This window comes from Heterocephalus glaber, unplaced genomic scaffold, assembly GCF_053883595.1.
Source record: "Heterocephalus glaber isolate CG9 unplaced genomic scaffold, H.glaber_assembly_v1.0 deba00001538, whole genome shotgun sequence".
NCBI lineage: Eukaryota > Metazoa > Chordata > Mammalia > Rodentia > Bathyergidae > Heterocephalus > Heterocephalus glaber.
In genome coordinates, this window is record NW_028258333.1 from 19,243,530 (window position 1) to 19,387,708 (window position 144,179).

The following is a 144,179-nucleotide window of genomic DNA, read 5'->3' on the forward strand; positions in this document are numbered from 1 at the left end:
GTGTAGCTACAGGAAATGAATTAATACATATGGTATGAGATCCACAATACAGGAAGTGATTAAAGTAAGGTACAGCACAGTATGGATGGTAGAGTAGCTACCATTTATCTTTTAAAAAATAGTAAAGATTACATATGCCAAAATAAATATATACTCATACTCACAAAAAAGATGCCTATCTCATGTGGATAGAATATCTTTAGGTAGTTTTAAAGGGAACTGTGACAATGCTTGATTTTAGAAAGGGAAACTGGGTATTTGGAAAGAAGATTGAAAAAAGGGAGTTTTCTCTGTATATCATTTTTTACCTTTGCACTTTGAATCATGAGAATTATTACATACCCCTAATAATAAATAAATTACAACATTTTTTTTCAAACTCAATGCAGTTTTTTGTAAAAACTTGTCATCTCAGCACTCTGGGAGGCTGATAGTAGGATTGTGAGTTGAGTTAGCCTAGTCAATTTAGCAGTTCAGCAAGTCCCTGTCTCCAAAAAGGGGTGGGAGGTAATGGGGCTAGATCAGTGTAAAGGCCCTGGGTTCAACCCCCAATACCAAAAAAACAACAAAACAAAACCCTAGAGGTGAAAGTCACATGATAATATTAGCCACTTTTTTTGGTACCAGGGATCAAACTCAGAACTTTGCACTTGTGAGGTAGGCAGCGGAACCACTGAGCTAAATCCCCGGCCCTGAATATAAGGACTCAGTTTCTTTCTTTCTTTCTCCCTTTTTTTCTCCCTTTCTTTGCAGTACTGGGGATCGAACTCAGGACCTTGCACTTGCAAAGCAGGCGCAGTGTCACTGAGCTAAATCCTCAGCCCAATGTTAGCCATTTTATGGGGAACAATTCAAATAATTTGAATTTAAAACTAGAGTCTTTACATTTAAAGAAGAACTATTGCCACTATTCTTTAAACTCATCAATGAAATTGTATGGGAAGCAACACTTCCAAATTCATTCCTGGAAGCAAGTGTTACTTTGATTCCAAAACCAGAGAAGGACCCAACCAAAAAAGAGAAATACAGGCCAATCTCCTTAATGAACATAGATGCAAAAATCCTCAACAAGATACTGACAAACACAATACAGAGGGTCATCAAGAAGATCATACACCCTGACCAAGTCGGATTTATCCCAGGGATGCAAGGATGGTTCAACATCCATAAATCAATAAATGTAATACACTATATTAACAGAGCCAAGGACAAAAAAAAGTATGATCATCTCAATAGATGCAGAAAAAGCATTCGACAAAATCCAACACCCATTTATGATAAAAACCCTGCAGAAAATTGGAATAGAAGGTCTTTATCTCAACCTGATTAATGCTATCTATGAAAAACCAACAGCCAACATCATACTAAATGGTCAAAAACTGAAAACTTTCATGCTAAAATCAAGAAGAAGATAAGGATGCCCACTATCACCACTCCTGTTTAATACTGTTCTTGAAACATTAGCCACAGCAATTAGATAAGAGAAAGAAATAAAAGAAAGAAAGATAGGAAAGGAAGAAGTGAAACTGTCATTATTTGCTGATGATATGATATTTTACATAGAAGACCCAAAAAACTCTACCAAAGACTTTGAGACTTAATTGACAGATTCAGTAGAGTAGCTGGATATAAGGTCAACACTCAAAAAACAATAGCCTTCTTATACACAAATAACAGACTCACTGAGAGAGAAATTAGAGAAACAATTCCTTTTACAATAGCATCCTAAAAAATGAAATATCTAGGAATCAATCTAACAAAAGAAGCAAAAGACCTCTATAAAGAAAACTACAGCACTCTGAAAAAAAGAGATCAAAGAGGATATAAGAAAATGGAAAGACATCCCTTGTTCCTGAATAGGAAGAACCAGTATAGTGAAAATGGTCATACTTCCAAAACTGTTATATAGATTTAATGCAATGCCAACTGAAATTCCAACAATATATTTCACAGAACTAGAGAAAACAATCCAAAAATTCATTTGGAACCAGAAGAGACTTAGAAGAGCAAAAGCAATTCTAGAAAACAGAGACATGGCAGGGGGTGTCACAATCCCCAACTTGAAACTATACTACAAAGCTACTGTGATACAAACAGCATGGTACTGGCAAAAAAACAGACCCGAGGATCAGTGGAATAGATTACAACATGCAGAAACAACTTCAGACATACTCAGCCACTTCATCTTTGACAAAGGAGCCAACCACCCTCACTGGAGGAAAGATAGCCTATTTAATAAATGGTGCTGGAAAAACTGGATTTCAACCTGCCAATGATTAAAACTAGACCTATATCTATAACCATGCACTAAACTAAGATCAAAGTGGATTAAAGATTTAAATATTAAAACAGAAACACTAAACTTGCTGGAAGATAAGTTAGGTAGAACTCTTGAAGACATTGGCATAGGAAAAGACTTTATGAACAAAACCTCAGTAGCATGGGAACTAGCACAAAGAATCAACAACTGATGAGCTGGGGATTTAGCTCAGTGGTTCTGGAGCCTGCCTCGCAAGCGCAAGGTCCTGAGTTCGATCCCCGGTACAAAAAAAAAAAAAAACCCACAAAAAAAACTTGGAACAATTAAAAAAAAGAATCAACAACTGGGATCTCATCTTATTAAAAAGGTTCTGCACTGCAAGAGAAACCACCAACAGAGCTAAGAGACAGCCTACAATGTGGGAAAAAATTTTTAGCAGCTGTGCCTCAGAAAAAGGACTACTATCTAGAATACATAACTGAAAAATCAGACCCCCCAAATTTAAAGACCCAATTCAAAAATGGGCATCTGAAATGAACAGACATTTCTCAGACAAAGAAGTAAAAGCAGCAAATAAACATGTGAAAAAATGTTCAACATCACTGGTCATTCGAGAGATGCAGATGTAAACAACACTGAGATTCCACCTCACCCCAGAAAGAATGGCTGCTATCAAGAAGTCAACCAATGACAAATGCTGGCAGGGGCGTGGGGAGAAAGGAACCCTTTTTCATTGTTGGTGGGAGTGCAGACCCGTGCAACCACTATGGAAATCAGTACGGAGATACCTCAGAGAACTAGGGCTAGAGGTCCCATTTGACCCAGCTATTCCCCTGCTGGGGATCTTCCCAAAAGAATTTAAAGAATCACACATACCAGAGATATATGTGCACCCATGTTTATAGTGGCACAGTTTGTTAAACCTTGGAAACAACCCAAGTGCCCATCAACTGGAAACTGGATAAAGAAGATGTGTTTTTTTTTTTTTATAAAATGAAGTACTACTCAGCCATAAAGAATAAGAAACGAGAGACATTTATAGCTAAATGGATGCATATTGAGGCCATACTCTTAAGTGAAATAAATAGGACACACGTGTGTAAATACCGAATAGTTTCTCTAGTGTGAGAAACTGAAAGTGTAAATAAGAATTAAAATGAATAACTGATAATTTGAAATAGGAAGAAAAGGTCCAAAGGGATAGGGGAAATGGGAGGGAGAAGGGAAAGGAAGAATTATGAAAAAAGGAAAAAATGGAAACAAGCCTTTGTAAATAGGGAAGGGCGCACAGGTAATGGGGAAAAAATAAGAACCAAGATACATCATGTACAGGTACAAGCACCCAATGATAAATGTAAACGTACTGTGTACCTAAAAAGTACCAGTAAAAAAACTGAAGCAAAACAAAACAAGAACAAAAACAAAAAAACTAGTCTTTAGCAAGGCCTTGCCATTTTCTGTCTCTGTTTGTTTTGGCACAGGTCCCCAAATCATTCCATCCAACAAGGTCTACTCCCAATGCCATTATTTCTTTTGATATTCTCCTAAGAGACTGTTAGAAACAGTTTGGGCCTTTTCCAACTTCCTAAGCATGTACTCTACATAGTCCCCAATACTCTTGACTATGTCTTGGAATAAGTCTGTGTCTTTATCATCTTCCTCAGAGGTAAGCTAGAAGCTCCTCAATGTCAGAGGCCCTTCCTGTACTTTTGTTTTTACCTCATGGAACTAGAGATTGAACTCAGACCACTGGACTGAGCTATATCCCCAGCCCTTTTTAGTTTTTGAGACACGGTCTCCTTAAACTACACAGGCTGGACTTGAACTTGCAATCCTCCTGCCATAGCCTGAGATTATAGTGCACAGTATCTCCTCTACTGTCCTCCTTGCTTTGAACAAATTATCTAACGGATGGAAAAGACCTCTGGACTTGATTGACCATCCAAGCCCAGGAATGAGGAAGGTGTGCCCTCTGCAGGACTATTTAAAAAGTACTGATGGGGGGTCTGGGGATTTAGCTCAGCAGTTTCGACGCCTGCTGCGCAAGCACAAGGACCCTAGTTTGATCCTCGGTACCAAAAAAAAAAAAAGTGCTGATGGGGAGGGTGTCCAGTTGCTTGGGAAGTTCTCCCACAGGTAAAGGAAACTGTTAAGCCGGGCCCCTTCCTTCCTTTCTTGCCCTTGTCAGTAGGCCTGACACTCTCATTGAGCCACAACAACATGAATCATGGCGTAGAACTTGGCTTGAGCCAGTGGCTGGCCACTGTAGAGCTGTAGAGCTGAACATTCTTAGGGCTACACAGAGACTCATTTTGAAGAGAGGGTCACAAGGCCCAGTGAAATAAAACAACTTGCCCAGGATCACACTGCTGGTCAGTGCCACCCTGGAAATTAGTAACACAATGTGATTTCTAAATGCTGACTTTAAGCCCCATCAGGCAACTTTATCTGGTTATCTCTGAGCTTTGTCATTGTCAATTCAGGCCTTAAAAACTAGTTGCATTCATTGTGAGCTCCTTCCCCCTACCTTCTAGGCTGAAGCAAAGGCTCTGGGAGCCCTGCTGAGCTCAGGTGGGTGAAGCTGCCACCTCCCTGACCTTAATCCCATCGTCTGTGGTTGGCTCTGAGATTGCTTCCTCCACCTGCACTCCCTCCTTCCTGCTCCCACGAACTGGCTGACCTAGTAATGCCTGAGATGCAGCTTAGTCTCCATCCCTTGAAAGTTGAGGGATCACCTGATACTTTATTAGGTGTGCCCAGTTCCTCAGCTGTCTTTCCCAATTACTTTCCCTGTCTCACTTGCTGGCCAGCTATGTATGTATTTTTTTTCGGGGTGGGGGGACCGGGAATTGAACTCGGGACCTTCTGCTTGCAAGGCAGGAGGCAGCGCCACTGAGCTAGATCCCCAGCCCTACAGCTATGGAAAGCTTGAGGGACACAGTACAAGCACCTGAAACAGCCATACCACCATGTCAACTAATTTATGCCTGGGAGCTGGGATAAGGATTAGCAGGGCTACCACATTCCAGAAGCCCCATACAGGGGTGCTAGATGCAGGCCCACTCTCCTCTCTGATTCCCCCAAATTACAGGAAAACTGTGGGGCAGGTGAGAAGTGTGTGGATACCAAACGGTCCTCATCCTGCACTCTATTGCGCTAATCTTTCTCCTCAGCTCAGAGCCCTCAGTACCTGGAGTGTGCGTGTGTGGGTGCGCATGCGTGCGTGCATATGTGTGTGTCCATTGGGAGGAATGAGCAGAGGCAGCAGACAGAAAAACCTGTTGTTTTGGTTGGATCCCCATCTAAACTTTCACTCATTCCAGGATAAAAGAAGATCAGGCATCTTATTCAGGGATGAACTCCAGTAAGGAGGAATGAAAAAAAAGTTTGCTGATGTCTCAAATAATGAACATAGCTTAATGCTTTACATTTCACCAAGCTGTAAGAAGGCTGTGCATCACACAAATAAAAATGTATTATTCCTTCTTGAATGTTACATGAAATCAAAGTGTTATGGTTAGGCTGCAGTGGTGGTTCTGCTACTTCAGGTCAGGGAAAAGTGAAGAACCAGCCACCCAGGCAGACTCCTAACTTGACAGAAGATGGCCCTGAGACAATCTTCTCTTGCTTCCAAGTTTTGTGCAAGGCTGAATATGGCTTGAAGATCTGGTAGAACAGTGAGAGGGCACCTTGTTTCCACAGCAGAGGGTCACTGGGGCTCGGAGCCTACAGGTCTTAGAGAAGGAAGCAGTTGCAGGCAGAAGAGCCAGGGAAACCTCAAGTGAAACAGGCCAGGTATGCCTCCCTGCCAGGACATATCATCACTGCTCAAAATACAGTCAGGCCTGTTTTGAGCTTGGCTTACCATCTCTACTCACTGAAAACTGAAAGGCTTATTGTTCAGGTGGCTGTAAAAGAACACAGAGGTTGTGAAAGACCTCGTTTTATGTTTGACATAGTTACCTGTGCCAAGTTTAAAATGTAATAAAAATGTTTGAAAAAAATATTCCTTTTGTCTAAAAGTGAGAACACAAGGAACAGGAGCCAGCTGCAAAGAAACCTCTCCATGTGTTTTACACAGTAACTTTGCTGCTCAGGGCCCTGTTAATGATCAGCCATTCCCCACTCCCTACCTATCCCCGAACACTGGAGTCCATTCACCATTCACCTGGTCTCTGGGACAGCTTTTAGGGCAGCCAAGTAAAGCAGGCAATGTCGGACTCTCCAAACCTTCCACAAGGTTGAGTAATCTGAAGTGTTCCCACTCAGTTGAACCAGGGGCCCAGAAAGGAAGGAAAAATCAATTCATTTTCTCACCTCCTGCGAGAAAATATTATGCCCAGAGAAACTGAATTTGGCACCAAGTAAGGTCAAAGATGTAATCCTTTCATTTTTATAAGTCTCTTTGCTCTGGTCCCCTATTACCAGTGATGCCTTTCCCCACCCCAAAGGAAAGGCTATCACTCTTAGAAGAGAAACATCTTACAAAGGCTGAACTCAAGAGAAAGAGTAAGACTAGGACAGACTAGATGTGCAGAGGAGCTCGCTCTAAAGGCTGCATTTGGGTTATAATGCAGGCAGTGCTAGAGATCGACCTGCAAGGGCAGGTTGGAGTTACCTTGAGGGGCCTTGAATGTCATGCTAAGGATTTTGCACCCTCTTCTTAGGTGTCATACAGTTTTATCCTTATAAGGGTCTTTACATTTTTTTAAAAGTTACTATTTGAGAATTAAGTCATCACGTACTGTTAAAATTATTTTAGAAAGTAGAGATTAGTGATTCTAAATAGAAATAAAAACCTCAAACAGAACAAGCCATCATCATACTGCAGAGTAATCACTGGGAGCATTTTGGAAACTAAAGGGAGCCAGGGTGGTGGCAGACACCTATAATCCCAGCACTCAGAAGGCTGAGGCAGAAGGGTCTTCCTGAGTTCAAGGCCAGCTTGGGCTACATCATGAGTTCAAGATCAGCCTAAAATAAACAATGAGACACTGACTTGAAGAAAAAAAAAGGACAATACTTTACATATCTGATATTTTTCACTAAACATTATAAATTTCTTCATATGTAATTTTCCAACATAGTTCTTTCAACTTTTCCGGATCTACCACTCCTCAGGCGGTTGGCACTGTTCACTGGTAATACTAGTTGTGTAACTTCTTTTTTTCCCTCTTCTTTACTGGGACCCAAGGCCTTTGCACCGAGCTACATCCCCAGTCCTTTTTGAGAGATGGTCTCACTAAGTCAGTAAGGCTGTCCAGGCTGGGCTTGAACTTGAGATCCTCGTGCTTCAGCCTCCTAGAATGCTGGGAATACAGGTATAGGGTACACACCTGGTTCCATGTCATCTCCTGTGGTTCAACCTGCTTTGTGGTCCCAAATACACCATACTGTTTAAAACAAATTCACAGGGCCAGGGATTTAGCTCAATGTTTCCGCCACCTGCCTGCAAGCGCAGGGTCCCAATTTCTATCCCCGGTACCAAAAAACAAAGCAAAACAAAATTCACAGGATTAGAGGTGTGGCAGAGTGCTTGCCTAGCATCCCCAATGCCCTGGGTTTCTCACATAACAACAACAAAGAAATTCTCTATCTTATCTCCTTTTGGGTACCACTTTATACTTCATGCCCAGAATTGAACACTGTTCTCCAGATTTGGTGTGACTGATAGTGAGTCTAAGAGAACTATACCATGCATATACCTAATTCTCACGTTACAAACACTAGAAAGTGCCTTCTCAGTTACATAGCTACAGTGCTAGACAACTAAGTTGTGATTGGCAAATAAGGTTTTAACTCCTCTAACCACACATCAGCAGAAGGTAGGTCTTTTACTTTTGTCTACAGTAACACACACTAAGACCAAACTGAACTACACAACAGTTCATAGGAAAGCTTTAAGTACACCTTGGATTTCTTTTACAGAACCTTTTATACTGAATTAAGCCTCTATTCCTGTAAGCCTTACATTTATCTGAGATCTAGGGGTTTTCTGCTGTTTTCCCATTCTGCTTTTGCTCTTTTAATATTCCAATCTATTTTGGGGGGAATTTTCCATTTAATATTTTTAGACAGTGGTTGACCATAGGTAACTAAAATTATTCCATTTTAAAAACAAAAAATAAAAAAAATCATGTTTTAAGAGTAATTACTCAGTTCTTGAGGTCAATTTAGTCACATTTTCATACTTCCATTCAACAACTGATTACTTGCTCTTTTAGAAAGCATTCCCACAGGTCAGTTAGGAACATAGTTACTGCTTATAAAAGTATGTCTATTAAAGCAGGGCCATGGACCATTTGCATAAAAACCATCTAAAATTAAAGAAAAACCTACTTTGAAATGTTGTTATAGTGTTCATTAGAAATGTAGTTTCCTGGGCCAGGGATTTAGCTCAGTGGCACCTCACCTGCCTGGCAAGTGCAAGGTCGAATTCGATACCAGAGGGGGGAAAATGTAGTTTCCCTGTGTGTACTGATAGGGAACAATCTCTGAGATCCCAAGACACACTCTATGACAAATAGCAAGGTACAGAACAATGTACACAGTGTGTTGCCATTTATGTAAAAAACAAAGGATGGATGCACTTGTGCTAATGTGCACCTACCATTTGTGGAAGGATAGAGTTCTGACAATGAATGTCTCTGGAGAATGATTTGATTGGAAGGCGAAGTGAGGTAGAATACTTATTTTATGCTGCATACCACTTTATACCAAATAGAAAGCCTTTTTTGTTTTTGGAGACAGGGCCCCACAGTATTTTCCAGGCTAGCCTTGAGCTCACTGAATAATCTAGGCTGGCCTCAAACTTGTGGTGATCCCCTTACCTCAGCTCCTGAGTGCTAAGATTACACATATGCACCACCATGCCTGGCTTACTCAGCTGTTTAATTTTTTGAGGTAGGGTTTCACTAAGTAGCTCAGGCAGGGGTTGCACTCCTACTTCAGCCTCCTGGTGTTGGGATTAGAGGTGTGTTCTGTAGAGGAGCTTCCTAATGTCTTGAGTACAGACCGTAATCAGCAGGCCATCTTTTTGTTTGTTGAGATAGGGTCTCACTATGTAGTTCAGACTGGTCTTGAACTTAACTACGTGGCCCAGGTTGGCCTTGAACTCACAGTGATCCTCCTGCCTCTGCCTCCTGAGTACTGAGATTACAGGCATACACCCCCTTACCTGGCAAAAGGCCATTTAAAAATGAAGATTCTCAGGCTTACTCTGGTTTTCCTCAGTAACAATTTTTGCAATTAGGGGTTAGAAATCTTCAACTTTTATAAATTTTCCCCAGATGAATTTCACAAACAGTCAAGTTTGAGATGACTGCTATAAACATCTTTGTAGGACACTATAATATCTGACCATTATTGGGAAAAAGTTTTAGACAGCTGTCAAATTCAGTATAAAAATGGTGAGTCCATTATGGTAACTTTATAATAACTTAACACAAGCATGCACTAATAACATGGAAAGCCAGTGTGAGCTGTAGAGAATAACTGGTAAGTAAATTAGTTGTCAAAACAACTGGTATGAGCATGCTTTAGAGCAGGGTGATAATATGTCTTCTGACTCAGAGTAAGTTACTCCTTTTTGATACTGGGGATCAAACCTAGGGTCTTTGCACTGAGCTACATTCCCAGGACCTTTTTCAATTTTAAAACAATGTCTTGCTAAATCACTAAGTTGCCCAAGGGTGCTTGGACCTGCTGCCATACAGTGCAGAGATTATAGATGTGTGCCACTATGCCTAGCTTTTTACTTTTTTTCTTTTTTGTATTTGAAGACAGGGTTTCACCATTACAGCTCAGGCTAACTGCAAACTTTGTAGCCTAGGCTGGCTTTGAACTCATAATCCTCCTGCCTTGGCCTTCTGAGCACTGGAAGTGCAGGTGTGTACCACCATACCTGGGGGATAGTAATTCAACATAGTTAATGTGAGTGTAGCCACTGATACAATAATGAAATAATATAAAAAATACAGAATTAATTATTTTAGTAAAAAACGTAAAAGAGCACCAATTGTATTTCTGGATGAAGACACTCAAACCAAAGGCAAAGCTTTGGTTTTTTTTTTTTTGAGACAGGGTCTCACTTTGTAGTTCAGACCGGCCTTGAACTCACTATAGTCCAGGCTGGCCTCGAATTCACAGTGAGCCTCCTGCCTTCTGAGCGCTGCGATTATAGGCGTGTGCCACTATGCCTGGCCAAAGGCAAAATTTTGGCTAAAACATTTTTAGAACATTAACTGCAAAGGGAGTCTCAATTTCAACTGTTACTTAAATGTTTATATGATCTTTAGTCACTCACTATGGGCTTAAGTTCCCTCATCTGGAAATATGCAGTATGGTGCCTTCACTTATTGTTACGAATAATTATTTTACAGTGCCAGGCACTGAATCTAGGGCTTTACACATGCTAGGTAAGTGCTCTACCTTGAGCTACATTCCCCAGTCCTTCTTATGAATAATTTAAAGTGGGAAAACATATGAAGAGACCTAGTACAGTGTCTGTCATCATGCACTTTATAAAGGCCAATTCCCTTCTTTTTGCTTAGGTAAGGGAATTATGAAGAAAAAAAAATTAAAATTTCACTAGATGACTAAGAAACTCAAAGGAAAATAAGCTGAAACCCAGAAAGATTCAAAATATTTTTAAAAAATTAAAAAGACCTGCCAAAATATACAGATAGGATGGGACAGATTTGGAAGAAAAGCTCAAGTCTTCTGTTTTATTTCCTCACTGGTCTTTTTACCTAGCTCTCTTACAAGTGGGGGTGGACGGAAGTGATTCTGACTCTAAAAAGAAACTGAACCAATATGGTATTGAATTACAATTTTTCCTGGAAATGTTTATGTGCCCAGGCAGCAAGCACATGTCAGGAGTAACAATATGTAGTACCTAATAAATTTTAATATAGTTTTACAAAAGCATAAGTCATTTCAAAGCAAAAGTAGTTTATGATATCAATTCTAACATATAATACATTAAGTCATATGAATTTAAAGTTTTTATTTATGTATTTCACTGTAGTGCTGTGACAACAAAATGACATCTGTGTACCAGAGCATACATACATCAACAGTAAGATGTAACTTTTTATTACACCACTGCTAAAATATTTAGCTTTTTGTAGGAGACATAAGCATGTAAGATGGCCATACCAAATAATTTTCTGTTTTTCTTTCTTTAGATAATCTTAATTTTTAAATCAGTAATACTTTACCAACTTCACTGTTAATAGAACTATAAATTATCTGGGTGATGGGGTGTGTGTGGGGGAATCATTCAACTGTATACTATAATAGTTGCTAGAGTAATCTCACACACACCAATAAGGAACTGTCACCATAATTAAGGGCTAATTACTGTTATTAGTTGTACAATGATAAAGTTCTTTTGAAAATAACAGCCCATTTATATGTGAAAAATGCCCTTTCCACTTCCACAGAAGAAAAACAATATTCAGAAAGTTATTTTTGGCCTTGCTATGTCAAAAAGTCAACTGTACAAAGACCTACATGTTAAACCTAAAATTATAATTTTAAGTCTATTAAAAACAAAAATGTCATGCATTTTTACTATCAATTATGCAGAGGCTTTAAAACTGATGCAAGACCATACAGTATATATTAGCTTTTATACTGCTAATGCACAACTAACAGCAAACTTGATTAGATTAACAGAAATCTGTCTTAATTACACCTTTATATATCACACCAGAGAGACAAAATGCCATAAGATCTGCAGAAACATTCTGTTCTGAGCACTGAAATGGCAGGATAATTTTTTGTGTTGTAATCCTTCACATATAGAATAACAAACGGAAAAAATTTTGCAGTTTCACGTTACAAAAAAAGTACTGCTGAAAAATATTAAGGGGCAAAGGATATCTATAACACAAAGTAACTTACAACTAGTGTCAAAAAGCAAACAAAACCTCTAAATAAAAATATCAAAATACACAGAGCAACTGAAGCACAAATTCTGCATTAAATACAGTAAAGATTTAATAAGACAATCCACTAGTTAATAAGACACAAAAATAGGGTGAGCTAGGGCAACCAGTAAATAAAACTGAAATAATGGGGGAAAAAAATTCAGAACCACTGTTTTTCCCCTAGTCCAATCACAAATCTTTTGGTGTCTTTCCATTCATATAATACCTAACACTGTACATTTAAGTTTTTAACATCATAGAAAAACTTGGTTCTTCCATGAACTTCTTTAAATTCTCGATAAATTTTTCAAAGTAGACATTATTATGAATGAAAAACAACCAACCAACCGGCACCTGTTTTTGTAACACTGAAGATTTTTTACATAAACTTTTTAAAAGTTATCATAATCTTTTTTGTCTTTTTTCCCCTCCGCCTCAAATCCATCAACACCATCACTATCCCTTCTTCGTTTCCTGTTGTTGTGGATGTTAAATCGTTGGCTCATTTGGGGTAATGGATCCATGCCTAGAACTTTGTGTATCTGGCGGAATGCAAGGAGTCTCAATGCAAACTGTAACAAAAAGAGTCAGAATGTGGAATTAATTTAAAAACAAAATCATCAATTCTTAAGTTTACAGTCCCTACCCATATACAATTTAAAAAGCATGTGCAAGCCAGGTAAGGTGATACATGCAGGAGGATCACAAGTGTGAGGCCAGCCCAGGCAATCTAGTTTGGCCCCATCTCAAAATAAAAAAGGCACAGGGATACAGCTCAGGGGTAGAGTGCTTGCCCAGCGCACATAAGGCCCTGGGTTCAATTCCCAGTAGGCAAAACAAAGAAAAACAAACCAAAGCTAAAATGTTTAATGGAAGGAACACCTCAAATGAATGAATTTCACAAGTTCATCAGAACTGAAATTTACATCTTCTGATGCTTTTATTTCCAGACTTATGTGTGTGGACGCCATACTGTTTTCTAAAACATTAAGTTAAAAACATGTATTTAGTGGGCTAGGGATTTAGCTCAGTGGTTTCGCTGTCTGCTGTGCAAGCACAAGGACCCGAGTTCGATCCCCGGTACGAAAAAAAAAAAAAAAAGATCAAGCAAAAACATGTATTTAGTAATACATTCATTGCAAAAAAAAAAATCCTGAAATAATATATAGCAAATATATTTAATACATATTATTAAATATATAAAATATTAAATATATACTATAATATATTATCTAATACATAAAATATATTTTAAATATTATATATATAAACAATATATAATGCAAAAGAAAAGGTGTCTGTCACCGAGCCTTTTGTTCAGATATAGATATTTTCCCAGTTTCTTAGGATGCTCATGTGCACAGTCTTAAAGCATTCATTCCACACACAAAAAGAGATAAATACTTCTGGTTAACTTTTTTTTTTCATTTAACCATTCATTCATATGCTTACTTAACAGATATCTAAGTGAATATTTACTATGTCAGAGTACAAACAATAAGCAATGTTTCTGCTTTCATGATGCTAACCATTTAGGGGGGATAAAATACATGAAAAACAAACTGAAATAAATTAACTACATCAAGTGACATCCAGAACACAAGCAGGATGTAGAAAAATCAGAGCTAAGTGCTTTCAGAGTGGTTGGGCATTTGGGGGAGAGCATATAATTTAAGAACTGCACTTATACTCATGTGGATGGCACCAAACTAATTTTATGTTGGTGAACATTAGGCTGGTCCCAATATTTTTATTTTTTTTTAATTGTTTGTATGTATGTATGTAACCGAGGATCGAACTTGGGTCCTTGTGCTTGCAAGGCAGGCGGCAGAACCACTGAGCTAAATATCCGGCCCTTGGTTCCAATATTTTTATTACCATGCTGTAATGGATACCTATTTAAATGTTTCTGTACACTTACGTGACAAGTTCTGTAGTACAAACTTCTAGCAGTAAAACTGTTAATCATGAGAAACTGGTAGATACTAACAAATGGAGCTCCAAAAAATTACAGATTAATAATACGCAAGTGTTTTCCCCATTCTGAATACTCTAACCAATACTTGTTATTTATAACTTATTTTATTTTAACCAGTGGGCATTCATTACAGCTTAAATATGAAGTATCCCCCAAAGACTTATGGATTCAGAGATCAATCTCACAATGGGAATGTTCAGAGCTGGGTCTAGAGATGTGACTGGATCATGAGGGCTCTAACTTCATCAATGTCTTAATCCACTGCTGAGAGCACAATGTGCTAGTGTTATTGGGAAGTGACCGAATAGGAGGTGGGGCCTAGCTGGAGGAAGTGGATCCTGAGGGCTGGACCTCTGGGACTGTATCTGTTTTCCACCGCCCCCCCCCCCACGCTATGCTCTCTTGGCCAAGTGGTAAGTGGTATTCCACCATGCCCTTCTGCCACAATGCTTCTGCTCACCACAGATCTAAAAGCAATGGAGCCAACTTACCATGGACTGAAACCTCAGAAACTATGAGCAAAAATAAATCTTTCCTCCTTTGTTTTTTTTCCTTAAGTATTCAGTCACAGCGATGGGAAGCTGAACCAATACAGTGGAATTGATCATATTTTAATACTCTTATTGGGTCATTCTCTTGCATGGTAGGCACCAGAACCACTGAGCTAAATCCCCGGCCTGGCTCATTTTCTTTAAGCTTAAAGACAATATGCAAACTTTCCAATATACAATTCTTCATAATTTATGCTACTTACATTTTGCCTAAAAATATTATTTCCCATATAAAATACTTAACACTTTGATATTTTAATGGATAGTTCAAGTCATCTAGAATTTTTCTGTATCTACAAAGTCTTATTTTCCCCCCAGATGATTAGCCAATTAAATCAAATCCACTTTGTTGATGATTCACTCTTTTCTACTGATCTGAAATTTTTTTATTTCAATATTAATTGCCTTATATGCTAATGGTCTACTTCTAAGCTCTTCCACACTAAAGACTTATCTGCCTATTTCTGCACCCTAACTATACTATTTAAATTTCCATGCTGGCCATGGTGGTGCACATCTGTAATCCTAGCACTTGGGAGGAAGAGGCAAGAGGATCACCATGAGTTCAAGGCCAGCCTGGACTACATAGTGAGATCCTGTCTCAAAAAAAAGCCAAAAGCAAAAAACTCCCCCAAAACAAAAAACACCATTGTCTTATGGGATGTTTTGGTATCTAGTATGGTTAATTTTTAAAAATTTGCTAATGAGGGCTAGGCATTTAGCTCAGTCATGCCGCCGCCTGCCTCAAAAGCTGAAGGTCCTGAGTTCGATTCCTGGTACCACCTCCCCCAAACTGGCTAATGATCCTTTGTGCATATAGAAAAATCTACTTTCTAGTAATAAGTAAAAAGGCTAAATTGCAAAAACCAAGATAATCTGGATAATTTACTAGATTTACAATTAAACCTTCAAATTAGCAGAACTTCTGAGACAAAATTTAATCTATTCCTCAATTTCTGGGAATATGCCCCTTAATGTAATTCAAGATTTTACAGTCACTTTATTAAATGGGAGTTTTCACTTAGACAGTTAACTTTCAATGTAACTCTCTGGATTGTTTTTTTTAATGAACACCATTTTTAATTCATACACCATAATATTTACCCTTTTTTGGGCTAGTGCCAAGGATCAAACCCAATGCCTTGCATATGCGAGGCAAGTGCCCTACCACTGAGCTAACCTCCTTAGCCCAAGATCTACCCTTTTTAAAGAGTATAATTTAGTGGGTTTTAGTACATTAAAAAGTTGTTAAATAATCACTATCACTTCCAACACATTTTCACCACTCCAATACTCAATAGTTATTACTCTGTAACTCTTCCCTCTACTTGAGGCACTGACAACTACAAGTCTATGTTTTTTATCTCCTATAGATTTGCTTATTTTGGATATTTTACATAAACTAAATCACACAATGATCATATAATATGTAGTTATTGTGTCTGGCTTTATTCAGTTAGCAGAAGATTTTTCAATGTTTATATTTATTGTAGTCTATTATTAGTACTACAGTAAGTACTGATACTGGGATTACAGACATGTGCCACCTTGTCCAACTAGTTCTTTTTTGTTTTTGTTTTTTTTGGTACCAGGGATCGAACTCGGGTCCTTGCACTTGTGCAGCAGGTGGCGAAACCACTGAGCTAAATCCCTGGCCCCCAACTAGTTCTTTTTTGAGACACTTACAAAAATGTCTGACAAGGGGCCTAGGATGTAGCTCAGTGGTGCTGCACCTGCCTGGCAACTGCAAGGTCCTGAGTTTTAGATTCCCACTACCAAAAAAAGAAAAAAAGACAAAAGAGAATTCTACCATATAGTTTGCAATTATTTAGCAGCAAACAAAATTTGAGGAATGATGAAAAATTATTCCTATACAGAGACACTTTAGAATTTTTAACAACATTGAAGACTTAAAAATTTATAATCCATTTCCTTTTGCGTGTGGGGTCGGTGCAGAGGGGAGTTTAAAGGGCACGTTGATATAATTAAATGACAAAGGCTGTAACTGGCAGAAGCACTCAAAAAGGATCACTGTAGAAAAAATACACAGGCATAAAAGAATAAAGGTGAACATTATGGAAGAAAAAGGTCTCAGACAGAGACAAAGGAAGGAAGACAAACAACTACTTGCACTATAGGCCATCATGAAACAAACTGAAATGGACACAGGTACAGTTGTAGAGCTTGTTCAGATCCTTTAAGTTATACATGTGCTTAGTGAGGTGCACACACATACAGCTCTATGCAAGTGTAACATATGGCAGCCTTACATCATGTAGCTACCATCACAATCAAGACACTGAGCTGAACAATAACCATAGACTCTCTTTAGAGCTACATCGTTCCCTTTTTCTATCTCAATGTCTAGGGACAACTAATTCTCCAGCTTTTTACAACTTCATGAGTGTTTATCAGTCCTTCACTTTTAATAAGGATCCCTCTTCTCTCTCATTTTTTGAGACAAGGTCTCATTATGTAGTGTAGAATGGCCTTGAGTTCATGGCAAACATCCTCTCTAAGTTTCCTAAGGACATTTTTAATTACTTCATAAAACTAGACCCTTTGAAAAAAAAGCATTTAAAAAAACCCTGAATTCTGCTAGTTTTTAAACGCCTGCCCTAATCTGAACTTTTATAATAAATTCTTTCTTTTTGAGAAAATTAAACCAAAGAAACAAAAACAAAACTGGCCTAATACATAGGAATTGGTCACCTTGTAAGTTTGTAAGATATCTATAATGTTCTACTACTACTATCTTTTCTACAGTATACTTTCTGGCATAAAAGTTATGTCAATCCTGACATCTTCCAAATTATCCTTGCAAGTACAGGTAACAAGTCAAGATCTTAAATCTAACAATTCTCATCCATCTTAGAGTGGATCATTATTGTTCATAGCTAGTATGTCTTCTCTCTTCCTATTCTTATATTTCTGAAATCATAAACTGTTAACTATGGTAATTTTGGATTGACTTTTTTCATTCATTCATTATGGTCATGCTTTTTATTTAACAATGTCTAAAACTACATAGCATATCACTTTTGTATAACTAGAGGGCATCACTTTCTGCTGATGTTGATAATATAACCTAATATCCAGATTTAATGAGATATTGAAAGCATTGTTAAATTCTATAGTATATCATATACTTAGACACTTATACTATTAGTGAGAATCTAGATTAGGTCTTTTTAATTTCCTCTCCAAAGGCTTATTTACTAAAGAAGCAATAGAATGAACATTATACAGTGACTTCATCTAACTGACAATTATAACAAAATAAAAAACCTTAAGGGAAGTAAACCAACAAAATTTTTGGATTAGGAATTCTAGTACCTGTGCACTAGATGTAATGTCTTCACGCTGCTGGTCAGTCATCGTTGCCAAGGTATCAAAGGGATCCTTTTCACAAGGATCCAAAAGTCCAGGACTACCTACAACAATCACCATAGGGAGAAATAAGTATTAGCATTGTTATCCATTTTTACAAGAAGAGTTTTTTTGGGGGGCAGGGGGTTACTGCCAATTGAACTCAGGACCTTGTACTTGCCAGGCAGGCACGGAGCCACTGAGCTAAATCCCTGGTCCACCAGAAGAGTTGCTATTCAACTACCCATCAAATGAATTTTTACTTCATTAAAGACAAAATAAAACCTACCTTTAAGAATAATCCCTGAAGAAATGCATTCAAAAACTCTTCTCAGGGCATCCCCTGGGCTCTGAGGACTAGAAGCACTACTAATTGCTTTCTCTACTAATAACTCCATAGCCTAAAAAAAAACCCATAAAAATGTGTTTAACAGCTTATAGACCAAAGGAATTATTCATTTTCTAACACTAGAATAACTAATTATAAAATGACATTAAAAGTTTAAAAATTTGGAAAAGTTACATGGAACAAATCATGAAAACTTGTGTATAATAAAAAATATCTTAAATAAAAATCAAGAAATGAAGCTGGGTACGATGGTGTACACCTGTAATCCTAGCACTCTGGGAGTACGGGGCAGGAGGATCATAAATTAAAGCCCAGCCTGGGCAAATTAGCGAGACCCTGTCTTAAAATAATAATAATGTTAATAATTTATAAATAAGTAGTGGTAGGGATATAGCTCAGTGTGAAGATCTCCAGTACACTCCCCCTCACCCCAAAGAAATGAAAACCAGGCGGTGATGCACATCTCTAGTCCCAGCTACTCAGGAGCCTGAGGCAGGATTGTTCGAGCCCAAAAGTTAGCCATCAGCCTGGAAAAAACTCACACTAAAATTAAGGCAATGAAAAATTTACATTTGGAAAAGATTTTCTAATTTGTGCTACTGATGAAAATATAATAGGCGCTTTTTTTTTTTTGTACCAGGGATGGTACTCATGACCTTGTGGTTGTGAGGCTGGTACCATGTGTCACTGAGCTAAATCCCCGGCTCTTTTTCTTTTATTTATTTATTTATTTTGGTACCAGGGATCGAACTCCAGTCCTTGCGCTTGTGCAGCTGGCGGTGAAACCACTGAGCTAAATCCTCAGCCCTTTTGTTTCTATTTTTAATTATTGCTATTCTTTACCATCAAAAATAGATGACTCGGGGAAAAAAAAATGGAAACGAAGTCTATGTAAATAGGGAAGGGTGGAGGGGGTGAAGGGCGTACAGGTAATGGGGGAAAAATAAGAAGCAAGATACATCATGTACAGGTACAAGCACCCAATGATAAATGTAAACGTATTGTACACCTAAAATGTACCAATAAAAGAATTTAAGGAAAAAAAATCCAGATGACTCGGGGATGGGGATGTAGTTCAGTGGCAGCATGCTTGTCTTGCAAATGCAGGGTCCTCAGTTCGATCCCCAGTACCAAAAAGGAAAAAAAAAATAAGATGACTCAAATTTCCCTCTGAAGCACAACTGGACTTCTGTTACCTCTACGGAAATACAAATTGTATTTTCAAATACAATGTAAGTCGTATTTGAGAGACTCAAAATCTAAACCACTGAGCAAAAGATAAAAAAGTGCAGATTTAAAAAGCAACCAGAAAGTGGTTTGGAAAGTCTCTTATCAGAGTTGTTCAATCATCACTACTATCTAATTTCATAACACTTTCATCATCCCTCCAAAGATGCCATACCCACAAACATTTTTGTATTTCCTCTAACTCCTGGCAACAACTTTACCTTCTACGTTATCTGTCTACATTGGACATTTCATACACATGTAACTATATAGTCTGGCTTTTATCACTTGCACAATGCTTAAGGCTTATTCATGTTGTAGCTTATGTTTAAGTAAGTATAACAACAGCAATTCAATTTCTTTTCTTTTTTTTTTTTTTGGTACCGGGGATCGAACTTGGGACCTTGCGCTTGCAAGGCAGGCACTAGAACCACTGAGCTAAATCCCCAGCCCCAACAACAGCAACTCAAAAGAAACTAAGTAAGTTGGAACCATAATGAACTTAAGATGATATGGAAGCTGAAAAATCCATGTTTACTTATGCATTAAAAAAAAGCTCATAGACGTAATGCTGATTTTGTAGATCGGTGGTAGAGCACCTGCCTACCATGACTTAGTGAAGTTCAATCCCTAGTACCTAGAGGTGGTGTGGGGGTGGGTTGTTTGATCAAACCCAAAAAGTAAAACAAAACAAAAACCTCACAGACTTAGAGGTAAATAGTATGTCCATCTATTTACTCCAAGGCCACTTCTCAGAATTTCAAATTCTGAAAATTTCTAATTCTAAGCTGGACGTGGTGGCACACACTTGCAATCCCAGAACTCAGGAGGCTGAGGCAAGAGGATCCATGCGAGTTCAAGACCAGCCGGAATTAATAACATAGAGAGACTTTGTCTTAAAAAAAAAAAAAAAAAAAAGCGATAATTCTAAGTTTGGGCACATTTTTAAAAGATGGAATTAACAGAAATAGTACACATTAACAGCTGTGAAAAATGACAGCCAGCAGCATGAGACTGAAAAACCTGAAAATGATGTATGTTCAAAATAATAAGTCTACACTACAGTGAAAAAATTTAAAAAGGTTCAGTTCATTTAGTTGAAGAATGCAGGAAGATGTTCAAGGTTTTTTTTTTTGGTGGTACAGAACTTGGGACTGAACCCAGAGCCTTTGCTGCTTTTTTTTTTTTTGAGATAAGGTCTTGTTAAAGTCATTACAAAGTTGTCCAGGGTGAGCCTAAACAATTTTTATCCTTCTGCCTCCGCCACCCACACTACTAAGATTACAGGTGTGTGCCACCATGCCCAACTTGAGACATTTTTAAGAGTATTGTCATTTAAAGATTTTAGTGGTTTAAAAAATAAGCTTAATCATCTAGAAAACTCTATGCATGTGTATGGAATTGCTCTCATTTACATACAATTTATGTAAAGATGTCTAAAAGACTGCGAGATTCCTGAGAATGGGTCAATGCTATTCATTTTGAGTTCCCCTGAAGCACATAGTAAATCAACATTTATGAACTTTCTACGGCCTCCTCAGATGTTCACTAAGTACTTTTAGAAGTCTAGAAATTATAATACTTGCTTTTAAAAGACACTCATGGAAGCCAGCATAGTGGTACAGGCCTATAAACCCACCACTCTAGGAGGCTGAGGCAAGAGGATTACAAGTTTAATGCCAACCCAGACAATTTATCAAGACTCTGCCTCAAAATAAAAAATAAGAAGGGCTGGGGATACAACCAGTGTGAAGACCTTGGCTCAACCCCTAAGGATGCAAAAATAATTTTTAAAAAAGAAGCTAGGTACTTTGATCAAGGTCATGTATGTCAGTAATAAAGTTGACATTTGAACTGGGATCTTTCTGACTCACAAGAAATATTTTTTAATTTCTGCAGTATCAGAGATTGAACCTAGGGCCTTGCACATGAGGGAGACTGCAATATTGATTATGCTCAGAGCAGGCTATAAGCAGTGAAGGCTGTAAAGTGTTAACTCCACAATTGGCTTGTTTTTAGAAGTGAGACCAGCCGAAGCCTACATGCTGAGGTCAGAGTAACTAACACCCAAATTCTGTTCCCACAACTAAAACCTTCTTACTAGACGGACAATATTCTAATTACACCCATATATTCTGTCTATTTTGTTCCTAATTCAAGAATTCTTTGTGTTTTTTCTTTACAAGTCTTGTCTCCACTAATTTCCATAGAAACTGCACGACTGCAAATTTTCTCATGTGGTTCTGCGCTTGTGTGTAGTTTGCCTATACCCCAATTTATTACCAATAAAAATCAGAGGCCTGGGGCCAGGAATTTAGCTCAGTGGTTCCGCTGCCTGCCTTGCAGGCGGCAAGGACCCAAATTCAATCCCAGATACAAAAAAAAAAAAAATCAGTGGCCTGGACTGGCCAGTGCCTTTGTCGGTTGTACTGGTATTGGTCGTCCTGGTGCCCTGCTTTCTTCTGTCTTTTAGTTTGATTTCTCAGGCCTTTTTTTTTTTGTACTGGGTATCGAACTCAGGTCCTTGCGCTTGCGCAGCAGGCAGCGAAACCACTGAGCTAAATCCCCGGCCCCCTCAGGCCTGTGTTATACATGGAGCAGGAGACTGGAGCCTACTGCAGAGGTTTTCAATAATGTTTCAAGGGTGAGTCCCCACTAGCACATATTAGGCAAGCGCTCTACTACTGAGCTATACCACCAGCCTTTTTTAAAAAAGTAAAAAACTCACTACGTAGCCCAGGTTGGCCTTGAACTTGCAATCCTCCTACTTCAGCCTCTTGAGTAGCTGCTATACACACATATGTCACTGTGCCTGGCTTGCAACAGATATATTTAAAAAATCACCATGTTTCAATAAGTATTTTTCTATCAATGGGTGAAATACATAAAAAATATTAACTAGTTTGCCATGACAAAAGTTCACAGTCAGCCTAGGCAATCTACCCAGACCATCTCAAATTTTAAAAAGGCTGGGGATGCTCAGTAATAAAGTGCTCATGCACAAAGCCCTAGGTTCAATTCCCAGTATGGCAAACAAAACATAACAAAAAAACACCAACCAACAACAACAAAAAAAACTTGATGAGATTGTGATAACAAGCATTTTGATTGGTGGCAGTGTAAATCAGCTCTTAAAGCTTTTTTAAAAAAATTTTTTGGTACCAGGGATCGAACTCAGGACCTTGTGCTTGCAAGGCAGGTGCTGGAACCACTGAGCTAAATCCTCGGCCCTTAAAGCTTTTTAAGAGTACAACTGCCAAGCTCTATAAATAATTTAAAAGACATACACTAACCCAGCAATATCAATACTGTTACATGTAACAAAAGCACAAAAAGCATTCTTTGCAGCTGTATTATTTGTGACAGACTAGAATCTCTAGCAATAGCTTTGATTAAATAATAGTAGTACAGTTATCCTCTTCATCACTGTATTTCCCATTATTGAGTATTTACCCTACACCAATCACTGGCCTGAGTCTTCACAGGCATTTATCTATTTTAATTATCACAATCACTTTCTGGAAGCAGTTAAGACTATTAGTTAGCCCCATTTTAAAGGTAAAAATGGGGCTGGGGATTTAGTTCAGTGGCACCACGCCTGGCTGGCATGCACAACATCCTAAGTTTGATTTCTGGTACCCAAAAGAAAAAAAACAAAAAAAGCTGGGTGTGGTAGCACATGTCAGCACTCAGGAGGCTGAGGCAAGAGGTTTGCAGAGCGTTTGAGGCCAGCCTGGGCTACATAGTGAGTTCAGGGCCAGCCTGAAGTACAAAGTGAGATCCCATCTCAAAAAAAAACACAAAAGGGTAAAGATGGTTAGCTTATTAACAAAGGATTTTATGCGTATCATTACAACAAACAACTGTATATAAAAAAAGGCTTTTATATATTCCAGTTAGCACAGATTAATACTAATACATGCATGACAATTCCATTTCTAAGTCCAATTATGGAATGTTTTATTTTTGTAATTAATTTATGCACAGCACATTATTTCATATGATAAAATATATGAAAGTCTTAAAATGTCATGACTTCTGATAAAGAAAGCTTACTTATAAGGCTCTTGGTGTTTGAGGATGTACTGTACATATAGGAAAATAGATGGTTTTTCTTAGGAGGTGGCTAAATGTGGAGTGACTCTTTTTCGCTTTTTTTTTTTTGATACCGGGGATCGAACTTGGGTCCTGGTGCTTGTGGGTCAGGCGGCAGAACCACTGAGCTAAATCCCCGGCCCTGGAGTTACTCTTTTTAAATTAAAGTGAATGAGATCGATACATTCCATGTATAATTTGCTAAATCTTTTACAAGCTTAGAGAATGTTAGTTCTTTTGCCCTGAGTTATCAGTGTCCTATCATTTAAAAATTCTTCATTGGTTCTATCAGTATTTCTTTACCTCATCACCAAGAATTCAGGACAAAAAAAACTAATTTGAAGGCACACAATTTTCTGTGGTCAATGCTCTGACAAACATTGTCAAACATTTGTTCAAAGTTAAATCATCTGAATATTTAGTAAAACCGAAGATAATGAAGTTCATAAAATTTTTTTTTTTTTTAATGAGGCTCTAGAAGTTACTGGGGTTTTTTGTTTGTTTGTTTTGGTGAGGGGATCGAACTCAGGACCTTGCGCTTTCAAGTCAGGAGGCAGAATCACTGAGCTAAATCTCCCTCCCTAGAAGTTATTGTTAGGGTGATAAGATAAGCCAAATGTCAAGATCATCTGCCCCTAAAACATGATTAAGAAATGTTAGATTACACATGGTACTGCCACCAAGCAAAAATGTAATAGCTTGAATCAAACAGAGGGAAAGGCCAGTGAAAGAGCGCTTCCAAGAAAGTGAGTGCTTATCTTGCTCGGCCAATTCTAAGTTCTACTGTGCTTTCCAGGCAGAAAATGAGGGTGGGGATGGCAGCTAAGTAAACAAAAACCCAAAAGATTCCATCAATATCCAGCTTAAGAAAGGTAGAATGAGTTATGATGCAGTCATAGAGAAAGAGATTTTCTTTAAAAATAAAAACGTCTTCAGACCACCTTCTATCTCACCAGAGAACAGGAAAATACTAAATTTCCAACTCTGCAGCCTTTGTGGAAATGAAGAGCAGAAGAAGAATTATCCACATCTAATTAACTTGAATAATAAATAGACATTTGGCTAATATGTAGATAAAAGAAAAAATGAACAAGGTGAGACCCTCCAGAGGAATAAGCAGTAGGGAAAAAAATAACACCAAAGGTGGTTGTGAATTCAACATAAGGGCCCCAAACTGGCTTCACATATCCAAAACCCACTCTGGGGTCAGGGTACTGAAGCTGTTCCTAAAAGGATATAACGATGGGGCCGGGGATGTGGCTCAGTGGCACCACACCTGCCTGGCAAGCGCAAGGTCCTGAGTTCAATTGCTCGTACCGCCAAAACAAAAATAAAAAGATATAATGATTAGGTTCAGGAAATAAATGAGGCATATTTTGTAAGAGGAGAGACTCCAGTAGTCCATCTTGCGTTTGAAGGTAAAGGCGTATTGAAATAATATACACATGGAGTGTCACAGTCTGCAAGCAAGGCTACAATGTAGCCAAATCCAACAATGCTTTTCATAAGGAATCTCTGACGTATAACTCACTGGCATAAAAAAGGAGAAGTATAAAAAAAAAGGTGGAATTCATCAACAAATATTAAATAAAATGTGCTGTATACACATTACAGACTATTATTTAGACATAATAAAGAATGGAATACTGACATCTGCAGCAACATGGGTGGAACTGGAAGATATTATGTTAAGTGAAATAAGTTAGGCACAAATACTGCATGTTCTCATATGTAAAACCTCAAAAATCGATTTCATAGAAGTAGAGAGTAGAATAGTTGCCAGGGCCTGGTGGAATGCAGATGTAGGAAGGAAGTGTGGATTGTTAATGGGTGGAGGGGTGTAAATGGACAGGTAGAGTAACTTTTCATATTCTATAGCACAGCCAATATTTTTTCTTCCTTTTTGCAATACTGTGCATTAAACCTAGGGACTTGTGCATGCTAGGCAAGTGTTCTACCACTGAGCTATACCTGCAGTCTCTTTTAAGACAAGGTCTCCTTACATTGCCCAGGCTAGACTTGAACTTGCGATCCTCCTGCCTCAGCCAGCTGAGCAGCTGGGATTATAGATATGGACTATTATGCCTGGCAGGTATTTTTCTCTTATTTCTGAATTCATATAAACTATTCAGAAAATGTTGAGCAACACAACAACTGGCAGTTAAGAGAAAAATAACCATAAATCCCAATAATCACTCAATTAAAGAACTACAAATAAAAAGTGAGATAACTTTTGTCTATCATATAGTTAACCATTAAGAGTGTGACAGTATTTAAGAGAGGATGGTGTGAAGAAAATGATTCAAAAGTATTTTGCAATTTTAAATGATTCAATTTTCTTGTGAACAATTAGCATATATTCTTTTTTGTTTTTTGGTACCGGAGATAGAACTCGGGTCCTTGCACTTGTGAGGCAGGCGGCGGAACCAGAGCTAAATCCCCGGCCCCAGCATATATCCTTTGATCTTGGAATTTCAAGCCTAGCATTTTATTCTACCCTCAAAAGTGTGACAACTGTACTTATATATATTATATTAGATATATACCTTTTTGTATTATCTATATGCACAGGATTAATATTTGAAGACTGTAAACAACCCCAATGTCCTCGTTCTAGACACTACAAATGGTATCTACATACTAAGGGACTATCATATAGTTTATACAGAGAAAGAAGTAAATTGGACTGCCTTTTCAAAGAGCTCTAAGATGCATTTTGATAAGAAAAATTCATACAGTATAAAGAGTACAATCTGTTGATCCCCGGTACCAAAAAAAAAAAAGAGAGAAGAGTACAATCTGAGTATTAAAAAAGGAAAAAAATTAAGATAACATTGGCTATTGAAGTTTCACTGATCCAACACAGGTACAATGAACTTTTATATTAATTTTAACTTTTCAGGAACTAAAAAAGTTCAATCACATGGGAAATTAAGAAGAAAAAAAAAAAGAATGAAGGAAAGATACACTATATATGTGAATGCATTATTTCCCCTGAACAGAACACTGCATATGGGGATAAACAGCTCATCTGCAAAGCAACTAATTATTGCTGTAATTTTTGGGGGAGACAGTGCCTCAATTTTGGCCAGAGTCACTCTGCAGCCCAGGCTAGCCTGTGCCTCAGCCTCTCCAGTGCTGGGATTATAGGTATGCCTCACCATGCCTGGCTGCTCTAATATTTTTAAAAATATAAACATTTCGAGGGAAGAATAAGGAAAATAGAAAAAAAATCAAGTATAATTCTTTTTTCTTTCTTTTTTTTTTCTCCAGTGCTGAGGATCAAAGGGTCTTGTGCATACTAAACAAGCATTCTACCACTGAGCTATACCAATTTAAATATAATTTGTTCATTTATAAATTCTGAGAAAAATTAAAAATTCTAAGAAAAGATACCTAGAATTTCTCACAAAAGGAGAAAAAGCAACAAAACAAAAACAACTGCTACCTATATTTAATAAATGAAAATAAAACTGATAATTAAAGATAAACTTAGAGGATAAAAAATAACTGCAGAAATATTTCCTGAGTGTTTTCAGACCACGCAGTTACATACTACTTACCCAGCTTGGAAAGTCAGACCAAGTTGGAACTCGCTGACAGAGGTCTCGGAGAATACGAATGATAATCACACATGATTGTAGACCATTAGCTCTGGCCTTAAGGGCAACACAAAAATCAACTCAATTAATCTTAGAAATATTGAAAATATCCCTTGATGAAAAAAAAGTTAAAATACCACTGTTCAATGGAAGCTCAGATAAAAACAAAAACAATCACAATTAAAATTGAATTCAATGAGCTGCCATTTACAGCAATATTTTATGCCAGTGTTAGTATTTAAAAGCTGGTATTTAGGTCAAAGCAAACAGATTATACAAGAATAATATTTCTTGATCCCCTGTGAACCTTGACCTGTGTTCATTTAAAACAGTAAACTTAAAAAAATCTGCCTACATTAGAAATAAAGGAAAAGGTAAAGAGCTAAAAAGTTTGTCTAGGGACTGAAAGGCTAAGGAAATCTGTTTGGTTTCTGTTCTGTGCCTTTGCATGACTGCAAAGTCACTAAACCAAACAGCTGCTTCCTCACCTTTCATTCCCTACACTTGGTAACTTAGAGAAAGAGGGGGAAAAAAAATCTTAAAACTATACACGAAGCCTTTAAACACATATTCTATTATTTAAAGCAAAGTTAATCTGCAGCCTTATGGAATATAATATATATACACAAACATGTGATGTTCCTAAACAAGTCAACTTTAAATATAGCCACTAAAAATAAAAAATAAAAAACCCCAAACTATAAAACACCCCCAAATCTAAGTTTATTGTCAAATGAATAATAACTGCAATATGCAGATCTTTATACCCAGCTTTCTAGGTCAACATAGTTTCCGAGATTTATTTTAAAATAGTATTGCTTGGGCATCTTTTGAAATGTTTAAGCACAGTTAAACATGTTGTACTGCACTACTCTCTCATAAGGCTACAAGAAAAAAGTAAAATGATGTTCCGAACCTGGAACCACTTAGCGTGGCGTAGAGCAGCCAGAGCGTCAAGGCATTTTTGCCTGTCCAAGACGTCCGGTGGGTCTTTCACCATACCCGAGGTTACATCTAAAATGGATTGAATTGGCAAAATCCAGTGAGGAATGGGTGTTTGACCAGGTGAGCAAGACACTTCCTTAATGTAGCATCAGTGTCACATGAGCCATTTGAGAATTTGTCAGCACTTTAACGTACCCTGAAGTTATTTTCAATAAATTTACATAATCCAATATGCAGGAAAAAACAAATTAAGTTAAAACCTTAATTTAGTAGTATAGTAATAAATATTTCCTGGAAATGTAAACCCTACCCACCCAAATGAAATCAAAAGGAAAGATTACTGGACACAGCGCACCAGCACAAAGAAAAGACAAGAGGGAACACAAAAATCCACCATAATAAATGAGAATGTACAATAAACTTAGAGTTTGTTCAGTATTCTAAGTGATCATAGTTATTCTGCAGCTAATGTAACAAAGAACTGATGATAAATATGAAATGATCAATACAATAATAATCAGGAAAAAATGAAGAGCCAAATACAAGTATTTCTAAGAGTTAAAGCTTTTTCTTCCCTAAGAGAATTTTAACTATAACAGAGTGTGAAATGCTCTCTACAACTGAAATTTTTCATAAAAAGTATTCCAAAGAACAACTATAGAGAAACACTTGATAAAGGAGAAAAGGGAAATAAGAACTGGCATGCTTAAAGTATAGAAAAGATGCAAGAAGCTAAATGTTTTCATGATAAGTAGTATGTAAGGTCTTTTAAATTGGTTAAAACATAAATGAGCCACAAAAATTTGCAGAGAAAATATGAAACTGAACCAGGTCAGGAAGTTAACTTTACATTAATAAAAATCATTCACAAAAGTAGTCAAAGTGCCAGCTATATTTTCATCCAACTATACCTATAAAATATGCATAAAAACAATAAATTTGCTAATCAAACTACTAATAAGCAAACAGTAATTATTTCAACCTAGTTCACTCACAGCTTTCAGTGGTTTGTATGGTATATAAAGTAATCAATTGGGTATAACAATCCTTTACCTAGTGAATACCAAAATCATGAGGCACTTAGGATGTCATATGATAATTCATTGACTACCTCAAATAAACATATATTTTATATTATAAAAGAAGAAGGTGGGCTATTTGCCCTTCTGGTATTCCTTACTCTTTGGAGTAGTTGTCTATCCTCTCCTTTGCCCACATCCCCCCTCCAAATAAATCATCTTTTTTAAAAAAAGAAAAGAAGAGGAGGAGGGGGTGGGGAGGAGGAGAGAAGGGGGAGGAAAAGGAAGGAAGGACGGAAGAAGGAAAGAAGGAAGGAAAGAAGAGAGGGGGAGGAGAAGGTGGAGGTGATGGTGGTAAGATGATTTGAAGAGTATAGTTGCATATTTGGGCAAACTATATGAATGTATATATCTCATCATTAGCATTCAGAAATTGTAAAAGATAAATCTGTCATTTTTAAAGTCTACCTTAAAACTAATAATCACCTCCACCCTTTCTGAGACAGGGTCTCGCTATGTAGTTCAGGCTGCTTTGAACTTGCAGTGATCCTCTTGCCTCAGACTGCCAAGTGCTGGGATTACAGGCATGCACTACCATGCCTGGCTACATCCCCTTTTCTTATCTCTTATTCCTCAAATAATCAGACAGATATAGACTTTCTAGAAGAACTGTAAGGAGGAAGCGCGTCATCAGAACCTCTGGTACTTTGAGGATGGACACTGAAAGAGAGTCCTGGTGCTATGAAGAAATTACTATATTAGGACACAAAGAGTAGTAATTTTAAAACTTGCAAGACCAATTACTGAACACAGAAATAACTTGGATATGAGAATAGAAGTATTTTGGGATAAGGAACAGGTACACAGGAAAGCACAGTTAAATAGCAAGTAAAAATACCCCCAAAAAACAAAAAACCCCCAAAACCAACCAAACAAACAAAAAAACCCAAAGCATTCCCACTCCCCAGAGCTTGCAGAACACACTAAAGGACCTCTCTTTCCATGTCCCTTATTATTTTTGTTATTTGCTAAAGCTAGAATGCAAATAAGTACAATTTCTTTGTTTCTAAATAACTAATGTTAATTCACAATTTTATAATTTCCTGCAATATGTAAGAATTTTTTTCTTTCTACATACAAGCATTTAGAACTTTGGAAATTTTAATCAGTGATACAAATTCAAAGATGCCATGATAGCTACTGTAAGTTAAAAACAAATTAGAGCTACAAGTAGGAAATTTTTATTAAATTTAAGTGTGGATTTTTGCACCCATTTTTGTACTTCAAGTAGATTAACCCCTTAGATATTGTACTAAAGTCATACTTATTGCCTAGCACCCAGTCAACAACAACAAAAAATCAATTTTAAAGAACAAAAAGCAAATTCTTATCCTACATGAATGTATTTCATTAATTTAAGGGGTTAATCACCAATGAGAAGACATGCTGTGTCCACACTATTTTATGATTAAAAGTTAATGGGAATGTTAATTTAAATTAACATGGTTATGTAAAATATATAATCCACTCAACCATTTAAAAACTAGTGTGAACACTGCTCATTTCTAGAAGAGACAAAGACAAAACAGCCACACAAAGGACAATAAATGCCAGACTCTGCATCCAAAATCCCTCCTGGATCAAATGGCAGATGTGACACTGAGCTATTGAAAACCTTGGTCAAAAATCCTTCCGATGTCTTGGCAGCAACCCCTGACAGGAATCAATCCCCTCTGCTAGAAGGCTTTGGACCGGGCCTGATAGAGCTACAGGTGGGAAAAAACACATACAATACTTGATTTGCTGCAGAGAAATACTCTGTAGCAAAGGTTAGAGCATTTTGAACACTTCAAGATTAAAGTCAATTAAATGTTCACTAAATGTTTAACTGTCAAACACAGTACCACAAAATAGGTCTATCTGTCATGCGTTTAACAGTTATTTGGACAATTTAATCATTTCATTAAATAAATTTTTGTATTAATAGGACCATTATACATTAAAGAGGCTACCATACTATGTGCAAGTAGTAAGTCTCATGATTAACAATGTTTCTTCCGGCAAAGCCTTCCTTACCCCCTGTACTAACTCCCCAAAGCAAGCTACAGGCTTTAAATGATTTTAAGACACAGAGCACTGGGAGCTGCAGTGAGAGAATACATACCGTTATTCTGCAGCAAGAAAGAAGCAATCTTCGTAATAAAGCTAAAGACAGTTTGCTGCAGTTACCTACAGCAAGGAATGCTCACTCTATCCTGCTTCTACACTTTTGCACATCCAACTTTCCAGCTCAGTGTCTTGAAGCAAAATCTTTCAATTTTGGATTGACCATTTCCCTTATGATCATATTTATAAAATTCAGAACAGCACTTCTAACTCAAGTCTGGGTCAGACAAAAATATAGTTTTGTTTCCTTTAGAAGGGATAGATTATCAAATAGTTTACCACAAATATGACATTATTTTTTTTTAAAATATGACACTTAACTTCAGACTCTAATATAATAAAATGCCTATATGCTACAGTAATTAAGTTTAAATATAATTAGACAAAATATACTCTGAAATAAAAATGGTTATACAAGTATTACTGCCTACTAAATATAGCAACATTTACAATATATCATTTTAGAAGATTTTAAAATTTCAAGTCCTAATGGTCATATGCTACATATGACCTAATCAAACTGACTCAGGAACCGTTTTCTCCAGCAACATCTGTGGCCAGATCCTGAGTGGAAATTCGTGTTCACATAAAAGATCTTCTGTACAAACTCCTTCATTTTTAAGATGCAAAGCTTAAGATACAACACAAAAATCCTAAAATGGTGTATATATAAAAAGTATGTAAGATCAGACATGTCTCCCAATGATGTTTTGGGTAAAATGTTCTTTTCCTGGGTTATAGAAAGCCCAGTGCCTTAAAAAAGTCGCTTTGCTGTAAGAAAACAAATTTAAAGGGACAATAACTGAGTCTTTTCTCTTCAACCTGTATCACAAAGAAATATTAGTGTACACTATAATTGTATATTCAACAAAATGTACAGAAACATGAAAGGAAACAAAGTAAATTTTATCTGACCCATAAAACAATAGAACCAACATACTGCAGACTGATCATGCTTTTTGGCTTAAAAGCTCTCGAAGCTTTGAAACTACTATAGAACAGTCCCTAAAGCAACATTGCTGGCACCAGCAGGATTTCATATTCTACAATTATAAATTAAGTTTAAAAACCCTGAACTGCCTACAACTTACTGTCTGTACATGTTTATTTTTCAGTATCTCTAGTGTAATATTCAGGCCAATGCCTAAATCTGTATACATAAGGATGCTCTGTATTTAAGAAAGCACTCCAAACCAAAGAGCAACCTCAGAGAACTGGAAATATTTACCTTAGGATAAGCCAAATCCATAATTACAAACCTAACAATACATCTTAAAATATTTAAGTGTTATGAATTTTAGGCCAATTTTGTTTGCGATACTCTTGTCTTATTTTATTTTTTTTTTTGAGACAAGGCAAGAACAAGAACTTCTTAACAGAAGTTAAAGTTGTGGCCCCTATTTACTAGTAAACATTTTTCATGTATCAACTATGTCAGTAAAAATAATTTAGAAGTTTTATTTTCCCAGAAATCTGAGGTTAGCATAAAAAAAAAAATCAAGAAAATCAATCACATTACGAGTGTTTTATAGAAAAATATATCACTAAGAAGAGCATTTACTTTGTGAAAAATGATCTTAAAACTGGTTGCTAAATAAGTAAGTCAAATCTATCAAATTCATATATAATGCCAGCATGTTGCCTTCTAGGGCTTAATGCCATCTTAAAGAATAGGTAAGTGAAAAAAACAGTTAATGGAAGAGTAGAATGTTTAATGGCTTTCCAACCTCCTTCCCTCATGTTCTCTTCTCGAATAATTGGAGATGTCAGGGTGATAGTGACTTGCATTTTGGGTTCCACACATGAATTCAAAATTATTGCTGCATCAGACAAAGCGCATTTTATGTCATACTTCTCAGGACTTATAACCTATGTAATGAAGATATAAGAAATTAGTTGGGTTTGTTGCATTAACAGGCAAAAATAGTTTCATTATGGCTCTCCTACTTTTCACTACCTTAAACCATTCCACAAGGACTGGATCAAACACTACTTTGCTCAGAAGGCCCGCCAGATGTGCCACCATTAATCTCTTGAACCTCATTTTCAGAATGTTTTGTTAGGCTAATACTATTGTTTGTATCATATGATGTCCCTCTTAGATGATGAACTCTTGCATAAAAGGAATAGTGCCAGTATTTATCTCTTATATTTACAGAATGTGAAAAAAATCACAAAAACAAAACAAATATCCAGGAACCACAATCTAACTATTCCCACTCTATTCTCTGTGAATTCAACAGATCTATGTCTTATGAAGTCAGAAAGTCCTAGTCACTAACCAGAAAAAAAACACTCGCTGCAATTTGATAGACATGTAACAAAGCCAGTTTATAGGAATATAATGTCAACATAGAAATTATACAGGTTTACATTACAGCACCGAGGCTCAGATTTTGGCTCTACTTTACTAGTGATATGAAGGTGGGCAAATTATTTAACTGCCTTGTGTCTGTTTCTGTAAAATGGGGACAATAATTGGACCTAATACCTTAAAGTTGTTGAAGAATTAGTCAATTATATAAAGCACTTAATTGTGAGCTGTGGTCACAAATTTTATTTTACTTATCTACTTATACAATTAGAACAGGTAGATTTGGGAATAATCTTTTAGCATAACTTTTAAATGATTCAGTTAGAATTCTGCTCTGTAGTTTACTAGGCACCATTATTAGGATCAAGATGTTTCTTGAAATTTCCTTGATTTCTGTAAGGTCTTCAAAAATTTTTACTTTCGGGCCAGGGATTTAGCTCAGTGGTGCCTGTGCCTGCCTTGCAAGTACAAGGTCCTGAGTTCGATCCCTGGTACCAAAAAAAAAAAATTTTTACTCTCTTCATTGACCTAGCATTATCAACACAGAGCTAAGATGTAGGCACAGAACGCTGATTCTATAGATTCCTAATATCTACAAAGAATCCTCTGCAGTAAGAAACTTCATTATCTGCAGTAGCAGTAACATAAAACAAACCACAGTAAGTGCCAGAGTTGTCAGAGCTTAACTCTGACAGTATGTTATACTGTTCACCGTGTAATCTACTGCTCTATTTACTGTGGTCAGGTATGATTCTGACTTATTCCTATAGAATCCATATTACTTGAAATGCCAATTTCTGAATTTAGAATGCAAAGTTTTGAAATATATTTATACCTTAAATTATTCAAGGAATCATTACCTCTGATCTTGTCAGTCTGACAATGTAAAAAAATTTTTTTACATTTGTTTTAACAGAAAAGAGAATGTTCTATTAAGTGTACATTGCCATGATTTGCTGGATGGAAACAAGAAAAAGGTATTTCGTTTTGCTGCCTGCATCGCAAGTGCAAGGATCTGAGTTCGATCCCCGGTACCAAAAAAAGGAGGAAAAAAAAAAAAAAGAGAAAGGTATTTCCTGCCATTATAAACATTAGAAAACAAACTATAATACTCATCTCTTACCAGTCGTTTCACTTTCTAACATTTTAGTTACCTGTGATCAACTACAGTCTGAAAATATTAAGAGAAAAATTCCAGAAATAAAAAACATGAAATTGTGAGTCATCCTGCTCCATCTGGCCTGCTATATGAAACACTGTTTGCCTAATGTATCCATGCTATATATTTTATGTGCCCATGGGCCACTTAATAGCACTTTTGGTTACCAGATTGACTGTTATGGTGTTGTGGTGCTTGTACTCCAATAATTCTTACTTTACTTAATAATGGCCCCAAAGGGCAAGACTAACGATGTTGGCAATTCAAATATAACAAAGGGGAGTTTAAGACCACTGGGGACTACATACAGTGATATCCTGTCTCAAAATTTTAAAAAAAGGAGAAAAAAAAAAAAATCACACTTAGTTTGAGGTTGCTGCTAAGACCTATGGTGAGTTACTGTTAATCTTCCTGTGCCTAATTTGTAAATTAAACTTTATTAGATATGTAGAGGGAAAATAACATATACTGGAGGTCTTGGAATGTACTACTGAGGATGAGGGGGGACCACTGCAATTTATTTAAAAAACTGGAGAAATTAAAAGAAAAAATTCTTATCTTAGTATTTTACTAAAAACATTTTCAGCTCAGCAAGCAAGAGGTTCATGAATTTAAAAAACTTAAGCTTACTATACATGGGCTCTGTTTGGAAAGGAAAAAACACTTTTTGCTCTGAACAACCACCTTATGATTCAAATCTTGGAAAAATAACAGGAAAAGGGTGGCATATGTTATAATTTCACATTTTAAAAAGAATTAGCAAGATGGTGTCATGTGAAATACAGCACTACAAAACCTAAAAAGACAAAGTAGAAAATAGTTTGATCAGTTTGCACAATTAAGCATAAAATTCAATATGGAAAGCCAAGCCAAATTTCAAAGCCCAGCTGTGGTTTAAACTAAAGCACAGTTAGTCCTGCCAAAAACTTCTCAACCAGACAAGGGGTAAATTTAACATTTTCATAATACTTACAGCAAGCTGTTTGGGTAGATTTTCTGCAATACGGCTTAATAATGTCTTTGAAGGTTTTTCTGAGCACAGCAAAACAAGGTTGACATTTCTATCTCCTCGGAGAAGTAATCCTTTTGCCAATACTCCCACTCTCAACACTCCTTTCAAAGCTCTGTAGCAAAATCAACTTATATTATAATGTGACATTTCTCTTCTCAACCAGAATCATGATATTCTCTAAACAGACGATAGTAAATGACTTTTATACTACAAAAATTATCAAAACACAGTATTTTTAACTACAGTTTATTGGAATAAGCAATATGGATTAAAAATAAGTAAGAGCTAAAGTTCTCACATGGACAACTGCAAAGTGCCCATTTTTATAAGTCAGAGTGATGCTTAATATTAATACAATAATATTTCCAAATGGTAAACCGGGCATGGTGGCACATGCTTATAAGTCAATCTATTCAAAATGCAAGGTAAGAGAAATGTAAGCTTAAGGCTGGCGTGGGTAACTTCGGGAGACCTTGTCTCAAAATAAAATAATGAAAAAGTTACAGATCATAATACAAACTTGACATGAAAGATACTGCTAAAGCTTTGTCTTAAGTCATATTTAACATACAGTACTATCAGAAAATAGCTATTAAAACAAATACCGAATGGGGGACAAATAAAAACTGAAAACAGGAGATGAATGCAATTGGAAAACTAAAGGCTGCTTTAAAACAGATCCCATACATTTTTATATAAACAAAATTGGAATAAAATTACAAAATTTGAAATTGTGTCACTGAAACTGTTTATTTCACTTTTAACAAAAAGCACCTGAATACTTCGTAATACAAGCATAGTTAACACAGGTAGACTCACACCAGAGTGATCAGTCTTTGTAATCTTTATTTCAAATGTAAAAAGTCCACAATACGGAAAACAAAAAATACATATGGTAAACAACTTGGAAAACATACCTGTCTTTACCTCCTTCTTTCTTATCATCTCCCTCTTTGCTCTTGCTCTTCTCATGTTCAGACAAACTGTCTGAAACAAGTTTTAAAGCACGTTCAGTGATAGAAACAATTTTCTGAACTGCCTGTAACTCCTCTTCAGTAGGATAAATGGTTGCATGTTTTGTCATTACGTAACGGTCATCAGATGAGTCAGGGCGACGTAAGGGCTAGAAACAGGAGTTATTTATTTTAAGATGTTTTCTGAGCAAAAGTAAATTATTATTTTTCAACTACATATATATTTACCATCTCTTTTAAATAAGAAAGTTAAGCAAAATGTTCATCTAAAATTATTTGCTACATTTATTAATTTCAGTAAAATAAAAACACCAATTATGGCAAGTTATAATATCAAGACTACATTTCTTTATGTATATACTTATTCTGTCTCAAAACGAGTAAAATTATAACACATATAACTTAAGGCTATGAAATTTTTTTTTTCCTCCAGTGCTGGTAATCAAACCCACGTACCTGCACAAGCTAAGCAAGACAGTCTATCATTGAGTTACACCCTTAGCCTTGAAATGACCTCTAATAAACCTTAAAAATCAGTGATTCTAGCTGGGCACGGTGGTGCATGCCACTTTGAGAGGCTGAGACAGGTGCATAGCAGATTCAAGTCCAGCTGTGGGAACTTAGCAAGACCTCGTTCTCAAAATAAAAAAAGGCTGGGGATGCTGCTCTATGGGAAAGTCCTTGGGTTCAATCCCTGGTAGTGGAAAAAAAAATTTTTTTGAGTCAAAGAAAAAAAACCCCTACACATTTAGGATTCAAAGAAAAAAAGATTCTAACTACTAGTAAAGGGAAGGTAAGAAATACCAATGATATGTACAATTTTTATTTTTATGTATCAGTTAAAAAAATAAACAGAAAATCAAGAGTTGCTTGAAAAATTGGCTGTTCCTTCTAATCTGAGAAACAAAGGCAAAAAGGCCTCTTAATGAAAGAATAATTAACAAAAGCAGACATTTCCCCCTAATAAATACTGAAAATAAAACTTTATAAGTCCATAAAGTACATAAAGGCACTGGAATCAAGAACCCATAATAAAGAGGTAAAATTCTAAATCAGATGAAAAATTTCCATCAAGTTGAGATTATTTAAGTCTACAAACTAGTTTCCCTACCAACTATCTTCTCATAAGATAAATGTAATGGCCACTCACTGCAGGACCTTGTGGCTGAGGAGGCATGCCTGGTCGGACTCCTAGAAGACCTAACGGACCTGGAGGACCATGAGGATACCCTCCATCAGGCATTCGGCGGCGATCATCCCAATGATGCTGTTCTTCTTCCATTCTTCTCCAGTACATGTCTTCTTCGTAACGCCTGAAATACCACAAATGATATTACAGGATTTTGAAGGAAAATAAAAGCCAAGAACTCACATCAATAATGACATAAAAAGCAATTTTTTAAAAACCCCACCCAGGGCCGGGGATTTAGCTCAGTGGTTTTGCCGCCTGCTGTGCAAATGTAAGGACCCAAGTTCGATCCCCGGTACCAAGAAAAAAAAAAAAAAAAAACCCACCCAAATCAGCCTAGCTAACTTTTCTTCTTCCATACTTAATCCAGCTTCTCTTACTTTCTTTCATTGAGAAGTAAATGGAAAGGAGAAGAGACAGAAAAGAAACAGGAGAAAATGAGAACAAAGGGAAAAGCAGAATAAAACTTCACAGTGTACAAAGTAGAAAGACTAGACACTACAAACCCCATCATTACTTCCATCCTTTCTCCTTCTAACACAAGGATTTACTAACCCAACTCCTACATCTAAATGGACCCAATCAGTACTATATGAAAGACCTAATGTGCATATAAGACATTAAGTATTTTCTTCATGTTCTCAAAGAAACTAATTCTTCCATTTTGTTCCTTAGAGAGAACCTCTTAGATTATCTTCAAGTTTTCCACTTATGATACAGGTAGAACAGAGATATTTCTCTACTCAGAAAAATCAATGATGCAAAACACTGATAAATGGTAATTTTTTTTTTTTAAGTTTTTTTTTTTTTTTTTTTGGTACCAGAGATCAAACTTGGGTCCTTGCACTTGCGCAGCAGGCAGCAAATCCACTGAGCTAAATCCCCAGCCCGATAAATGGTAATTTATACTTAATGAGACAGCCAGTCTCATTGTTGGGGATATATTAAGCTAACAGGGACCATGTAAAGTAGAAAGCACATGTCCTGGCTAGAAACAACAACAGTGACTCAGTTCCTAACATCTACTGCCAAAAAAATACAGGCTGTGTATCAGCAAGGTCATCAGGATTTTTATGAAACTTCAAAGTCACTGGTTCAGACTAAAAATTACTATGTACACCAAATAAAAAACTCATATGAGGGCCGGGGACGTAGCTCAGTGGTTCCAGCGCTTGCCTTGCAAGCTCAAGGTCCTGAGTTGGATCCCCGGTACCAAAAAGTAAACAAAAACAAAACAAAAAACTCATGAGATGAAATCAAACAGGGGAATTTAGTACGTTGTCCACTTTGATGGTCATTTTATTAGTCAACATTTTTATTTTTTTTGCTTGGGGTACTGGGGATTGGACCCAGGGCTTTTGGCCTAAGTTACAACCCTAGCCCATACATTTTTAATTTATTTGTTTATTTGTTTTTATTTTATTTTGTACTGGGGATAGAACTTGGGACCTTGAGCTTGTGAGGCAGGCACTGGAACCACTGAGCTAAATCCCCAGCCTCCTTTTTTTATTTTTGAGACAGGGTATGACTAAATCCTCCAGGCTGGACTCAAACTTGCGATCTTCCTGCCTCAGCCTCCCAGATGGCTGGGGTTACTGGCCTGCACCACCACACCTGGCTCTGGTCATCATTTTTAGAACTGATTCTACCACATTTTCACCATTGCTCTCCCTCTTGTTCTATCTTCACTTTCTTCTTTTTAATTTATTTATTATTTTTTTGGTACCGGGGATTGAACTCGGGACCTTGCTCTTGCGAGGCAGGCAGTGGAACCACTGAGCTAAATCCCTGGCCCTTCACTTTCTTTTTGAAAATCTTTTCACAGCACTGAGGATTAAACCCAGGACTTATGCATGCTAGAAAAGCACTCTACCACTGAACTACACTCTCAGCCTCTACCCTCACATTCAACTTCAAACTAAGATATCAAGATCTCTCAAAGGAAGTGCTACATGTCAGGCAAGTTTTGGTAGCACTAAAGCTTTACTAACAAATCTGTCAAAACATAAGCAACAAGTGTGTTTGTTAACTAGCACTGTTAGATCACTAACTGAAGACCAATAAACCATCCTCTATATCCCTAGCCCTTTCTTATTCTGAGACAGGATCTTGCTACATTGCTCAAACTGGGCTCCAACTCCCAGTACTCTGGGAGGCTGAGGAAGGAGGATAGCAACTTTGAGTCCAACTTGGGCAACTCAGTGAGACCCTGTCTCAAAATTTGAAAAAAAAAGGTCTGTAGCTGTAGCTCAGGGTGAAGGTCCTGGATTTAATCCTCAGTACTGCAAAACAAGTAGCACCCTTAAAACCTAATAGCAGTGTTTACAATAGTGAAAACATAGAATGGGCTCACTATGTAGCCCAGGCTGGCCTCGAACTCACAGTGATCCTCCTGCCTCTGCCTCTGGAGTGCTGGGATCACAAGCTTGCACCACCACGCCCAGCTTTAAACAATGATTTTTTTTTTTTGGTACTGGAGATCGAACTCGGGACCTTGCAAGGCAGGCAGTGGCACCTCTGAGCTAAATCCCCGGCCCTAAATAATGAGTTTAAAGCCAGCCTGAACTACATAGCAAGACCCTGTCTCCAAAAAAACAAATAAAACAACAACAATGAAAAACCCCCTGCACAGTATTATATTCAGCCATAAAAAAATCAAAGAAGCTACATACAAAAGGAATATTACCCTCTTGTTGCTTTTACTACCTTCTGGCTGCCATTAACTGTTGTTTCTCCTCCTCAAGGCTTGTCATGGCACCCTGCCTTGGAGCCAGCTAGCTGACTATAGAGTGAAACCTCTATGAGCTGTAAGTCAAATAAAACCCTTCCCCTCAAAAAAAAAAAAGGAATATTACATGATTCTATTTATATAAAATATCCCAAAAGGGTTGTCTGGGGCAAGAAGGGGAGTTTATCAGAACTAGACAGGAAGTGATTATTAATCTGTATGTATGATAATTAACTTTTTTTTTTTTCTTTTTTGGTACCAGGGCTCAAACTTGGGACCTTGGGCCTGCCAGGCAGGCAGAGGAACCACTGAGCTAAATCCCCAGCCCCTATGATAACTAACTTTATAAGGACTTACAAGATAAATGAAAAAAAAAACAAAAAACAGATGGGGTAGAGGGGAAGAGAAAAAGAAAAAGAATTGAGAATTGTTATGTACATGTACCAATTCCTCACAATGAATGTACTCATTACGTACTACAAACATATACTAATAAAAGTTTTTAAAAAGTGGTTTCTGGTTTCTTTTAGGGGTGATAAAAACATTTAAAATTTGTTCTGGTGACTGTTGCACAACCCTGTGATTATACCAAAAAACAATGAATTGTACAGTTTAAAGATGAGCTATATCTCAATAAAAGCAAACATGTATATACATATAAATAATATATATAAGTAAATGAATCTGTGAAGATAAGTTATCTCAAGTCTCTGAAGTTTCTAAAATGGAAGTCTTTTTTAAAAAACTACATTACTGGTCAGACGTGGTGGTGCACGCCTATAATCCCAGCACTCAGGAGGCGGAGGCAGGAAGATTACTGTGAGTTTGAGGTCAGCCTGGGCTACGGGCTACATCATGCATTCAAGGCCAGTCTGAACTACATGGTGAGGCCCTGTCTCAAAAAGCAAAACAAAAAAATAAGAACCAAGATGCATCATGTAAAGGTGTAAGTTCCCAATGAGAAATGTAAATGTGCTGTATACCTAAAATGTACCAATAAAAGAATTTAAGTATAAAAAAACAAACAAAAACCAAAAAATACAACTACATTATTAATACCTATAACCTATCAAATTCAGGATATTGCTCTCAAGTAACCATATGTTATATTTTGCTTGTTTTAAACTCCAGCATTTATTTATTTTTTCATTCATTCATTTATTTTGGTACCGGAAATTGAACTCAGGACCTTGCACTTGGGAGGCAGGTGGTGGAATCACTGAGCTAAATCCTAGGCCCCTTAAGCACTTATTTATAAGATGAAACTATTCATATATTTAATACATATAGTAACCACTTACACCAAAATTCCTAATATCAAGCCACAGTCAAATATAATATAGCCAATAACTTAATTTTAATACATATTTTTCCAAGACCTAGGATCTTACTGAATATTGAAAGTATATTAAATAAAGTAGACTGCTCTGAATAGGAGCCACATACTCAGAACAGTAACGTTTTTTAAGAAAAGTGAAACCACTTACTACCACGGTATTAAAAGTTAAAGTAATACCTCATTTCCATCCTCCAGCGTTCCTCTTCTTCCCTTCTACGCCAATATTCCTCCTTCTGCATTTGTTTCCTCATTTTTTCTTCTTGAATTTTTCTTGCTCGAATACTGGGTTTTACTTCCACTTGCAAATCTGGATTTACCTTTTTCTGTTAATACAGACAAGACATTTAAAATAGCAGAGCCCCCAAAATCTGCCTTTATGTTTAATCCTACCATTCCACATATTCTTTCATCCCATGAAGCTTTTAGTTACAAATTTCCTATTAACAAGTAAAATCAAGTTGAATCACAGAAAAGATTCAGGATACACTAATTAAAATGCTTAATTATTCAAGTTTAAAATTACTTAAGTCTGTAAAAGTTATGTAACTTAGTGATGCTCAATACAAAGTCGTATGAAATCCTTAGGGCACTGATGGATGTTCAATGTTACTTGAAATAGATGCTTCTAAATGTCTGCACTGGGGTTAAAAGGTTTCTTTTCATATAAAACAACTGCTCTTCAACAGACTGATTCACCACCCATGTGTTTAAAAAGAAAATATTTACATCTAGTATATTAGGTCCAGCCTACTTAAAAAGATTCAGATTTATCTTTTTTTTGGAGACAGGGTCTTGCTTTGCAGTTCAGACTGGCCTCAAACTCACTCTGTAGTGTAGGCTGGCCTTGAACTCCAGGCAATCCTTCTGCCTCAGCCTCTTAAGTGCTAGGATTACAGGCATGCGCCACCATGCTGGCTTAGATTTATCTAAATACTTGCATGCATCTAATGAAGAATTCCTAGTGTAAGGTAAGTCATGAGATTTTTCATTATCAACTCATCTCAAATTTACTTTTCTGGGAGTTCTTCCAAGATAAAAGAGGTAGCTGGAGATCTGATACTCTGTTGAAACACTCTATGTGAAGCAATTATCATTATGTGATTATCTGATCCAAATATTTCAGTTTCACTTTGCCAGTTACTAAAATTGATAAGAGTATGGCTATATTGTTCTTCTTTAAGTATAACTAATGAATACAAACATCTAACTCTGTCAGGATTGCATGTTAATCTTAGAATGGGAGTTTGTGGCCTTGGTGAGTTTGGAGGCTTGGATGTTCTGAATCGTACAAGGAAAAAAAAAAAAGATAGTAATTTAAATTTGCTTACTTTAGGGGTTGGGAGTTTAGCTCAGTGGCACCACACCTGCCTTGCAAGTGCAAGGTCCTGAGTTCAATCCCTGGTACCAAAAATAAAAATTTGCTTACTTTATACTGAAGTCTGTGTCTTCGTCCTTTTAAGTGCATTTCCTTAGCATTGGGATCATTAAAGCTGCACTCACATAATTTACAATGGAATCGGATTACTTTTCCTTCATCATTCCGTACCTTGGTGTGAAAAAACAGGAATATTATAGTTTTAAGATTTCATTCATAAACCTTTATAAATTCTTTAATGAAGTTATAAGCAATTATAATTTTAAATGGGAGAAAGAAGTGGCAATGTATCTAATTTTTTTAGACAGAAACAGACTAAAAGTTAAGAATTTTTAACTGTAGCATACAAGATGTTGTCATTCTTTTGTAAATCTTTCATACACATACACATACACACACACACACACACCATGCACGCTAGACTAAGTGCTCTACCCCTAAGCTACGTCCGCAGCTCCTTTTTTTATTTTTGCTAAACTGCCCAAGCTGATCTTGAACTTGCAATCTAAGCCTGAGCCTAAGTAGTCAGAATTATAGGTCATTTTAATACTTTCGTCTGTAGGTAAACATTTAAAGATAGCTAGATTTCTTATATCAGTTGTGGCGACTATAGCACGAGTGTCACTTGTTCTTAAGACAAAAGATACTAATGAGTTGTTTTTTCTAAACCAAAACCTCAGTATTCAGGTTTAACTGCAGTGTTGGCACTTTGTGATAAGTGGGCTTTTGGTTGGAGTTTGGGCACTTGTTTCTGAAAGGTTCGCCACCACTGCCTTACTAACAGCAAATATTTATGCAAGCATCTCTGATACCCCTTTGCTTCTCCATTTACTTATTTGACCTGTACAGCAAGCTTTCTAATCAGTTTGAAAAACTAAACAAAGGGCACCTGTTGCATGTCAGCAACCTTAGTTCTATACATAAATCTAAGTGACTGTTTAAAAGGAGATATATTGGGTTCTCCCTGTCAATATTTTTGCCGATAAGAATTTTTAAATTTTTATTTATTTATTTAGTAGCAGGGATGGAACTTGGGTCCTTGTGCTTGCATAGCAGGTGGCGGAACCACTGAGCTAAATCCCCGGCCCAGAATTTTTAAATTTTTAATGTTTTATGATAGTTGAATTGTACAAGTGTCTGTCAAATAGATGGAAAGGTATGTTACACCACAGTGACAGTATAAACAGAGAAAGGGATGTAAAAGTTAACAACCAGCAAGCTTAAATTACTTTACAACAAAGGCTCTTGATATTCCTTCATAAATAACCTAATTCTTTTTTTTTGGTACCAGGGATCGAACTCGGGTCCCTGTGCTTGCACAGCAGGCGGCGAAACCACTGAGCTAAAATCCCCAGCCCCATAAATAACCTAATTCTTAATTTTACACATAAAGCATGCACGCAACAAAGCAACACACTTCTTCCCTTTATCCAATTTCACAGCAATGGCATTCTCAAATCAATACCTCCTCCACATAATCATGGCCCACTGGCTGCACATCACTCTGCAAAGCAGCAAGAGATGCAGGTGTGACTGGTTCTGACACCGAGTCTGGCTTTACTTCCGGAATCGGCAAGGCAGAAGTGACAGGAGTGTTTTTTACACATTCAGTTCCTTTTAAGTCTTCTGTTTTATTTCCTGTTGACTGTAATTTATTGCCACCTAGAAAAGCATCAGAGTTAAGGTGATTTTAATTTCATATATATGTATAAACCTGACACAATGAAAATTTCAGATGAAGTTCTGGCTTTTCTACTAATAGTCAAACTTTTTGACTAAACAATATTACTGATCAAAATTTTAAAGAACCACATAACCTACACAGCTTCTAAAATCCTATTAATGAAGTACATATCTAAATTTTTTTCTATCTTCCAAATCCAACAAGAGACCTCCTAGCCACCCGCCTCCTCCATCAATTATCTAAAAGTAAACAGTACTCGAAAGGGTATGGACTAAATTTAATTCCTGAATTTCTTGCCAAAGGATTGAGCAAATACTCCTTTTAAACAAAGTTAAGTTCAACAGTCAGTTTTAATGGAAAACTAGTTTAAATCAAAATTTTCCACTAAGGAAGGACATGAAATCTATTTAGGTTTTACCACTGCTTATTTCCTTCAATAACTTAACTACTAAAATCAGGCATTAACTTACACCAAGAGTTATTTACAAAAGATTTTTAACTGTTACTCTAAATTGAAAGAATAACCTCAAAAGAAATAGAAACTATAAATCACAGCTTTCATTTTAACCATCTATTAAAATTAATACTTTACCCAAGAGAACACTGTATTAATTGTGAATTTCTGCTTTTAAGCCTTTCCTCTTAGACTATAATATGAATTCCTATCTAGGTAGAGATGATGAGATAAATTGCTGGAAAGGCAGGTAGGAGTCATATTATGAAGGATTTTATCTGACATAATTAAAGAACAGACTTTATCTTATATTCAAGGAGGCCAATGAAGTTTTCTTTTTGTTTGTTTTGCTTTGTTTTTTTTAAGACAGGGTCTCGCTATGTAGTCCAGGTTGGCCTCAGATTCACAGTGATCCTCCTGCCTCAGGCTCCTGAGTGCTGGAATTATGGGTATGTGCCACCACACCCAGCCTGCTAATGAAGATTTTTAAGCAGAAGACTATCATGATTTGGTATCTATATTTCAATAAAATGACTAAGGGAGTGAGAAATATGTTGAAAAACATGGATGCCACAAGATACAAAGCTCTAAGGAAGAGACTTTTTCAAAGGCCTAAAACACAAGGGAAGGGGAGTAAAAAAGATTTTTTCCTCAAATACTGAAGAGATAGTATGGAAATAGCAGGAGGAAGTAATAAATAAGAAGAAATGTTAGTCAAGTTTCCACTGAAACGTCAGCAATTTTAACAGCTTATTTTTTGTGGTATCTTGCAATGGATTCACAGTACAGAATGGGTCACACTAGGAAGCATCTACAAAGCCATAGAAGATGACAAATGAATCCCTAAAATACAGCTCTTAAACTCAACCTGGAGTTCTGAATTTGCCAAAATAGGTGTTAAAGCCATCATACAAATTAAAATGGATGAGGAATACTTAAATAGTTAAGAATAGTGAGACCAGCACCAAAATCAGAATCTTAGGAATACTTCCATTTAATGAACATCTGAGCAGAAAACCACATGAGAAAGGGATGGGTGGACATGTAAAAGAGATGGAGAGAAAGATATGGCTTTTTCTGATCCAGGGATCAAACTCAGGACCTTGTACTTGCAAGTCAGGTGGTGGCACCACTGAGCTAAATCCCCAGCCCCAAGAAAGATATATCTTAAGGTTTATGGTATAGCAGCCAACTGTGTCAAATGGTAGGAAAACTAACCACTAGACTTGGGAATTAGTCTTTCGTGAATCTTGAAGTCAGTTTTAGAAAATGGCAGCGGAAACACTATAGCAGACTGTAGATTAGACAGGAAGTCCAGCAGTAGAAAAAGTAGGGGCTGGGGACATACCTCAGTGGAACAGTACTTGCCTGGCATGCATGGGATCAATACCCAGTATCACACAAAACAAAAATTAGGTTAATTAGGAAGATTGCTGAAATGGGAAAAGGTGTGTGTGTATCAACAGCTAGGAAAGACAGTTCAATCTATACAGCTAAAGTGAAGAAACTTGTAAATCACGGGCAAAAAGAAAAAAACAGGAGGGCAGATATGCAGAGGAAAAGGTAGGAGACACTTGAAGAATAAGCAGAATCTGCAATAGAGAAGAAACATCACTTTGACAGGACGAAAACAGAATCTTTAGTACTTGCCGACAAAGTTTATTTTGGGTGTAGATGTTTTCTTGGCAGCCATACTGGTAGGCACTGCTGATACTTTAGTGTTGGATGTGCTATTAAGAGATGAGTTTCCTGTAGTTGTAAGACCTTTCAAAGAAGAAGTTGCAATTGATGAAGTGTTCACAGTACAATTGCTTGCTGCAATGCTTGAAGGAGAGGCAGTTGGCTTTGAAGCAGATACAGCTGCTGAAGGAGTAGCTTGGCTAACGACGTTTGGTTCTGTTGAAGGAATAGGTTTACCGAGTTTTGTGTGTAATTTAACCACCTATAAAACAAAAGCACATTTATTTGTCAGGAAACTAAAAAGTGTAGATTTTTTAAAGTTTGTCTAAAAGACATTATAAAGTGAAAATTGTATTTTTGCCATATTTTTTCAATTATTGTTTTTATATACAAAAATTCAAGATAATCTCTGCTGCAGATATGCATATATATTCCATCACTGCAGGTGAGGAAACAGGCGAGAAAAGATAAAATGACTTGGTCACATGCAAGCTAATCTGTAATTTAAAAGTAGGAAAAATACCATTTCCAAACTATGAAATAAGTGGTTTAATTCAATTAAAGAAAGGTCACTATTTTCCCCTTGTAAGCAATGACTATTAGATGTCACCTTATATACATTAGCACATAAACAAGTCTTCTAATGCAAAGTTTAAAATTTGAAGCAATCTTTATTTAATCCACCATTGAAAAAGTAAAATAAAAGAGCAAGACATAAGGCTGTGTGGGAAAAAACACCTACTTTCTGATGCTTGGCACCACGAATGTGGGCAGCATATGCATCTGCTCCTGTACAAGACACATCACAGAGCTCACAACGTAACTGATTTTGAGTCCCACGAGTAGAGCTGTTGCTGCTGCTGGTATTTTGTGATGCTTTCAATGCGGCCTCCTTTTTCTTATGTTTCTGTCCTTCTAAGTGTTCTTTGTAAGTCTGTTTCAAACAAAAAAGACAAATTTTGCTTCATTAACTTTCTATAGCATTTCAGATCATTCAATTCTCAAATCTCTAATATTCACTTAAAAGTGAAAAATAAAATTTTAAAAGCATCTGAGAAAGAGCATGCCATGTGTGATACACCTGTGGTTCTCTGCACCTTGTTTACCAAGAGTCCTTTTTTTTTTTTTGGTACTAGGGCTTGAACCTAGGAACTTGTGTGCGCTAAGCACATGCTCTACCACTGAGCTATACCTCTCAGCCCTCCAAGAATAAATTTATCCAATACTTTGAGTTACAAAACACAGTCATACATATCTATAATATAACACAACTGTTTTCAATTTCAGTAATTTTTATCTTCTATTGCTAAAATATAATGTTGGACAGAGAATGGTAATAGATAATGGTAATGGATCATTCCACACAGAAATTAAAGAGGACTATCAACACCATTAAAAATGGAAAATAAAAGCTACTGCATGGTAACAAGAATCTTTATAAATAGGTATGTTTATTTAGAAGACTGACTTTTCTGACTCAGAATGCTTTTTTCCCCCCATTGGTTTTGTGAGATAGAGTATCACTATATAGTTCAGGCTAGCTTTGAACTCACTATGTAGCCCACGCATGGCAATCCTCCTGCCTCAGCCTTCCGAGTACTGGAATTCCAGGCATGCACTACCAGGTCCAGCCAGAATGCTTTTTTTTTTTTTTTTTTCAGTACTGGGGATCAAACTCAGGACCGTGTGCTTACGAGGCAGGCAGCAGAATGCATTTTTGACAATATACTCCATGCCATCCAGAACCAAAGCTTATTTAAATTACACAACAGCCAAAATTGTATATACTTGTAAAGAAAACTATTATGGTAATACTAGCCAACAAAATAGTAAAATTACATTATCAATCATTTTGAATGCAGATAGGAAAGTAGTTAATTAAAACAAGAGACTAACAAAAGTTTACCTTTGTTTCTTGAGTGGGATCAAATGGTTTCTCTTTCATATTTTTAAAATTGTTTTCAAGATCCATAAACAATTAGCATAAAATTTTATGTTCATCACAGAATTTTAGAGTTGGGTAATACTCTTTTTAAAGCAGAGAATTAGGTTTTATAAGCAGATTAATGCCTAAATCACACATTTTTAGGCCACTCGGTTCTCTCTTGCACAGTGCCCACCCTCACTCTGCAGAGCATGTTTCTTTCCTATCATTAATAAAACGCTGCTATTCCTGGGCACAGTGGCACATGACTGTAGTCCCAGCACTCCTAGAGCCAGGAGGATCACTGTGCGTTCAAAGTCAGCCTGGGCTACATAGTGAGTTCAAGGCCAGCCTGAACTACATAGTGAGATTCTGTCCCAAAACCAACCAATCAACCACAAAACTCTATTGTTAAAAAAAAAAAAAAAAAAAAAAAAAAAATCACAAATTTTTAGCAAGCAGGAACAGCAACAGCAAAAAACTAAAAAATAAAGGTCTTACATGCTTCACTGATCTTTATGAAAAAGACACTTCCTCATATCTTTATTATTATGGAAATCCCCTTGTGGAGATTACTGAAATAAGTAACAATCTAAATCTAAAGCATGTACAAAAATCAATCTTAGGGCCGGGGATTTAGCTCAGTGGTTTCTATGCCTGCCTCACAAGCGCAAGGACCCGAGTTCAATCCCCGGTACCAAAAAAAAAAAAAAAAAAAAATCAATCTTGTCACAAATGCAATCCTGAAATTTATAAATTTTTGAATATAAAAACTTAAATTTAAATTTTAAGGAGAAAGTAGTCTTCCTTAAACTGTTCAATTTTCCCAGTTTTCATTTGTATTCATTAGTTTTTATTTTTCTTAATAACATTCTTGTATTTCAATAGAAACAGCTTTTCAAAAATTATCATTTAGGGCTGGGAATTGAGCTCAGTGGTTTCGCCACCTGCTGCACAAGCGCAAGGCCTCGAGTTCAATCCCCGGTACCAAAAACAAAAAAACAAAAAACAAAAAATGACCATTTAGGGTTTCTTTGGTTTTTTTTGGTACCAGGGATCGAACTTGGGACCTTGCGCTTGTGAGGCAGGCAACAGCACCACTGAGCTAAATCCCCAGCCAAAAATTACCATTTAGTATATATAATAGTTGTCCCTCAGTGTCAGCAGGACTAGGTTTAAAAAAAAAACCAAAACCCAAGGATACTCAAGTCCCTTATGTGAAAATGGCATATTTGCATATAAACAATATACTTCTCATTTAAATTAAATTAAGATACCTAATACAATGTAAATGTTATATAAATGGCATTATAAATGCTATATAGTGTATGTACTGTATTGTGTAGGGAATGACCAAAAAAAAATTATGTTCAAGACTGATCAATTTTCCCCCCAAACATATTCCATTCATGGTTAACAGTGCCTGTAGATGTGGATCTTGCAGATGAACAGAGCTTACTATATGCATGTATTACATAAAAAACAGAAAGAAAATATAAATTCTATGTAGGCACTAGAGTGAGAATATCAACCATAATTATAAAAAATAACCAAGAAAACCATGGTAAAATATACAACATAAGTACCTGTGGTCCAGCGCAGCTGATCTTACAAACGTCACAATAGTGAATCTGGGGTGGTTTGGGAGGCTGTTTTGGTTTCAATTGTTTATTTTGGAATGGTGCTTTTTTAGTAAAAGTGGTCCCTGTCCAGGCAGCTGTTGCAGCTGCAGCTGCAGCAGCAGCTGCTGCTTGCTTCTGTTGCTGCTGCTGCTGTTGGTAGTAGGAAGATGCAGCTGAGTACACTGCTGCTTCATAACCTGAATAAGATGTACCTTACAAAAAAATTAAAAATTGTTAGTTATAAAGGACAAGTTAAACGTTAGTTATAAATTTAAATTCAATAAATCTGTCAACAAAGGTGGAGTTATCTGTACATAATTACAATCACGTATATCTCATAGAACCCAGAAAAACATTCCACCTATGTTAGTCATTCAACAAATGTCATTGGTCTTGAAGCAGCTTATAGTTCAATTGCCAGGATGTGACAATGATCAACACACATATGATTCTAAAAATCTATTAATGTTTTCCTAAACAAAAATCCTCTCGGAGCCAGGGATTTAGTGCAGTGGTTCCGGTACCTGCCTTGCAAGTGCAAGGTCCCGAGTTTGATCCCCGGTACCAAAAAAAAAAGTGTCTTCTTCAAAAATCCTCTGAACAAGCTGGGCACAGTGGCACATGCTTGTAACCCCTGTATTTAGGAGGCCAAGGAAGGAGGATCACAAGATACACTTCTGCTGGGGTAAATTTTTTTTCTTCTGGTATGGGGGATTGAACTCAGGACCTTGTACTTGCCAGGCAGGCACAGCACTGCTGAGCTACATCCCTGATCCTGCTGGGGCAATTCAGTTAGACCCTTTCTCAAAAAACAAAAAGGACTGAGGATGTAGGTCAGTGTGAAAATCCTGATTCAATCCCTAACACTACAAAAAAAAAGAATTCCTCTGAACATAATCCAGGAAGCCCTGGATTCGAGGAAGAAGGTGAAGTAGGATACTAGATACGTAACAAGAAAAAAAATCAATAGGGGTTCACAGGCATTCTATCTGAGGTTCAAATGAAAACAGGACATTTCAGAGTTAACAACCAATACACTGTTCTACATTCCAAAATCAAAAACCACTGAGTTTCCTGGGCAAATGTATGGGCAATGAATAAGCACATGTACTGATATAGTATATACGTCTATGCTCACTAATTTACACATTCTTATTATTTTTATTTTTTTGGAGACAGGGTCTCACAACATAGTTTAAGCTGGCTTTGAACTCACTATGTAGCCCAGGCTGGCCTCAAATTCTCAGTGATCCTCCTGCCTCAGCCTCCAGAGTGCTGGGAATACAGGCATGTGCCACCATGCCCAGCCATTTACAGATCTAAGATCTCTGGAAATTTGGTCTGCTCCCTTATCTACTCCAGAGTTAGGCTTCTTATTCCTTTATAGGTGGGCAAACAGTGAGATTCCTAGTTGCCAGGATGGCACAAAAGAACTACTTAAGGAGATTTCCACTTTTTTACCTCTTTTTTTTGTGGTACTCAGGATTGAACCCAGGGCCTTGTGTATGCTAGGTAAGTGCTCTACCGCTTCTCTGCCCAACTTTTGGTCTCTTGATTGTGCATTGCTATACTGAAAAGACAAATGACTCACTGTCTCCAATATATCTAAACATACAAGAAAGCAGGAATTGAAAGGTAAGAGGTAAGATATATGAAGAATTGGAGTCCCAAGAATTGAGAAATGGACATATCCAGGAGAGAAGCTATGCAACTTTTGAAAAATGTGTTGCCAAACTTTTATGGCAGGCTGTTTCACTATGTAAGTGCTTATGAAATTTTAATTAGAAGTGTGGTAATAGACAAGGAAACACTTGAAATAAAAGTAGAAAAAGGCAGGTAGACTAAAAACAGTACTAGGGATAGGGCTACTGGTTAAGAGCACTTGCCTAATATATCTGCAAGGCCATGAATTCAATCCCCAACACTGCAAAAACCAAAACTATAAAGCTGTTTTGAGATTATTACTGGTTAGGTTCCTGATCTTTATATAAAATCATGCATGTACATGTGTGTGTTTGGGGGCACTAGGTATAGAATCTAAGGCTTCTTACATTCTAGACAGGTGCTTTATTACTGAGGGACATTGCCAATTTCTAGAAAATATTCAAATAAAGAAGTTAAAAGGGCCAGGGATTTAGCTCAGTGGTTCCGCCGCCTGCCTTGCAAGGGCAAGGATCCGAGTTCGATCCCCAATACCAAAAAGACAAAACAAAAGAAATTAAAAGTGCAATTTAAATATAATGTATGCAAAGAAAAAAAAATAGGGCAAGGGCAACAGAGGCCAATAGTGCTAGATGACTAGGTGTTCTAGTTTTTTAGGGCCCACAATACGGAAAGCAGTGTGCCAGACACAGTGCAGTTTCAGGAACTATTTTTAAAATAGGTCACTATCCTTACTTTACAAATGAGAAAACTGAGCCTTAGAGTGTATGAGGTCTTTTTACAATGAGTTATTTAACCACAAAATCACCAGGTTAAGCTTACTCTTGACAGTCATTTCTATTTGTGCACAAGTATTTTTACCAATAAAAAGCAAGTTTAATACTAATAGGTAATATATATATATTTTTAATCCATTGAAAAGAGGGTTAAATTTTCTGGAGCTCTGCTAAAGAACAGTTTAAATTTTCTAACTACTAAAAAATCAATGTATGGTTCTCATAAAAGTATTGTGGGGAGAAAATAAATATAAGCCCATGCCCATAAATTAAGTGTTATGGTTTATATCTTGATGGTTCCCCAACAGTCTTATGTGCTTTATAGGTGGGGTTTTGATTATAGGGGTTATAGCTGGCTTGCAGTTAAGAGGTGGGGCCTGGTCAAAAGAGGCAAGACATTGGGGGCATGGCCTAGAAGAGCTTGCTTATCTTCTCCTCCCAGCTCTTCCCTTCACTCTCTGCTTCCCTGTCACTACAGCAGATTTTCCTCTGTTATACCCATATGTCATGCTGTCCTGCTTTGGAGCCAGCAGACTATGAACTGAAACCTCTATAAACTATAAGTCAAAATACTACTTCTCTAAGTTGTGGATGTCAGGTATCATGTCTCAGTGACAAGGAAAAAGGATTAAGATATTAAGTAAAAGCTCAATTTTTGGTTGATTGTTTTTGGTACTGGGGAACGAACTCAGGTCCTTGCACTTGCAGGGCAGGCGGTGGAACTACTGAGCTAAATCCCCAGCCCTAAAGCTCATTTTTTTTTTTTTGGTACCGGGGATCAAACTTGGGACCTTGTGCTTGTGAGGCAGGCCCCAGAACCACTGAGCTAAATCCCCAGCCCACTAAAGCTCAATTTTTGAAAACTAAAACAAGTTCACTTGAAAAGTAGTTTTTTTTTTTTTTTTTTTGGTACCGGGGATCGAACTCTGGACCTTGCACTTGCGAGGCAGGCAGTGGAACCACTGAGCTAAATCCCCGGCCCAAAAAGTACTTTTATTAAAAATCCTTATCAACTAGGAAGGTATATTATTAGAACACCAAAAATACCATTTTAAAATGTACAATATCAGGTGGACCGGGGATTTAGCTCAGAAGTTCCTCCAGCTGCCTCACAAGCGCAAGGTCCTGAGTTTGATCCCCGGTACCAAAAAAAAAAGTACAATATCAGAAACAAAGGCATACAATTTCAGTGAATCCCTCATGCTACAAGTAACCATTAGTAGGTAGCAATATTCTAGAACTCCTTTTCTTTGGAGACAGGGTCTTACTATGTTGTCCAGACTGGCCTTTAAACTCACAATCCACCAACCTGAGTGCTGGGATTACAGAGGCATGAGCTACCATGCCTGACTAGAACTGATTTTCATAAAAAGGAAGAGCTAAGGCTGGATGTGGTAGTGCATACCTGTAATCGCTGCACTCTAGCAAGCTAAGGTAAGCAGAATCCCCAATTTGAGCCCAGCTGGCGGAATTTAACAACTTAGCAACACCTTGTCCCCAAATAAAATCTAAAAGGGCTGTGGATAAAGGTCAGTGCAAAAGCCCCTGAGTTCAATTCCCAGAATAGATGGGGGTGTGTGTGTGCGTGAGAGAGAGAAGGGGAGTGTGGTAGAGTTGCCATCTAGAAATTTATCATAAGGGAACAAGTGGGAAAATGCACAAATATTTTTAAGTATGACAGTTCTCTGTTGTGTTGTTTCTAGTTTTTCTCTCATATCAATGGCTTTTTTATACACTAGTAACAAAAACACTGAGAAAAAGATCAAGAAAGTGCTCTCATTTGCCATAACTACAGAAAACAAAATAAAAAACAAAAACCCAGGAATAAACTAACCAAGGAAGTGAATGATCTCCATAATGTAATGAAAATTACAAAACAATGATGAAAGAAGTTTAAGAAGATGCACACAAAAAATGGAAATACATCCCATTTTTATGGATTAGAAAAATTAATATCATAAAGATGTCCATATTATTCAGTGATCTACAGATTCCTTCTTATCAAAATACTGGTATCATTCATTACAAAAATACAAGAAACACTAAAATTTGTATGGGTCCAAAGCAGCCAAAGCAATCCTGAGCAAAATAACAAAGCTGGTAGCTTACAGTTTTGGACTGCAAAACACTTAACAAAACTACAATAACCAAAGCCACACAGTACCATCACAAAAATAGGCCAATGGAAGAGAATAGAGAACACAAAAATAAACCTACGTATTTCACAGTCAATTGATTTTCAACAAAGGCAGCAAGAATATAAGATGGAAAAAGGAAAATCATTTCTAGAAAGGATGCTAAGAAAACTGGATGTCCATTTTCAGAAGAAATGAGGCCTCTGTTTCCTACCATGTACAAAAAGTACTAAAAATGGATGAAAGATTAAATGTGAGAACCAAAACTATGAAACTACACTGGGGAAACACTCCAAGACATCTGTCTGAGAGGATTTTATGGCTATAATGCTGGAAGTACAGACAACAAAAGCAACAACTGACAAATGGTATTATATCAAAGTAGAAAGTGTCTGTACAACAAAGGAAACCAATAACAGGGTGAAAAAGTGCTTGACTAGCATGTGCAAGGCACTGGGTTCAAACCTTAGTAACACACACACACAAAACCAACCCACAGAAAAAGTATCTGCAAACTATTTATCCAAAAAGGGATTATTTTCCAGAATATATAATAAGGAACTCAATCTAATTCAATGAGTAGAAAACAATATGATTGGGCCGGGGATTTAGCTCAGTGGTTCTTCCCCTGCTTTGCAAGCACAAGGTCCCGAGTTCGATCCCTGGTACCAAAAAAAAAAAAAAAGAAAAAAAAGAGGTATATACATGAACAATGAATAGTATTCAACCCTAAAAAAGGATGAAATTCTGCCATTTGCAGCAGCATGACAGAACTAGAGGACATTATGTGAAATGATATGTCAGGTATAGAAGGACAAATTCTGCATGTTCTCACATATGAAAGCTAAAAAGTCGATCTCAAAGAAATAGAGCCTGGGAAGGGCAAGGGGAAGAGAGGTAGCAAGAAGATGTCTAAAGGTCTGGGGGTACAGTGTAAAAGGGGGAATGATTTCTAAAGTTCTATGCCATAGTAGAGTAAATATGGTTGATAATAAACATTTCAAAGTAAGCTAGTAGAGAGGATTTTGAATGTTCCCAACATAAGGAATTGATGTTTAAAAAGGTGACAGATGTGTCCATTACCCTGATCTGATCATATGCACTGTATGTATGTATTGAAATGTTACCTTGCACCATATATATAGTGATTATAGTACAATCACTATGTGTTATCTAAAAATAAGTATATGTGTGTGCATATATATGCGTGTGCACGCATATATATATAATATATATACACATGCATGCATGCACGCGCACGCGCGCACACACACACACACACACACACACACCCCCGTTGGTTTTTTTTTTTGAAAAAGGGTCTCACCCTGTAATTCAGGCTGGCCTTAAATTCTTGGTGATCCTCTTGCCTCAGCCTCCTAAGACTGGGATTATAGGCATGAGTTACCATACCCAGTAAAAACTAAGTATCTTTTTAAAAAGCCAAAATGTCCCAAAATGAACAATTTAAAATGAGTACATCTATTCAATAAAATGCAGCCATTAAAATAGTTACTAAGTGGGCTGGGGATTTAGCTCAGTGGTTTTGCCTCCTGCTGTGCAAGCACAAGGACCCGAGTTCGATCTCCGGTATCAAAAAACAAAACAAAACAAAAATAGTTACTAAGTACCACTGGTGTTTATAAGAAACAATTAGGCTCCTTCTTGATATGGCTGATTGTGAGTCTAGGACAGGGAAAACTCAAAAGTGTATCTGTAATTACAGTGCCAGAAGGGAAAAGAAATACTCAAAAGATTGGCCTTGCCAGAAAGAGAAACTGAAGAGGATGCCACTGGCCAAACTGGGGACAATGTGAGCCTCTAAGACAAAAGCAAGAGTACTGGATTTTAATACGCTGAATAAAAAAGAATGAGTCCATAGTAATATCAAAAAGTAGGGGGCCGGGGATTTAGCTCAGTGGTTTCGCCACCTGCTGTGCAAGCGCAAGTACCCAAGTTCGGTCCTCGGTAGCAAAAAAAAAGGTTGGGTGTGATGGTGCAGGCCTCTAATTCTAGTGCTCTGGGAAGCTGCAGCAGGAGGCTGAAGCAAGAGGATACCAAGTTTGAGCCCAACCTGAGTAATTTTGTGACTAAGAAATCAGATAAATCCAGATTGTAAGACAACTTTTCAAAAGCGTCAATGTCATGAGGCAAGATAAAAGTAGCTAATAGTTCTAGATTAAAAGAAAGTAAGCTAGACAACCAAATACCATCTCTGACCTTTGACTGGACTCTGCATTTAAAACAAGCACAAACACAAACACATCAAAATATAAAGCCAAGCCATAAAAGACATTTGGGACAAACAAGAAAATGTGTATTATTTGATAGTATCTATGTTCAATTCCTTTTTATTATATTGACATTGTGGCTGTGTAAAAGGACATCTTTTTTCTTAGGAAATACTTTCTGAAAAATTAGTAAAGTATCATGTTGTCTATAACTTACAAAATATACTCCCAAAGCATGTAGAAATAGGTTTTAAGTGAAAGGAAAGACAAAGACTATGTTTCAAACTATTAATAACTGGTGAACATAGGTTAATGATATATGGGTGTTTCGTGTACTACTTTTTGATTTTTACAAAGAATTTTAAATTCCAAAATAAAGCTTGGGGAGACAATCAAAAGAATGACGTTATCTCTATACTTAGAAACTTGAAAGGGAGATTAAAGGAGTTTACAAAACAGCATATATAAGACAAGTTCAGACCAGTTGTAGTGGATCACACCTATCATCCACTCAGCACTAGGCTAGCCTAGCCTAGGCTACACAGTCAGTCAAGGCCAGCTAGGATACACAGTAAGGCCCTTTATAGAAAAAAAAAAAAAAAAAAAAAAGAACAAAGTTTGTTTTTTATAACAAAAACCATAATAGTTATACATGCTTAATGGTTTGATTTAAAAAAGCTACAGTTTCTAATTTTAAAATAATGCATTACTCATGCAATAAAGCAGTCAATAAAAAATAATTATTTTAAACTGTGCAAGGCAAAATCAAGTAATCTGAGAGTTCTTAACATTGTGACTATGTAAGAGAATGCCTTTTGGGTTTTTTTTTGGTACCAGGGACAGAACTTGGGACATTGCGCTTGCAAGGCAGGCGGCGGAACCACTGAGCTAAATCCCCGGCCCAAGAGAATGTCTTTATTCTTAGGAGATACTTTCTGAAGAATTCACGGCAAAGTACTAAGATTAACTGATTATAGCCCACAGGAACACATAAAAGAGGGAAACAATGAAAAGGAAAGGATACTCTGGTACTCCTTTTTTTTTTTTTTTTTTGGTACTGGGGATCCAACTCTGGTCCTTGCACTTATGAGGCAGGTGGTGGAACCACTGAGCTAAATCCCTGGCCCCGGTACTCCTTATTTTGTTGACATTCATATAGACATTTAAAAAAGCATCCAATTGGGCTGGGGATTTAGCTCAGTGGCACCACGGCTGCCTTTCAAGCGCAAGGTCCTGGGTTCAATCACTGGTACCAAAAAAAAAAAAGCACCCAATCATATTTCACTGCAATAAACTTGGTTATAACTAGTCAACCGGAGGCAGAAAAGCTGTATCTGGGAAGTCTTGTTATGACTAAGAATAAGAAATAGTTTCTTAGATCTTAATAAGATTCCTTTGCTAAATAGGAAACATTTTGGACTATTTTTAAATTTTTTTTTTTTTGAGACAGTCTCATTACATAGTAGAAGCTAACTTTGAACTCCCTATGTATCCCCGGCTAGCCTTGAACTCAAAGCTATTTTCTTGGGTCAGGGCTTTAGCTGAGTGGTTCCACCACCTGCCTTGCAAGTGCAAGGTCTCGAGTTCGATCCCTGATACCAAAAAAAAAAAAAGCTATTCTCCTGCCTCAGCTCATGAGTGCTGAAATTACAGGAGTGCACCACCACATTTGGCTTTATCTTTATCCTTAACAGGTTATAAAATACCTCTCTACCCTAAGCCCCTTTGATAAGATCCTCATTATTCACCAGCTTAGCCAGAATTCTCATACCATGTCCTCATTCCAATTCATGTCTATGTGCTGTCACAGGTAATTTACAAATCTGCAATCCTTTTTTTGGTATTTTTTTGGTACCAAGGATCAAACTCAGGACCTCACACTTGGCAGGCAGGTGCTGTGCCGCTAAGCTAAATCCCTGGCCCTGCAATCCTCTTTTTCTTAAGATTACCTGTGGCACCCTTTCTGCCAATAATATAGGTATAGCCACAAAAGCACAGCATACAAGGTTTTTCACACTGACAATTCTGGTCTCGTCTCCGATTATTTACCCCACATATCTTAAATTTCAGTCACAATGAACTGCTGTTCCCAAATATGACTTGCCTGAATAATTCATTACTGTAACCCTAGCATCCTAGAGCAAGAGGTAAGAAATATGAGAAATAGAGTATTTTATAATTCAGTAACTAGGCTTCAAGGACTCAAACTACAACAAAATATCAATAGATCAGAATTAAAATTGCCTATGTCTGGCCAGGGATTTAGCTCAGTGGTTCCACTACCTGCCTTGCAGGTGAAAGGTCCCGAGTTTGATCCTGGTACCAAAACAAAACAAAAACAAAACCCAAAATTGCCCATGTCACCTTAAAGCCACCACTGAGTTAAGATGAGGTATTATAGAATGAATAAAATGTAAAATAGTAACAAACCATTCAGTAGTATAAAGCCCAGTGTGTACAAAAAGTAATGTGGGATTTTAATCACTGCAGTATGATAAACTACCTTAACCAGAAATTAGCAAGAGTACTGGACATGGTGAAGTTTTAGTAATCGTACCCCTCTAAGGAAAATTAGTTTATCTGTGGTACTCCCTGAGTACTAACCTTGAATTTTAAAATTCATTTGAAAAAACAATGATCCTGAGACTAGTTGTTACTTTCTTTAATTATAATCCTAGGCCCAAGACTCATGACTATCTTTCAAATTCCCAAAGAGCATTTTATATTCTGCTAAGATCTATTAAAGCAACAACAAAAACTATTTATACTATGATCCTTTTGTCATATTATGCACATATATTCAATACCTATCAATTCAGTTCCTGCTACTGAGAATAAGATAAGCTCACAGAACACTGAGTTTCTAATAAATATCTTTGTAATTTGTTTACTCATTTAATCAGTTTTTATCAGTCTTACCCGAATAAGTAACTGCTGTAGTACTGTAAGTAGCACTCTGAGTGTAAGATGGCACCACAGTAGCCGCAGCTGCTACCGGCTGTACAGTGGAGGACACAGGATAAATGGAGAAAGTAGTGGTAGCTGGACTTGGTGTGGCTGGTTTTATGGCTGTCACTTGACGAGTTTGCTGGGCTTGAGTATACTGCGTTGCACCTTGGCTATAACCTGCTTTGGGAGCTAAAGTGAGAAAAAGACATCAGAAAATGAACAAGGTGAATCACTATACTTTAACAATATACTTAGAAAACTAAAAAGAGTAGGTTGCTAGCAATGCTAACAATTTCTTGTTGGCAAAAAGAGGTAAAACTTATGCTTTTCATTGTGTTTCTAAAATGGTATTTTACAAAAATTTATAATGGAAATAGCACTAGTATATACAACTGGTAGATTATACAAAAAGATTTCTAGCGAGAAAGAGAAAGTGTGTGTGGGTGGTATGTATTTAGGCTAGTCATTCTACTTCAGTTAGGCTTAATGCTAGGAATAGAATAAACAGCCTCTCAAACAGGTATTTCAATCCACATTAAAAATTTCAGGGCCAGGGATTTAGCTCAGTGGTTCCAGTGCCTGCCTCAAAAGCACAAGGTCCCGAGTTCAATCCCCGGTACCAAAAAAACCAACCAAACAAAAAAATTTCAATATTTAACTCCATGGAACTTGTTTATACACCATTCACTGCATTTTACTGATTTATCCATAGTGAAAAATCTACCTCCAATTCACAGGTGTTACTGACTTCAAACATCAATAGCTTGAGTACAGCGATTTGTTTTTGTGGTACCAGGAACTGAACCTATGGCCACACACACAGCAGGCGTATAAATGAACTATGTATCTTTGGCTCCAGAATGCAGCTATTCTTAAATGGCTGCCATCAATTTCTCTGCTAAACTTTCTGCTACCTTTGACCAAATTCAAAACAATATTTTGAAGAATCTTATGAGCCTTACAATCAATTAGTAAATTAATAATCACTTATTAATGATAACTAAAGCACACCAGTATTACTTCTGAGAAAGGACCAGATACCAGAGGGCCAAACTCGTTTTCCAATTAGTTAAGACACCTTAAAACTTTTTTTTTCCCTCAGTACTGGGCATCAAACTTAGGACCTTGCGTTTGCCTGGCACTCAATGCATTACTGAGCTACATCCCTGGCCCTGCCTTAAAACTTTTATCTATATCTGTTTATGAAATGTGATTACAACACACAGATGAAGACACTATTTTACAGAGAGCAAACTAATATCCAAGATCTAAATGATTTATAGTCACATAGTGTCAGAACTCCTGACTAAATCAAGATCTTCTGACTCTTAGATAATTCAGCACTCTTAATCACAAGCCTAGCCTGCTAACTAGGGAGTTCATTATAAGTCATCATACACACAAATCAATAGAAAAGAAACCCAAAAAAGGTCAGTCATTATAATTCAAAATACTTTAAAACAACTTATAACAGCTCCTAAAATCACAGAACTAGAAGCAACACTATAGAGATCTGGGTTAACTACTTCATTTATAGATAAGAGAATACAGGAGAATTTTAAAAAATCATTTGCCCCCATTAGTGGTAAAGCCAATTTTGGAAGCCAATTCTGCTCTCTCCTAATCCTACCCACAACCTAGGGCCTTCAAAAAAAGGGGTCAGTTACTTTTTAAACCTTGGAGACCTTTGTTTTAAAAGTTCTCAATTATATCTATGTGAAAAATGCACTTTTTAAAGACTACAAATATGCAGGCTTCTTTGTAAATAAAACACTTCTAGCATTTAAGCCATTATATACTGCACTTAATATTATCAATGGCTAGTAACAGAATCAAATGTCATTACAGATCAGGGAAAGATGAATAAAAAGTATGAGCCATTAAAGAAAACTCCATTGGCCACAAAGTCAGACTATACATAATGCTGTGAGAATTTCTGGCAAAGAAAAGAATGTGGTCAGAAGTCATTACCACAGCTTTTTTCAGTTACAGGTATTTCAGCAAGAAGGTAACTATATACTGATGATAACAAATGGAATACATGTCCAAGAGAAAAGGGTTTGATTATGAATGCTTCCATAAACTTCTTTGTGATTCAAAGGCATTCTAGCAGTTGAAAAGAAGGGTATGGGTATAACTTGACTTTTCAATATAATGTGTAACATAATGGTTTTAGATAAACTTGGAAGCTTATCTTCATTATAAAATACCCTAAAACTGGGTAGGGTAGCACATGCCTGTGATTCCAGCACTCAGGAAGGCTGAGACAGGCGGAGGGAAAGTTGGGATTGAGTGACTTAGCATGACAGAATAAAAAATAAATACACACATAAACTTAAAAAGAGGACTGAGGGCATAGCTCAGTGCAAACACTCTATGTCCAATTCCCAGTACAAAAACCAAAACAACCCTGAATCATATACTTCAATAGTTTATAATAAAATTGTGTGTGTTAAAACTAACCTGTCTGGTAGTAGGTTTCCGCAACTGAAGGCTGAGGCTGGGCAGCGGCAGCTACAGCAGCAGCAGTTGCTGTTGGCTGTTGGTAGTACTGCTTACTGTCATAAGCTACAGCAGGAGCTGTGGATCTTACATATGAGTATGAGTCCTAAAGAAAAGGAAAGAAAGGAAACTTTGCTGTGACAAAAAAAATCCTTACTATTTACAAAAATAATAAAGGAAAACAACTTACAAGTGTAGTTCTCAGATCTAGACATAAAACAATCATAATCAATATAGATGGAAGTTCATCTTGGACTATATCAAAATCAAAAGCATTTCAAGCAGTATATTTAACCGCTACAATTAGATCACTGAAACATTTAGAAATATTTATTCATGTACAAATTAATTTTATTTAAAAGTTCACAACAATTTTGCCTTAAAGATAGATCCTACAGTATCAGAAGAAAACACAGGTGGGGTTGGAAGTACAGCTCAGCGGTAGAGCTCATGGCTAATACAGGGAACCCCTCAGTTGGATTCCCCAGAACCACAAAATAAAGCAAAGCAAAGCAAAAACAACACCCCCCCACCAAACACCTGTGTTACTGAACTTTATTATTACTCCTGCTTTCTTTTCATTATTTCAAGGATTAGGTGAATTCTGAGTCAAGTGAATTTTGACACTGTATAAAGTAAGGAGGGATGGAAAAGCACACAGGTGGAAAGGGTGAAGAAGCAGGTAAGGCCTAGAAAATAATGGGTTTCATAGACCTCATTAAAGAGGCACATTTTACATATTATACAATATAATTTACATATTACACAATATAATGGCATTCATCGTTGGAAATTTGTACCTTTACATAATCTATCTTGGTTGACCTTATTTAAAACAGAATTTACTGGGTCTCTGGGAATAATGAAACAATCACAAACAACAAATTAATTCCAAATTTAGTAATTTAATAACAAATATTAGTATCACTGATTTAAATGTCAAGTTCTTTTTTTTTTTTTGGTGCTGGGGATTGAACTCAGATCCTTGTGCTTGCGTACCAGGCTGCGAAACCACTGAGCTAAATCCGTGGCCCTAAATGTCAAGTTCTTAATTCACAAAGTGCCTAGGTTTTAAAAAGAAGTTCAGAAGGACTAACGCTTAAAAGTAAATAAGACAGGGCTGGGGATTTAGCTCAATGGTTCCGCCACCTGCCTCGCAGGCGCAAGGTCCCCAACTTTGATCCCCAGTACCAAAAAAAATTAAACAATTTAAAATAAATTTAATCAAATAAGTAAGTGGTAAATCTAGTAATGTTTCAAACCTAGTACTATAATGAGAATTTACAGTTGCCATGAGCAAAAAGATGTACCTGGATGAGTAAGAGCATGAAAATTGTTACATATATGAAAAACATTATGACAGCAGAAATGTAAGGCTAACAGGGTTTCCATCTTTGAGAAGTTTCAAGAAGAAAATATGTAATACATTTGTCATAATAGCTTGGGGCCAAGATCCTGAAAATAACAGACATATCTAAGTTTCAAATGGATGATAGTCCACTCCACCAAGGGTCAAACACTAGGGGTAAAATTAAAATATTTAACCAGTAATTCATATAAAACTTAAAAACTAAAGCAAAAGGCCCCCGCCAACACACACACACACATACACAAATAGGGTAAACTGGCAAGAGAGAATTACATAAAATTCATTTTAAGGAAACTTAGTACGTGGACTATGTCCCCCAAAATACAAAGACCCATTATTCACTCTTTTCTATCATTACAGGTATATTTTATATTTATTTATTTATTTAGTGGTACTGGAGACTGAATCCAAGGACCACTGGGCTCCTGTCTCTGTCTCTATTTTGAGACAGTGTTTCATTAAGTTACCAGGCTGGGCTTAAACTTGTGATACTTCTGCCTCAGCCTTCTGAGTAACTGGGATTTACAGACATGTACCACCTGGCCTGGCTACAGTTGTATTTTAGAAGACTCAAGATTGAAAATCATTAGCTCAGACATTATATTATACACAGAGCCCACTAAACTTACAGGCAAAGGCTACTGAGACTAGTTTTCTTACCTGGTAGTTCTGTGTAGTAGCTGGGGGTGGTGGTGGTGGTGCTTCTTGTTGCCTCTGGGTATAACCATAGTCAGTTGCTGAATGTGCAGTGGGGTAGCCTCCATAAGCAGCAGCTGTTGCAGCAGCTGCAACTGCTACTGGAGCGGGCCTGGCAACTGCAACTGTGGCGGCTGCTGGTGCATAGGCAGCAGTAACTGTGTGGGCAGCTACTGGAGCTTGATGGACAGTGTAGCTAGCAACTGTAGTTGGATGAGAATAGGCTACACCCGAAGCTGGCTGCTGGCTATATTGTGAAGAAGGATATAATAAAATGATTTTAAAATCAAGGAGTTAATCAATTTAGAGTTATTTAACAAACCAAAAGTACATGTGCAAATAATGTAATCATGGACTACAAAGGGCTAAGTATTTGAACTCAGTAAAACTTGTAATTTTCATTTCTTAATCTCAGTACTTTAGATCATGGATTATATTGCAAAGCATGGACATGAACTGAAATAAGAGACTATACTAAGGGGGAAAAACTGACCAAATTACAAATTTCAAAGTGTTTGTCATATAAATTCTGTATTATAATCTAGCCTTTAAAATCGTAAGCAAAAAAATCTTATTTTAACCCATGTACAGAACAAATTTAAGGCAAAAAATATCATCTAGTTAACTTAGGGAATATTTCTATTGCTGTACATCAGTGGTTCTTAACTAAGGGAGATTTTTGTCCTCATTTGACATTTGGCTAAGTCTGGAGTTTTAGTTTTTTCTGTTGATGGGGATTGAACAAGGACTTGGGCATGTTAATGCACACCATCACTGAGTTATACCTCCAGTCATGTAGATATTTTTGATGATGAAACTGCAGAGAAGTTGGTGGTCATGAGTGCTACTGGCATGTAGTGGGTAGATGTCAGGGATACTGTTACTGATCTTGAAATGTATGGGACCTCTCACACACAAAGAATTACATACATTGTATCAATAGTGTTGAGGTTGAGTTCTGTTCTAGGGCAGAACTTAAGGAAAGAATATTATTTTAGATAAAATTTCCAGCTTGTAGGTATTTAAAATTTATTTTTCTCTTAAAAATGTAATAGTACCTTTGCCTGCCTTGCAAGCGCAAAGTCCTGAGTTCGATCCCTGTACCCCCCCCAAAAAAAGGAATAGTACCTAAGTCAGATGCTTTGCAATCATTACTATATAAATCTAAAAAGAGGCAAAAACATTTTATATAATAGTGATCAAATTTCTACCTTAAAGTCTTAGAACAACATTATTTTAACATTTTTTTAAAAAAAACCACTCTGTCCATACTACTCAGGATAATGCTGAGTAGATTTATAGGACCTTCCAAGCCCACACTGCCCAAAAGATAAGTAAGGGATGAGCAGATTTACAGGACTACCAAAGCAAGGCTTTATTTGAACAAAGCCTGTGTTGTAGCACATGGGGGTCAGTACACCAAATGAACCTTCCTCAACCAACTCCCCCTATTTTAACTTTTAAATCAAGAGTCTATGTCACATAAAACTAGAGGCCTACAGGTTTTAGCGTATAAAAGTGTATTTATTATTCTAGATTCTCTGAGAAATTTACTCACAATTCCACTTGCTAAGGCTGTATTACCATGGCAGTGAATGCTTTCTAAAATCAAGGAGAGCCCCAAAGGTTATTTAGCTGGCAAATTTTAGCTGACCACAAATTTAAATATGAGCTCACAGTTAATAGCTAAGGGAAAAAAAAAAATAAAACCCCAAACTAAGTGGAAGCAGGATCAATAAATTAGAATATCTGATTCATGGATTACAGTGCAGGTGTAGTGTGCATGATACCACAGAAATACAGCATAAAATTAAAATTCTGGATTATCATTTTAATTGTATTATAAAAAACACGGATAAACTAGCATGCGTTCAGAGGGAATCAACATGAAGCTTATAGATACAGGTTTTATTTCGCATAAAAGTGGAGGGCCTGAGGAAATTCAGTCTAGAAAAGGTGATAGCTGCCTTCTAAAAGAAGACACTTACTCCATGCTGGTCCAGAGAACAGAACTAGAACCAACAGATGGAAGTTACAGGGTGGCAGATTTCAGTCCAATATGAAAAAGAAAACAAAAAACAAAAAACAAAAACAAAAAACTTAGAACCCAAAGAATGGAATTCAAAGAAATTCTTAATTTCTATTTGGATGAGGTTTTCATATTTTTGATATAAAAATAGCCAACATTTTCTACATATGACAATTATAAGACAGGAAAAGGGAAATTTTCTATGGACAATTCTACTTCCTAAGAAAACATGTCAATAACAAGTTATATTCCCGAGTAAACTCAGAAACCAGAAAAAAACTATATCTAAAACATACACACAAAAGTTCTGTGAAACTCATAATAAATATTTAAATAACAGGATAAGATTTCACACATCCAGACTACATGTTTAGTCATATAAAAATTTGGATACTTTTGGATTTTAGTCCCTTGGTATTTGTGGATGATTGGTTCCAGGACGCCCCAGGGATAACAAGTCCAAGGACACTCAACTCCCTTATATGAAATGGTGTAGTATTTGCATATAGCCTACATACATACTCCAGTATACAGTAAACTATCTCCACATTACTTATAGCCGTTATACAATATAAATACTATGTAAATGGCTGTGTTTTGTTCGGGTGATAAGGACAAAAAGGGTATACATGTTTAGAACAGATGTATTTTTTTTTCTGAATATTTTCCATCATTTCACTGTTCCTTATCCAGTCTATGCCATTTCTTGGTCCATAATACTTGTCCTAGAGGGTAAAAAGTAGATAGGAATAGAATGGAAGTGTCAAGTCAACTAAGCAGGCAACATACTGCCTCTGATCCTAAGCTTGATCTATGTGACTCTAGAAGACCATATATTCTGGTTTATGCCTGCTGTCCCAGTCTAATTATTGATAGTATTTTCATGCCTCAGTTGGAACAATAAATTATACAGTCACCATTTCCAGGAGCCTTAAAAAAAGATGCCAGTATAATTAGCAGCTGCTAATCTTTAGGGTTGTCTAACCAAACTCTGGCTCCATAGTCAAGTTCCTATTCATCACTTGGACCAAAACCTTAACCTCTACCAAAGTATTAAAAGGAATGATAATTCAGGGCCAGTGCCAATTATATGAGCCAAGGACTAAGGCAGCTGACTGTTGTTCAGAATGATTCTCTGGTTTGTTATCCTACATCATCTGAAAAACTCTCAATTCCAAACAGCCTTAGAAAAGTGATACAGATGAACAGACTAACAAGTTAATTAGAAATACCCAGTGACTAAGTGAATTTACTTTTAAAAATTCAGGTCAAGGGATGATTGGTACAGCTCAGTGGTAGAGCACTTGCTTAGTTAAAGAGAAGCTCTTGAGTTGGATCCTCAGCAATGGAGTAAAGGTAGTGGCAGGAAGGAAAGAAAAAAAAAAAATTCAGGTCAAATTAAATTCAAATTAGTTCATACAAAATTAGTCATACTCCAAACAGCTCAAATTAAAGTTTTTGTTTAGTTTGGAGTATTAAAAGGTATAATTTATCTCCTGATTAAAACAGGACATGAAGTAAATAAAAATCCAAGTCTTGTGCTATAAAAACACACTTGGGAAATATGAAAAGACTTTAAATTACTAAGCATGCAATAGAGCAGAAGCTTCTTGTGGATAATCTCCTCTGTAAATAAAATCTAATCAGAGTCAGTTTTAAACTGAGACAAGCTAAATAATAAATCACGAAACTCTAAGAATAATTTATGTAAGAAAGGCTTGGAACTATTTCAAGAGTCAGACATAAAAAAGATTACTTCTGATGAAAAAATGGAACAGTGGCTATCTAGGGAATTATAGAGCTTCCAGGCAGCCTTACTGCTTTGTTTGTGAGCCAGGGTCCACTGGTGATCTTCCTGCCTCAGCCTTCTGAGTTGGTGGGATTACAGGAGTGTGCCACCAGGCCCAGCTTAAAGGCAACCAAAATTGCCAAGCATTTTTAAAAAGCCTACTATAAACTGCAAAACAAATAAAAATGATCCTGTGGGAAATGAGTATCTCAAGATAAGAGAAGAGAATTTTCAAAAGCTGTAACTTGTATCTATAAAAGAACTTTACATTAGTTTAGAAGTCTAGGAGGCCCAATTCCCAACAAGAAGGAATTCTAGGGAGAAAAGAAAAAAGCAGAATAAAGAAACGAAGAAAATGTTCTACTCCTGAAGGGAAGCAAAATTTTCAAATTCAATAGTCTTACAAAGTACAAAACAGAACCAAAGAATCAAACTTGGAGATACAGTGTGTAACATCTCAATCCAAAAAAGATCCTTCAATTTTCCAGAGGAAAAAAACCTGGTTACCTACAACAAAATGAAAATTACACTTCTTTTTGATAACACTAATTGCTGGTAGATAGTAATGTAATGTCCTCAAAATTCAAGGGAAAATGGTTAAGTAGAATCTTGTACATGGTCTAAATATGAGAGCAGAATAACAATTTTTTGGGGGCGTGGTACTGGGGATCGAACTCAGGACCTTGTGGTTGCAAGGCAGGAACAGTGCCTCTAAGCTAAATCCCCGGCCCTAAAGATTTTTTTTTAATACATTAAAGGAGGGAAGTTTATCCCCTATACATCTTTTTTTGGGAAATTCTATGAAGATACACTCCAGGCTAAACAAAAAACAAACCAAGGGAACAAGGGTCCCTTCAAACAGTAGAGAAAGATGAAAGTGTAGGTCAGCAGCTATGAAGCAGGTACAGACATCAGTGGTATAGACTGTAATCAGAGGAAGACCAGGAGCATCTGAGAGCAAGATGTCCAGAAGACAAAGAATTAGATAAAACAGAAAAACCTAAAAAAACTAAAAATCTTAAAATATACTCGTCAGTGACAAGGTTTAATTAAAAAAAAAAAGGTAGTAAAAGATTTTAGAAAACATGAAACTATTCAAGATATGCTATCAGTAGAAAACTTCATAGTTGAGTAATTAGGTACAAAAAAGGAAAACTCTATTTGAATTTGAGCCTACTAAGATTTTCTATTAAAGTGGAATATTAATTGGCTCCACAGTAAATACTATTCACACAAACATAACAATGAAATAGTTTTTCCTTTCATGTTTTAAAAATCAACCTAAATTACAAAGAAAAACTATGATTATACAACACAACATAAATGTATTACAAGTAAAAAACTATGGCAATAAGTTGAGGGCTGGGATATAGAGAAGCAAAGGACAAGTATTTTCAAGATTACTAAAGTAGAGAGTACTGACTTAGTGTTTATCTTTACAGAAGTAGAAATGCAGTTTATTGTCTCAAGAAGCAAAAGGGGCTGGGCATTCAGCTCAGTGGTTCCGGTGCCAAGACTTCATTGCAGGGATCCTCCAGCCTCAGCCTCAGCCTCAGCCTCAGCCTCAAGTGCTGGGATTACAAGCCACACCCAGCTCGTCACATCTACTCTTTAGTTTTAAATAGTCTAAACATGAAGACTAATTCAACATCTAAAAACCACTTAACAGAACAAAAGACAAAATCCACGTGATTTCAATTGATGCAAAAAAAAAAAAAAAAAAAAGCATTTGACAAGATTCAACTTTTCATGATAAAAAGAAACAAAGTAGGAATAAAAGAACATGATCTTAAGAATAAAAGCTATATATGAAAAGTCCATTGCTAACATCAGACTCAAAGGTACAGAAAAAATATTTCCTCAAAAATTGGTGATAAAGCTTCTTTTCAACATAGTACAATGGATATGGCAATGAAGTCTTGGTTATGACATCATTAGTAAAGACAGACAAATGGGACTATGTCAAACTCCAGTGCATTTCGCACATACCTGTAATCCCATCATTCAGGAGGTTAAAGCAGGACTGACTGCCATTGAGTTTGAGGCCAGCCTGAACTACACAGGGAGCCCCTATCTCTGTGTCTCTCTCATACATACCCACATCTCCTTCAGTGCATTAAAGTGCAGAATCATCACTGTAAAATACACACTAGCAGAACCAGAAGAAAATATCTGCAAATTATATATCTGAAGCCAAGCATGGTACACACCTATAATCCCAGCTACTGAAGGATCACAAGTTTGAGGCTAGCTGGGGCAACCTGGTGAGATTGTCTCAAAATAAAAAGGCCTGGGGATGTAGCTCAGTGATAGGATACTTGGCTAGCTTGACAGAGGTCTTAGGTTTAATCTCTAGTACCAATATTAAATAAATAAATAGGTAGATAAATAAGATATCTGATAAAGGATTAAAAGCCAGAAATATATAAAGAACTATAATTCAACAACAAAAAGTCAAACAACTTGACTAAAAAATGAAGACAGGAGCTGTGATGATCCCAGCATTCCGAAGGCTGAAGGAGGAGAATCTCACTGAGAGTTTGAGATCAGCCTGGGCTACATAGTGAGTTCAGGACAGCCTGAACTACCGTAGTGGGACCCTATCTCAAAAAAACCCAGAAGAAAAAATGGCCAGATTCAAATAGATATTCCTCTAAAGATGATATACAAATGGTTAAAGAACATATGAAAAGATGCTTAAAACCGCTGATCAGTGAAATGCAAACCAAAACAATGAGATATCTCATCAATTATAATGGCTACTATAAAAATAAACCAAGTGCTTGAGACATGTGGGAATCATTGTATACTACTGCTGGGATTATAAAATGCTATGGAAAACAGTATAGAGGTCTGTCAAAAGATTAAAACTAGAACTATCATATGACACAGGAATCTCATATTTGAGTGTATATTCAAAAGACATAAAAGCAATGTCTGTTATGGCTAGAAAATTATAACCAGAAACTCAAGAAAGTATTACATAAATGATTAGACATGAATGCAAAAATTACTGAACTAGAAAACATCTGTAAAAATTATCCAGAATGCACAAAGACAGAGTTCATGAAAAACATTGAAGAGATTAAAAACTTGGAGGTTACAATAAAGTATTAAAACCAGGTGGCACTGCAAATGGAGAAAAACAGGAGAACTATCTAAAAGCAGATTCCCCAAAATAATGAAAGTTAACAAACTTCAGATTCAGGAGTCCCCACAAACAAACCTGTAGTAGGACTCATCAAAATGGAATTCACATCAGTATACATCTCAGTGAAAAATAGTAACCAGGGCTGAGGATGTAGCTCAGTGGTTCCGGAGCCTGCCTTGAAAGCAGAAGGACCAGAGTTCAATCCCCGGTACCAAAAAAAAAAAAAAAAGAAAAGAAAAATAGTAAACAAAGACAAAGAGAAACTCTTCTAGGAAGCCAGAGGGAAATTTTGCCTATAGTGACTAACATCTACTCAAGCATGAAGGCAAGTTAAATATATTTTGAGATTAAGGAGAAAAACAAAAACCCAGTTACTCTTATACTTACATTAATGGAAATTCTGAAAGATTTACTTTAGGAAGGATGAAAATGTTTTCAAAATGAATGAATGTTAAGCAAAAAGAGTGATAAATGGGCCGCGGATTTAGCTCAGTGGTTCCACCGCCTGCCTTGCAAGTGCAAGGTTCCAGTTCAAACCCTGGTACTGAAAAAAGCGATAAATATAAAGGTAAATTTACATAATCATTGACTGTAAAATAACTTCAACAGCAATTGATTATGGGGTTAAAAAAATCTAAAATATGTGATATAAAAGTATATTAAAAAGCTTACATAACTATAAAAAAGTCTAGTATATATAAATAAATAAAACAGTCCTCAAATCTCCAGAAGAAGTTCCTATAGCTAAGTGGAAATCATGAGAACTGCTCAAAACAACAACAACAAAAAACTTCTGGGTATAATAAAAGTTGATAACAGGGCCTGGAATTTAGCTCAGTGGTTCTGCCGCCTGCTTGGCAAGTGAAAGGTCCTGATTTCAATCCCCGGTACCAAAAAAAAAAAAATAAATAAATAAACAAACAAATAAATAAATAATGATTACCAAAAATTAATCCAAACAAAGTGCTCTGTTCCAGGAAAAAAAAAAATCCATCATTTCTCAAACATATTAACAATGCTTCAAGGAACAATACGAATATTCACACTAAGAGAGAACAAAGAACTAAAAATAGCCAATTCAGGTTTTACCTTTTTTTTTTTTTGAGACAAGATCTCGCTATAGTTCAGGCTGGCCTTGAACTCCTGCCTTGGCCTTCTGCAGGCTGGGATTACAGGTATGCATCACTACACTCAGTGGTTTTTAACCAAAATTTTTACAAACTTAATGGGAATATTTTCAGAAGTTTTTGAATTTCATGTGGTTAGGGAATTATCACAAAAAAAGAAGCTAGGATAATTAGATATTGATAGTAACAAGCTGAAAAGTATTATGACTAAATTTACATTTTATAAAGGTCATTATGATAAAAAATAGTGTACTTGGGCAGGCTTGGGGAAATAAAAGACGCTATAAAGCCATCTTCATAAATCATGGTGTTCTGTGCCCTGATTTATATTGTTATTGTTTAAAAGGGTTTCTTACTGTTTTGTGTAACAAAAACATATCCTATGTCTTCAACTCTATTTTCAAGAATATTCTTTGCCAGTTATGTTTCTTTCCCTGGCCTAACCTTAAACACAGATGCTCCTCAAGTTTGTAACGCAACTCTTTATTTTTCTTTCGTTAATTCAAAACGTGATTACTAAATGCTTGATACATGCTAAGCACTGTGCTTTCACTCACATTCAACAGATTTAATAGTGGATTCCCACCCATATGGGATGATGTCCAGGATTTACACTGCCAGCCCTTATCCCTTTCTGAGCCCCCTTTCCAAGTACCTACTGGAATAATGGCTAACACCCAAGTGAATGTATGTCACTGTTCAGAGCACTTTACAAACAATACCAAATCCTCAAAACAATACAATGAAAGAATGGAGAGGCCTCTTGACATGCTGATCATGTTCTATTTAACTTGGGTGTAGGTTTACACAGGCGTGCTTAGTTTTAACAAGCTATCTTGCTACTATATGTACAGCTTTCTTTTTATACAAATAAAAACGTTTTTAAAACCTCAATCCCATGAGGTAAGGATATGGTTTCCAATTTATAGATAAAGAAACTGTAATATCAGGAAACTATCTAAGGTCACATTGCAGGTAATAGAAGAAACCAGACACATAGCTCTGGTAGTCGGGTCTTCAGAGCCCATCTAGTTTCAAACATATGCAAACCACACATTACCCTTTGGCTTAGCACACTTCCTTTGTCTAAAATGACATTTGATTTTCAGAATGAAAGACCATGATGTCTATCTCAAACTTTATAGTCAAAATTTTCTAATTTCCCACTTAAGTATTTCATTAAAACTCAAGCTCATTATCATGGCATAGTTACTTCTACATGTATCTGCTCCCATCCTTATGGCCTCATGCCCTAGAAGGGTACACTCCTTGAGAGGATACATATTATACACACTCATCAAATAGGTGAATTATTCCCTCTTTTTTCCCCATGCTGGGGATCAAACCCAGGGTTTGACGCATGCCCTTTGAGGCAAGCACTCTAACACTCGGCTAAACCTTCAGCCTTACAGATCTTTTAATATACAGAGTATACAAAACAAAACCAAAAAAAGCTCAGTATTCCATTCATTTGGTCTTTGTATGAATTACGGGCTGTGTTGCATGTGGGTTTTATGAAACATTAAGAAATGCCACAATCAGAAAAATGTATCCTAATCCTGTATGGTGATAGAGTAGTGTCATGAACAATTTATGGACAAGTACAGAAAACTCACCTAATATGTATCTAACTCTAACATACTTTGTCAAGTACTACATTAAAAAAAAAAAATTTTGGTATGGGGGATCGAATTCAGGACCTTGTGCTTGTGAGGCAGGCAGCAGCACAAATGAGCTAAATCCCCAGCCCCTACATTTTAATTTTTAACCACTTAACAGTTTATCCCAAGTGATGCTTGGGCAGCACACTCACTATGTAGCCCAGGCTGGCTTCAAACTCTAGGCAATCCTCCTGCCTCAGCCTCTGGAGTGCTGGAATTATAGATGCACATCACCTTGCCTGGCTTGCATAATTTAGAAGGAATTCACCTTTTGATATTTGTTTCTAGTGAAATCTAATAGTAAGTTCTGGTTATTTTCTTTTACTGATTCGTATTTATTTTATTTGTGAAAAATAACCTATAATTTTGTGGTACAATCCATAAAAACTCTTATCCTAAGTACGTTAGATATAATTCTTATACTTCTCCACAACTCAAGTAATATTCTTTTACAATACAAAAGGGACATGTCTGGGATACTGAGACTATATAGGCAGGAAATGCCAAAAGATCTGCAAAAGAAACTGAAAAAGGGAGAAATGTTAGCATATCAGAGAAAAAGTCTGTGTAATTAAATGGAAAAACAAAAAAGATGTCTGCTTATTGTGAACTGTTCATAATACAGAAATGATAGAACTTGAAAGAAGAAATGAAACTAAAAAATTTCTAATAGTAGTCAATAATCATAATAATTCTATGGGTGGTGTTGAGAGTTGATCAAGATCTAATAAGCTATCCTGTAATCAAAAAGTGAAGAGGGGCCGGGGATTTAGCTCAGTGGTTTCACCGCGTGCTGCGCAAGCGCAAGGACCCGAGTTCAATCCCCGGTACCAAAAACAAAAAGTGAGGAAAAATAATTATAAAATATTTATGCACCTCTGCCAAACATGGAACTCATTTGTTATATATTCAAAACAAGGGGATTCAAAAAATCATTGCAATTTAGATTAGGTCTAATAGACCAAATAATTGAAAAATACGGAAAGCAAAAGGCCAACCAAGACATCTGTCATCAATGTCTTCACCACTGTTTAGTGGGTGGACATTTTACTGAAATTATACCACCCACAGAAAAAAAAAAGGGAAAAGTAACATGACAGTGTAAACTGCTATTCAAAGAAATAAAATGCAAAACATTCAGAAAGAGACTAGATTACTGTCCACATTGTAACGATGCATTATTTATTGAATGTTTTAAAATATACCATACAAGGGCCGGGGATTTAGCTCAGTGGCACAGTACTTGCCTTGCAAGCACAAGGTCCTGAGTTCAATCCCCGATACCAAAAAAACCCCCCCAAAAACCAGAAAATATACCACACAAAAATTGCTCAATGAATTTGATAAAACTGTCATTTTCATATTTCTTACAAGATTGTCTTCTGACTAAACTGATGGCATATCTGTATATCTTTATTTTTTAAAAAAAACCTCTATTTAAGCAGCTATATATTCTTTTTTTTTGGTACCGGTGATTGAACTCAGGTCCTTATGCTTGCTTGGCAGGCGGTCAACCACTGAGCTAAATCCGTGGCCCCAAGCAGCTACATATATATATATTCAGCTATCTATATAAGAAAAACTTTCCTTACTTCACTATTAAATTAATTATTTACCAATTGATATAAGAACCTTTTAAAAATATTTTACTGTGAGACTATGTAGCTTTCCACATATTAAGTATATAGTTGATAGCAATCATGGAGTTCTTTTTAAACCCTTAACAATAGTTATTATTCTAATCTATTCTTTGAAGGAAATCCTATAGCACTGGTCAGAATTCTTATTGAAAACCAGGAGCTACTTGAAGTTTATTTCAAGGCAAGTTAGGTAAAGAAGCAGTCTCAGAGAGGTTAGGCCAAGCAAGTGATGGAGCTGAGATTCAAATCCAAGTCTGAGTATCTCCAAATTTCATGCCCTTTTCATGATATATATAGTACACAATCAGGCATTTTACAAAAATATACTCAGCATACACCCTCAACATTCTGTACTCTGGCCCACCTTAATTTTCTTCCCCCAGTGCTGGGGATTAAACTCACACATCAAGCATGCCAGGCAAGTGCCTATCACCAAACTACACCCTAGTCTTTTCAAACTACACTTAAGGCTATTAAAAACATATACAGGAATGTCCTAAGTATAACAGCAACTAGTTTTTTGGAAAAAAAATTCTCATTGCTTCAAATTCATTCATTGAATATGCATTCTAGGGTCTCTGATTCAAAAGTGAAGAGCGGATATAATTAGCAGCTGGAAAAAATTTTTTATATAGCCAGTAAATTTCCATTATCATGGTTGGTTTCGAAAACCTGTTCACCTGGTTTTTTCACCTCAGTTAGTGATTAATCTTTTTCTACCTTACTAGTGTTACTTTTGTGCTTTCCTTCAAGACATAATATTCTTTACACTCAGATAAAAAGTATAAAAGGGGGAAAAAAAGTTCACTGGCTAATCAGCCTACCCAAGCTAATTATTAGCCTGGCCAAGTTATCTTAAGTGATATGAAGATACTTATCATTTAGGACCACATGTTCTGAAGACATCTCAAAATCATTAGAGATGACTTCTTTGGACAAGTAAATCCTTAATTTAAATATCCATCAACAGTTAAAATCTACTCCAATGTTTATCATTAACACCTGCTAAGAACTCTAAGACGAAGAACAGAGGTAATTATTTTGCACATCTTTAAAATCTCTAATCTCAATAAACACTAGATACAAAAATGGCAAAAAAGTTGCTAAATGATTATTCCAACTTTATTCAAAGGAGCCGAGGATTTAGCTCAGTGGTTCTGCCGCCTGCCTCACAACGGCAGGGACCTAAGTTTGATCCCTGGTACCCAAAAAAACCCCCCAAAACCCCCAACTTTATTGAAAGTAGAATAACATTCAGACATCAGTGACACATCAAGAGTTATACAGAAGACCAATGTAGCTTAAGAATGTGCTAAAGATTTAGGATATCCATGGCTGAGGATTTAGCTCAGCGGCATTGCGCCTGCCTGGCAAGTTCGAGGTCCCGAGTTCGATCCCTGGTACAAAAAAAAAAAAATTTACACTATCCAAATAACAGATAAAGACTTTAATTAGGAAAAAACTGAGTATCTAAGGATTTTTTTTAAAGAATAAATGAAGAGGGCCAGGGACTTAGCTCAGTGGTTTCGCCACCTGCTGCGCAAGCTCAAGGACCCGAGTTCGATCCCCAGTACCAAAAAAAAAAAAAAAAGAATAAATGAAGAAAAAGTGGCTAAAACTCTCAGAGAAACAATTATGTACTCTTAATTGTGGAATATAGTAGGATTATTTTACAACTTTTGTAGGCGTACTTCTACAAGCCAAATTCCCTTTGAAAATAAGTACTACAATAAATTCTGCATCACTGGCAATAAAGAGTTTGACCCTATGAAACTTTTTCCATTGAGAATTATCTCCACATTCTTTGATAAAATCCTTATTAATGTTAAAATAGTTCTTTTCCTAAGAACTAATTATAAAATAAAATTAGTCTTCTGTATCTAAAAGTGTATCTTCTCAGCTGGCACAGTGGTGCATGACTGTAATCCCAGCACTCAGGAGACTGAAGCAGGATTGTTGGGAATTTGAGGCCAGACTGGGCAACATGGTGAGTTCAAAGCCAATCTGAACTACACAGCAAGACGCTGTCTCAAAAAACAAAACCAAAACAAAATTGCATCTTCTCAAACTAAAAAGGTGCTCCACTCAAGGTTACCCATCCAACCAAGTTCCCTTTCTGCCAGAACACAATCCCTGTATTTTTGTCATGCCTGAGATTTGCTTTGTACTGTGTATTCACAAATTAACATCCTATCAGAAACAAACACATATAAATAAAAACTCAAAACAATTTTTTCCTAAGTGGTAGAAAAAAAACAACCACGGAAGAAAAAGATTACATTTGCAAAAGTGGCGAATAGCCTTGTAGGCTTATTTACTTGCCTTTAAAAAACACACATTATCAGAAAGAAAAACATCAGATGATGAGACTTGTAGCACAAATGAGGAAATGCTTACCATAAAAATGTTTATTATAAATTAACAGAAATGAAAAAAATCTAAAAGTTAAAAAGTAGCAGAATTTTTAAAGATCTCAAAAATTTGACCTTTACTATACCATTACGAATATCCAATATGTATTAAGGAGCTAGGGCTAGGAGTTTGCTCAGTAGAGTACCTGCCTAGCATACATTAGGCTCTGGGTTTCAATCCCCAGCATGGGTCGGGGTGTGTGGGGTGGCATCAATAGTCTCAGCACCCTGCAGCCAAGGCAGGAGGATTCCAAATTTGGACACAACCTGGGCAACTTACTGTCTCAAAATAACTACAAAAAGGGCTGAGGATGTAGCTCAGAGCCAAGGTCCTGGGTTCAATCTCCAGTATCACACAAAACGGAAGTCAAAACAAATGTGATCAAACACTTTACATAACTGGGACTAAGAAAACAGAACTGGTCAGGCGTGGTAGTACAGGCCTGTAATCCCAGCAATCAGTAGGCTGAGGCAGAAGGAAGGTCATGAGTTCAAGGCCAGCCTGAACCACAGTGAGACCCTGTCACTCACCAACCAACCAATCAACCAACCAACTAGAGCTGGAGTTAAAGATGTAGGATGTGTACTTTTAATTATTTATATCTAATGACAGGTGAAACAATTCATTCACATCTTCCACATTAAATATTTAAAAATCCCCAAGTTTGAGATTTTTCAAATTAAAAAACAAAAACAAAATTAGCAAACTACCCTTTTGTCTTCCACCTTCAAAAGTTCCATTGTAACTATTTCAGCCAAAATAAAACTGGCAACATTACTACCATTTTTTGCATATGTTTTGGTTTTTTTTTTTTTTGCAGTACCAGGATTGAACTGAGGACCCTGTGCTTGCAAGGCAGGCGACGCACCACTGAGCTAAATCCCCAGCTGTTTTGGTTATTAATGTTATTCATCTTCCTTGGGCAAAGTAGTACCATTATTGGACCTGGTTTCTTGTTCTTAAATGCAAACAACTTTCATGTACAATACTATGTTTATGTATAAGGACCCTATTAGTTTTGGGTATGTATACATAAATAAGGAGTATCAAAAGACTAGTTCTCTCATTAGAAATACACATATCAATCAGTTCAGCAATCTGATTACTGTTACAGTTTACTGAAATTAATATTTAAGACTCCTAAAATATTAGGTATAGAAATTTTGTAATAGTTCCTTATACTGGGATAAAACACGTCTCAGTATCTTTAAACCCACATTCCTCCCTTTCTTTTTCTTTTTTGTTGCTAGAGATCAAACCAGGGCTTCAGGCATGCTATGTAATCCTCCTCTTATTTCTAACTGTAAATATGCACTTAGAAAAAATATTTCAAAACTGCAACCATAGGTACAGTAATTCTGTAAATTTCCCACTGAGATAAAACACACATGCATAATTATTTTACAAGAAAATCAAGCATCTTTAAACTGACATTTCCTCCCCTCATTTCTTTCTTTCTTTTTTGGTACCGGGGATCGAACTCCGGTCCTTGCACTTACCAGGCAGGCAGCAGAACCACTAAGCTAAATCCCCAGCCCTCCTCCCCTTATTTCTATCTGTAGGTCTGCATTTAGAAATATTTCAAAACTGCAACAGAAAGCAAACTCATCACTTTTCAGCAAGTAAGCAGCTAATAATTCAACAAATCAGTTGATACAGAAAGATACTGTGTATGAGGTAAGATACTATAAAAAGAAAAATACTACCTAAAAGAAGTAAATTTTCAATGATTAAACACAGCCTTTTTAGAACACATGCTACTTGCTATTTTGTTTCCAGAAATGTTCATAACTTTAAAAGAAAAAGTAGCTAAAACTTTGTTGTTTAATTATCACAACTTGTAAGCAACAATTTGTTAATGTTTGAAAAGCCCCAAGATTTTGTTGTAACAATGTCATTTCTGTCCTTTTTTAATACAGGCCTCCAGAGATTTGTAAAATGTCACATAAGATGAAGGCATTTAACAATTAGTAAAGTACCAACTTTATCAACATAACACACATTTATACATTTTAACATCTCTTAAAAGTAACTGTGGCCGGGGATTTTGGCTCAGTGGTTTCGCAGCCTGCGCAAGGCCTGAGTTCGATCCCCGGTACAAAAACAAACAAACAAACAAACAAAAAGTAATTGTGGATTAAGCATTGTATCTTATTTCAATTGGCAGCATTTTCCTCTAGTAGTACAGAAAATAATGGTGTATCTTACAAATGGCATCTTAGGATACCATAAAACAACTTCATTCCTCAGAATTACAAGTTTCTGTCCAAAAACATTGGCAGCCCCACTATCTTACAGATGAGGAAAATGAAAACTCAAAAGTCAACAACATCATAAGATCAAGAGCAAAAGAGATTGTTATCCAAGTCTTCTGACTCCCAAAGTGCCTTTTCCATTACACAAGCTGCCCAACGTACATGTGGTGAAAAAAGACTACCTGGGTTTAACAAAAAGCAAATGAATCTAACACACACAGATACATATAGCTCATTATTGTGCTAACGATGTGAATTAAAAGACTGTCTCAGACTGACTCAAAAGTAACAAAAACATTCAGTTTTCTGTGCTTTTGTCTCTGGTTAAGATGTATAATAAACTACAGACAGTTTAGAATTGACAGCTTCCCTTGAGGTAGAGATTCCATCCAATCCATTACAATGACTCAGTACAATCTTACTTGCGTTTTCTTCTCCCCAGAGGAGAAAGACTCCAACAGCTAAAACAAGGCCGTCTACTCATTTTATCAGCACTAGAAACTTCGCACATCTTTTCCAGTGTAACAACCACCCAATTTACAGGTGGTTGTGGTAATAATATTAACTTTTCTCCTTGCAAGGAAAACTAAAGGTACCCGATTAATTCAGTGATGCCGGCAGCTGGTTTGCAGGACTCTCGGGGGAGGGCAGGGGCACAGGACCAGGGAGAAGGTACCGAGAAAACTACACGTTATCATTTGGGCTACGAGGGCCGGAGGCGGAGAGAGTCGCGGGAGACCAGTCGGGCCAGAGACTCGGCACTACCCGCCAAGATACCCTCGTTCCCCTCTCCATCCCCCAAGTCCCGGGGAGATCGGAGATGGGGGCCTGCCGGGCGGCGGTGGCTGGCGGTTCGGCTCCGCTCCAAGGCCGCGGGAGGCCATTTTAGCTCCGGGGCCGCCGAAGGCCCCAGCGGCTCTCGTCCCCAAACCTCGGCCGGCTCTCTCTCCCCGCCCCCACGGGGGCCGCACCCCGCCGCGGCCGGGCCGGGTCGGGCCGGGCGGATCAGGGCGGGGCGGGCCGGGAGAGGCCGCAGGACCGGAGCGGGGCTGCCGCGGAGCTGGGTTCGGGGCCGCCGGGTGGGGGCCGGCGCGGGGGCGACCGCGGGGGCGTCGCGTCGGCGGGATCCGGGCCGGGGGGCGAGGAGGGCAGAGAAGGAAGAGAGCGAGGGCCGTTACCTATACTGGGCCGCAGCCGCCGCCGCCGCCGCCCCGCTGTGGGTGAATCCAAAGTAGTTGCCGGTCGCCATTTTGGCATCTTCCCCCAGCCGGCTGGGCACTGCAGCGGGCACGGAGAGTCGGGTCCCATGGCGGGAGGAGAGACGCGGAGGGACCGGGACGCCGAGGGAGGGCAAGGGAGAGAGAGAGGCGCCGTGAGAAGCCGCCCCGGCCGGTTGGCCGCGGCCGCCCCGCCGTCCGCCTCCCGCCCCGCACTCCCTCGCTCACTTGCACGCCCCGGTGGCGGCCGCCGCCTCCTCCCCGGAGCCAGCGCCAACCCCCGCGCCTCCTCGCAGCCCGGGGCCGGGGAAGGGGCAGGGCCGAGGCCTCGCGGGCCACATTAGACTCACCATAGGTGAAAGAAACTACAGGGCATATGGGAATCATGGGCTCGGGCTGCTGCTGCTGAACTCTGAACTCTCACCCGCTGCCTCCCTCTGCCCCGCTCCTCCTCAGCAGAGAACAGACCGCCGCTTCCAGCCGCACTGCGCAGACGCGCCTTCGCGCGGCATCCTGGGAGCTGTAGTCCCCGCCGCCCTCGGCTCCCCCGCGGGCGCGGGCGGTCAGCGCTGTGCGGCCGCTTGGCTGTTCGGGTAAGCGCCGCCTTTGCGTGGCCGCGGGCCGGGCCTCTCGGAGGCAGTGGGACCGCAAGCGGGAGCTATGTGCGTGAGCAGCGCTCCGCCCCTCCGCGGGGGAGTGAGTCAGGGAGCGTGACCGAGGGAGTGACGTCTGTTAGCTTTCTCGCCTACTTTACTCGGTTACTTTTCGCTCCGCTTCCTTCACTTTTGTGTGTGCATTTGTTCTGTGCGTTTTAGTCCGTTCTCTTTTCACTAGAATGTGCCCTGGACAAATTAGGATTCTGCCTCGTTTCCCGCTGCTACACCCCTCCCCGCCTTTGAAGTAGGATGGAGAGGAGAGAAGGAAGAAAAGTACGCGGGACTCAAAAGACACCCAAACCCCAGGCCCCACCGCCCCACTCTTCCAGGCTGGCGAACAAAACAAAGTCCCAGTTCACGTGGAATTTACACGTAGGAGGGGTTGTGAGGCACATAACAGCCAAAACAGTCTGTCCAATGGCGACTGGAGCTTTAAGAATAAAGCAGAGAGGCCAGGCATGGCGATACGCACCTCTGATCCCAGCACTGGGATGGCTGAGGCAGGAGGATCCTGAGGGCAGCCTAGGCTACAGAATGAGTTCAAGAGTAAAGGGAGCTGCTGTTTTTTGTTGTTGGTTTTTGGTTTTTGGGGGGTGGTGGGGAGCTGCTGTTTTAAAGGACTATTTGAGTAGACCTGAAGCGAAGGCGCAGCCTGGTAGATACCTAGGCGGGGGAGGGCCCTAAATGGAAAAGTTCAAGAGCAACAAGGGAGGTAGGGTTGAAACTGAGCGAGACCGGTTCAAACTTTCAAGGCCAGCCTGAACTATGTAGCCAGACCCTGTCGCAAAACAACAACAACAGCAACAACAACAAAAGTAATTGATGCCGGGGGTGGTGGTTTATGCCTGTTATCCTAGCACTCAGAAGGCTGAGACTGGAGAATCACACACGGTTCAAGGCCAGCCTGGGTTACAATATTGTATGAGTTCTAGGCCATCCAGGATTACATAGACACTCCATCTCAAACCGTTCTCTCTCTCTCTCTCTCTCTCTCTCTCTCTCTCTCTCTCTCTCTCTCTCTCTCCCTCCCTCCCTCTTTCTCTCTCTCAGGCAAAGTACTCAGTAAGGATGCCAGGTCTTTCTCTTTATTTTTTATCTTTGTCTTTTTGAGACAGGGTCTCACTATGCAGTTCAGGCTGGTCTCGAACTCAAGGCGATCCTCCTGCCTCAGCCTTGGGAGTGCTGAGATTACCACTACGTACCTTGTAAACCACCACATCCAACTTGGTGCCATATATTTGTGGTAAAGATAGAATAATACTCTTCTCCCTCACAGCCATTTCTTCTCTGTTTTGCCTTTACTTTCCCAGGTTCCCACACACACACACCAGTCCCCCACTAGTGTTGAACCCAGGCTCTTATATTAAGCTACATCCCCAGCCTCTTTTTAATTTTCTTTTTGTTTTGAAACAATGTCTCTCTAAGGTGCTAAATTGTCCAGGCTAGGCTCAAACTTTTGACCCTCTTGCCTTAGCCTCCTGGATGCTAGGACTACAGGTATGTGCCTCTAGCCTGGGTTTCCAGTTCATTTTCAGCCATTCCCTTTCCTCTTGCTGTCCCTCTTCTGATGGACTGTTTTCTGCTCCCTTACTTCTTTCCTGCCTCCCACAAATGAAGCAAAAGTGCTTCATTTGCCACTTCACCTTCTGCATACCATCCCCCAATCTCCCTGCTATGCACCTCTGCTCAAAGTTAGGCACTAGCATTAAATAGAAATTCAAAAGGTGAATCAGCATTCATCCATGAAATTCAGGGCTTTATCACCTTTCAGAGCAGAAGCAATGCTTCAGTTCTTATTTGTGTCAACCCTACTCCCCCACAACTCCTACAAAAGTGCAGGTTCTGAAAACCTGTCTGATTTGTCCCCTTACTCATTTCAAAAAGAGAAAACGTAGAACATTTGAGGAAAATTAATGTCATTACTTTTGAGAATACTGCTGTTTCCCCAGGCAAAAGTTATTTGTGCTTCAAGTATGTTGCTAGGAAAAAATATCTCCTACACAGGTATTAAAACAGCATTTTTAAGGTAGTTTGCCTTCAACTTCATTGAGTAATGAAGCTTCAAAACACTGATTTAACTGCTTTCACAAAGCTATTAGTTACTAGGCAATTTGAACAAAACTGAGGGAGAAAAGACAGGTGTTAATTACCTGCCTACAAAGATTATTTAGGCCAATTTTTTGCAAGGCTACATAGGGGACCTTTTTTTTTTTTTTTGTACCTGGGATCGAACTCGGGTCCTTGCACTTGCCCAGCAGGTGGCGAAACCACTGAGCTAAATCCCCGGCCCCTTTAGAGGGCATTGTGTTGTTGGCACATCCCAATAAGAAAACATGTAACTAGGGAAGGAGAGCAGGCCTCTTCTCCTTGGTTCCTTTTCGTAGGGGTCAGAATAGATGTTACAGTAGTAAATATTGTTTATGTTTCACCCAGCGAGAGAGAACCAACCAGAGACCGATATTAAATCCACACAGGAGTTTATTACCGGCCGGGACTCGAGCCTCGACTGGGGGTTGACAAACATGTTTTATACACCTTGAGGCCAACAGTTTCTAGGCCCCCCTATGGGATAGAACTAGTAAAGCAAGCAAAAGGTACAGAAGCGGAACGTCCTGCTGTTAGAACATTTGTAAAACAATAGTTGATTAATTGTTGTTTCTAAGAGTCTCTAAGGGAAGGAGGTTTCTAAGCTTCCTCCTTCTGAGTTCATCTACAGGGCAGGCAGGTGGGTCGAGCAGCAATATGGAGTCTGTCTTGCTAACAAGGGTCCTTCAGTTTACAATAGCTCTCTCTTTAAAGATGCAGCCTGTGGGAAGAGCCTTAACTTGCCCATACCTTGGGCTTATTTAAGGAAGGAGTTTTGGAGAAGACAAGAATTAAAGACTTGAGCCCCCCCCCCGCCGTGGTGGGGGTTAAATGAGGTAGCATTTATGTAACTTTTTAATGTAAAAAGAATAAATCTGGATGCTTGTGAATCTTTTCAAATCAACCCCCTAGTAAGTAAGTCAATGCATTGTGTCTTTCACCTACAACCAATAAGTCGGTGGCTCTGCTTTAGAGGAGTACACAGAGTGCCCAGTGTACCCAGCACAGCAGCACCACTGTACAATCTGCTGGGCCAATGACAGAAGATAAGAGACTTTATTTGCAAGCAGTTGATTATAATGTCTGGCATCCTTCATGTCCAGAGTGGTTCAAAATGCAAAGCTGGAGCCAGGGATTTAGCTCAGTGGTGCCGCCGCCTGCCTCACAAGCACAAGGCCCCGAGTTTGATCCCTGGCACCAAAAAAAAAAAAAAAAAAAAAAAAGGTCAAAATGCAAAGCTGATCAAACCCTCTGTGATTCCCATCCCACTCAAAGCAGAATTCTTCCTTGTGGCCTCCAAGACTTAATGGTGGTCTAGCCTTGTCTTTTCAACCTCTTCCTCCTTATTCTTTCCATTCCAATGAAATTGGCCTCCCTGTTTATCATGCTCCCTCCCTACTGCAGGGCTTTGGTTGTTCTCCTTGTCTAGGATATTCTTTCTTTTCTTTATCCGGTTAATCTCTGTGTGTAAAGATATTAATTCAATCAACCCTTCCTCGTCCTTCCCTGTCCTAAATGGCTAATCCTTTGTTGCCTTGTCACAGCTGCAATCTTAAACATATTGTGTGACTCTGATGGATATGTATTTCTCCCTTCACACTATTATCTCAATGGAAGTAGAGGGCCAACACTGAGTGCCTGGTGATGGGTACCCAGTATGTAGTTATGGAAAGAATAAACCGGATAGTGCACGGCTTACTCTTTTTTTGATGATTCAGAGGGCAGTTCAAGAACCTGTAGTGCCTCAAGGTAATAATTATGACCCTTAATTAGCATCTGAAGGCAAAAGAGAAAATGTTAACTGGCAGTCCTGTTAGCCACGAGGTGGCACTAGCCTAAGAAAGCCAGTCCCTGTCCTCACTGAAAATACTGTATATCATGTTACCTTCAATCACACCTTGGAATCAAGGCCTGGTATCCTGAAAAGCCTTGTTAAAATACATATATATTAGCCAGAAATGATATCATATTAGCTACTCTATATCAAGAGAAATTTAGGCATGTGACTAAGAGTAAAGACTCTATAACTGGTCCCAGCTAAATTGAAATCCCAGTTCTGTCACTCACTACTGTGTGGTCTCAGTCACAACTTCTCTGGGCTTCAATTTTTTCTCCTCTGTAAATCAGGATGTAAAAGTAGAATCTGCATCAGGGGGTTGTTGGTAGGGCTTAACTTCTTTGTAAATGTGAAGCTCTAGATCAGTGCCTAGTTTGTTGCAAGCAGGATGTGAGTGTGGGCTGTTATTCTAACCTTCGCTCAGTCTTGCAATCAAAAAATGGGCCAAAGGATGGGAAGGGAAAGATCTAGCCCACAAGGCATAAAATGAGAGGTAGCTAGGTAGATCAGGATAGCATGCATGATCATAGGGAGGCAAGGAACAAACTGCTATTATTTTATTGTTTCTGGAAGCCCAGGGAGGAAGAAGGAGTGCAGGAAACTCATTTAGAACTTGTGATCCTCTCCTAGGATAGATAATGACCATCATTGATTCAGGGCTAATATATAAAGGAAGAGAAATGAGGCCCCAGCATTGGTGATTCAGAAAGGCTCGGACACCAGGCGTTCTGGGACTGCATTAACACAGGTGGTGGTAGGAGGGCGTGGGATATGGAGAATAGCAGGACCAGGCAAGGGAACTGAGCTAGCTGTTGAACTGGCTCCTAAGGGCCAAGTGAAGTAGGACAGTGTATATGGTTCAAAGGGGAAAGTCCTGACCTTGTTCGGGACTCCAGCTGAGGGAGTATGGCAGTGGAAGACTGGAAGTAGGCCCATCTTACCCTCCCCCTTGGTGTTGTCAAAGTAGAATGAACTAGTGGGGTAAGTCTGAACTGAATCCTTGAGGACCACCGCTGGTTAAACTATGTAGATCAGGTCTAGCAAGTAGGAACAAGAACATAAATGAAAACTGGAGGCAGAACACACGACCAAACAGATAGCTTTAGAATGAAATCAGGGTGAAACCAAGGGGAGGAGGAGTCTGGAACAATGAGCATCCTCAGAGCACCTGCCATTACTTGCCTTCATAAACCAGTGGATCCATAGCCTGAGCATACAGTGTCCACCTTCACCCTCATCAGATAGACACCAGGGATCTGCCGGAGAAAAGATCTCAGAGCATTCTAGAAAGTCTCGGCTGCTTCCCAAGACGTGTCTAGATCATGCCCTTGTGCTGCTCCGTGGAGGAGAGCAAGCCACAGTGCTCAAAGGAATCTAAAACGTCATCTACCATGTACATACTCTGATTCTTCATCTCATTTGTTAAAGCTGGTCCAGAATGGAAGGCAGATAACAGAATTCTGGCTGAGAATGCAGACAAGGTTAATTGGTATAAACAGAGTTGCTGGAAGCCATAACATTGATTATGCCCAAAGCATGCTGTAAGCAGTACAGGCTGTAAAGAGTTAAATCCCTCAATTGGCTTACTTTAAGTGAGTCTGACTGAAGTTACATGACTCACAGAAGCATCTCTTGAGCACTTTGGCAGCACATAGGATAACATGACCTCTCTGCCAACGGCCACAGCTGACCAGAGTAATGGCCTATGAAGCTGTGGGGCTAAGACGAGTGCATAGCTGAGGTCAGAGTAATTTGCACCTAAATTCCATTCCCACAACTAGTACCTTCATAACTAGAAGGACAATGTCCTAATTACAACCATATATTTTGTCTATCTTATTTCTAATTTGAAAATGCTTTGTCTCTTTAAAGCCTTGCCTGCATTAGTTTCTATAGAAACTGCATATACCGCACATCTGTACAGGTAGCTCATCTTTACCCGATTGATGAACAATAAAAATCAGTGGTTGAAAAAAAAAAATCAGTGGTTGAGATTGACCAGGGTCTTTTGCTGGGGATCCAGCATTGGCTGTCCCAGCTCCCACTTTTTTCTTTAATTTTACCTTTGAGGTTTTTTTCAGCATTGCATCGTATACTGAGCAGGAAACTAGAGCCTACGGCAGAGGTCTCTTTTACAGAGTAAGTGGAGGAAAACCACAATGCTTAATAATTTTTGTGACATTAAACATACCTCAAAAGTATTTCTCAAGTTTTTAGGAAGGACATGAGGAAGACTGTTGAGAAGAAAGCCATGCAGTTGCTGATGAGCACCTGGTCTGTCAGCATACATTTGGTACTGCTATCTTATCAGGGGGTATGTTCAATTGACCTTTTGAAGTAACCTGCAGCCCTTACAGTTACTATCGTACTACCGGGCTATGGAATTATTCTGTCAGTAATAATGTGGGAAAAATTTTGGGTGAATAGCCCATAGAATATGCTTATTGAAGAGAAGTTTAGCATTGTGGTAGGTTGGAGGCATAGCTAAGAGATGTACTATACTAAGAGAATATTCTTCAGAATCCAGTTGAAGTTCTTTCCTGGGTTTTTGGCCAGTGGACAGTAGATGGTGGGCAAAGGGATGAAGAATGAGAGTTTGATTTACTTAAGGAACAAACAGAACCATGGTCCAAGGTCAGACACTGGGGTAACCATGGATATAAAATGTTTCCTCGATATGCTACTGGGAGAAAAAGGGGTTCAGAGCAGAAGATTACATAAGTCATTTCAGTAAGAGATTTTATGTCAGGGCCAGGGATTTAGCTCTGTGGTTTCACCTCCTGCTGCACAAGCACAAGGACCCGAGTTCGATCCCCAGTACCAAGAAAAAAAACCAAACATATTGAGATTTTATGTCAGAGTTGTTTCTTCCAGAGCCACATTTTGTGAGCTCAAATCCTACCTGCACCATTTATTGTGTGGCAATATTTTTAACCTCAGGGAAATTTTTAACCTCTCTGACCCTCAGAGTTTTGAGGAAATAATGATACTTCATATGGTTGTTGTGGGCATTAAATAAATTAACACATGTAAGGTCCTCGGAACATTGCTTAGCATATGACAAGGACTCAATCCGTGTCATTATTGTTACAATACAATTGTTATTCTACCACCTTCAAGATCATGGCTGTAGGAGGGGTAGGCCCATTATGAAGTCATATTGTGAAATCAAGCGTAATAGTTTCTCAGAGGAATTTCAGGCTAATATTTAGGCAAGATATCCTTTTGGTTCTGTAGTTGTTTTGACATGTTATGGATGATATTGTGTGGAGGATATCATATTCAAAAAAGGTGCCCTAGAAGTTCTTGGGCTATGTCCTATCCTCTGAATAAACTCTGGAGACTTGCTGGGGTATCCGTGTAGCAGAGATACAGATGTATGTGTGTGTGTAGTTCCCCAGAAAGTGAAAGCTGGTTGTTTTGACAAACCAGCCTCATTCTTCATACCATGCACGTTTAGGAGCAGCTGCTGTAAAATTACTGGTAAGTGCAATTGTCTGATTATTGCTCACATGCAACTTTTTTGGTTACTACCAAGGAAGAATAGTTATTGGCAATATCTTTGAGAGTAGAGCATCTTTTGGCTTAAATAACCTCTGTCTCTGTCATTCTGTTTTAACTAGTTTTTTCAATTAAATTTTTAAGTTAAGATATAATTCAAATTCCATACGACTCACCCTTTTGAAATATTCAATTCAGTTGTTTATAGTATATTCCCATCTGGAATATATCAGTGGTGCATCTATCACCACTATCTAATTTTAGAACGTTTTCATCAATCAATGATGAATCCTATGCCCATCAGCAGTTAGTCCTCATTTTCATCTGCTCCCAACCATAAAAGTACTTTCTCCATTGGGGATTTAGCACAGTGGTTCTGCTGCCTGCTTTGCAAGCACAAGGATCCAAGTTTGATCCCCGGCACCAGAAAAAGAAAAAAAAAAAAAAGTGCTTTTCGTCTCTATGGATTTGTCTATTTTGCCCATATAAATGGAATTATACAAAGTGTGGCTTTTTGTACTTGGCTTATTTCACTTAGCATAATGTTTTCAAATTTCATTGTCCATTGTTTGTATATACCACATTTTGTTTATTCACTCATACATTGATAGACATTTATATTATCTCCATTATTTGGCTATTATGAATAATGCTACTATGAATGTTGTACAGTTTTTTGGTGGATATCCATTTTTAGTTCTATACTCAATACCTAGAGTGGAATTACTGATACAACGTATTTTAAAAAACTTTATAAATATCTAAAATTCTCTTCCTCTTCATAGCTACTAACCTTACTCAGCCCTTCCACAATATTACAGTATTTCAGTAGTCCACTAATTGGTGTCTTCTTAAGGATATAATTGTCTCCAGCCCACCTTCCCCAGAAAATTTTGTTTTCTTTGGCACAGGGGTGCTTTACCATGGAGCTATATATTGAGTTCTTTTTACTTTGTTTTGAAAAGGCTCTGGCAAAGGTGCCCAGACTGGACTTTAACTTATGATCTTTCTGCCCCAGCCTCCTGAGTAGCTGGCATTACAGGCGTGCACCACCGGGATCTAAGATTTTTTTTTAAAAAAGTAATAATATGCTAACTGTGCACATTATAGTGGATTCTCATTTATTCTTTATAAAAACCCATGAAGTAGGTTCCACTGTTATCATCCCATTTAGCTTTGAATTCACAAAGTGGCAGAGGCAGGATTTAAAGTAGGTCTGACTCCAGAAGACCTGTCCTCTAGGACATAGTGCCTCACTGAAACACATCTAACCAACATACCCCTACTTTACTGAAAACACTACAAAGATTGCCACTTATCTGAAGTAATAACATGTCCTGTTACTGGTGGATTAGTAGAGTCACCTTTGTGTTCAGGTTTAGCACACATGGGTATTTTTCACTTATAAACCCTTAGAGCATTTATATTATTGTCTCTCCAATTATTTTGTATCCCACACTTTGCATTTTTAACACTCATCAGGCTTGTCATTTCTTCCTTGATCATTTTCTTACCCCCAGAAAAGAAAATAAACTCCACAGAGTAAGGGACTATGTTTAGCCACTGTGTTTTCAATTCCTAGAGACATGCCTAGCATATAGTAGGCATTAGCATATTGTGGGATGAATGAAATTAGTCTTCTGTCCCTTTCTTGAAGGCAATGGACTTATGACATATATTTTTGACATCTTCCTCTTCCTTCCCCAAACTACCACCTGACATGGTAATAGGCACATAAACAGATAACAACCTATTTTAATCCTCCCAGTTTCCTTGACATTCTATCTAGCACTTGGTGTTTGCTGCCAAGTCTCACCACCCAACACCAGTGTTATAAGGGTTTCATTGTGTCAGTAACACATTCTTAGGTGTCTAAAGAACCTCTAGGACTTGGAGCAGCCACAAGAATAACTATTTAAAGGATTGGAGGGGCTGAGGATATAACTCAGTGGTACAGTGTTTGGCTCACATATATAAGGCCTTAGGTTCAATCCCCAGCACCACACGCACACACACACACACACACACACACACACACACACACACACTATGGAAAAATATAAAATGCTTAGAGAAGAGAGAGCCCTTTTGTGAGTGGAATTAAAGCTTGATAATCATATTAGTGAGAGCTTCCAAACAACATATTATTTTAGGGCTCATATTATCCAATAGAATTTTCTTCAAAGACAAAAATGTTCTCCATTTGTGCTACATAATATAACCTCCAGTCATATGTGGCTATTCCGCACTTAAAATGTGTTGACAGAAGTTAAAATTTTAATTTAATTTTAGTACCTATAGATGGCTAGTGGCTGCCATATTGTACAGTACACTGCTAAAGCCCTGTGATCTTGGTTCAAATCTTAGTTCCACTATCTCCTAATGGTATGACTTTGGACAAATTACTTCACCTCTGCCCTGAACTACTCATGTATAAATTAGGAAATACCCTACTGCTGTTAACCCCATAAATGTGAAGTGAGGATTAAATAAATAAATATACATTTTGTACATGGGCCCATGAAGCTTACACTAGGGTGTCTGGGGAGAGATGGCTGATAGCCATAAAATGAGTCCACCTCTTTAGTGGAGTGCCCTCTCTTTCCTGGGAACACCTTCTGATAGACATTTATGTGGTATACTAGTTTCCTATTGCTGTTATAACAAATCATTACAGAATTCTGGCTGAAAACAGTGCACATTATCTTACAGTTCTATAGTTAAGAAGTTTTCCTGAGCTAGAATCAAATTTTCAACAAAGCTGCAGCCTTCTGTCTCAACAAAGTTCCTATTACCAGTAAATGAAAGAAGCAGTTTTTAGAGATAGCCTGTTTTAGAGGCATGTCCTTTTCCTCCATCTTCAAAAGCAGAAGCGTAGCACCTTCTGATCTCTCTTTGACTCTGACACTACTGTCTTCCTCTTTTAAGGATCCTTGGAACCATCTGGATAATTCAGCATAATCTCCCTATCTTAAAACTTAACCATGGGGCTGGGGATTTAGCTCAGTGGTTCTGCCGCCAGTCTTGAAAAGCACAAGGTCCCGAGTTCGATCCCCGGTACCAAAAAAAACCAAAAACGTAACCACATTTTCAAAGCTTCTTTTGCCATATATATTTTTAGGTTTGGGGGAACTGAGATATGTGAGACATGAATATGTTCACATTCCATGACCTTTCTGAAAGGTCCATCCATATTCCTCTTCCTGAAACCCTCTTGTTATAATTGTTTAGCCTTGGCCTTTCTTAGTCCTTGATCAGCTGGCTGTCCTACCATCCAGTGCTCATTTAGAGATTCATACTCATTCTGTCTTTATACACAAAGTAGACAATAAGGTATACTTCCTCAAATCTACCGTCTATGTTTCAAGAACCCCCTGAGAGAGACAGCAGGGCAGCATGTGTTTAAATTAAGCTCAGACTAGCATACTATGTGGTTTGACCAGTGTCAGGCCCTCGATTCTTCTTTATTTACCTCTTTCATTAATTTATCATAGTGAACTCCCCATGAGGGTACAAGGATAGCTAGAGGGGGAGACTGCAAAGTAATAAACAGGTACCATGGGATTCTGGCCTATCTGCTTATAATAGTTTATTGGTACCTTCTAGATTTCTCCAGCCGGGCTGGTGTAGCACACATGAGCGTGCACACACACACACACAACTTCTTTTCACTTCTCTTTTACAGAGCTGCTGTGCATATTCTATGGCTTTGTGTATCAGATAATACCAATTCATAAAGGACAATTCTCATATCTGTGAGAACTTGGGGGTGGTTATGGTTTGGAAATGGTTTAAATATGTCTTCCAGTTGTTCATGTGTTGGAAGCTTGATCCTCACTGTGGTGATGTTGGAAGATGGAAACTTTAAAGAGTAGGAACTTGCTGAGCATGGTGCACATGCCTGTAACCTGCTCACTCTGGGAGGCTGAGGCAAGAGGATCACAAGCTCAAGCCCAGCCTGGGCAACTTAGTGAGATCCTGTTTCAAAATAAAAAATAAAAAAAGAGGGACTGGGGATGTAGCTCAGTGCAAAGACTTCAGCTCAGTCCCCAGTACCGGAAAAAAAAAAAGTAGGGAATGGTGAGCAGGCCTTAGGTCATTGGGGAAAGTGCCCTTGGAAGGGATTAAAGAAGTTTCTCATGAGACTCCTGGCATCTCAGGAGAGCAAATTGTAAGGGCTGGAGATACAGCTCAGTGATAGAGTACTTCCTTAGCCTGTATGAGGTCCTGAGTTCGATCCCCAGTACCATACACACACACACACACACACACACACACACACACACACACACACACAGAACATTCAAGAGCAGGTTGTAATAGGAGGGAGTTTGACCTTGACCTTTAATTGTTCTCTGCTTTCTGGTTTTGAGATGTCATCTCTTCCTCCCACAGATGCTCCTGCAATTATAATGCTGTCCACCATCTACCATGAGGCCCTCACCAGAGCTGAGCCAATTTTGGCAGATTTGGCTTTAAATCTCTGGACTATGAGCTAAATGAACTCTTTTTCTAAAGTTAGCCTTTGCCATGGAAATGAAAAATGGGACTAATACAGGGTTTCATACTCATTTGTTCAGCCTCCATCAGGGCCTAGAAACCTCTTAGGAGCTGCTTCTCAAGTGAAAGTATCTGATTCAAAAACCATAGGATCTTTGTGCTTGATTTTCTCCTTAGGGCTTGCCATAGTCTGTGTACAGAGCTGCAGAAACTTCCAGATTGCTATATCCTTTGGTCCTAGGCCCAGTGGCAGAGCATCTGGGATAATAGCCTGGACCTTTCTCTTAATCTGATTCACACTCAAAACTGATAGCCTTATGAATTTCCCAAAGAATGAATTATAGTAGCATGCTTGTGTTGTTCAGATTTTCATTACTGGAACAAAATACATAACATACACAATTTAAAGGAGGAAAGATTTATTTTGGCTCATGGTGTCAGAGGTTCTAGTCCACAGTTGCCTCACTCTAGGGCAGAAACATCATGATAGAAGGACGTAGCAGAGGAAAGACACACATCTCATGGCAGCCTGGAAGCAGAGTGCAGGAGTAAGAGCCAAGGAGAGAGGGAAGGAGCCCCCAAACCAATATACCACCTCCTCATAGCCCATTTGGCTATGAACTCATCAGTGGGTTAATCCATTGGTGAAATAATGCCCTCATGGTCCAGTCACCTGTCTTAGCACCTCCTTAGAACATTTGGGGATCAAGACCTCAAAACACAAGCTGTTGGGGGAAACTTCATATGTAAACCATAACAATCCCCAAATGTCATCTATGTTGACTCAGAAATCCAAAGATGTCACTCAGGCGCTGTGCCTGAGATAATGAGGGTTGTGAATGTGGGTCCTAGGAAGAGGCATTAGCTCATGAGACAACTTCGCCAAGTGCATCATTAAAGGCTTTTACTCAGTGGAGGCTGGCTCGTTCAGATCGCAGCCGAAGGAGGTGTGAGGGACTTAGGGTTCAGAGCTCTTAACTTTGACTGTCCTGTCCCAAATGTGCCCATCCCATCCCATGTCTGAAGGTTTCCTTTCTCACCTGCTCCCTAACTTTGAAAACTTACCAATGTTTGGTCTTGAATTGGTACTAAAACTCGGCAGTCTTTACCACTAGGTCCTGGGCTTAGTCATCAGCCATTTTTTTTCCCGTGCAACCTCATGGGTGATAAAGAGCTTAGTTCAAAACTGCCATTGAGAATTTTTGAGTAACAGCTTTCTTTCTTGGTTGAATATCACTTGATTTCTCAGTGCCTTGTCCTAACCCTTCATTTCATTGCATGTCTCTCAGCGGTTACAGTGTGAGAAATCATGATGCCATTACATTGTAGGTACTATTCATGGCCCTGTTCCTGGGCAAGATTAAGCTCCATATGCTTCTCCTCAAACAAGTGGGCAGTCTAATTTCATTTTTCCATTTCTGCTTCCTTGGCCACTCCTGGTACATTACATGCTGCTGGTCAGGGACCCAGAAGAAATCAAAGTGCATTCAACTTGCATAATTTGTCCTGAGGCTCAAGGAAAGGAATCCTGGAACCCTGAGGAAGAGAGCTATATGGAGGTCACTAGATAGAAACTGTTGGCCTGGAAGGGAGGAAGCTGGGGAAGAATCAGTATCCTAAGCTGACTCTCCCCCTCTTTCTAATTGCCAGGCTCCAAATTGACTGACCTTAACATGAAGCCTGTTTAATTCAGACAGCTCAGCTTCCCCAAATATAGAGCAGCATGGAGAACAGTTGAGAGCTGACCTGGAGGAGAAAATAAATAGTAGCTTCTAACCCAAAGACATAAAAAAATCAAATTTGTATGAGAGCCAGATGTATTCTTTTACTTTTTATGAATTTCTCCAGTTGAGTATTTCTCTCGAGCACCTAAAAATCAACACAAGCAAACAAAACTCATCTTGCCTTTCAAGCCTGCTGTTTTTAAGTCTCCAACTTAGTTATGGTAAAGTCATTTATTTAAGGAAGCTAATTCAGAAACCTGGGATTTATCCCCCTCTTTCCCTTAAATGCTGCATCTCTTTGGTCGGCATTCTGTTAATATCTTTTAACTTCATCCTTTCTCTTTCATTTTCCTACCAGGTTTTCTGTAAAAGTCCTTATCATTTCTCACCTAGATATGTCAACAAACTCTTAATTTGTCTTCTTTCCTATCCCTCTTAAACCTTAATCTTCAGTGACTCCGGAGTAATTTTCCTGAACTTCAAATGTGAATCCATCTAAATTACCCTTTTGTTTGTAAACGATCATCACACTTAGTCCTGAGGATGAAATAAGAGCTTTTTAGGGTGGTACTCTTCATCCCTGTGTCCTTTTTCAGCTTCATATGCCAACTATTGATATGTACTCTGTCCTCGAGCCACACAAAATACTTGGCATTTTATGTTATTCTGCATCTTTGTGCCTTCCTACATATTTTCCCTTTGCCTGTTGTGTTCCCTCCGTCTGTAAAGTGAGTGATACTTCTTCGTCAAGAGTCAGCTCAAGTGACTTCTTCACTGGGAAGCCAGAGTTGAAAGCCACCAAGCTAGGTTCTCTAGGAATGCATGAATATTTAGAATATAGTTAGAAGAGTGCAGAGTGTTACATTAATGTAAAATGTGAAGCATTATTATGTAGCTGCTTGTAGAGCTATATATAGTGTTTAGTTGAATCTAATATATAATAGATTCTAAAAACAGTCAACGAGAAAAGTCTGGTAATAATAATTGTAATACACTATTGGTTATAAGATGCAACTCATTCCAGGTGTGGTGGCACACACCTGTAATCCCAGCACTTGGGAGGCTGAGGCAGGAGGATCGCCCAGCGTTCCAGGCTAGCCTGGGGTACATAATGATTTCAGGGCCAGCCTGAATTACAAAGCAAGACCCTGTCTCAAAATACAAAAAAACAAAAAAAGATACAACTCAAGTTCAGAAACATTAGAATGTGAAAAAGGGGCACTTAGAATCAACAAAAGAAGGTACTGCCTAAATCTGTCCTCCTTTGTATTCAAAAGAAACAGATCTAGCCATGTTAGTGACTTGCTCAAGATTATGTGGCTCCTTCATGGTAGTGTCCATTCCGATGCATATCCTGACTTGCAGTCCAAAGCTAGTTTAGTTTTTTCACATAGATTTATTTATTTATTTATTTATTTATTTATTTATTTGGGTACCGGGGATTGAACTCGGGTCCTTGTGCCTGTGCAGCAGGCAGCAAAACCACTGAGCTAAATCCCCGGCCCTCACATAGATTTATTATTAGTGATTACTATGAATAATAACAAGCCCCCAACTTTACAAAATAAGGTACTTTTAATTAATTAATTAATTAAGTTAGTTTTTGGTTTTGTGAGTCAGGATCTTGCTATGTAGTACAGGCTGGCCTTGAACTCATTATGTAGCCTGGGCTGGCCTCAAACTTGTGGGAATCCTCCTGCCTCAGCCTCCCAAGTGCTGGGATTACAGGTATATGTCACTATACCTGGCTCCAAAATTTATTCCTCTTTATCTCAGAAGTACCAGGAAAAGGTGAGACTGGTTCTTTAGAGTTTGCATCTTCCATCCCCTCAAGACCACCAAAACCAAAATTAGAGTCCATCAGAAAAGATGGGTAACATCAAAATTTAACTTATACATGTATAAATTGGGCAAGAAATGGGTTATTTATAAAAATTCATTAAATTCATTCATTCATGATTTGTATATTTTTCTGTATGTATGTTTGTTTCAACTTAAAACTTACTTTAAAAAATGTGCCTGGTAGAGCAGTGTTTTTCCACTTTACCAAACTCAAATATCTTTTTTTATTTTTATTTTTATTTAGTTTTAGTACCGGGGATTGAACTCACACCAGAACAACTGAGCTAAATCCCTGGCCCTCAAATATCTTTTTGATAACAAATGTTTTTTAATGTCCCCTATATTTCTCTGAAATGAAAATTGTAGATAATTATACATATTACATATATAACTTTAAATGTTTTCTTTTTAAAATAAAATTTTATCATTAAAAATTAGGGCCGGGGATTTAGCTGAGTGGTTCTACTGCCTACCTCGAAAGTTTAAGGTCCTGAGTTCGATCCCCTGTACCAAAAAATAAAAAATAAAAAATAAAAATCAATATAATGCCTTAGTGAAGAATATAGAAAAAATAAGAGGGAATAACTTTCTAATAAAATTATGTGTCTTTGTGTATATTAATGTTTGGTTGTAAATTCTCTGGAAGATACTGAGTGTATGTAGTGTTTGCATCTTGTGTAAAAATCTCCATGGATACAACAGTTGCAAGTCCAGACTGAATCAGGTAATAGCTAATTAAGAAAGCACCTATGATGCAATTTTCAGAAATGGGAGAACAGTGTGCTAACATGCTAAATAGAACATAGTACAGAATCTTTCTATTTATATGATGGTGATATTCCTTCAAAGTCTAGAGCAGGTTTAAAGTGTTCAAAATGCTTTATGTTTATATGTCAGAGGCAACCTACATTCTGGACTCATTTAGTTTTTACAATCCTACAATTAGATATTATTATTATTATTATTATTATTATTATTATTATTACTATTTTGGCACTAGGGATTGAACCCAGAGCCTCATGCATGATATTATTGTTCCTAGGGTTTTTAGTAGTTCAAGCTGGCCTTGAACTTACTATGGAGCCCAGGCTGACCTCAAACTTGTAGCCATCCTCCTGCCTCAGCCTCCCATGTGCTGAGATTACAGGGGAGCGCCACCACACCTGACTATTCCTAGGTTTTATGAGGAATCTGAGGCAAAGAGAAGTAAAGTAACATTCCCATGGTAATGTAACGAATAAGCCAGAGAGCCAGGATTTGCACCTGGTGCCTGATTCCAAAGTTCTTAATCCATGAAGGCCTTCTGCCTCTAAAGTGGGAGAACTTTCTTTTGCTAAGAAGCTGTATCCCGGGCAGAGACAAATGGTATAGTCTTCCATGGGCTAAATACATTTTGGCACTCAGCTTGCTTGGGGAGAAGTCCCAGTGGCCTCCTATATCAGTGAGATTAGTTCAGCTCCATTTATAAGGGGTATCCAGGGCCTTCTCAGCCATTAAGAAGCAGGCCGAGTGTGGGTGGGGCATTGTTTCTGCCATAGTAAGAATTGATTTATTCCAAATGGTCTAGAATCTATGAAGATGCCTAGGAGCTTATTGGCAGATTCTTGAATGTCCCAGGCATACAGCCTTTGTATGCCTATGCCGTATATCTCTAGAACAACTTCCATGGTTATCCATGTTGCCTAATTTCAATGCAAGGCCTGGAATGGGCATATCTAGCCTCTCACATAAGAGAAGTAAATGACAGATTAAATTCTACCAATAATCTATGTACTTCTTCATTTAATGTCCTCATAGATCTTTACCTTTACCTCTTTCACCTCAGAGAGTTAGGTAGCCTTGGGCCACTCACCTTCTTGAGAGTATGAAAATTAGGATTTTTTTTTCCTTAAATTCTTTTATTGGTATGTTTTAGGTATATAGTACGTTTACATTTATCATTGGGTGCTTGTACCTGTACATGATGTATCTTGGTTCTTATTTTTTTCCCCATTACCTGTGCGCCCTTTACCCCCTCCACCCTTCCCTATTTACATAGACTTCATTTCCATTTTTTTCTTTTCTCATCATTTTTCCTTTCCCCTTCCCGTCCCACCCCTACCCCTTTGGACCTTTACTTCCTATTTCAAATTATCAATTATTCCTTTTAATCATTTTAATCCTTATTTACACTTTCAGTTTCTCACACTAGAGAAACTATTTGGTTAATTAAGAATTTTTGATTGCAAGGATTAGAAACTAACTCTGATGTGATGAAGAGAGAATTGTAGAGAAGAACATTGTGTGAACTATCAGATTTAGTGGAAATACTGGAGAATCAGGCTCAGAATTGGTAAATTCTGGAGGGCAAGATGTCAGACATGAGCAAAGCCTGTGGAGAGGAGAATTCCTGGCTCACAGCAGGAACTAAAATGGCAGTAGAGGCCAGAGGCTCAGAGCTTGGCACATGCTTGTGGGTTAGGGGTGTGTGGATCTCAAACATAGTAGACTCTATGCCTATGGCAGTGTGACTGATTTCAGACCCTTTTCATGGTGGCTCAGTGTATACAGTGTACCTTCTTCTTGGTCACAGTTAGCCTGCCAGGAAAGGACCTTAGGACCCACATCTGAACAGGGAACAGATAAAGGCTCACACATCATTTCTCCCATTGAAGGTGTCCAACTACTAGCTGAACGCAAAGGACTAAGAACCAACTTGGGGGCTCAACAGTATGGCAATCCAGTGCTCCCAGGAATACTGAGATTGTTGAGCACATGATCATGAAATTCGGAACCCAAATTCAGGGACACTGGTGACCTCAACAGCTCTGCAAGGTATAGGGCAGTGGGAGCAGATATCGCTTCACACGCACGCACACACACACACACACACACACACACACACACACACGGCTATCTATCTATGTCCTACTGCTAGTGTCAGGTCTTTATACATGCCATCTTTCTTCCTTCTTTCCTTTCTTTCTTTCCTTCCTTCCTTCCTTCCTTCCTTCCTTCCTTCCTTCCTTCCTTCTTTCTTTCTTTCTTTCTTTCTTTCTTTCTTTCTTTCTTTCTTTCTTTCTGTACCAGGGATCTAACTCAGGATCTTCCACTTGCAAGGCAGGCATGGCGCCACTGAGCTACATCCTGGCCCACATGCCATATTATTTAAATCTCCAAAGTACTCTACTATATGAATGGCTATGAATTCCTCCATTTAGCAGATGAGGAAATGAAGACACAGCAAGTTTGAAGCACTTCCCCCAGGACACACAAACTATTTAAAGAGGCAGGGCTGAGCTCAGTATGACTCCGAAAATACTTACAGGGCACCCAATATAGGGTATAACAAACACAGACCCTGAGGCTGACTGACTCTTTGAGCAAGGAGGATTGGCATCTAGTGATGCATCCAAATTCAAGGAGACATATCCCAGGGCATTCTGAGTATGAGAACCATGGCTGGCGGTATAGCTCAGTGGTAGAGTGCTTGTCTAGGATGCACAAGATCCTGGGTATGATACCTGTCAGGTAAAAGGGCCGAAAACCAAGACCAGACCAGGCCACAACAAGCCTTTATTAGGGGAATAGATCTGCTGGGCTGTCTCTGAACAAAGGAGAGACAAAAACAATATGGCCGGGGCAGGGAGAGTCTTTTATAGAGACTGGGGTGGGGTTTGTAGGGGCTGAGGTGGGGTTGAATGAGGTAGTGACTAGGGAGTGGAGGAGCCGGTGATGTCACTAGGTGGTAGGAGGTGAGCGAGTATTAGGTTACTCTCTAGGCGGGAACAGGGGCATGCTGGGAAGAAGAGTTTGTTCTTTGGTGGGAGCAACCATCTTGGCATGATGTCACACAGGGGAGGGGGCAAGGCACGATAGGAAGAGGGCAGCTACTATACATAACAGCTGCTGAGGTAGTGGGAGACCTATCAATACCCAGAGAGGTAAAAGAGGCAAAGATGGGAGGGGATGTCAAGGGGTCAGGAGCATGTAATTACTATAAGCACAACTTGTACAACCTTCATTTACCTCAAGCCTTCCTTTTGGAGGACACCTGAATGTGGTTCTAGATGACCCAGATTGATAATGAGGCTCATTGGCTCCTTCAGAATTCCACAGTGGATCTTGCCCAGTAAATCCTGCTACTTTTCAAAACAATTTGTATTTTCTTCTGTTAAGAATACATAACATGCTAGGTGTGGTGGCTCATGCCTGTAATCCCAGCACTTGGGAGGGTGAGGCAGGAGGATAACCATGAGTTCGAGGCTACCCTGGGCTACATAGTGAGTTCAAAGCCAGTCTGAACTATATACCAAGTCCCTGGCTCACCCCATCCCCTTAAAAAAAAATAGAAAAGAAAAAAGAAAAAAAAGAACACATAACATGAAATATACTCTCTAAACAACTTTTTCTGAGATGGGGTCTCACTGTGTCACTGAGGCTGGCCTTGAAATTCTAGGCTCAAGTGATTCTCCTTTCTCAGCCTTCTAGGTAGCTGGGACTTACAGGTGCACACTACAGTAAATGGGTTAACATATTTAAAGAATGTGCACCAGCTTTCTACTTAATTTCTTACTTAATTGAAACTTTGTGCTGTTGATTAGCAACTTTTCATTCTCCTCTTTCCCCAGTCCCTGGAAACCACCTTTTACTCATTGATTCTACAGGTTTGACTGTTTTAAGGTATGGTAAATCAGTGGAATCCAGATGTATTCATCTTTCCATGACTGGCTTATATCACTTGCTCTACTGTCCTTGAGTTTCCTCTATGTTGTTGCATATTGCAGGATTTCCTTCTTCCTTTAAAACTAAATAACAATCCATTGTGTATATATATACTGCACTTTCTTATGCCTTCATTAATTGATGGACATTTAGATTATTCCCATGTTGTAGCTATTGTGACAGTGATGCGATGACAAAATCTGCTGCTTTGAACCATTTTGCATGCACATCTAACTTCTTCAATGCCATGCTTTAGGTCTTGCTAAAATTGGTCAATGATTTTGTTTGTCCATATGAATATATTCCTTACCATAGCCTCCAAGACCTTGCATAAGTTGACAGTCTCACATCTCAGCGGCAGTCTCCCCAACCTCCCTTCTGGGCCCCACATAATAGATCTACTCCTGTAAGTTTACAATAAGCCTGCGAATTGCTCAAGCAAATGAGTCAGATGTTAAGAGGGGTTGTTTGAACCTGATGTGTTTTTTTGTTTTGTTTTTGTGGTACTGGGGATCAAACTCAGGACCTTGTGCTTGCAAGGCAGGTGTGGTGCCACTGAGCCAAATCCCCGGCCCTGTGGGAACCTGATGTACGGTTGTTTGATCAGAAGCATGGTAAAGACAATCTGATACCTATGGCTGGCATCTACAGTCTGGAGGGAACAGTCTTCGGACTGAGCCTTCAACCTGTGGGATCTGATGTTATCTTCAGGTAGTGTCAGAACTGAATTGAACTTGAGGACACCCAGCTGGTATCTGCTGCAGCAGCATTGCTTGCTTACTTTGGTGAGGAGAAACCCCCACATCTTTTGAGGTCACAGAAGTCTTCTGTGTTGATTGTTGTGGTAAGAGAGGAATGGAAAAACAGACGCTATTTTTTGTAACATAGAATGATACAGGATAAACTGATTTCTTCAGCAGATAAATTTTAAGTGTTATGAAAAAGAAGTAGAGGAAGAACTTATGATTAAAAGAGATTAAAGTGACACAGTAGCCATTTGCAATGTGTGGAGATTATTTGGACCCCAGTAAAATAACCCACAAAGCAAAAAAAGAAAAATTTATAGCATTTGTGAAACAATTAGAAATATGACTACCGACAGGACAATTAATGCTATTATATTTTAGGTATAATCGTACATAGCTATGTTTTAAAAACTTATTTTTAGAGAAATATATATTTATAGATGAAATGATGTCATGTCCGAGATTTGCTGCAGAACAATGTGGGAGTAGAGGAAGTGGATAAGGGAGTGGATGACTATCCAGGATTGTCATGGATTGATGGGGGTTAGGTGACAGACACGTGGGAGGCTCATTACACTACTTGGTCTACTTTTGTGTCAGGTCGACAGTCTCCATAAATAAAATGATTAACAATTATGATATAGGCACAGTTTGATTGCAGGTGATCATTTTCATCCTAGAAATTGGGAAAGATTTATTTTAAAAACTTAAAAGTTTCCCTCAAAAGATGGTTGCAAGGCCAGGGATTTAGCTCAGTGGTTTCGCCGCCTGCTGCGCAAGAGCAAGAACCATAGTTTGATCCCCGGTACCAAAAAAAAAAAAAGATGGTTGCAAATTTCAAGTGCTAAGAAATACTCATGTACGTTTTCCTCCTTCCACACAAAGTACTGTAATTGATATCTTGGCCATAGAACTGTGTGAAATCATGCACAGCACAAAATAAATTGTCAGCTCACTCCGAGTCTTTGACTTCAACTCAGCCATGATGATCTGGTTCCTTCCGATTCAGAGATGCAGCTTTAGCTGAGACTTGCCCTGCTACAGAGACAGGGGCCAGGTCCCTGCAACCTACTGTTTCTATTCTTTTTGGTCTACTGTCCTCCAGCCACTGACTTTTGTGATGGTCTTTTGGTTTAGCTCCAGCTTCAGGACCCTTACATTTCGTTTTTCTTTTTCTTTTTTCTATTCTAGATTCTTCTTCCTTAAAACTTCTAATGGCTTGGTCCTTCTCTTGATCAGGTGGATCCCTGGATTTGGGTGTCTATATATTCTCAGAAATGTCTTCTCTCTGTTGTATATAAAAGAACCCTACATATTCCAACATTTACCTTTTTTTTTTTTCCAAAAATACCATTTATCACTACTTAAAATGATATATTTATATATTTATCTCTCTACTTTCTGTTTCTTTCCCTTTCTCCTCCAAGGAATGTTAGCTTCATGAGGGCAGAGACTTTATCTTTGTTACCTTGAATAAGTATTTGTTGGATAAATTGATGAATGGGTCTTCCAGGACTACTCTGATAATATTATCTTCTCTGGAGAATGAACAGTGAAATACCCCTTACCAGCCACTTATCCTAGGTGAAGTCCCAGGATGTAGGCTTAAGTTATAGAGCTCATGCGACTCTCCGCATGGGATGCTAGGGACTCTTCTCTCAAAAAATCCCGGTGCTTGGTGCACAGAGATTGTCGTCTTGTCCCCAGGATGTAACCCACAGCCTATGAAAGAACAATGACTTTACCTTAACCTTCCCAGTGATATTCTGGGAGGAAAGTAACTCATCCCAGAAAGGGAACTTGTGCTTAACCCATAAATACTGTTTGGGTTGATGAGGAGCAAGGGCTTGAATACAGCCCTCTGGAGAGAGTCTCAAGTGATCTTTAGACTTGGCTGTCTTGTTTCAGTTTCCTGAGGCAAGGGGTCCTACATTGCAAGGAAAAAATATTAGTCAGGTTTAAGAGCTATAAATAACAGCACAGTGGCTCCACTTTATGGCCTCATAGCTTTTAACCCGGGTTGGATGAAGGTGTTTCAGTTGAGCAGCAACCAAGGGAGCTGTACTTTGTCTCTAACTCCTGAGATATGGAAGATGTTACAGGGATGACCAAGGTGGGACACCAGTCTCAGCAAGCAGGATAGATACCTGTGTAGCATGAGTCATAGTATGTTTAGTGAGGAATGATTATTGGAATGACATATGTCTTAGTCACTTTCTCATTGCTGGGACAAAATACCCAATACCTACAACTTAAAGGAGGAGAGATTTATTTTGGCTCACAGTTTTGGTTCATGGACATCTGGCTCCAAGACAAGAACAGGATGGCAGAGAGGCACAATGGAGGAAAAGGTGCTCAGAACATGGTGGCAAGGAAGCAGAGCAAGAAGAGAGGACCTGGGACAAGTACACACCTTTCCAGGTCACACCCCCAGTGACCCACCTCCAACCAGGCTCCACCTCCTAACAGCATACTCAGCTACTAAACTCATCAGTGGGTAAATCCACTGATGAGTATAGCACTCCCATGATCCAATCACCTTCCAACACATGAGAATTTGGAGGACATTTTAGAGCTAAACCATAACAACATGGGAGCTTCATAGTACACACTGGGGATGAGAAAAAGAGGGAGTCTGGGTCAGTCATGTTTTATTCCAATGAGGCTATACTAACACACACACACACACACACACACACACACACACACACACCCCAAAATTCAGTGGCTTACAACATCCACACCAAATTTATGTATCTTACCTGTAGGTGTTCAAGTCAGCTGTGGTGGTTCTGCTTTAGCTTGTGATTCTGGCCAAGTCTGCCCCACAAATTTCTCATGTCAGGACCAGCAGCTTCTCTAAGCTGATGGCAGAAGTTCAAGAAACCAAGCTAAGCTATGCAAGCACATTAAAAACCTCTACTCAGATCACATCCATTACTATTTCACTGACAAACAAATCACATAGTTAAGTCCAATGTCCATGGGTCATGAAATTATACTCTGTCTTCTTCAATGGGAGACCCTGAAAAGTCACATGGCAAAGCCTGTGGATATTTCGTTCTATTGCAGGGAGAGAGTGAAGAATTGAGAGCAGTAATCCAATCTCCCACAGGGCCCAGGATGGCTGTTTGGAGGCACAAGTGAGTTACCATGGAGACATCTTGAATGAGAAGAGAGAGACTGAACAGGGCATAAAGCCAGAGGATTGTTCCTTTGTTACTGTCATTTTGATATATATTCCTTGATTTGCACCCTCCAGTCTAAAATCTGAACTTCTTTGGTTTTTTTCTCCAGGCTAAATTTGAGTCTAGGGAAGCTCAAATTATAGGACTATGAATAATCTGTCTCTAGCAGGAAGTAACAAGGCTGAGATGATGAGCACATAGAGCTTGTAGACTGTGGCTTTAACCAAACAGCCACATACTGGTATAGTGAAATGCAGCAACCAGGCCTGGCATTATAAAAGAAAGCACTTGTCTATTTCAAGTTTGTGTAGAATTACAGATAGTTCTTTGCTATGGTGTGGATATGTTTTAAGTGTGTTCCCCAAAGGTTCCTGTGTTGGAAGTGTGGTGTTAGTGTAGCAATATTAACAAGTGGTAGAATGTTTATGAAGTGGAGCCTAGCAGTAGGTCACTGGAGCCAGTTCCCTCAAAAAAAAAAATTGATATTTTTTTGGTGGGGCCCTCATTAATTCTCAAAAAAGAATTGTTATAAAAGAGCAGGTGTAGCCCCTCCCAGGCTCTCAGGTGTAGCCTCTGTATCTACTTTCTTATTTCTTCATGGGCTCTGTCCCTGTCACAGGTACTCCCATCACTATGCCAGTCCCCATGATGTGATGCAGCCAGGGGCCTTTATCAGAGCTAGTGCTATGCTGTTTGAACTTTCATCCCCCAAAACTTTGAGCTAAATAAATCTCTTTTTTATACATTACCCAAATTCAGGTGTTTTTGTTATAGTAACAGAAAAATGATAAATATAGTTTTCTTTGTTCTTCATTCATGAACTTGGCTCTGTGGTGACTTCCTTTTATGTCTGAAAATTACACCAACTCTTAGTTTTAACATTATGAGAGAGTGAGGGTTTGACATAATTGATATCTCCATGAGCCAGCCTGGACTACATAGTGAGATCTTGTCTCAAAAAACAGAACAAGGGCCAAGAATTTAGCTCAGTGGCACGATGCCTGCCTTGTAAGCACAAGGCCCTGAGTTCGATCCCTGGTACTAAAAAAAAAAAAAAAATCAAAATTGTCCTATAACTTACTTCAAGTCTTACCAATTACAACAATTACAGGCTCTAAACTCAGATACTTATTTCTGTTATTGTGCAGTGCAAGTTTCCTTTCTCTGTGTATCTGTGTTCCCTGTTAACAATCCTTGAGGAATAATTTTTAAAGAGAAGAATAGAAAAGAGAATGGTCTTATTATTGCTAGATCGGGGAGATTATCTGGGATTTAGCACAATGCAATCAGATTTTAAAAATCTCAGTAGGTGAAGGTGATTCTCCAGAAGGAACCAAGTTCAAGAAATTACTGAGAAAAGTCTTTAATCTTAGATGGAGAATTCATAATAGACTGGAAAATCATATCTGAAGGCTGGGATAGATTTAGAAGAAAATCAGGATGGAGTTTTATCAAACCATAAGAAGGAAAGAAATTTTGACACATGCTAGAACATGAGTGAACTTGGAAGAAATTAAAGTGAAAGAAGGCAGACACAAAAGGATAAATGTTGTATGATTCCACTTATATAAGGGACCTAGACTAATCAACTCTAACTTGACAGAAAAGTAGAAAGGTCATTGCCAGGGGATGGGGGAAGGAGGGGAAGAAGTTATTGTTTAATGGTTATGGAGTTTCCATTTGGGAAGATGAAAAAAGCTCTAGAGACAGTGGTGATGATTGCATTGGGATGGCTACTTTTTTTTTTCTTTTTTTTTGGTACCAGAGATTGAACTTGGGACCTTGTGCTTGCAAGGCAGGCAGCAGAACCACTGAGCTAAATCCCTGGAGGGATGGCTAATTTTATGACTAGCCTAAAGGAGTTCCACATAGCTGATAAAATGTTATTTCTGGGTGTGTCTATGAGGGTGTTTCTGGGAAAGACTAGCATTGCATTGGAGAAAAGAAGATGGTCCTCCTCAGTGTGGGTGAGCCTCATACAACCCAGTGAGGACCTGAACAGAGAGGCGGAAAAAAGGTGAATTCACTCTCTCTGGTTGGGGTTGGGGCATCTGTTTTCTTTTTAAAGGAGGAAGATATTCATTGATAGGAAAGCTCCTGAGGGGCAGGAGGGGTATGGAGCGGTAGCCAAAGACCCCACTTTACAGGGAAGTTTTATAGGGTGAAACCCACGTGGGTACAACATGGGCCACAGCCATGAACATCCAATAAGGTTACAAGTATAGTCACTCAGGTAAATGTGGTCCAATTGGGAAGCAAGTCATGTAGCAAGCAGGCGTACAAGGATTTTCAGTAAGGGTGGAGGTCAGGGATATTTCCTGGAGAGGCTGGGTTAAGACCTTGAACCCCCGCCCTGTATAACCAGCTGTAATATCTATAACTAACTGGGCTGAGGATTCAGCTCGGTTCTGCCGCATGCCCCGCAACCGCAAGGACCTGAGTTCGATCCCCAGTACCAAAAACCCCCAAACAAACAATATCTATAACTAACTTAGCTGTCTACAATACCAAGAGCCCCCAATAACCTTCCACCAAATCCCCTTGGCTTAGGTTGGTCTGTCCCTTTCTGCACATACAGCCAGGAAGTCTAATCGATGTGGTGCTGTGGTTCGTTTCACCTTTGTCCTGGCCTTCTCGAGGACTTAGCCCTATCTGACTGCCTATAATATTTCTACCTAGCTCATCTATCTATAATATTACCCCCTCTGAAGAAGTATCCCAAAATGCCGTGAGGGGGCAAGGGGTGATGACTGCTCAAACTACTTCAGGCTGAAGGGGGTCATAGTTGTGGGTGGCAGTGAGGGATATCCATCAGAAGGTCTGTCTAAAGGTCCTCGATAAGCATCATGAGTTTCCATCATGGGGAGGTATATAGCTTTGAATCTGGAGGAGAAAAGGCCAGAAAGACAGTTAAGTATACATAGGCCAAACAATAAGATCAATGGAAATATTGGGTATAACCAACAGATGTTTCCACCAGGAAGAGCTAGTAATAGCCTTCCACAGGGAGGATAAGGAGAAGTCCCAGGGAACTCCAGAATCCATCGTAGAAGTAATTTAGCAGTTATGAGTTGTTTACAAGGTCGATCTGGTGGATCCTGGTAAAAGAATTCTAGCACTTTTGTCATTGGTTCCATTTGTATGACTGGAGTATGGCAGCCTCTAGGCAAGAATAAACAAAACTTTTAAGAAATTAGAGCATGTATAATCTAAGCATGAGCACACTAGAATGGAAGGGCAGGTTGGGGAGAAAGTCACACTTAGAAATTGAAATTATGATTATAACCTGCTGGCTATTACAGATTCTACCATACTGGTGTAGCTAGAAACTGCCAGAAGGGGTCATTGACTGGACTACCCTTTTTATATCTAGCTTTATTATTATGGCATTATTTTATACCTCTTTTGGTTATTCTTTTCTGCTGGGTGTTTAAGACCAAGTTAAAGTGAGACCTGTGTCGAGTAATATGAACCTCTTGCTTTCTACCAAGGTCAGTTAAGTCTCCTCAGGCATTATTTTGGAACCATGGATGGAGTCTCCCAGCTCCTTTGTCAGTGTCAGCCATCATGATGGGTCACTGACTTGCTTGACCATGTTGCTTTCAGTGAAAGCATGGGAGACTTTTTACTCTTTGTGACCCTCCTTTGCGACATGGTACATTTGTTCTCTGGTGCCCAGCAGTCTCCCTGCTCAGGAGGTTGAGTGACTTGCCAAAGAGGTAGGATCCTTTAGGAAAGGTTCCTTTGTGTCCTGGATTTTTGTTGACCTTGAGGGGCCAGGGCCAAAATATTGGCTGTCCTCATTTTTTTTCCTGATAAATAGTTGACAATTTAAAGTAACTGAAGGGCTTAGTTCTCATCTTTCTTAGATCTTCTGGAATACATGCCTGAAAATGTCTTCTATTTTAATCTATCTGATTGACAGGCCAGTAGGGGCTTGTATAGAAACTGCTTGTGTTCCAGTAGGAACCAGTTGTTCCCTTGGCTGCTTGTCTTTTGAGCTTCTAAAATTAAGATAATATTTGTCTCTATATGTAGCAGCAGCTTGTAATACTACTTGTCTCTCATTAGAAATCAATGTTTGATTTAAGAGCAAAATTATGTCTTTCTAACCTAGTCCATAAATCTAAGTAAATTCTCCAAAGACCTCAGTGTTCATATCAGGATCATCTGAAAACTTTTAGATCTCATTTGATCTGTCCTAACTCACTGAGAGAAAAAGACACATGAACATAGGTAGTCCCATATTTGCCATTTACTTCCTGGAAGGGATATTGTCTTTGAGAGGCAAAATTAGCTATGGGTGGGTATAGTTCTGTAGAGGTTTTAATTATAGCTGGCTTGGGAATTTCACCCTTAGATTTTAAAGGATAAGGGGGAGGGATCTCAGGCAGTAAAGGGCAAGTGGGAAAAACTTCAAGTTTGGCAGTAGAGTTTCCACTGGGATTGCCTCAGAAACTGTGTCCTCAGGGTCCAAAAGGTGAGGGCAGAAAGCCTCAGGTTTAATGATAAGGACCAGAGGAGTCTGGTCTTCCTGCAGCTTATATTTACACTTTGAACACAAATCAAGATTATCTATTAATGCAAAAAAAGATCTGGACAGAAGGCAATTCTGACCATTTTCTCTCTTTTTACAGTATAATTCTAGTTGTGAAATGGCATCATAATTAATACTTCCTTCTGCATTCCATTCTGGCTCTAGAGGATAGGCAGGCCATGCACAGGTGCAGAAGAATGTTAGGCTGTTCTGCTCAGTATGTGAGGATAGAACTTCTGCCAGTGTTTAAGAATATATTCCAAAGGAGTAAGAGACTTTGACTTGGCATTCCCACATTCTGGAAAAAACAAACAGAAACAAGGCATCCCTATTATTCTGATTGATTCCTTATGCTCCTAGAGCGTCCTCTAGGATCACAGCTCCATGGCAAGTGGCTGCCATCTGGAGAGAGCCCAGGAGGTAAATTGGACTGGAGTAGCCACCCTTTACCAGCTTGCAACAGCTTGCAATCTTATCTTCCCCAGGCAACTTGTGTTTTTACTCCTGAATGAATTTCAAAAGCCCAAGATACAATTGATTTTAGTTGTAAAATCATGTCTTTTTGAAGGAAACATTGTTAGCCAAATCAATAATCAAAAGTACCTAAGTCACTGTTTTCTAGATCTTTGAGAGAGAATGAGGCAGATAGATTAAAGGGCCGTGCCTTTTTCCTGCGAAAGAGATCGCTTTTAGAGACAGAAGCAGACCAAAGCCTCAGGGGATCTTCACCAGCAAAGAAAATTGCCAAGATTTGATCCCCATACCAAAAAAAAAAAAAAAAAGAGAAGAAAACCACCAAGACATCTGTGCTATCTGATCACCTAGGTAACCTCCAGCAGCAAGACAAAGAGTACACATTGTTCAAAGTTCACAGGGCACATTCATTTGGTCTCCACAAGCACATAGAAGAAAAGAAAAGCTGGTTGGGATCCCTTTTATTCCTAGTTAGCAAAGCACAAATGCAAACCATTTCTCTGTTAGCTGTTCTATGTAAGGCCTCCTAGAGACTCCGTGCGGGCTAGTAGTAAAGCAGCCAAAGAGTTCTAAAGTTAATTCCCAAGAGCTTCAGAGTTTCTAGCCTATTAAAGATTTGTCAAACAACCTCTCCTGAGTCACTGTTTTCTATTTGTGTCTATCTTACTAGCAGAGAGAGAGAATAGTCCCATTCTGTAGCTCAACTCTTAATTAATGGACGTTTGAGAAGGGCCCTACCGGCATCATTTCAGGTCACTTTGAGACAGAGGATATCTGATGATCACTGGAAGGGTTACCTTTCACCTCACTGAGGAGTCCAGTTAGGGAACAGCAGTTATGTGGAGATTTTTCTACTGATTACCCATTCAGGCTGTTGGGAGCCAGTTTCCACTGGAGGACCTTCAAGCATCTGCCAGAGAGTAGCCCTGGCCACAACCTCTCAGTTGTCAAGCCAGTTTGCATTAGTTCCACAAAATCAGAGATCTGTCTCCTGAAAGGAATCTAGCTGCCTGTCTTGTCAGCATTTAGTCTACAATTTATTAGCAAGAGTGTTTTCTCATACATAAATGAAGAGAGAGAGAGTCTCCCCTAAACCAAATGCCTCTATAAAGGAGAGTATAAGATTGGCAGGAGAGATTGGGAATGAGACCAGGAAAGGAGATATTTTCTTCTCATACTCTTGGTGAGTTATTGAGACAACTTGCCCCTGAGTTGTCACTCTTAGCCTGGAAAGGCTAGAGTGGGGAATCTCAAGAGCTAAGACTACCTCCCCACCAGTGGAAGATCAGACCATAAAGGAAACTGAGGCAGAGCTGGCTCAACATTATCTCTAGAATATCGAGAAGGATTGGGCCAGACTGCTCAGTGAAACCTGTCCCCCAGTCTTAAGAGCAGCTGCCAGCCTAGTGCCTTATTAATTGACAGGTGGGGTCCTGCATTTTATCAATAAGCACGTATATTTTTCAACTATAAACTAGATTTTACAGAGAGGCCTATTTTTACTACATTTTCTAATTTACTTGTAATTATTAGTAAAGGCCATTAGATGACAATCTAACATTGCTTTTCCTCAGCACTGTCTAACAAATCAATCAAGCAATCAATATAGAACAGAAACATAAAACCTTGCCTACAAAAGTAAAATATCCTCTTACAGAAACATCATTTTAACAAAACCACAATGTATAAGAACTCAAGTACAAAGTACTCAAGTACACCTCAAGTACAAAGCATTTACAAGAGGAACAAGCAATGACAAACAAGAAGGACAATTTTGGTTACTTAATATAATTTAGCAATCAATAGCAGTAAATTCTTACCTCCTATTAATTATTATCTTGGTGGGACCTCCAATAATGTAGGGGGAAATATGAAATGTTATATCTCCCAACCTGTTAACTGTATGATATGCTGGGTTCTTGTTCTCTAGAAATCGAAGAATGAGTCCTAGGAAAGACAGAGGTTAAAAGTAGGAAGATATTTATTGATAGGAAAGCTCCTGAGAGGCAGGAGGGGTCCCGAGCGAGCAGGTAGCCCGGGGCATTTGGGCATCTGTTTTCTGCTGCGCTTGAACAGCAGTGCACCAGCTTCTCAGGCTTTTGAACTCCTGGACTTATCACCCACCCTATCCTTCCCAATTTGAAGCCTTGGGCCTTGTACTGAATTATACAACTGGCTTTCCTGATCCAGTTTTCAGATGGCAAATCATAGGACTTCCTGGCTCTCATAAACATGTGAGCCATTTCTTCTAATAAATTCCTATTAAATCAACTATAAATTCCTATTAAATATAATAAAAATACCCTATTGGTTTTGTTTCTTTGGAAAGCCCTAGCTAATACACACATCAATGGAATGCACTTAATGTCACTAAACTACACCCTTAAAATGGCAAGTTTTTATGTTATGTATATTTTATCACACTTTAAAAAAATTATATATCTACAACACAGAGACTTAAACATACTCTCCCTCCTATTATGACAACTCAGAGAAAAATTACAGTCCAAAAATTGAATTCCCTTGTTCTTATAAAGTTTGGAGACTAAAAGGTAAAAAATGTTTAGGTAAAATCTAAAGTTTTATCTCCTTGATTTCTTATTGTGTTCAGTTTGCCTGAGGGCTCTCAGACTAGTACCCCTTCCATCAAATGCCCTCTTGCTGATGTCCACTGGAAAAGTATTGTTCTTTTAAGACCTCAAACATTGAATTTGCTCAACAGTAAGATTCTACTGTACCTCCCTTTTAAAGACTCCAAAGAGTAAATAGGAGTCACAAGACTGTCATTATATAGTCCCATCCCTACTACATTTGGAAACTCAAGTAATTCGAAGTTGTCCCTTACCCAGCCCCACCTCTTGATATGTCTAGATACCCAAAGCCTAGTCTAAAAGTTTATGATTACCAAAGACAAGACTGTAGGATATCAGAGATGGAGAATAGGTTGAGAAATCTTTTTGTTTCTAGCCCTTCCAGAAAGCTAGTCAAAGTCAGCTATCTGGCAACTATGACCTCATCAAAAGTTGAATTAGAGAACTATGCATTTAATCTACCTAGAAGAAGTCTCTTTTGGAGGTTGGCAATTGAAACACTCCTAACCTTTTCCAGTTGGCATATATATATATATATATTTTACTTAAATTCTTTTATTGGTACATTTTAGGTATGCAACACATTTACATTTCTAATTGGGAACTTGTACCTTTGCATGATGCATCTTGGTTCTTATTTTTCCCCATTCCTAGCCCTCCCTTCAACCCCCTCCACCCTTACCTATTTACAAAGACTTAATTTCCATTTTTTCCATTTCTCATCATTTTTCCTTTCCTTTTTTTCCTTTCCCCTGCCCCTCCCACTACCCCTACCCCTTTGGAGCTTTTCTTCCTATTTTGCATTGTTGATTATTCATTCTAATCATTGGTACATTTTAGGTATACAATATAATGACATTCATCATTGGAAATTTGCACCTTTACATAATCTCTCTTGGTTCTTATTTTCCTCCCTTGCCCAGCCCTCCCTTCAACCCCTCCATTCCTCCCTATTTATAAAGATTTTTGTTCCTATTTTTCCATTTTCTCATATTAATTCCATTCCCTTCTATCCTTTCCCCTAGCCCTCATACTTCCTTCCCCTTTGCCCCTTTTCTTCCTATTTCACATTACCTATTATACCTTTTAGTCCTTATTTACACTTTCAGTTTCTCACACCAGAGAAACTATTTGGTATTTATACATGTGTGTCCTATTTATTTCATTTAAGAGTATCACCTCAATGTGCATCCATTTAGCTATAAATGTCTCTAATTTCTCATTTTTTATGGCTGAGTAGTACTCCATTTTATAAAAAACCACATTTCCTTTATCCAGTCTCCAGTTGATGGGCATTTGGGCTGTTTCCAAGTTTTAGCTATTACAAATTGTGCTGCTATGAACATGGGTGCACATATATCACTGTGGTATGATTCTTTTAATTCTTTGGGGAAGATACCCAGCAGGGGAATAGTGGGGTCAAATGGGACTTCCAGTCCTAGTTCTTTGAGGTATCTCCATACTGATTTCCACAGTGGTTGCACCAGTCTGCACTCCCACAGCAGTGGAGCAGGGTTCCTCTTTCTCGAAGCCCTGTCAGCATTTGTTGTTGGTTGATTTCATGATAGCAGCCATTCTTTCTGGAGTGAAGTGGAATCTCAGCGTTGTTTTCATTTGCATCTCTTGAATGACCAGTGATGTTGAACATTTTTTCATGTATTTATTTGCTATTTCTACTTGTTTGTGTGAGAAATGTCTGTTCATTTCAGATGCCCATTTTTGGATTGGGTCTTTAAATTTGGGAGGTCTGATCTTTTTAAGTTCTTTATAGATTCTAGATAGTAGACCTTTGTCTGAGGAAAAGCAGGTGAAGATTTTTTCCCACATTGTGGGTTGTCTCTTCACACTGCTGGTGGTTTCTCTTGCTGTGTAGAAGCCTTTTAATAAGAAGAGATCCCACTTGTTGATTGTTTGTGCTAGTTCATGGGCAACGGAGGTTTTGTTCATAAAATCTTTTCCTACACCGATGACTTCAAGGGTTCTACCTAACCTCTGTTCCAGCTGGTTCAGCGTTTCTATTTTAATATTTAGATCTTTAATCCATTTTGATTTTAGTTTAGTGCATGGCGAGAGATTGGCATATTTTATTTGAGATTTCCTTATTAGCCATTTGGCTGATATAAAACTTCTTAATTTCACTTTCCCCTTGTGTTCCTGGCCACCCAGTGCTCTGTCCAGTGTGATAGACTCCACATTCTCTCCCTAAGAGGCATTTTAGCCTGTACTCCTCTTGTAACAGTAGAATTGCTCAGGCCTGGGATTCAGCAGAGATCCCCAAGGAAACCCATTCCAATTGTTCCATCACCAGCATTCATTGGAAATTGTCCCTGGACCTTGGGAAGCTGCATGTTTTCCCCAGTCCTCACTTTTGTTTCAGCTGGAGTTGCCCTCAACAGACTGCACTGAAAGCATCCCTTGATGGCTGTACCTCTGCCATCTGTTCATCCTCAAACCCTAAGCTTGCTTCAACTTTTCACATCCTGTGTTTGCTTTTCAGATCTTGAATGATTTTCTTCCACCATGTTTTTTTCTGCAATAGTGGTATATGCTTCTAGGACTCCACATCCCCTGTACTTTCCAAACTCTTTCATGAAGATTTTAAGCAGTTTAGCCAGCTTTTTATGTTGGCTCACTTTTCTCTTACAAGTACTGTTAACTACATTTGAATGCTTTTACCTCTACACACTGTTTGCTTTCTGCCTCAGTCTTGTTTGTTTCTTTATTTGTTTTGTTTTGTGGCTGTGCTGGGGAATGATCCCAGGGCTTCACACTTACCACGAAAGTGCTTTACTACTGAGCTGCCACCCCAGTCCCAATGTTGTTTTTTAAAATACAATCATCTGGAATTTATTTTCTAGGGTCCCAGACATAAAGACATAAAGTAAATGAGGTCTGGGTTTTCTGAAAGCATTTTCAAACAAACAATAACAACAAACAAATTCTAATATCTCTTCCTGCAACAAATAATTCTGTCCTGGGGATAAATATTGTATGAGTCCCTTTTCTGTTGCTGTACCAAAGTATCTAAGCCTGGATTCAAGAGCGAGGTGCTGGCTTGGCTTGGCTTGTCCCCAGTGAAGGTCTCATGGAGAGGGTCTCATCACAGTGATGGGAGCATGTGCAGAATAGGTCACATAGAAAGACAAAGCTAAAGAGAGATTCAGGGTCCAGGTTTGCTCTATTTATAACTCACTCTTGCAGAAACTAACCAGGATCCCATGAGAACTATATTAATCCTTCTGAGGGTGATGCTCCCAATGACTTAATTCCTGCCAGTACCCCCACATCTTAGAGGTTTATCATCACCATACTGGGACCAAGTCTCTGGTATGTAAAACTTTGGGGCACACAAACCATATCCAAACTGTTGTAGTTAGGGTTTGCAAGGGAAATAGAATTAATACAGGACACATAATTTATAGGGTTATTTTATAATAGTCAACCAAAAAGTCAAGTGCAGAGGAGTGTAAGAGATCTAGCCATGTACTAGAGACTAAAAGAATCCAGCCAAGGGCCTAGATCCCACAGCAATGTCCTGCACAAGTCCAGCTGAAGGCTTAGAATCCAAGGCAATGTTCTCCATGAGTCCAGCCAAAGGCCTAGGGCCCAAGGCAATATCTCATGCTTGTCCATATCAAGGAGATCTGCACTGGAAAGGCCCAAATGCCAGTGGTGGAAGCTAGAAGGCCCGCACCAGCAGGGTGAAGAATTTGTGCAGCCAGGGTGAGGAATCTACACTGGAGCCAGGAAGCAGCACTCAAGGCAAAGATCAGAGCTCCCCTGCCGAGGACAGCAGCCATGCCCAGCAACAGCAAGGACCCAAGATCCTTTGGCAATGAGAACAGCCAAGTTTGCATCAGGAAAACCAGCTGAGGCAAGCTTCTCCAAGAAAATCAACAGCCAGCCATCTTCCCCTCCAGTTCTCTTTTTATGCCATGGAAAAATCCTCAGGTGGGTCTTCCACGCCCAGAACCACACTGATTCAGTTCATCTGGGCATTCTAAGTTGACCGTTAGTTAATCCACCATGCAAACCATAGCAGGTATTCTCTATTCAAATTGTTTAACAAAGCCTCAACTTGACTCACTATTGGTCTAACTGGTTCATCTCTGTCTTGTTTCCTTAAACCTAGGCCTTCACTTGGAGTCTGCTGTAGTTGGAGTGTGTTCTCCAAAGTCTATGTGTTGGGAATTTGATCTCCATTTAAGAAGAGTTTAGTCATAAAGGCTCTGTCTTCACAAATGGATTAATACTGTAATTATGGGAGTAAGTTCCTTATAAAAGGAAATTTTCTAAGCTCCCCTCTAGTTTGCCCTCTTGTCCTTTTGCCTTTTGTCATGAATGACACAGCTAGAAGGCCCTTATCAAATGTCAGCCCTTAACCTTGGACTTACCAGTCTGCAGAACCATGAATGAATTAATTTCTTTTACCCAGTGTCTTCGTTACTTTTCTCATGGCTGAGACAAAGTACCCAACACCCACAAGTTAATGGAGGAAAGGTTTATTTAGCTTAAAGTTTTAGATGTCTAGTCCACTCCATAGTTGGCTGGCTCTAAGGCAAGGTGGCATGGCAGAGAGGCATCACAGAGGAGAAACAGTCCATGGCATAAAGGGGGGGGCAGAAGGTAACAAGCAGCAAGCAACAACAGCAAGCCTGCCTCTCTCTTTTATCCCTTCCAGGCTACCTGGCTTTTGGGTGGTGCCATTCACACCCAGGGTGAGCATTCCCATTATCCACATTCAGAACTATGCTAAATCAATCAGTGGACTAATTTAGTAATCACACCCTTAATTCCAGCGTCACACACTGTAGTTCCAGCCACCTCCAAAAAGCCCCACCTATTACCACAAGAGTCTTTGGGTGGGTGGGGGGACATATAGATACAAGCCATAGCAACCAGTGTATGTTATCTTGCTGTGGCAGCTCAAAGTAGACAAAGACAGACTAAATTCTATACATATTCTGGCATGCTCCTTCAAAGCTAGGCAATACCCACTCCCATCTGCAGCAAGACATTCATCCAGTAATGTTCTGGTTATGTGAAGTCTTATTTTCTTGATTTTAAAAAATTGTATAAAATATGCATAACATAACATTTATTATTTTAACCACTTTTAAGTATATAGTTGGGTGTCATTAACTACATTAATGTTGTTGTGTACCATCATCCATCTTTAGAATTTTTTCATCATTCCAAACTTAAATGTTGGATCCATTTAAACAATAACTCTCCATTCCCTCTCCCCTTCTCCCAGCCTGTGTTAACCACCATCCTACTTTCTCTATGAATTTGGCTATCCTAGGTTCCTCATGTAAGTAGAATCATACAATATTTTTCCTTTTGTGACTGACTTTTTTCACTTAGCACTTCATGTCTTATCTACATTGTAGCTTATGTCAAAATTTCCTTCCTCTTTAGGTTATAATATATGTACATACATACATACATATTAGCAATGTTGCCATTTCCAAATATATAATATTATTAGAGTATGTATATAAACTTCATTTTGTAAGTGTTAGGGTTGTTTCCACATTTTGGCTATTGTGAATAATGCTGCTATGAACCCACATTTATGATGATCTATTAAGTACCCTGACTTCAATTATTTTTGGCATATGTTCAGAAATTACATACAATCCTGTACTATTTTTTTCATAGAGGTTGCACCATTTTACATTCTCATCGACAATGCGCAAAGGCTGCGATTTCTTCACATCTTTGCCAATATTTCTTTTCATTTTTTAAAATCACCATTCTAATGAGGTGATATTTTATTGTACTTTTGATTTGCATTTTCCTAAAGATTTGTGATGTTAAGCATCTTTTCATGTGCTTATTGGCATATATCTTGGTATATATTTTGGTATCTATGGTGTATATCTAAAAGTAAGAAGATATTGATACATCCTTCAAATCTTTTGCCTTATATGGAGTGAAAAAGTAAACAATGAGGGCAGGGTATCTAGCTCAGTGGTTCGGCCATCTGCCTCACAAGCGCAAGGACCTGAGTTCAATCCCTGGTACCAAAAAAAAAAAGTTAACCATGGAATGGGAGAAAATATTTGCCAATCATATATCTGATTATGGTTTTTGCTCATATATTTTTCTATTTCTTTTTTTTTTTTGGTACTGGAGCTCGAACTCAGGTCCTTGTGCTTGCGCAGCAGGCGGCAAAACCACTGAGCTAAATCCTCAGCTAGTTTTCTATTTCTGAAAGAAAAAACACTGGGGATTTTGATAGACATTGCATTGAATCTGTAGATTACTTAGGGTATTATTGATATTTTAACAATAGAAAGTCTTACAATCCATGAACATGAGCTGTTTTCCCATTTGTTTTTGCTTTTAAATCTTTTTTTTTTTTTTTTGGCTGTTTTTAAATCTTTCAGCAATGTTTTGTAGGTTTTTTTCCCTTCTTTTTGGTGTGTTTGAGACAGAGTCTTGCTATGTAGTTCAGGCTGGCCTTGAACTCACTATGTGGTCCAGAGTGGCCTCAAACTCACAATGATTCTTTGCCTCAGCCTACAGAGTGCTGAGATTACAGGGCTGTGCCACCATACCCAGCTGTTTTGTAGTTTTTAATATACAAATCTTTTACCTCTTCAGCTAAGTTTATTCCTAAGCATTTTAAAAACATTATTGTGAATGGAATTGTTTTCTTAATTTCCTGTTTGGATTGTTTACTGATAAGGTAAAGGCATACAACTGATGTTGTATATTACTTTTGTATAGTTCTAACAATTTTTTGGTGGAATCTTTAGTATTTTCTTCATATAAGATCATTTCATTGTGAATAGATACCTTGATCCTTTCTATTTGAATGTCTTTTTGTTTTTCCTGCTTAATTGTTCGGGTTAGGACTTTCTAGCGCCATGTTGATTAGGAAAAGGCACACATCTTTCTTGTTCTGGATATTAGAGGAAAATGTTTCAAACTTTTACCATTGAATGTGATGTTAGCTGGGGTTTTCCACTTTAATTATGTTAGATATCACAAATTTTAAAGGAACATATTTTTGTTATTATTTTATTCAATTGTAAAACCATTAGTAGGTTACATTGGACTATATAATCAAGCATGTTTTCAATGGAAAACAATATGGAGCACATTCCCAATTTAGGCAGCATCGTGGTCTAAAAGTTAATGGACTATCCTAATCCGTGTTCAAATATTCTGAGGTCAAATATAAACTGTTTGTATGACAAATCTACAAAAGAAAAGTGGTTGTTATTGAAAGAATGGACTCATGAAGATAGGGCCAGGAATGTTCTGATAAATGCCTGATTTCTTGTCCCAAGGGGAAAGAATGAACCAGCTATGGTCATATAGATTTTGGGCTAAAAGGGTTGTAAGAACAAAAATCTGGAACAAGTATAGGGGAATCTCCATTTCCCTGGCCTAGAATTTGTTAAGATTCTAAAGGAACACTTCTACCTTGTTTCTCACACCTCATCCATGCATTCATCCCTGTAAGAGGAGGACTGTTTTACCTGGTTGGTTAGTTAGGTACAATGGACTGGCCACCTCAACTCAGCTCTTTCCCTGCCATCTTCCAACGTGTCTGCTTAGAGGACATCCTGCACTGTCTGCTGTAGTGTAGTAAGCTCTGAAGCCTGGCTTATGGACATATTGGATGTCCAGGGATGACTGTGGCCCAACAGGTAAGTCTGTATCCATTCAGGAGTGAAATACTAGCAAGTCCTTCTTTTCTTTTTTTGGTACCAAGGATCGAACTCGGATCCTTGCGCTTGCAAAGCAAGCAGTGAAACCACTGAGCTAAATCCCCGGCCCAAAGTTTTTTTTTTTTTTTTGGTACTGGGGATTGAACTCGGTCTTTGCGCTTGCGAGGCAGGCAGCAGAACCACTGAGTCAAATCCCCAGCCCTTAGCAAGTCCTTCTAATGTATCATTAAACTATGCTTTCTAGTTAGCTATTAACAACACTGACATTTTTATTTCTGTCAGCTTTTGATGTACATCCATCTGCTTTCATAATCTTATTTCTTCATCAACTTCAAATTTGGGGAAAGAAATACCGAGGTGAAAGGCTGGGGATTTAGCTCAGTGGTGTCACGCCTACCACACAAGCGCAAGGTCCTGAGTTCGATCCCGGGTACCAAAAGAAAGAAAAAGAAAAGAAAAAAGAAATGTAGAGGTGAAGGGAAATTTCCCCTCTGGCCTTTGGAGGTTCATTGGAATGAAATGATATTAGACACATTAAATAAGAAAAAGGCATACAAGCTTATTAATAAGCAAAAGGGGAAAAAAATCACAGCATAGGAGAAAATGAAAGAAGCGTGATTATCCATGAGCCCAACATGATACAGAAACTTATGTACCCATTTTTCTGTAAGGAAGAAGGAGAATGAAGAATGTCATGGGAATAGTAAATGATTTTGAGAGTAACTCAGTGGGCTTGGAGAACATACAATGGCCAGGGACAAAGTTTGTTTTGCCCATAAAATAGACAATGGATTGTAAATGATTCTCTATGGGACTGAAATAGAGGAAAATAGTGTATGGTGAAAGTCTTCCCATGTGTTGACTTCAGTCTTTCCTCCTGCAGTATGAATTTAGTTAGTGAAAACTCAGGCAAGGGACTAGAGGTAACTTTCTGTGGTGAGTGTGTACTTTAGGCAGATAGGGAATTTTGCATGAGGTTTTTCCCTGTGCTTGGACAGTAAGAAGCATGACAAGGTTGGGTCATTGAGCATGGTGGTGCACTGTAATCCCAATATTTCAGAGGCTGAAGCAAGAGGACCGCTGTGAGTTCCTCCCAGCCAGGGCTACATAGTGAGTTCAAGACAAGGTTGATCCTGAGTCTGCTTTCAAGGCCCCTGTTATGGCTTAGATCAAAATGCCCCCTAGAACTCTCATGTGTTCAGAGGTGGTAAAAGTGATTGGATCATGGGGGCACTATACTTACTGATGGATTATTTTATTGATGAGTTCATAGCTGAATGTGCTGTTAGGAAGTGGGACTTGTTAGGTTGGCCATTGAGGGTATGACCTGGAAAGTTATATATTTTTTTTCCTCTGGGCTTCAACCTTTTTCTCTATGCTTTCAAGCTGCTATAAGGTGAGTAGTTTCCCTCCATAATGCCATTTCACCATGTCATTTCAGCTTTGGAGCCAGCAGACCATGCATGGACTAAACACTGAAATTGTGAGGCAGATTAAACTTCTTGGGAAAGTTTTGGTATTATTTATTTTGTCCCAGTGATGGAAAATATGATGAACACAGCCCCTTCCTTTAGATCAAACTTCTCAGCATGCTAAAATTGCATATTTTGGGAGGATTGTTCTCTGAACCCCAGTAGGAAAAAAAAAGTATTATTTTGGGTTTCTAAACACAATGGAGGGCCTGGGATTTAGCTCAGTGGTTCCGGCACCTGCCTTGAAAGTACAAGGTCCTGAGTTTGATCTCCAGTACCAAAAAAAACCAACCCCACAAATTAAAAAAAAATTAAACACAATGAAGTAGTGTACAACAACTAAAAGAACTAAGTGGCTTGATATATATATATATATATATATATATATATGGAAAGTTTATTGATATAACAAGTCTTAGAGCTGGGCATGGTGGTGGCTGCTTGTAATCCCAGCACTTGAGAGGCTGAAGTAGGAGGATTGCCAGGAGTTTGAGGCCAGCCTGGGCTCCATAATGAGTTTAAGGCAAACCTGGACTACATAGTGAGACCCTGCCTCAAAAAACCCTAGCACCTGAGTTCAATCCCCAGTACCCCCCCCCAAAAAAACACCCCCCCAAAAAAACCCCACCAAAACCCCCTAAGAAACAAAAAAACAAAAACAAAAACAAAAATTCAGCCTGAACTACATAGTGAGACCCTATCTCAAAAAACCAAAAGCTGGGCCAGGGGTTTAGCTCAGTGGTTCTGCTGCCTGCCTTGCAAGCGTAAGGACCCAAGTACGATCCCTGGAACCAAAAAAAAAAAAGTTGGAGGTTAGCCTGTGTAATTTAGTGAGATCCTGTCTCAAAATAAAATAAAAAAGGGCTGGGGCATAGTAGAGGACTTGCCTAACATGCAAGAGGCCTTGGGTTCAATCCCTAGTAGTGCTGCTCCTGCCCCCAAAATAACTACAAAAGAAAAGGGAAAAGATAAGGTATAATATGATCCTATTTATGCCAAAAAAAGAAAAAAAGTTCCACAAACTCATAGTTAAACTCTACATCTCATCTCTCTGTGTACATTTATGGATATGACTACATACAGAAAGTTCTGGAAAGACATACTATACTGCAAACTAATAACAATGGTTTCTGTATGTTGCATTTGAATATTTTAAACAATTATAGATGTCTGTATAATTTATAGTTAAAAATGTAAAAATCTTGCATGTGAGTAGAATAGGTGGCTAATAGCCAGCTCCTTTTGAAGGCTTGGAGGCCAGGGCTTATTGTCTCCAGGTTAGTACTTGTGTAACTTTCCCTAACTGGGGTGCTGAAGAAGGTGTAGATTGATTAGCTAGGTGAGTGTAAAGTAAGACCCTGAGAGCAGATTCTGGGGACATGAGAGATGAATGGCAGCTTGGAAAAGCAGATGCCCCCAAAGAAGGGGAGAAGCTAAGCAGGCAGGACTGGGATTGAAGTGTGGCTGCTGGTGGAGCCAGACATTGAATTTGAGGCTAAAGCCTTGAAGTCTATAAAGACACTGATTGACCCATTACATTTAACTCTTAAGTATTCTTATGGTCATGCACTGATGGGTTGGCTGGTTTAATGTATAGAGTTGGGCCAGACAAGACAAATGCTTGTAAGGGTTGTTAAATGCCTGCCTTTAGGAAGCATCAGAATGCCCATCTGCTGTTTGAGGTGTATGGAATAAGGGTAGGGTTACCACCAGAGATATGGCATTCTAACCTGTCAAATTGTCCTGATGCTGCTTAGGAGGACCCCGTACTTGCAGATCCATCCTTGAAAAAGCTCTGTGTGGATGCTGAGTAGAAGAAAGGTGAAATACAAAAGTATAAAAACATGATTTTCAAAAACATTTTTCTTGGGCCAGGGATTTAGTTCAGTGGCACTGTGCCTGGGTCACAAGTTCAAGGACCTGAGTTCGATCCCTGGTACCAAAAAAAATTTTTTTTCTTCAATAAAGTTGCATTTACATGAAACCAAAAAAAATTTCTTCAATAAAGTTACATTTACCTGAAACCAAAATAACTAACTAACTAACTAACATTTTCTTTTCTCTGTATGGTAAATGGAAGTTTACCTCCGAGCCACTAGGGGGTGCATGGGTTTCACTCAAAGACTGGGCTTGGGAGGAGCAAGAGCCAGGCTGGGTTAATTATTTCCAGGTGTTGGGGGCTTTGCACCCTCTTCCCAGAGGCCATAGGAATTAACCCTTTCTGTTTGCCGAGTGAATTGTGCCTTTGTGACTTTTGATGGAACCTATAGCCATTAGTTCTAAATCAAGCTTATAAAGACATTACATCAGCAAGTTACATTTAGCACTTGATTGTTCTAGCTTTCATTTAAGCTGGTTGGGGATGCTTCCTTCTGTGTTTACAGTTAGGCCAGTTTGTCAGTCTTCTGCAAATATTGCAAAAACTGAGTGGGAGAAGGAAACTACCATGTGTCTTCAATTTTGTCATCAAAGAAGACCTATCCCCTTGTAAACAGAAAAGAGACAAATGGCACAGAATTCCTAGAAGCAACATTCCATCTTTTGTTTGTTGCTTTTGTTTGTTTTGCTTTAAAGTTGTGAACAGATGGCCCAGCTACACCAATAACAAATGAAGTTAGTACTGACTAAGACAGAGCTGGAGACTAAAGTGGGTGAGTGGTTCTGATACCTCCTCATGTCCCTGGGGCACTATTTCTCTAGTGCAGTCTGCCTCCCACTTGCATAGAGGATGGCTTGTACAAATGCAGCTTTCTGGTCTCTGTTCCAGACTAATGAATCAGCATCTGAACCATGGAACCTGTATTTTTGGTTTTGTTTATTTTTGAGTCAGAGTCTCCCTTTGTAGTTCAGGCTGGCCCTGAACTCACTATGTAGCCCAGGCTGGCCTCAAACTTCCAGCAATCCTCCTGCCTCAGCCTCCCGAGTGCTGGGATTACAGGCATGCGCCACCACGCCCAGCTAGAACCTGCATTTTTAATGAGTTTCCTAGTTGATTTCTTTTTTTTTTTTTTTTGGTACCGGGGATTGAACTCGGGTCCTTGCGCTTGTACAGCAGGCGGCGAAACCACTGAGCTAAATCCCCGGCCCCCTAGTTGATTTCTTATGGGTAGACATTACAGAGAGGAGAAACATGACACCCAGGGGTTAATACTTTTGCATCAGGCTTTGAGGACCTTGCCTTGAGGCAAAGGTCACACAATCCTGGATGGTGCCCTATGGAAAACAAGATGACCCATTGCTGGGCCTGAGTAGAGACAAGATAGGCTGTGAAAATATAGGAGCTGGACTCTGGGCATCACCAGGACCCACCTGAAAGGATAATAGCAGGTGCTGGAAGGGGCCTTTGTTTTTTACCTCTTAGAAGCACCCTGAAACCCTAAACACCATATCAAACAATGTTGATTGTGTCTGCCGAGCACTGGTAAAAAAAAATTCCCCTTGTCAATTTTCCATACTGCAGGCAAGCTCCTCTCTTAATTACACTGTCTGGAATTTGAACGAGTATAGCTTCATTTGTGTGGGATTTTTTGTTTTATTTTTCAATTTCTTTTCAAATGCAAATCCCCTTGGGAAAATGAAGCTTCGAAAAGAGGTGAGAGGGAATTTGCTTAATTACTCCTTATTACATAGTTGTAATCTCTCATACTGAGAAGAAAATGAAACATTTTTATTGAATTGGGAGAAAGGAGCACTTTTAGAACCCAGGTGGGTTTGGGGAAGGAATGGGAATAGAACACTGGTTTCAGGGACATACTAAGGAGGGCACACTTTAAGAGCTACTCCTGGTCTCAGAGGGCTTCAGACCCTAGAATATTCCTGGCCTACAGAAATAAGAAATTGTGATTACAGTACTTGTCGCAGGAATGAATCTTACTCTGAAAACTGTAGAATACAAACATAGAACTTTGTTTCTGTGTCTCCCTAACTTCTCTTTTGTATCTCTATACCTTCCAATACACTAAGTTACAGTGCAAAAACAAAGCCCCCCAAGCCTGTGGCTTCACATCAGAGGGTTATTCCTTGCTAATGTACCTTCCACTGTGGGTCAGCAGAGGGACTCCATTTGCCATTGTCATTCAGGGATCCAGGCTGGAGGACTCATATCCTCACTTGCCTCTAAGGTCACTGTAGCGGGGAGAAAAGAAAATGCGACAAGTTGCACACGGCTCTGCATTAGGGTTTTCCAGAGAAACAGAACCCAGAGTCAGAGATTTTATTAGCTCACACAGTTGTGAGGACTGGCAAGTCTGAAATTTGCAGCGCAGGCTGGCAAGCTGAAGACCCAGGGATGAACTGATCTGATAGCTTGAGTTGAAAGCCATCTGGAGGCAGAATTTTATTCTTCAGAGGATCTCAATATTTTTCTCTTAAAATTTGCAATGGATTTGATGAGGCTCACCCACATTATGGAGCATAATCTGTTTTACTTCAAAATCTACTGACTTAAACATTAATCACAGCTAGGGAATCTTCACAGCAGTACCTAGACTGGTGTTTGACCTGAAACTAGGTATTGTGGCCTAGCCAAGTCAACACATAAAATTAACCATCATAAGATCTTCACGTTCACCTGCTCCACTGCTGGTGGGAGTGTAGACTGGTGCAAGCACTGTGGAAATCAGTATGGAGATAGCTCAAAGAACTAGGACTGGAAATCCCATTTGACCCTGCTATTCCACTGCTGGGGATCTTCCCCAAAGAATTAAAAGAATCATACCACAGTGATATATGTGCACCCATGTTCATAGCAGCACAATTTGTAATAGCTAAAACTTGGAAACAGCCCAAATGCCCATCAACCGGAGACTGGATAAAGAAAATGTGGGTTTTTTATAAAATGGAGCACTACTCAGCCAAAAAAATATGAGAAATTAGAGACATTTATAGCTAAGTGGATGCACATTGAGGCAATACCCTTAAGTGAAATGAATAGGACACACATGTGTAAATACCGAATAGTTTCTCTGGTGTGAGAAACTGAAAGTGTAAATAAGGACTAAATGTATAATAGGTCATGTGAAATAGGAAGAAAAGGGGCAAAGGGGAAGGAAGTGGGAGGGCTAAGGGAAAGGATAGAAGGGAATGGGATTAATATGAGAAAATGGAAAAATAGGAACAAAATCTTTGTAAACAGGGAGGGCTGGAGGGGTTGAAGGGAGGGCTGGGCAAAGGTGAAAAACAAGAACCAAGAGAGACTATGTAAAGGTGCAAATTTCCAGTGATAAATGTCATTCTATTGTATACCTAAAATGTACCAATTATTAGAATGAATAATTGATAATGTAAAATAGGAAGAAAAGGTCCAAAGGGGTAGGGGTAGTGGGAGGTGCAGGGGAAAGGAAAGAAGGGAAAAGAAAAAATGATGAGAAATGGAAAAAGTGGAAATAAAGTCTTTGTAAATAGGGAAAGGTGGAGGGCGTGAAGGGAGGGCTAGGAATGGGGAAAAAATAAGAACCAAGATGCATTATATAAAGGTACAATTCCCAATGAGAAATGTAATTGTGTTGTATACCTACAATGTACCAATAAAAGAATTTAATACAAAAAAAAAAAAAAAAGAGATCTTCATGTTCAGCCTGGACAGGACACATCTCACTTCTGCTCATGTATCATTGGCCAAAATATATCACATGGCCTCATGTAAGTTCAAAAGGGCAGAAAAATGCAAATCTTACTACACACCCAGGAGGACAACCAGAGTATTTGTGACTTGTCCATATGGCTGCATAATTCTCATTTCATGAAGGGAGTAGAAACATGTTCTCTGTCAGTTTGAAGTCCCTCTTTTTTCCTGGCTTCCATCTATGAGGTTGGCAGGGGGCTTACATTTGCTGTGACAGCAGGGAGCACCTGCACCTCCTTCATCATCTATTCACTCTAGCTTCTCCTGAGACATCCATTTGGTCTGCAGTTATCTGCTTCCCTCATTCCAGCTTGCCAGGCTTCGTGAGAGCCAGAAGCTTTCATGGCCTCATCTGTGCCTCTCTGGGGGCAAAATGGAATTGTTGTGGTTTTCCTGGGTCATACTAGGGCACAAGAAACTCTTAAGACTGAGGTGGTAGAGACTGTTAGTCACCTGCCAATGTCTGTTCTCTTTTACCGAACTAGAACACCCAGGTTTTACCTGGATACATGTCCAGAGTATGACTACATTTCCCAGACTTCTTTGCAGCTTGGTAGAGTCATAACACCAGAGTTGGACACTGGGATGTAGACAGAGGAGAATATGTACCATGGCTGTCAAAGGGGCCTGACAAGGAAAGGGTATTCCCTTCTTCCTTACTCCTCTTCCTTGCTGTCTGGGACATGGATGAGATAAGGGGACTGTGAGCAGTCATGTTGGAGAATGAGAAGTCTTTGGGGATTGAGGTCATGCATAGTAAAACAAAGCTTAAAGTGCAGTGTCAACTCTTGGGAAGGAAATTTAAATTTCTCCTCAATCCTCACAATTTCATAATTGGGACCTTGTAATAAGAGACAGAATAACCCGAGAAAAACAAGCAAGTTTATTCATATAGTGCACATAATGTGAGAAAAATCTCAAAAAAAGGTAAACTCAAAGCAGTAGCTTAAAACTGTAATATAGAGCTGGGGATGTAGCTCAGAAGTGCAGTGCCTGCCTGGCAAGCGTGAGGCCCTGAGTTTGATTCCTGGTACAAAATAAAACAAAACCAAAAAACCTACCAAAAACCTGCAGTTTAGCTAGCATTTTCAACAAAGAAGAGTGAAGTTTTAAAGACATGACAATACAAAGCAAAGTGGTTTTATACTTTTGGAGGCATGAAACTGTGGGCAGGTAAATGTATGGGAAGACACTAATGGGCTATGTTCTGTTCACAGATTCCTTTGGTGCAGATTCCTTTGGTGCAGATTCCTTTGATTCTGCCTGATAAGAGTCTACTGTTTTCTTCAGTGATTATCTTCTGTACTTCCTAGTGGGGAGGCGCGTTTACAAGTTTATGTCCTACTTTTAGGCAGATAGGAAGAGGACAGAGAGTTTTTCTGCATCCACTTCTTTTTAATTGCATTAGCTCAACAACCCTTTATATAGGGAGACATATTTTGGTTCCTCTCCTACCTTTGACCACCAGTCTGCTAGGTGAAGGACAATAAAGCCATGTTCCTGTTTTTCTGTTACTTGGGGAACATGAACTGATGATCACATAAGAATTTCCTTGTGAGATCGGAGACAGATCCCTAAGCAAAGATAAAGCCTCTCCTCTAACTGGATGGTTTAAAAGTCAGTGAAATCTGTAGCTCCAGAGCCCTCTGACCTGGCAGGTTCTCAACTCTATGGCCACTCCTCAGAGAGGAGCTAAGCAGGCGTCCTCTCACCTACCTGAATCCTTATCAGATCCTTACTACTCGTTGCTGGTTGAGACAGCTGAAGAGAGAGTACTCCTGAACTGTGCACTGCTTGCCGTCACGTGAGTCTTTGAACTTGACCTGGACTTTGATAAAATGACTTGTTCTCTTGGTTTAGAAATCTCCCCAAATGAGGACTTGAGCGTGAGTAGTTTATTCCGGAGATAGTGGGAACAAGGGAGATGAGGAGGCAAAGGAAGCCAGTAAACAGTGTGGCTGTGTTAGCAAGCAAGTTTCCATCAGGGCTAACTTGAGCTCACTGGAGGAAGCACTGGGAATACTGGAGAGCATGCCTCAGAATTATCCCCAATATCCCTATTCCTGAATGCTGAGGAAGCTGAGGTCCATAACTACCAACTTCCCGTTGGTCAAAAGTTGCTTTTGGAAGCACACAAAGTCTAGCACAGCAGAATTGCCATATCTGAAGGCTAATAGGCTCCTGTGGCCACCAAAGGGTCTTTGGATGAAGCTATGGATGTCAAGTGATGAGAGTCTGGTGCATATGAGCATGACCTTCAGGTGCGATACGGTCCCCACTATGATATCAGAATAATTTGGGAAGCTGAGAGAAGGAGTCCTTTAAGAAAGGAAATTAGCTGTGCTGAGTGTGGTGGCATAATCAATCTCAGCACTCTGGTGAGGCTGAGACAGGAGAATCACAAGTTTGAATCCAGCCTGGAGAACTTAATGACTTAGCAAGACTCTCTAAATTAAAAAAAAAAATTTGGGAATGTAGCTCAATACTAAGGTCCTGGGTTCAATACTGCAAAAGAAATAAATAAGTAAGACAAAAAAATTAACTTTTTAAAAGTAATGCCATGAAATAAGTACTTAGGCCTTCTATTTGCCAGGTTCCATGTAGTACATACTTTTGCTATAGTAGAACCAGCTATGTAATTGCAGAGCCCTGTGCAAAATGAAAATGCTTGGGCCCTTGAGAATTTCAAGGTAAGTAGCAGAGGATGAACTAGGTACAGAGTCCTATGTGGAGAAATCTGTGCAACAGTGCAGGTCACACATGCAGGAAGCCGGCTGGTCCCTTCTCTGGAGTATTTACCATATCTTGTAACTCGTGGGTTTTTGGAAGATCTGTTGGACTAAGTTCAAAGTTTCCAACTCAGATTTTATCATCTTCCACTCAACTTTCTTTTATGGACTTTTATCCTCCCTCTGATTCCTAACATGGAAGATCCAAGAAAATTCAAGCTCCAAGTACCTGGGAGTCCACTTTCCTGTTTTTGACATGAAACAGCCCTGTTCTGGATTAACTTTGTGCTAGATGAAGTCATGCAATGTGGCTAGGGGGAAGATATATATTTAAAAAAATTTCTTGGTTATGATAAACTCAGAAGGTGTTCTGTAGATCTCTGGCTCTGCTTTTCTTATCTTGTCTCTTGGGTCTTGTTTCCCCTGTAAGACTCATGGTTGAGAAAACTGTTTACATCAGACCTACAGCACTTCCAGCTATGGGCTACCATGTAGGTCAGAAAAGCCATAGAGACAGGAAAAGGCTAATTCAACAGAGAGTGAAAATGTCAACTTAGGCCGGGGATTTAGCTCAGTGGGTCCAGCGCCTACCTCGAAAGCACAAGGTTCCGAGTTCGATCCCCTGTACAAAAAAAAAAAAAAAGAAAATGTCAATGCAGTAGGATTGGGTGATGGATTGAATAGGAGAAATGAGTATTGTGGAGGATTTCCAGTTTAACCAGAGCAATATTCCTTTTGTTTGTTGTATTAGATCAACATGTGATGAATTTCTCCTGCGTGTCATGCACTGTTAGGCCTTTTCAGATACTTAACTCCTCCCCGCTCTTTATTTTTTTTGGCAAAGGTAGTCATTCCTTCTCCTCAGGAAGTGAGCTGTCCCTGACTTCCAAGGGACAATATCCAGACAAAACACAAAAATCCAGAACCTTAAAAACTGCAGCGTTCCTTCTGTACTTAACATAGTAGATAGAAACACACAAATTTAAATGACAACTCACAGAATGATACAGTAAAAGGATAAATTTTATGGTAAGTCAATTATGTCTTAACAATTTTTTTAAAAACTATAAATTAGGTCCTTTCTATCTCAGAGCTGCTGACATTTTGGATGGATGGCTCTCTGCTGTGGAGGTTCTAGTGTACATTGTAGGATGCTTGATCTCTACCAAAATGTCCAAGCGTTGAGGAACTATGAAAAGAGGCTAGATTGATGAGCCTTACAAGGAATAAAAGAAGAAGAAAAGGAGGTTAATAAATATTTTTTTCATGGAACCGTATAGGAGTAGGGGAGAGACAAGTATAACTCCATTTATGTTTCTTTTCCTTTTGTTGTGGTACTGGGGATCGGACTCAGTGTCTCATACATGCTAGGTAAGTGCTTTACCACTGAGCTACACCCTAACCCTATATTTCTTTGAATTTTTAAAAATATTAAGCAGATTATAGGTATGCAATTTTAAAAATAACGATACATCTATTGCTAGACCCAGAGCATTGATTTTGTTTTTTAGGTAGTTATGCATCTAAATGCTATCTATGTGTGTGCTGCTATCTCCTGGTTTATTAACTCTGGATGTTATCTCTGGACTTCCTGTTGTGAAATATAAGGATTTAGCTTGCCTGAACTCCTCTTTCAATAAAGATATATGATTATTTTTAGTTTCTCTACTGGTTACTGATTTAACATTAAGTGACGGATTGAAATCTTTTCTGTTATAGTGATTTTAAACAGTATTGTTTTGACTTCTACCCTTAATAAAAGCCCCCCCCCAAAAAAAAAAGAAAAAAAGAAAGAAAGAAAAGAAAAGCTTGCTTTTCTCTTAAGTGAATTTTTCTAATTCTACCTGGGAGTTGGTGACATCTGTAATTTTGCTCTTATCTCTTCAAGGTTGGTGAGACTTCCATTCTGTGCTGTAACTGTCAGTTGAGTCCCTGTGCTTTGTCTGTCTAGCTTGAATCTAAAAGGTAAAAACCTCCAGGGGAGGAGGGGAATGAGGACAGCAGCTTGGAGGCTCTCCTGAGAGAGGGGCCACCTGGACAGCAACAGGACTTTTGATTCAAGGACTTTGTTCAAGGCCCCTAAGAACTGAGCAAGAGGAGAGTCACTACCTGCAGACCTTTGGTCTTCCTGGGTCATTCCCTGCGCCCCAGTCTTGGCTGGCTCTGTTTCCCATTGGCATCCTTGAGTATGTCACCTCAGCAGTGGCCAGCACCCCTCTAATGTCAGTGCCATCTACAGACTCCAGTGCAATCCCAAAACTTGGCTCACTCCCTATGTAACTTATCCTCTAAGGCCAACCCACACTTTTTAAGATTCTGTGAGATCAGTAAGTCCAAGAAAAGAAGACTGTAACCTTAAACTCAGCATGTGAAATCCCCTGCGTTCATCTTGGAAGTTGAGAGGTTGGAATGTGCCAGTTCTGATTTCCCAGCTGCTCCATTATACCTACAGAATGTTGGGAGGCCATTTCCTTTGGTATTATTTGTGACAGCTTTTGCCCAGACTATCTTTTCTTTTTGTACCAAGGGTCAAACTCAGGGCCTTGCGCTTGCGATGCAGGCACCGGAACCACTGAGCTAAATCCCCGGCCCTTTAATTAATTAATTTTTTTGAGATGGAGAGCTCACCAAGTTGCTTAGAGTGATCATGAACTCCAGATCCTCCACCTCAGTCTCCCAGAGTAGCTGGGGTTGCACGAGTGAGTCACCATGTGTGTCCCAGGCAATCTTTTCAAGATTGCTTAGCAAACATCTTTTGAGGCTTCACATATTGCCTCTCCCTGGGTCAGAGGAAAGTTTTATAATGAAGAGAATGTCTTCCTCTGGGGCAACGGAGGCATATGTTTGCACATTACTTTTATGAGATTGGGAGTTTCATAGTTCAGTGTTTCCAAGCAGTGAGACTCACCTGGCCATCTCTGTATTGCACCCTTGAGGCTTGAGGGCCAGGCAGAACTGATGAGGACATGGGGCTTATGCTGCCTGCAGTGAGGAGTAAATTTCCAACACCTGTTTGTGCTGGTCAACTCTGTGAAAGTGTGGCAAGTCCGCAGATGTCACAGCTGTGAGAGTCAATGCTTCCTCCTCTGCTTCAGGCACCCCCTGTATTTTTTTCTGCGATAGTGGGGATTGAAGCCAAGGCTTTTGCACTGAGCTATGTCCAAGCCTTTTTAATTTTTTTATTTTGAGACAGGGTCTCATTGAGTTTCCCAGGCTGGGCTCAAATTTGCGATCTTTCTGCCTCAGCCTCCCAGACTGCTGGGATGACAGTCGTGTGCCCCCATGCCTGGCTACACCGTGTATTTTAAAGGCAGCAGCTTCCTCAGCTCTCAGACCTCTGAAATCCCTCTGCTGTCCATTCCTCTCTTCTATTCTCTTCCTTTACTGTCATCTTGATGCGGTGTCAGGTGTTTAGGGTAGTAATTATTAATGTGCATGCTCCAGTTACCTAGTGGAAACTGTCTTTGCATTTTAGTACAGGGTGAAGAAATAATACAGAGAGAACTTTATGATATGTTCAGTGGCCTTATAAATATAATCCAACATTTAACTAGTAAAGTGAAAAAACACTGTACATAATAAAAAGGGATCTTTTGGCTGCTTCCAGAATCTCTTTCTCCTGCATGGCGCCTCACATTTTCGCCATAGGGATCCCAGAACCTTTTAAAGATCAGAGGCTGAGTAAATTTTTCAGAAGCAGCAAGAAAGGTGGTGCGGGAAGACGTGATGTGCTGCACAGCAAGTCTTGGGGAGTGCCCCTGTGGATTAGTTCACAAAACATCATTCCACGAATTCCTGCACTCAGGGGCTGCACAGCAGAAACCTGCCGGACTCCTTGACAGTTAGGGATCCTCACAAGACTGTGGTATTTATTATTCTATTTCTGTTGCTATGACTGAATACCACACACAATAATGTACAAAAAATAAAGGTTTATATGGCTCACGGCTCTGGAAGCTGGGAGGTTCAAGATCTGACAGCTGCATGTAGTGAGGTCCTTCTTGCTAGTGGGGACTCTTCAGAGTTGCAACTCCCAAGCCTGAGTGAGCTCACTTTTATAACTAAGCCACTCCCGAGTCAGCCCAGAAATCCACCAAACCTTTAATCTGTAAGTGGATTAATCAGCCCTCACAACCCAATCACCTTTCCCAGTCCCACCTGGTCCCAGCTCCTACTCTTTCGCAATGGGGATTAAATTTCCGTATGAGTTCTAGTGAGGACATTCAAACCATGGCAACTGCCATTCCACTAGACCTCTCATGTGGGTGATATCTTGTACTTTAAGGTGGAAGTGAGACCTGGCAGAAGATGAAGAAACTACCTCTTCCAGAAAACACTATGGGGAAGTTTTTGGTTCTTCTGGGACAGCTATGGTAGCTATTGTCTCATCTATGATGGCATGGTTACTGCTAATCTGCACAGCACCTTTGTGTTAATTAGAAAATGATATCTAATTCAGCCCAAAGCACTTTAATTCCGTCTGTAAAAATATTGCCATTAGCATACTGATAGATTAGAATGAGACCACCAGCTGGACAGTAATAAATAAATCTGAGATGTCCTCAATGTACTGGTACACCTGGGGAATAGGAACAGAATCCTAGTCAGAGATGGCAGGTCAAGTGGCAGAAAGTGACAGTAGTGTGGGATTATTGTTAGAAGATTCTACTGAGGTGGTTTCCTAGTCCAAGGCTGGTTCCCTAGTCCTCTTGGAAATGCATTAGACAAATTAATATCCTTTGTGTCTAGCTATCGCTGTGGTTTAGATCTGGAATGTCCCCCAAAGTCTCATGCATTAAAGCAGGTCACTAGCTTGGTACTCTTGGAAGGTGGAGGAAACCTGAGGAAGTGGGGCTTAGTGGCAGATCTTCAGGTCAGAGGGGACATGCCCTCAAAGGGGAATGTGGAACCACAATCTCTTCTTCCTTTTTTCTTTTACACCCTGGCTATGAGGAAAACAGGCATTGCTTTGCCCAGAGCTCCTGCCATGCTGTGCTGCTTTGCTAGAGGCCCTAAATCAACAGGGCCAATTGATCATGCACCAGAACCTCTGAAATGGTGAGGCAGCATAACACTTTTCTCTTTATAATTTTATTTATCTGTGAATGTTTACAATAATACAAAGCTAGCAGGCAAAGAGCGTTCTTTATCTGTTCTGTATCATGAGTGATACAGACACTAAAGACAAAGAAGGTGCCAGTAGTAAGGAAGGGAGGAATAAAACAAAGTGAGTCTTTGGGGTTTATAGAAAGAAGAGTCCCAGAGGAGGAAACTCATAAATAGAAAAGTTAGCTTCCATGTAACCTCTAGAAAGTCAGAGTAAGCTCCTTGAAAAGGACTCATCATATTCACATGTAGAGGAGTGTTACAACTTCAATACAGGAAAAAAAATAGATTGACTTGAGAAATAAATTCAATAGAGATTTTGAAATCAGCAAAATATTCCTTTTTATGATAGTGTACCATTAACTAGTTGAGTGCTTTTAAAACTTAATAAATATGTAACCTCATTGGTTTACCCCAGTGTTAGGAAGTAGCTGTCTGACTCATGCCACAAATTGGAGTCACTGATAAAGCACAGACACTGAGTCTGGAAGATTGACCATTAGATGGTCCACAAGGGAGCTAGAAATTTGGAGGTGGCCTCTTTGCCCTATTTTACCAGCTTCCATCTTCTAGTCATTTTATTAATTCTCAAACTTCCAGTAAAAAAGTGAGTGGAGAGACTAAGCCCTTGATTTTGTCATCGATTTAAAAACAAAATCTACTTCTATAACTCGCATTGTTATCCACTTGCAGATGGAAAAAAATAACGGCCCCACAGAAGACAGCAGAGACATCTTGCCTTTGCTTTCTACCCCAGTTGAATTTCTTACATCTTCTTCCTTACCCCTCCTTCCCTTAAGGGCTGCTGTGGCTCTTCCTTCCCTTAATGCTTTGCCCTTTCCTCGGTCTGAATTGTCATATCTGCAGCTTCATCCACTTCTTTCCTGGATGGACCCAGGGCTCTGAGTCAGGAGAGTGCTGGAAAGAGAGGCATCTAAACCTTTGACATTTCCCAGCTTAACAGTTCTTTAGGTTATTGTGCTAAAAGCCTGTCAGCCTCCTTGTGTTATTTGAGTCCATTTTGCATTCAACCTCAGGAGGAAGAAGGGTAAGAGAGGAAAAAAAATCCTTCCTGCCACAAATAAAATATCGCAGATGTTAACTGGTGATTACAAAAGACAGTAAAGCAGGCCAAGAAACCATGGGGGGGGGGGATGGACCACAGCAGAGGGAAGGGGGTGTTGTTGAGCTGACTGTTCAGGGAGTTGCTCTGGAGGATTAAATTACACAGAGCTGTTGGTGCCATCCCCTGCCCTCCTCAGGAGGGCCAGAGCTATTTCCAGACTGTGGGAAAGAGAAAAAGTCTGCACTTTCTGTCTTTAGGAGGCACTGTATTTTCCCCCCTTGTTTTAGAAAATGATACCAAGCTCTGAATGCATGTGGGTGCCTTTTTTATGAAGCGTTACTCAGGGATTCAAAATAAGGAACAGAGGTAGACTGGGCATCTGTGGATTTTACCTGCTTAGCAACCATCCCCCCTGCCTGTGATAACAGTATTATGATTTGGGGTTATGGGTCAGGAACTTTCCTCACTCTTTGACCATGTGGCCATGTCTGACCATGTGGACCTGACCTCCACCAGACCCATTGCCCCTACTCCAAGCTGGGTAGTTATGTCAACATAAGCAATTGTTTATATTGGAACAGCCATGTGATTTAGAATACAAGAGTAAGCCCCAGGACTTTGACTGATGATTGTGTGAAAGAGGGGCCTGGTTTCTGCTTTGGATGCCAAGGGGACAGGATAAAATTCTGGAGTTGCTCTTGGCTTGTTTTGTGAAAGCTTGCCAGGGGAGGAAGCCAAATAGAAGTGAACAGCTGAGCAATGAAGGGAAGTTTCCTGAGGACATTGTCCAAGCATCTGGATTCAGCTGCAGCTGAAAATGATACCCCCCTAGGATTTCTTAATTCTATGTGCCTATAAGTCTTCTCCCACCCCTTTATTTTTACCATTTTGCATTTGTATTTCTGTCACTTGTAACCCAAAGTATCCAACCTAATATAAGTGGATTTAAAAACCCAAGAAGCGTGTCCAGGTCACTGTGCTGTGCAGAACAAAATGCGTACTGCCGCTAGCTGCCATTGCTTCAGTACTGCTTTTGCTATGGAGGAAGTCTGTAGGCTTATTTCCAGGTTGTGTGTGATTATGAGCATGCAGCTGCCTCTGTGAAAGATCGCCAGTCAGCAGCTGCCAGCCAGAATTTAGCTCAACGATCAACATGTTCAGTTCCATGCTCTCCAAAAAAAAAAAAAAAGCAATGCTCTCAAAGACACCTCTGAACAAAAATGCACACAGAGGTCCAACATGCAGGATCTCTACTTGCCCTTGTAATGCAAAGAAGTAATTGTTTTCAGAACCCCTGGAAGAAACAGCTCATTCACAGGAGCTGATGTGAAAATGTTCCTTGAGTGGAAAGCAGCAGGATGCAGCTGTTAGGGGGATGGACACTTAGAAAGGAGAGGCTACTCTAATATTTATCCATTTGTCCAATAAGGATTGACTGAGTGCATTCTATTATGCTAGGGATAGAAACACTAATAAAAGACAAAAATCATGCTCTCAAGAAGCATGCAACTGAGTCAGAGAGTGAACAAGAAAATCAATGGGTAAATAATGCAATCACTATAATATAAACAAACATAGTAAAAAGAGAGTACTGGCTACCAAAAGGCATTCTCTTTTTCTTAGCTCATGGAATCCTAATTTTATTCCAGGAGGCAAGATATTCAGGTAGTTGAACTGTTCCCCCATCATCAAGATTAGCCCTGGTAGACAATCTAAGCCAATGATTTCAAATTTTGGCTTGCATCAGAATCACCTGGAAGGCTTATTAAAATCCAGAATCCTGAGTGCTACTCCTAGGGTTTTTGATTAAGTATTTCAGGTGAGTCCAAAAATTTGAATTTCTAACAAGTTTCAAGGTGATGTTGATGCTGCTAACCTGAGGACCACTAATCTCAGCGAAGCATGTTTATTTGGTTCACTTGTTCTAGTTCAGTCAGCCCTCCATATCTGAATTGGCATCTGTGATTCAACCAGCCATGGCTTGAAAATGTGGTTAGGCTGTGATGCTTGCATCTATATTGAATATGTACATAGTTTTTTTCTTGTCATTATTCCCTAAGAATATAGTATAACAATTGTTTGTATAACATTTAAATTATGTTAGCTATTAAGTATTATAAATGATCTAGAGATGTAATACTCCTGTACACTTTAAAGTATATAGGAGAGTGTGCATAGATTATATGCAAAGACTACACCATTTTGCATTAAGGACTTGTGTATCCGGAGATTTTGGTATCCTAAGAGGGTCCTACATCCTCCCCAGGTATGGAAGGATGACCCTATTTAGTTTTTATTTGGTACCGGGGATTGAACTCGGGACCTTGTGCTTGTGAGGCAGGCAGTGGCACCACTGAGCTAAATCCTCAGCCCAACCCTATTTAGTTTTAAGAAAGAACAGTCCAAGTTATGGCTGATGAAATGAAAAGGAAAAGCCAATAGAGGAGTTCCAGGAAGAAATTTCCCTCTTAGTGAAAAGTGATGTGGGAGGGAACCCTGCCTTTTTATCCCAGCTGGAGTGGGGTTGTGTGGGGAAGTACTGTTTATAACTGCTGTTATGTGACCATGTGGACTTAGACAAGAGAACTGCAAAAATTCTGTCTCAGTTCCCTAACATTGTTGAGAAGCTAAGCAAACCTTGGAATCACTGTCTTCAGAATCTTTGAAATTTGAATAAATACTGTTATCCCATTTTCTATTAGAGCTATAAGTATCCCAACTAATTCAGAGGGCCACAAATCCAGGCCTGAGTAAAATGGAGTATCAGGAAGGACTTCCAAAGGGAAGTGATTTACTCTTCTTAGCACTTTGGGGAGAATGGTTCCTATCTGCACTTTGGTAGAAAACAAATGATGACATTTTGTAGATTCTGAAGAGTAGCTTTTGAATTTGCTAAACTAGGAATGTTAAAAGTATGATGCCAAGGGTTTATTTTATGTATAAATAATTGTGTTGGAACAGAGAATAAGAAAGCCATTAATTCTCCCTGTGGTAAAATCAAGCATTTGTGGAGGAGGTGACATGTGGGCTGGCCACGAGCGTTGATGGGAGGAGGAGTTGTATGGTGCTATAGCCTACTGCTTGGTGTGGAGTATGCACCCATATGTTCTGGGGACATGTTTGACTTGAATAACAGATCATCCAGAGGAAATGGCATGGACAACAGCCTAAGAGCATGACAGTTTGATGTCTCTAGTTATGAGAACACTGTTTGGTATGGTAACCCAATGAACCCATGTTATTGTGGGTTCAACTGAGCCATGATATGAAAAAAGTTGAGATGTATTGGGTTAGATTAAAATTGTAGAGTATAATCAAGGTTATCAGTTAGGTCCATCAAAAATTTTGAATGTCACAACTACTGAATATTTGTGAAATTTAAGCTGAGCTTTCCCTGGCTTAAGAAGTGGTATCTCCTTTGCATAAGGAGGCAGTTCCTTCCTTTGGTATAAGAATTGCTTCATCTCTAGTTTTGAGTTTGCTATGTCAGTAACCAAACCGAAGCACTACAAGGCCAGTTGTGGAGCAGGATGGGGCAGATCTGGGTGTGAAATGATCAAGGAAATAACAATACAAATTTACAAATGACAATACAAAATTATTTGTACAGCATTTGGAGATAAACAGATGAGATTGCTTATACCTAGGAGTGACCTGTTCAGGGGCTCCATTCCCAACCACAACAAATGTGAAGGGATTACATTTGTAATCTATTGCTTACTCATATTTCTAGAAGTTCTGATATTTATAAAAATGGATATTGAGAATGTTTAAGCAAGGATGACAGAATATAGTTTTAGACTGGGCTGGATTTAGTGATGTGGGTGCAGTTATGTGCTAGCACAGACAGGAGGACCATTTATTTATACAGTGAAAATAGCTTTCAAAATAATTTAAACCAATGTTATAAAAACAATTCAGTAAAGTCTAAGAAAGAAAATTAGAGTCATCCGAAATCTTACTGTATTGATAATAATTTAATAATGGTTCTAAGAATTTGGGCTGGAGGATGCTTGCTGATGTAGCCTTGAGTCTATACTGGTCCACTAAGGCTAATATGGAAAGGCAGGACATGGTATGATAGTGGGTCTCAAAGATAGCTGCACACTGAGATCATCTGGAGGAGTTCAAAAAACACTGGTACCCGGACAATTCAATTAGAATATCTTTGGCAGTGTGGGCCATCAATAATATATTTTCAAACTGCTAGATGATTCTAGTATTCATCCTGAGTTGTGAGCAACTTATAAAAAAAGAAGAATTTAAAGACTTTAGGAGACAAGAATGGTGGATTGGCTCTTGCAAGCATTTTACAATTAGGAGTCCAGTTTAAAAAAAAAACATAAGCCACTGTAGACAATTTAAACATAAAGGGATTGAATTCAGGAGACTGTTATGAAGACATTGGAATACAGTAGCTGGAGGAGCAAAATAAAGACACAGGTTTGAGATCAGAGAGCTATTGTCACTTGGGGCTGAAGCCTGTGAGCTCAGACTTACTGCAGATCTGTCTCAGATGACAAGCGGCCTGAGGAGGAGCTGCCACAATTGGAACTATAGTCCTATGGTAGCCCTTTTATTGTTGACAATTGGCTGCTTCTGACAGCCAGGAGCAGGCTGAGCCATCTTCCTACTCTCTATCTCCCTTCAGTGGCAAAAACTCTACCAGTACCCTGCTGGTGAGAGAGTTTGGTAAATGCTTCAGTAGCTCCTAACAGATCGTAGAGGGGTATGGAAAGGGTGACATAGAGGCTGAATATCAAATAATGAAATCTAACATATATATCGTGCCCACTACCCTCTAACTACATCTCCTTGGCAAGGTGTGGCAGACTCTCGCTTCACCAGGCTTGGAGATTAAGGGCCAGAAACTTCTCTGAAACCTGTAGGCTGCGACAGATGGTAGGGAACATTGAAGTTGAAACTTGTTTCCTTTTATCAGTGGGTATCTGGGAGTGCACAGTGACAGAGTACAAATGAAGCCAATTAACTAGTGGAAGCAAAGTGTGCATGGTTTCTGCAATAGGCTAGAATAAGATTGGTCAAAATAACTGCAAAGGGCCCGATCCTAAGAGATCTCTTCCTGTGTATCCCTGGGAATGGAATCAACAGGGGACTCCTGGGTTTTCTGTGATATGAATAACTAAACCAAAACACAGCTTCCGATTTGGTGGCAGGGGCCTGATTTAAGCCACCATAGGAATCACATGTTGTCTTCCAATTCATAGCTCTGTTGTCTCTGGTGGTTTTACTCTCCAATGGAGGACTACTTCCTTTAGGGAACACAATAATGGTTTCCTGTCTCAGGCTTCAAGCTATGGGTAAGCAAGAAATGGTTATGGTGTTGGGTAGAGTGATTGACATTGCTCAAAGGGAAATGAGGTTGCTTCTAAGCAGAGCTGTGCTTAGAATTGCTAAGGGAATTGCTGAGGGTTCTCCTTGTTCCAGTATAGACACTCATACTCAGTAGTAACGATCAGTGAATGATTATTTTAGCCTTTCACAGGCAGGACCACAAAGGCTGAGAAATGCAGGTTTGGGAAAAAACAAAACAAAACA

At 38.9% G+C, this 144,179-nt stretch overlaps 1 protein-coding gene across 4 annotated transcripts; it reads right to left on the reverse strand.

Moving 5' to 3' along the window:
* Window positions 1–11,252: 11,252 nt before the first annotated feature.
* On the reverse strand, window positions 11,253–83,223 carry Zfr (zinc finger RNA binding protein). Of its 4 annotated transcripts, XM_087189268.1 has the most exons (21): window positions 82,902–83,092; window positions 82,513–82,612; window positions 67,259–67,282; window positions 65,235–65,517; window positions 63,167–63,311; window positions 60,674–60,892; window positions 50,915–51,162; window positions 48,147–48,338; window positions 47,375–47,666; window positions 45,052–45,248; window positions 43,638–43,757; window positions 42,389–42,534; window positions 38,106–38,268; window positions 36,899–37,104; window positions 35,943–36,093; window positions 33,224–33,365; window positions 28,283–28,380; window positions 27,328–27,423; window positions 18,379–18,494; window positions 18,061–18,154; window positions 11,253–12,767 (listed from the first exon to the last, which is right to left on the reverse strand). In XM_087189268.1, the coding sequence occupies exons 1-21, from the start codon at window positions 82,936–82,938 to the stop codon at window positions 12,588–12,590; spliced, it is 3,249 nt and encodes a 1,082-aa protein (XP_087045394.1). In that variant the 5' UTR covers window positions 82,939–83,092; the 3' UTR covers window positions 11,253–12,587. The 4 variants fall into 4 exon arrangements, 2 of the variants coding, with proteins under 2 accessions (XP_087045394.1, XP_087045395.1); XM_087189269.1 differs by lacking the exon at window positions 67,259–67,282 and having other exon boundaries at window positions 11,326–12,767; window positions 82,902–83,223; XR_002396440.2 differs by lacking the exons at window positions 11,253–12,767; window positions 18,061–18,154; window positions 28,283–28,380 and having other exon boundaries at window positions 18,383–18,494.
* Between the last annotated feature and the right edge of the window lie 60,956 nt (window positions 83,224–144,179).

What these genes read in the sequence shown, in the direction of transcription:
- Zfr (XM_087189268.1), bottom strand. Translation starts at nt 82,938, where the DNA reads ATGATTCCCATATGCCCTGTAGTTTCTTTCACCTATG. An exon ending in TCAGCTGCGCTGGACCACAG is followed by an intron (nt 48,339 to 50,914) that starts GTACTTATGTTG and finishes TGTTTGAAACAG; the next exon opens with ACTTACAAAGAACACTTAGA. An exon ending in GCCACGCTAAGTGGTTCCAG is followed by an intron (nt 27,424 to 28,282) that starts GTTCGGAACATC and finishes GTTGCCCTTAAG; the next exon opens with GCCAGAGCTAATGGTCTACA.